At 38.8% G+C, this 131,717-nt stretch overlaps 21 protein-coding genes and 1 pseudogene across 25 annotated transcripts; 11 read left to right on the forward strand and 11 right to left on the reverse strand.

The window, feature by feature from the left end:
- The first annotated feature begins 624 nt into the window (after positions 1 to 624).
- LOC114731533 (calmodulin-lysine N-methyltransferase-like) lies at positions 625 to 5,638 on the forward strand. Its single transcript, XM_028918732.1, has 7 exons — positions 625 to 747; positions 874 to 1,051; positions 1,954 to 2,033; positions 2,964 to 3,024; positions 3,222 to 3,337; positions 4,257 to 4,389; positions 4,951 to 5,638. Exons 1-7 carry the CDS (start codon positions 654 to 656, stop codon positions 5,234 to 5,236), a joined length of 948 nt encoding a protein of 315 aa, XP_028774565.1. The 5' UTR covers positions 625 to 653; the 3' UTR covers positions 5,237 to 5,638.
- A 2,908-nt stretch (positions 5,639 to 8,546) lies between these two features.
- LOC114731552 (thaumatin-like protein 1) lies at positions 8,547 to 10,368 on the reverse strand. Its single transcript, XM_028918758.1, has 3 exons — positions 10,101 to 10,368; positions 9,332 to 9,998; positions 8,547 to 9,060 (listed from the first exon to the last, which is right to left on the reverse strand). Exons 1-3 carry the CDS (start codon positions 10,171 to 10,173, stop codon positions 8,862 to 8,864), a joined length of 939 nt encoding a protein of 312 aa, XP_028774591.1. The 5' UTR covers positions 10,174 to 10,368; the 3' UTR covers positions 8,547 to 8,861.
- A 5,824-nt stretch (positions 10,369 to 16,192) lies between these two features.
- On the reverse strand, positions 16,193 to 18,543 carry LOC114731564 (thaumatin-like protein 1b). Its single transcript, XM_028918768.1, has 3 exons — positions 18,036 to 18,543; positions 17,135 to 17,837; positions 16,193 to 17,012 (listed from the first exon to the last, which is right to left on the reverse strand). The coding sequence occupies exons 1-3, from the start codon at positions 18,187 to 18,189 to the stop codon at positions 16,886 to 16,888; spliced, it is 984 nt and encodes a 327-aa protein (XP_028774601.1). The 5' UTR covers positions 18,190 to 18,543; the 3' UTR covers positions 16,193 to 16,885.
- A 2,953-nt stretch (positions 18,544 to 21,496) lies between these two features.
- On the reverse strand, positions 21,497 to 22,607 carry LOC114731565 (cold shock domain-containing protein 3-like). The gene has a single exon (XM_028918769.1). It carries the CDS (start codon positions 22,497 to 22,499, stop codon positions 21,783 to 21,785), a length of 717 nt encoding a protein of 238 aa, XP_028774602.1. The 5' UTR covers positions 22,500 to 22,607; the 3' UTR covers positions 21,497 to 21,782.
- A 3,829-nt stretch (positions 22,608 to 26,436) lies between these two features.
- LOC114731560 (ferredoxin--NADP reductase, leaf isozyme 1, chloroplastic) lies at positions 26,437 to 29,045 on the reverse strand. The gene is made up of 9 exons (XM_028918766.1): positions 28,809 to 29,045; positions 28,452 to 28,698; positions 28,237 to 28,370; positions 27,999 to 28,077; positions 27,822 to 27,913; positions 27,636 to 27,713; positions 27,183 to 27,245; positions 26,847 to 27,081; positions 26,437 to 26,679 (listed from the first exon to the last, which is right to left on the reverse strand). The coding sequence occupies exons 1-9, from the start codon at positions 28,911 to 28,913 to the stop codon at positions 26,612 to 26,614; spliced, it is 1,101 nt and encodes a 366-aa protein (XP_028774599.1). The 5' UTR covers positions 28,914 to 29,045; the 3' UTR covers positions 26,437 to 26,611.
- A 2,180-nt stretch (positions 29,046 to 31,225) lies between these two features.
- On the reverse strand, positions 31,226 to 33,976 carry LOC114731563 (uncharacterized). Its single transcript, XM_028918767.1, has one exon. The coding sequence runs from the start codon at positions 33,532 to 33,534 to the stop codon at positions 31,537 to 31,539; it is 1,998 nt and encodes a 665-aa protein (XP_028774600.1). The 5' UTR covers positions 33,535 to 33,976; the 3' UTR covers positions 31,226 to 31,536.
- Positions 33,977 to 41,365: 7,389 nt separating this feature from the next.
- On the reverse strand, positions 41,366 to 42,072 carry LOC114731555 (chaperone protein dnaJ 11, chloroplastic-like). Its single transcript, XM_028918762.1, has one exon. The coding sequence runs from the start codon at positions 42,052 to 42,054 to the stop codon at positions 41,548 to 41,550; it is 507 nt and encodes a 168-aa protein (XP_028774595.1). The 5' UTR covers positions 42,055 to 42,072; the 3' UTR covers positions 41,366 to 41,547.
- A 2,723-nt stretch (positions 42,073 to 44,795) lies between these two features.
- LOC114731554 (DNA-(apurinic or apyrimidinic site) lyase 2-like) lies at positions 44,796 to 49,245 on the reverse strand. Its single transcript, XM_028918761.1, is given in 12 exon segments — positions 44,796 to 44,981; positions 45,375 to 45,736; positions 45,739 to 45,762; positions 45,765 to 46,073; positions 46,153 to 46,313; positions 46,691 to 46,891; positions 47,288 to 47,368; positions 47,465 to 47,580; positions 48,112 to 48,197; positions 48,399 to 48,617; positions 48,834 to 48,945; positions 49,037 to 49,245. Coding segments are annotated over 12 exon segments (1,848 nt in total). The 5' UTR covers positions 49,145 to 49,245; the 3' UTR covers positions 44,796 to 44,912.
- A 627-nt stretch (positions 49,246 to 49,872) lies between these two features.
- Positions 49,873 to 53,420, forward strand: LOC114731518 (transcription factor bHLH121). The gene is made up of 6 exons (XM_028918709.1): positions 49,873 to 50,032; positions 50,126 to 50,265; positions 50,568 to 50,689; positions 52,276 to 52,403; positions 52,489 to 52,956; positions 53,029 to 53,420. The coding sequence occupies exons 2-6, from the start codon at positions 50,129 to 50,131 to the stop codon at positions 53,179 to 53,181; spliced, it is 1,008 nt and encodes a 335-aa protein (XP_028774542.1). The 5' UTR covers positions 49,873 to 50,032; positions 50,126 to 50,128; the 3' UTR covers positions 53,182 to 53,420.
- A 371-nt stretch (positions 53,421 to 53,791) lies between these two features.
- LOC114731517 (calcium-dependent protein kinase 18) lies at positions 53,792 to 58,587 on the reverse strand. The gene is made up of 12 exons (XM_028918708.1): positions 58,066 to 58,587; positions 57,136 to 57,266; positions 56,773 to 56,814; positions 56,473 to 56,584; positions 56,311 to 56,389; positions 56,033 to 56,202; positions 55,703 to 55,829; positions 55,436 to 55,551; positions 55,246 to 55,353; positions 55,058 to 55,120; positions 54,609 to 54,782; positions 53,792 to 54,385 (listed from the first exon to the last, which is right to left on the reverse strand). The coding sequence occupies exons 1-12, from the start codon at positions 58,465 to 58,467 to the stop codon at positions 54,233 to 54,235; spliced, it is 1,677 nt and encodes a 558-aa protein (XP_028774541.1). The 5' UTR covers positions 58,468 to 58,587; the 3' UTR covers positions 53,792 to 54,232.
- A 6,835-nt stretch (positions 58,588 to 65,422) lies between these two features.
- Positions 65,423 to 67,273, reverse strand: LOC114731520 (naringenin,2-oxoglutarate 3-dioxygenase-like). The gene is made up of 3 exons (XM_028918711.1): positions 66,798 to 67,273; positions 66,269 to 66,697; positions 65,423 to 66,092 (listed from the first exon to the last, which is right to left on the reverse strand). The coding sequence occupies exons 1-3, from the start codon at positions 67,158 to 67,160 to the stop codon at positions 65,787 to 65,789; spliced, it is 1,098 nt and encodes a 365-aa protein (XP_028774544.1). The 5' UTR covers positions 67,161 to 67,273; the 3' UTR covers positions 65,423 to 65,786.
- A 3,708-nt stretch (positions 67,274 to 70,981) lies between these two features.
- Positions 70,982 to 72,591, forward strand: LOC114731522 (acidic leucine-rich nuclear phosphoprotein 32 family member A-like). Its single transcript, XM_028918713.1, has 3 exons — positions 70,982 to 71,127; positions 71,237 to 71,640; positions 71,734 to 72,591. The coding sequence occupies exons 1-3, from the start codon at positions 71,022 to 71,024 to the stop codon at positions 72,283 to 72,285; spliced, it is 1,062 nt and encodes a 353-aa protein (XP_028774546.1). The 5' UTR covers positions 70,982 to 71,021; the 3' UTR covers positions 72,286 to 72,591.
- Positions 72,592 to 73,616: 1,025 nt separating this feature from the next.
- On the forward strand, positions 73,617 to 74,525 carry LOC114731496 (WEB family protein At3g51220-like). The gene is made up of 2 exons (XM_028918677.1): positions 73,617 to 73,730; positions 73,818 to 74,525. Exons 1-2 carry the CDS (start codon positions 73,617 to 73,619, stop codon positions 74,247 to 74,249), a joined length of 546 nt encoding a protein of 181 aa, XP_028774510.1. The 3' UTR covers positions 74,250 to 74,525.
- A 2,673-nt stretch (positions 74,526 to 77,198) lies between these two features.
- On the reverse strand, positions 77,199 to 78,580 carry LOC114731497 (protein WUSCHEL-like). Its single transcript, XM_028918678.1, has 3 exons — positions 78,175 to 78,580; positions 77,966 to 78,063; positions 77,199 to 77,558 (listed from the first exon to the last, which is right to left on the reverse strand). The coding sequence occupies exons 1-3, from the start codon at positions 78,578 to 78,580 to the stop codon at positions 77,199 to 77,201; spliced, it is 864 nt and encodes a 287-aa protein (XP_028774511.1).
- Positions 78,581 to 85,625: 7,045 nt separating this feature from the next.
- Positions 85,626 to 86,425, forward strand: LOC114731509 (uncharacterized). The gene has a single exon (XM_028918694.1). It carries the CDS (start codon positions 85,671 to 85,673, stop codon positions 86,235 to 86,237), a length of 567 nt encoding a protein of 188 aa, XP_028774527.1. The 5' UTR covers positions 85,626 to 85,670; the 3' UTR covers positions 86,238 to 86,425.
- A 2,324-nt stretch (positions 86,426 to 88,749) lies between these two features.
- LOC114731507 (uncharacterized) lies at positions 88,750 to 92,894 on the forward strand. 2 transcript variants are annotated; one of them, XM_028918687.1, is made up of 3 exons: positions 88,750 to 88,994; positions 90,159 to 91,021; positions 92,280 to 92,894. In XM_028918687.1, exons 2-3 carry the CDS (start codon positions 90,162 to 90,164, stop codon positions 92,452 to 92,454), a joined length of 1,035 nt encoding a protein of 344 aa, XP_028774520.1. In that variant the 5' UTR covers positions 88,750 to 88,994; positions 90,159 to 90,161; the 3' UTR covers positions 92,455 to 92,894. The 2 variants fall into 2 exon arrangements, with proteins under 2 accessions (XP_028774520.1, XP_028774521.1); XM_028918688.1 differs by lacking the exon at positions 88,750 to 88,994 and adding an exon at positions 89,574 to 90,074.
- A 985-nt stretch (positions 92,895 to 93,879) lies between these two features.
- LOC114731508 (transcription initiation factor TFIID subunit 14b-like) lies at positions 93,880 to 96,331 on the forward strand. 4 transcript variants are annotated; one of them, XM_028918691.1, is made up of 6 exons: positions 93,880 to 94,184; positions 94,406 to 94,516; positions 94,604 to 94,825; positions 95,061 to 95,248; positions 95,329 to 95,450; positions 95,996 to 96,331. In XM_028918691.1, exons 1-6 carry the CDS (start codon positions 94,114 to 94,116, stop codon positions 96,086 to 96,088), a joined length of 807 nt encoding a protein of 268 aa, XP_028774524.1. In that variant the 5' UTR covers positions 93,880 to 94,113; the 3' UTR covers positions 96,089 to 96,331. The 4 variants fall into 4 exon arrangements, with proteins under 4 accessions (XP_028774524.1, XP_028774522.1, XP_028774525.1 ...); XM_028918689.1 differs by having other exon boundaries at positions 94,428 to 94,516; XM_028918692.1 differs by having other exon boundaries at positions 94,428 to 94,516; positions 95,329 to 95,446.
- Positions 96,332 to 101,979: 5,648 nt separating this feature from the next.
- Positions 101,980 to 104,872, forward strand: LOC114731498 (uncharacterized). The gene is made up of 8 exons (XM_028918679.1): positions 101,980 to 102,849; positions 102,926 to 103,132; positions 103,211 to 103,710; positions 103,804 to 103,885; positions 103,981 to 104,067; positions 104,131 to 104,394; positions 104,475 to 104,578; positions 104,659 to 104,872. The coding sequence occupies exons 1-8, from the start codon at positions 101,980 to 101,982 to the stop codon at positions 104,870 to 104,872; spliced, it is 2,328 nt and encodes a 775-aa protein (XP_028774512.1).
- A 2,329-nt stretch (positions 104,873 to 107,201) lies between these two features.
- Positions 107,202 to 109,588, reverse strand: LOC114731499 (uncharacterized). Its single transcript, XM_028918681.1, has 2 exons — positions 109,227 to 109,588; positions 107,202 to 109,131 (listed from the first exon to the last, which is right to left on the reverse strand). The coding sequence occupies exons 1-2, from the start codon at positions 109,586 to 109,588 to the stop codon at positions 107,202 to 107,204; spliced, it is 2,292 nt and encodes a 763-aa protein (XP_028774514.1).
- Positions 109,589 to 112,636: 3,048 nt separating this feature from the next.
- LOC114731500 (60S ribosomal protein L8-3-like) lies at positions 112,637 to 125,915 on the forward strand (annotated as a pseudogene).
- Positions 117,998 to 119,754, forward strand: LOC114731501 (60S ribosomal protein L8-3). The gene is made up of 2 exons (XM_028918682.1): positions 117,998 to 118,485; positions 119,149 to 119,754. The coding sequence occupies exons 1-2, from the start codon at positions 118,046 to 118,048 to the stop codon at positions 119,492 to 119,494; spliced, it is 786 nt and encodes a 261-aa protein (XP_028774515.1). The 5' UTR covers positions 117,998 to 118,045; the 3' UTR covers positions 119,495 to 119,754.
- A 1,862-nt stretch (positions 125,916 to 127,777) lies between the features above and the next one.
- Positions 127,778 to 130,140, forward strand: LOC114731502 (peptide methionine sulfoxide reductase A5-like). The gene is made up of 4 exons (XM_028918683.1): positions 127,778 to 128,265; positions 128,911 to 129,023; positions 129,103 to 129,247; positions 129,642 to 130,140. Exons 1-4 carry the CDS (start codon positions 127,963 to 127,965, stop codon positions 129,837 to 129,839), a joined length of 759 nt encoding a protein of 252 aa, XP_028774516.1. The 5' UTR covers positions 127,778 to 127,962; the 3' UTR covers positions 129,840 to 130,140.
- Positions 130,141 to 131,717: the final 1,577 nt, after the last annotated feature.

A 131,717-nucleotide genomic window follows, 5' to 3' on the forward strand; every position in this document is an offset into this window, starting at 1 on the left:
AACGATGTGCAATGCGAGATGAACTATTACTGCTTATTTCCCGCTGAGCAGGAAACTGATTCCCCTACTTTTATTCCCAAATTAGATCCCTTGCGTTCATCTTTGTGCTTTAGATTTTATGCCTCGCCTTTTCGTCCATCACACTCATCTTAATATTAACTATACGGTGGCCAGTCACACAGATATCAATTGTGCACAAGGAAGAACATAAAGTATCAAGAACCCATGAGTGATCAATGACGGCTAACAGGTCGTCTTTTAAATTAGGACGCATTCCTGACCTAATCGAGTAATTTTGGAAAAAGAAAGACAAGAGAATCACTAAAATATTAATTCTGAAAAAGGTCACAAGCTCATAATCGTAAGTCACAACCCTTTTTCATCAATTTTCTAAATAAAATAACATATTTTCTCTGAAATCTTCGAGTCGTATGGGCTTCAATGGGGAAATGGGCTCCTTACATGTTTAGCGTTGGGCCCTGGGCATCGATGCCGGTATAGCTGTGTCCAGTCAGATACACTCAAAAGCCCACAAGACCTCTTTGCCCACAGCTCCGTATGGTGAGTCAAAAACAAAAAGTAAAAAAAAAAAAAAGGCAAAGTGCTTCAGACTTCTCACTCCACAGAGGGAAGACGATGGTGAGGCGTAAGTGATGGTGGGAAGCAGAACCAATGAGAAAGCCTCATCTTTGAGATGGAAGCTCCTTCGCCAGGCTCTTCTCCCACGTGCTTCTCCTTCAAATCCAGGTCTGCGCTCTTTAGCTTTCCACACTCTATTCCCCGAGCATGTGATGTTCATGGCCGTCACCAGCTGTGCCTTTCTTTAAATTGCAATATTTTGGTTGCGAATTGATTCAGATCATGGCTTTGCAGATGATCAAACCCAAATGGGCATCAGGCGCATTTCAAGAAGGAGCATTCATGGCTTCAAATTAATTCCCTCTCGGCTACTCGACAAATGTGAAACTAATGACTGCGATGAGTCGACTTCAGGGGATGCTCGCTTTTGTTACACCATACCCATCCATGGCTTTCCGAAACTACTTTTGATGTGAGTTCATTTCCTTCGATGCTTTTCTCTTCGTTTCTTTTTCCTTTTGGGAAAGTTGACTTACCCTTAGATTGGTTACGAGCTTGTTTGGGTGCGCGCGCGCGCGCGAGACTGCACACACATTTTTCGTATTGCATCACCCTGTGTTCAGTTAATGTAGACACTAGTGAAGTAACTGAGTTAGCCATGATTTCTACTTTCACTAGAAGTTCATACACCGTGTTTCTATTTTATAGCGAGATAAATATATCCCCAAAAAAAATATATATACTTTTAACTTAAATAACTATAGCTGTGTTGTATGTATGGTAGTGAATGTTAGAGCGATAAAGAAAAAACAAGAACATAAAGCTAGAGTAGCAAAAATAAAGATGTTGAGATGGATATATGGTCATACAAGAAATTATAAGATTGGAAGTGAAAATATCTGAGCAAGAGTAAGTGTAGCACCCATTGAAGAGAAAATGGTTAAATATCACTTGAGGTGGTGTGGTCATGTGTAGAGAAGGCCATTAGAAGTGCCGGTGAGAAGCGTAGATCAGACAGTTTGAAGTCTTATATAAAGGGCAGAGGAAGACCGAGAAAAAGTTTGATAGGATCATTGAACGAGGCTTTCTAGTCAACAATATATCTAAAGACTCGGTTGTTATAGAGCACAATAGCGTCATGCGATCTATCTAGTTGACCCTACCTAATGAGATAAGGTTTGTTATTGTTGTAATAACTTAAATAACACGGGTTGGTGTATTTATGCCTTCTTTTTTGGATGAAATAGAATTATTCTGGGCACGTGCATAATATCCATGTCACCCTTTAGAGGGCCTGGGTAACATAGTCATTGCATTTTAAATTGTTTTTTTCCCTTTGAATAACGGTCCAGTGTTATGAACAATTTTATGCAGACAAAGAGTGGACGACCATGCTCAGCTCAGTGATTTTGAGATCTGCAACAGATACAACATTGACAACACAGGAGTTGTTTGTAAGTTGCTATTATCTTACTCAGGGAAGATTTTCTCTCCCTACTTTACAGGGACTAAAAATACTTGCATCAAATTTCAATGTAAGCGCAAAAATAAAATCATCACTCAAATTAATGTAATCTTTGAATCGCTCGCATCCCCCTCTTATTTGTAATATTTCCTTTTTCTCATGAATTTCAAGGTCAAAGACACAATAGTGCTTCTTTTGAGTTGTATTTGTGATGACTTCTATGTTAAGGTGGCTCTATAGTATAATAAAACCGCAAGTGTTTTATCCAAGGAGTCTAAAGTACATATTTTGTTTATGAATGTACATATGCATGCTTGTTACATTTATTGTTTAGTCCTGTTTAATTATCAGACTGAGATGGCTATCTTGCAAAGTCCCTGCTTAGCTTATGAAAATCAATGAACTTTTTTTTTTTTTTTTAAAAACATTTTGTATCATGTGAAGAATTGCTCGGTTACTAAAACTAATGAAGGAAACTATTTCTTTAACGAGATGGATCAATAAAGTTTGAAAGACCAGGTGAAGTAAGATTCCGGCATTAGATTTCAAAACTAGTATTTAGCCTTTATTATTATTTGGAGGAGTCAAGTGTAACCTCAGGACAACTTTTGTTTCTAAATAAAAAAGAAGAGAGAGATCTTTTTTTACATTGAATGGCTGGTCTTGCAGGACACCATTTTGCCCTGAAATTTCCATAATCATGTTTTCAGGAATTGTTAATGCAGAGAGGTTGCTTTTATTAAGTAATGTTTATGGTGCACAAAGGTGCTAATGAATCATATTTAAGTTGCCTTTGGAGAATTCTACTGGAATCAGTAGTTACTTTTAGAAAGTAAATTATCTGTTCTCACTTGTCTCACTGTAATTTTGGTCTTTACTTCATGAATTTCTGTTTATAAAGTTGGCATTCCCTCTGCAGGTAGCTGGCCATCAGAAGATGTTCTTGCTTACTATTGTTTGTCAAATGCAGATCTTTTCAGGTTTTAAAAAAAAGAAAAAAATAACGCCGTGTTGCTTGCCTGACAATTTAATTCCTTGCTAATCATTACTTCTCTAGATTCTTTGGTGTTTTGGTTGCTTTGATTTCTCTTACTTTATGCTCTTTTTTTTTATGTTCTGCATTCCTGACTTATTCTTCTTCTTTTTTTTTTTTAATGTTACCTTTTAATATTATCAGGCATAAAAAAGTTATTGAGCTTGGTTCTGGTTATGGTTTGGCTGGATTTGTTATTGCAGCTGTTACTGAGGCGTCGGAGGTTGTAATCTCTGATGGAAACCCGCAAGTAGTCAATTGTATCCTTTTGTTTGCTTGTGTGTGTGTGCGCGTGTTTTTTTTTTTTTTGGCTGGCTCAATTTTGATATGTTTCCACATGATGACCCTACATTTTAAGCAATGGCAATACGTTGATTTAAAGGATTAGCAGACTGCTATATTTGCATTCAACTATCCTCTTTTTAAAATTTGTTCCTGAAGGAAGCGAGGCTTATGAGAGTAAATATTCAAAATCTAATTTGAGGATGCTCTTTGATGGCATTGCTAGTTGGTGCGTCTATGTATAAGGCTTGTCTGAATTAAATTTAAGAAATGCTTGTACCATTTGGTGTCTGCCAATGGCGTGGATGGATAAAATTATTAGTTGCAGTAACAAAAGTTACGAGAAACTTTTTAAAGTTTTCCGAGATTGTGGAATTTAAGAAATTCAGTTGAGTTTAGCAGTGATTTTGTGATGTTTTTGTCTATGTTTAGATGCACATGTTTTGCTACTGCTAGAACAATAATAATTCTACAGAGAGTGTATAGTTTTCTTTGTCTCAACCTTCTATCTGTTCTTCTCGAGAAAGGAAAGAACTGCTTGGAACTTGGAAAAAGGTATACAAATAAAAGGATACTTTATCAACTTCCTGGCTAATGTAAATTCAAATGCTCCCTATCATTCTTAATTTACAATGCTCCCTTGTCCCAATTTACCTTTAATGTTCATAATTTTCTGTTCCTATTTTTTATTTTTAATCCGTATATGCTTAAATGCCATCTAATATTGAATCATAAAGCTTTGACGATTGCATTGTGAATTTTGTATTGAACATGGAAGTATAAAGTTTTGGTGCTCTAGATTTGCACTCTTCCGAATATTTATGCTCGTACAAGATTAACACAACAACAAAGGCTCGATTTTCCTCTTGATTTAGAATAAGCTTTCATTACAATCAGATATTCAGCGCAACATTGAGGTTAATTCTGGAACATTTGGAGATACAACAGTGAAGCCTATGATGCTTCACTGGAATCAGGAAGAAACTTTTGATATTGCCAACACTTTTGACATCATCGTTGCAAGTGATTGGTAAGGTTATATTCAATATAGAGTTGACTGATAGCCTTAGACGTGTTCTTCGTGCTTATGATGCTTTTCTCCATCATGTCGTGAAAAAAGAAGAAAAAACTCAATTGTAGTTTGAGTAACAGCCATCCCAGTGCTGGTCGTATTGGATAAATTTGATGTTTCGTGAATTGCATTTGTCCTTATTCTATTGGATAAATTTGACGCATGAACATGATTTAGAATGAGGTGGCAGTCATGAAGCCCCAAATTTCTTGGTTATCTGGTTGAAGGCCGCAAGTTATGTTCTCTTGTTATGAGTAGACTTTTGCATTCGTGGCATTGTTGGCAAATGGGATTACTTTTCTTTTTCTCCTTTTCGTCTTAGTGGCAAAGTAAATGTTGGATACGTCTAGATATCTAAATTTATTCGCTTGTTGACAAAGGGTTGTTGTACCCAGTACGTAAAGCTTGAGCACGTTCACATGCATACAACTTGTCTTGCTTTTTTGTGATCTTTATAATAGTCTTCTAATCTCTGCTTATCTTCTATTATTTTCATGACTTTGATTGGTCACTTGACAGCACTTTCTTTAAGGATTTCCACAGAGACCTCGCCCGAACTGTCAAACTCCTCCTGTCAAAAACGGGATCCTCTGAAGCAATTTTTATAAGCCCTAAAAGAGGGGATTCTCTATACATGTTTTTGGAGATTGTGAAAGAATATGGCTTGCAATTCACTGTAACTGAGAACTATGACGCAGAAGTCTGGAACCGTCATGAGAAATTCATGAATGGCGAGGATAGAGACTCCTGGCCCAGCTATGAGAAAGACCACTGCTATCCACTATTAATCAGAATTACGCCATGAACTTTTAGAAGCCACTTCCTTAATCCAAATGCTTTGCTTGTGAATTTTTTTCCATTTCTGGTTGACTCATGTTTGACGAGGATCACGTGCAAATGCATTCTTCCGACGCTTAAAATCTCCTAGTACAGAGACTTGCCAATAACAAGGCATCGTTGGATTAATTTATTGCTGGGCTCGTATCATCAATGTAATGGATATCAAGAATATTCGATGGTTCCCTTAATCTGGTTGAGAATTTCTAGCCCCGAAAGGACCATAGACGTGTATTCTTAGCTCATGATAAACTTTTGCATTTGTTCTTTATCCGTCAATATTAAGAATTCTGTAGTTGGTAGATGGTAGTGTTATTGTGACAAAACTCCAAGAATTATTATTGTATATCGTTTTTCATGATTTATGGCAGTTCAAATGAATCATGCATGTGTTTTTTTTTTTTTAAATGCCCTCTTCCGGTGATAATGTTTGGGACTGGCTATTGGTTCCTGCACTGGAACTTTTTGACAGAAAAAAGCTTTCTTATCTTGTTCTAGGCATCAAAATAACTGGAAAGAAGCTTTTCGAATAGCTGTCCGCGAGTAAATAAAGCAGCCCCACCAGTGGGGGGGAGCTGAAACTGTGTCAAAAGCTAACAGATCCACTATTGATTCGATTAAACTAGAATTTTAATCCAAGTGGAGGGATTGCTGTTGCTTTTTCTCTTGTACGTAACTGCGTGGAACGTGCTGTGTCTCCAGACGGTGACTAAGTGACTATGTTCTATGGAACTCGGGATTCTTAACTATCACGAAAGCAACCATTTGTTGCTCTGTTAATCGAAGTTGTCTCCATCTGACTTTGCCAATTTTCTCATTTACCTGTCTGAGTCTGAAAGATTTCCAGGTTGATAGCATTCCAGCCGAGTAAAAGGGAGCTAAAAACAATGATAGGACAGTTCTTGTCGGGTTTCATATAATGTAATACAAGCTACTTTGCTCAATGTCTGAATAACTCTACCAAATTAGTGAACCTATGCATTTGTTTCATTTACAAGAGGCCTTTCGAATGACATTTGACAGGATATTGTCCAATTGGCCCCTTTTATTTCCCATTAAATGGTGGGGCATAGAAAAGTCACCATAAAATGAGTAGTGACTGGTCATGGCGAAATTGCCCATCTTGAGTAACTAATTCAACTACCACGGGCCTATTTCGGATCTGTAAGTTAATGCGGCACATGAGGATCATAACTTCATCTGTATAGATGTTACGTGTTCACAGCATCAGAATTGGGTGGAAAGTAGAGAATCTCCAATTATGGGAATGTCATCTTGAGGTGGAGATTCTGCGGTTGCCAATTGTTATGGTGGCAGTTGAGTAGATGCACGAAAACCTACAATGAATTTTCATGACTTATTATTAGGCAAAGCTAATCAATGCCTCAAGCTTCCATCATGATTAGTCGGTTGGTACAATCTCTCCCTAATAATAGACCAACTTATAGGGTAATTTTAGGCTTTTTGTGTTGAAGATAGTTGGTTATAGATCTTCGTCAAGTAGCAAATATTCGGCCCAAGTTGAGTTCTTTTGTTGCTTTATTCCTTAATAACAAAATAACCAACGGTGGGCGTTGCTTCCCTTTTTCGCATTCCCTTTCGGTTAAGAAACATCGGGAATCAAAAGTTGAAGATGGAAAGTAAACAAGCACTGAGGAATGGCCCAAAAGCAGGTTGGTTTATTTGCCTTGTTCAAGTGGTTCCGCTTCTTGTGAAAGCAAACTGGCATCTCATGACCTCATTTTGACATGGCAATTTGGTATCCCCTAGTACTCTTCCCTGATGCCAAAAGCAAAAGCCTCACTCTAGCATCTCATCGAGTCGACTGTAACTATCACGTTAGAAGGTAACGGCGGAAAGTTTGGAGCAACATGAAGTACTTAGATGAAATTCGAACAATAAAATTGCATATGTATGTTGTGATGTTGGTATCGTATTCCTTAACTATATTGATATGGTTTTCATATTTTTACATTTGGACTAACCCCAGCTTCTGGCATGTGGACCAATCATGTAGGTTTCCACATTGCACCCTATTCGTGTTCACATAGGAAAAGATAAACAATTAAATTGTTAGTGATATTTTGGGAGCAAAGCTTAATTGGGCCATCGTTAATGATGAGTGTGAGGGAAAATTATAGATGTTGCCGTTATTTGATTCTTACACCAGAAGTGCGTAAGAAACCAGAATTCTTTTGTCATCATGTGTCATTTTTTTGGATTGGACGGTGAAATCTCTACTAACTAGTAAGCAACCCAAACTCATCATATCTTTGATTTATTTTTTGTTTTTGTTTGTTTAAAATAATTATTTCAAATGGGTATAGAATTTAAAATAAAAATAATCTTTTAGATATTATTTTTTTCAAAAAAATAATTTTTTCTGCTTACAATTAACTAATTAAAATTTTAAATATGGACTGTGCACACAAGATCTGAATAGTTCATTTAATATGCTCATCATATTAATGAGTATCCAGGCGGATTCCGAAATTCCCATGACGTTAAGTACGTACAAGGAGCAGGAACAATGGGGAAAAAATGAGTAATGAAGTTTGGGGTAATTTCAACTGGAACACAGAACAGCGAAATTTGTAGGAACATTTTAAGCCTTTTTTAAAATTAAAATTTCACACACAAACCGTATTACTTATTAAGATTGAGTGCCGGAAAAGCAAAGTTTCAAGCGGCGCCAATCAATCAATTTTAACCATTTCCCTCAATTCGGCGCACAGAATTAAATGGCTTCCTCCTCCATGATGATATTTCACAAAGAGGGGCTTTGAAAATACAAGTTTCTAGCACCTGTGCGTCTCTGGACGCATCCTGTCCTTGTTGGCCAATTAATTTGACTTGTCTTTTCCTTGATCCTAAAGATAATTCAACCGGGCTGCCGCATCACTCTAATCAACTCCAAAATATCCCAGAAATATCTACTCTCGCGAAAATTTACATCACAAAATCGTGATGGATAAATTTTCAACCAGATTGAGTCTAGATATTAATCAGAAATTTATAATCACATCAGAGCCATTTCACCTCACTCTCGACAAATTTGACTTCGTATTTTATTTTCTTAAAAGGAAAACCGTGCATATCTTCATTTGATTGAATCTAACATTTGCCGCTGGCTGCTACAGTCAGAAAGCGATATAATCTACATTACCCAGAAAAAGATTGGAAGAGAAGATCCTTTCTTTCCCTCATTCCTTTTAGCTCTTTTTCGCCCCTCTTCTTTTATATCTCATTTTCTCAGTAACATTGAGGGAGCTTAAAAAGGCCACAAACGTCAACACCCACCAATCTCTCAGGCTTCTCGCTAAATTTACAACTTAGAAAATAACTTGGTCACATTGTTTACATTATAATCACTTTCAAGGGCTCATAAAGTGGGGAAAACAATAAAGAACGAAATCCGCAACTCATGAATGACTAATTAATTACATAGAAATGTGAATAATCTCAGTAGCATTGTTTAATTTAACCCCACGGTGACGTGGGTGATTGATCTATTCCTGTGTCTCAGAAAGGTAGATGAGGATGATGACAAAGCGAGATGTCGTGGGATGGGGAAAGGACATTTTTTCCAGAGACTAGAACACTAAAAAGGAAAGAATGATAGTAAGAGCCACAAAAAATGCAGATTTTGGAGCCCCTTGATGATGATTTCTCGGAGAAGCCCCTGTTGCCATATTAGCTAGCCATGAAGTCGAGGCGAGTGCACCTTCTTCCACTGATGATCCCGAAGAGGAATCCGTTCCTGCTGGCGACGAACCCGTCGAAGACTTAAGGCTGCAACACAATAACACAAACCCTATAAAAATTCCAATCCTAAGCCATTGCATTCTCACGTTTTATAAAAGTCACACGCGGGATTGTGCTTCATTATGAGGGAACATTTGAATCAGTCAAGTGTACAGCGAACAAATAGAAAGAGGAAGGTTATGTGGTGATGCTAGGGTTAGAAGCATGACGGCCGAATGCATTACAGGTAGGTGAAAGTGAATGAGGGCAAGAAGCGTAGAAAAGAAGGAAAAAACCAGAAAGGTAAGGGAGCACCGACCTTGGGGAAGAAGAAGGACAGAATGTGACGGTATAGTCGGCAGCTGTGCAAGTAAAGGTACTGGTAGCATCATCGTAGGCATAACTATACGATTTCGGGCACGCCGACTTGAACATCACCGAGTACGTCGACGGTTTGCATGTCGACGGCGAACCATACTCTCCGTTACAGCAATACTCCGGCTTCCCAAACGCCCCGCATGCACTGTTACACGCGTCGCCGCCCTCCACCCTCAGCTCTGACGGACACCGCCGGTTCAGATCCGCCACGCAGCCTGTACCCGAGCAGGATCCCGAGCCGCCGCTCGCTTCCACTGTCATCGGCAGGTTGAAGCCGTCGACAAGGCTGACATCGTAGTAGTCCTGGGAGCCGGACGAGCCAAGTGTGAACTCGGCTAGCGTCGCCGGAGGCGTGGCGCCGGAGCCGTTGCACTGGATTTGGCCGGAGCCGCAGTCGCCTGTGGCACATGTTCCGCGACCGGACTCATCGAATTTGCAGTCGGTTCGGGCCCAGAATCTGCCGGACCAACCCGTAGGGGCTTGGAAGCTTTTGGAGCTCCCTTTGGCCAGCTCGAATCCCGTGCTGCCGATGTCTGGTTTTCCTAGAATTCCCGGCCATACTGTGTAATCACACTTATTCACGAACGTGAATGTAGCACCCGAAATTCCTGAATGAATAGTGCAGAACAGAGCAAGAAAAGTCAGTTTCATTAACTTTTGTGTTGAGGTTAATTAGACACCCAGACTATCCCAGTTTAATCCAAATTTACCTTTAAAAATGAGAAAAAGGAAGAAAAAGAAGAGCGATTGAGGAGAATGCAGAAAGTACGATAACAGAGCCATTGTTGCTATCGTCTGATGTCGCAGCTGAATGTGTAAAAAGAATTGATATGATGGTAATAAAATTTAAATGAGGCCAAGAGCTCAAATGCTGAACTAGAAGGTCCTGCGCCTGCCTCTTGCCGGCCAGACGCAAAACTTAGTGGATAAAGAAGCAGAGGCAGAGATTGGGCAGATGGCACAGCAGGAATGAGGTGCAAAATACAAAATTCAGAAGATTCTCTGGGCAACGGGTATACGTTCTCACTCTCTTTCTGAGAAGAAAAAGAGCGAAGGGAAGAGGAAGTGGTGAGGGGAGTTGTAGAGCGGTGCCCCGCATTATATTTATAGACCCAAAAAGGAGAGAGTTAGGAACAACCGCCACAGTTATTCACTGCAGCTCAGAGTTCAGATAATGGAGAGAGAGAGGAGGTACGGAGTTTTACCTCACCTACCAATTCTTCATTCGTTGGTGCAGTGGAAAACTGTATATCCCACCAGCTCAAACAAAAAAAAGAAAAAAACAACAGGAAAACTAGATATCCCACACCATGACTGGCTAGAGGCCAAAAGAATCATTATTACTATCAATTTCTATCAATCATCAATTATCATTATATATATAATAAAATCATTTCACCGCAACTCAGTAGTATTTTTTTAAAAAAAATTCAAAAAAATACCTTTAAAATTTTAAAATAAGAATGACTAAAAAAACATATTATTATTTACCTTTTAAATATTATCAATTATTATTTAAAGTGTTGTGAATAAGAAATTTAAAATTTAAAAATTTAAAAATATTTTTTAGAATTTTCCCTGTTTTTTATTTTATTAATATTTTTAACGAATTATTCAACAAAATTTCAAGATATATCAAAACATGGTTTCTCTTGCAATATTTATTAAAGAGTTGAGATGTATCTAGGATCCTGAAATATTTTTTTTAAGTGCGTCTAACACTTTAAAATCTTTTTGTGCGTCTAGCACCCAAAATTTTTTTTATGTGTTTGAAGTACCTAAAAATATTTTTTGGTACATATAGTAGTAAGGTAAAAAAATATTTTAAGGTATTAGATGTATTTAAAAATCATATCAGAAAGCTAGACAGATCACAAAATATTATAAGATACTAAATGCACTCAAAAAAATATTTCAAGGGTGTTGGAATTACTTAACACTTTATTAAATTATTTTTAGGTGCAGAATTTAGATCATAAAAAACTAAACAGATACGAGTTACTACCTCCGGTCCTTAATATAAAACCTTATTTGATTTTTATTTTGATCATAAATATAAGACTTCAATCCACTTTGTCTCTCATATTTATACATTTTATTTCAAATTACCCTTCTAACAATGATAGTTCTAGTCAATACACTTGATTAGTAAAGATATTTTAAAAAAAATAACATTTATTTAGGATAAATAACTAGCTCAACTTATTTTCTTAATTTCTTCAAATTAGTCAACTGATTCTTATAATTAGAATCGATGTAGTATTAAATAGATGTTGGTTTTAGGGGAAATTAATAGAAGTAGTGGCGGCAGGTAAGAAAATCCGGGAAGGCCTAATGGTTTGTCGCTTTTTGGAAGGGTAGGTGGCAAAATATAATTAGTCCACGACAGACGCATGTTTTCTCGAGGAGGAGAACGCACACAGCCGCCGACTTTTTTTTCATCATATCCCATTCACAGAAGGAGCAATGTCCTATCATTTTGAGTTAGTTAAGTCAGAGTGAGCCAAAAACCAAAAAGAGAGAGAGAGAGAGAGAGAGAGAGAGAAGGAGTTAGTTAAGTGAGAAACTGACGTTCATGGGAGCTCTATTTAATTTCTGGATATTTTTTAGTGGAACTCAGGCGAGAAGATTGGAAGTAGTACTAAAATGGAGAAGGTGACAAATGCCTCGACCATTATCAGACTCTAATGATCGTTTTCATTTTTTGGGCGCGGTAAGAGAATTCTCATCAATTTGTCGGTGTTGTGGAGCAGCATATTGTTTTGATATGAAAGAATTCAAAGTAATTAAGATTGAGCAGACTTGCTTGCTTGCGTCGTTTTGGTCCTGAAGTGTTGCTCCGGAGCATCGTTTCTGTGAGCATACGCGTCAGCCTCACTTTTATTTTTATTTATGCACAAATCAGTACATTTGCTTTGCCTACAACACAAAAAGGAGTAGATAAAGAAGGAGGAGGAGATGGAATGAACGGCGGAGGGTGGGGTCGGGAGCATGAAATGAAAGCAGATAATAGCGCGTCAGGAGTGTCCACGTGTCCAATAATGAGGTGGGAGTGAGGCTCGGCAGCTCAAAATAGAATAGTACTATTTCTGCTAATTATAAAACCTATTGTTCCGATTCTAAATATAAAACTCTTTTTATAATATAATTTACACTATTAAAAAAATCTTATATTTAGAAAAAAATCTTATATTTAGAACAGACGAATACTAACTTATTACTGTGGGAAGAAAAGCAGCGAGCAGATGGATCAAAGTGTGGGAGTCGATGCGATTACGTGGACGCGTGTGAAGCGTCACATGTTTGGGACAGAATGAAGGTTGCCGACATAATTGGAGGCCTGAGCTCGAGGAAGAGCCGGCCGCTGTTGCTCCATCACTTCACGGATGCCGTAGCCACTCACTGTGTCTTCTCCTGTGTCTCGGGATATATATGTATCTATCCCAATAATAGGCAATTCTCCCACTTTCTTGTCGCCTTCACGGTCTCCCTTTAAAAAAAAAAAGAAAGTTCAGAGTGATGCGTAGTTTAAATGCTCATCCGGCATAAGGGATTTTGGATATTATGTGGGTGTGTGTGTGTTTGTGTGTGTGTGTGTTAAACTGTTTGTTAATCAGTGACACGGGTTAGAATAGGGATATATATATTATGAGGTCTATTCAGATAACAAGACAGGGTAAAATGTACATTTAACAAGTGTGTCATACATGGATATGCTGTGTGGGTGGGTGTGAGAGAATGGAGAGTGAGATGGGAGGAACAGAGGCACGTGGGGGCTGATGTGGGAAGAGCAGTGGGTCCCCAAACGATGGTCTCATCTCATAGTCACCGCCAGACCTTTCCACGTCCCCCCCGCCCAAAAAAAAACAAAAGACGGGGGGCCCTGGATTCACGTTCATTCATTTCACCGCGAAGTCAGTTCAACTAGCGTATTTATTATTTAAGTAGGCCCAGATATAGGAAATATTTGTGCTTTCTTACAATTTTAATTCATTATGCCGTCTTCAACTAATATTTATGATGGGAGGTGATGAAAGGCATATGGAGTACATAGGCTGACATGGTAATTCTTTTCCATCCCCCCAAAGCCTTGTCTATAAATATATTTGACTTTATTTGGGAGTCAGGTAGGGCGCTGAATTTTAGGAGCATCAGAAAGCGAGCCCGAAAGTGATGAATCAATTTATCTAATAATCATGTGGACGCCACTGGCTTCGTCCCTTTATGACTCTGGTTATTATTTAACACCAGCACTCTCAGCACATTGATCCTCCTAGCAAGCCTAACATTTTTGGGGAGAAAGAAAAACATGTGGAAGAATCTAAGTTTTGGTCGTCCATTGATGTCGTCCGTGGAAAGCGGCAATGACAGACAGTGAAGATAAGATTTATTCCCTTTTATTTTTTATCTTTGAATCTTCATGCGGCTCAGCTTTTTGCTCGCTATTTTCTTTTCCCTCTTTGCAATTTGCATATGCACTGTCCGTTCTTTATTAAAGTTTTGCATCAGCTGATGCTGGCCGAGTTTATCTTAACTTTTCGATCGGAGTTCTCCATGTCAAATATTTGGCTTCGCTAACCACATTTTCTGTCAATTATTCATGAATTGTTTGTGACGAGAGTTGAAATATGTGATTTGATATGAGTGCGTGTGCAGAAGGGGGAATCTGATGCTACTGAGAATGTGGAGTAAGAAAATCAAAAAGAAAACCCAAAAGAAAATAGAAGGAAGCGACGTAATTAAGAGGGAAAACAGGATGGGAGTCAAGTGAAGAAAAAAAGAAAGAAAGGAAGCAGGGAGGATAGGGGTGGAAGTAGGAAAGGTCAGGCTGATCAATAGCTCAGCTTATCGTTAATTTCTTTAAAGGCGACTGTCATGACTGCAAAAGGTGAGCCTCTTGACACATCCTGCTGTTTCGACTCTAGACTGGTTTTGAGCGCCCCCCCGGGGGGGGGGGGGGGGATGTTCAGAACCAATGAATCTTTGATAAGGAAACTGCACATGGATTGCAACAAGACATTCCATTTGATTCACATCACGTGTTCATAACATATGCACCAAGTGGCGATAAATCGCGCAACTAACTACATGTCGAAGTTGAGTATGGATGAGCATTATATTACGTGGAAAGGTTCATTTGCATCTTTCCGGTCGTGAGAAAATTGTGTATTTTGGTCAAATATGAGTAGGAATAACGCAACAAGAGGTCTAGGCATGGATACTACTCTCGATAAAGTTAAGAGAGCTTACTATTAAATCTTTATAACAGTAAAGATATATAATGAGTTGATGATGTCTCTGTGCGATGTACCTTAAAAGAACTAGATTAGGGAAATCAAAATGAAAGATATATAATGGAGAGACAGGCCAGGTGGCCGGAGAGTATGCATTTGTAGGTTGGCTGTTAAGTGTTTGACGCAGCAATTAGCGCGGGGGTTATTAATTAGGCCCGCTGATTTTGAATAAAACTCTACGAGCCCACTGACCTCAAAACCCCTCTGCTTTTTCAGGCCTAAATAAAACACCCCATTGCTTTTGCAAAAGCTATGTCTTAATTTGACCAGACCCAACAAACGCCATCCCATTAAAGTTAATAAACCATCTTATCCATTCATAAGCACACCTGATTTTTTTTTAAAAAATTATATCCTTCTTCGATCTGTCTAGTGTCTACCATTTGCCCCCACTCAAAAGTGGAAGTAACGGAACTGTTCTTGTTTCATTTCATGCATGCATGCCTTGCAAAATTTAACCATGGAATACGAGGGCGGGTGTGAAAAATAATTAGCTCTTCTCGAGGATGGTTCATTGGGTTTAGTTTCTAAGGTGAAATGACGCGTCGTATCAGTGAATATTTTCTGAGAAATCAAGGACGCTTTTATATATATAAGAGAGTTACATGTGCTTCACATTAAACAAATAATTATTGAGGTTAAGTAATACAATTGAGATCCGCATAGAAGTATGCCCCTGGCGGCCATATATCAACCCCCCCCCCCCCCAAAAAAAAGAAAAGAACTAAACTTGAAAGTGCAAATTAACCAGCTCCAATCAAGGCTGTTCATTTTTCCCCCCATGAAAATGAGTGCGTCTTCCTTGAAGAAACCGCAGTTTATTTTATTTTATTTCATTTCAAATGAAAAGAAAAACATCTATTTCTTATTGTGATGGAGGGTGCGGTGCAAATTGCGGTGGGATCGGGACGGGGTGACAAAATGAATAAACTAATGAATGAAGGTGGGGGGGTGACGTACTAAAGGCTTTGACGAATGTGGCGGGAGACAAATTCGTCAGGGGCTCATAACAAAAGACATGCAGAGACGCACAGGCACCAGGAATCAATCTGTCTCTTCATCCTTCAACCTTGCCTGGTAATTAATACTCTCCCATCCAGCACAAATAAATATCACCCTTTCGTGCCTCTGAAAAGTCATCCTTTTTAATTAGGTAAAACTATACATATATTCCCCACTCATAAAGCCAGAGGCAAGATACTTCCCGTTTGATGCGCCGCTCTGAATTCCCAGTTCTCTTTATTCCGTGTTTGAATATTTTTTCTTATTATGCCGGACAGAATATCATTTGAGATTTGACCAGATTGACACATTCCTTCAATTCAAGATCAATTTGTTGGTTGAAACTGAACAACCATTTCATGACATAAGATCATAGTTCTTTTGTTCCAATACAAAATGAAAGCCACAAATCATAGTCATCTGGCACTATATATGCGCATATGTCTCATTTCGCGTGTTTAATTATTACCACGCCGAAGTACCATATATATATGGACATAGTTTTGTATAAGCCAAGAGACATATTTATTCAGTACACGATCGTCAAGATCAGCATTATTTATAGTGACGCCATCCTTGAAAGGCGACGTCAATGATTTTGTATGGAATAATGAGAATGACGAATATAAAATAAAAAAAAAAGGGAATGCTTTAAGTTCGCAACCACAAGATTATTATGGCGGGGCGAAGTGTATGGGTTGCGTGTGTGAAGGACGGTGACGTTGAGAGTTGACCCATTTCACACATAAAATATATGGCAGTTGAATACTTACAGATAAATAAACGCAGCAGATGATGAATGACCTAATCAAGAAGAGAAGCTAATTAAATGAAGAGCAATATGCGGTTCCGAAGAGAGCAGGTAGTAGATCGTGTCGGAGCGAAAGAGCATTGAGATTGGAATGGACTCAAAATATGAAAGGAATATGTCCGCCCGCACAACATCACATCGGGAATATTAGCAACAAGCAACATCTCCTTACTTAATATATGCACGGATCTGTGCGGCCCACTCCAACTTGCGTTTGGTCAGCAGTGAGGGCGGTGCGGCCTAAAATGATCGAAAACGCCACCTTCATTCTTCCCTCAACAACCGTCCCTGTTGCCACTGCCGGGGAGTGAGAGTGCCCCTCCCAGCTAAGTTGAAGAGCACAGGCCACCTAATTCGTGCAAGCAGCCACCAACAAACAATAATGAGGCTAACTCATCAACATCCCAAATACTGCCATCCCTCCAACCAGAGCCCACTCCATCCTCCACCTCACTCCTTCGCCGCCTGCTACGTCCGCTGCCTCTGCGTATTTCTCCTTCCCCGCCTTCATCACACTGCATCATTCAACAGCTTCCGCATTACCATCTCATTTTTATTATATCAGCAAATTAAACAACCCCTTTCTCAGGCATTACTCATATACATGGGTACGGTGAGGTGTCGTCTTTGTGTTTACCTTGTGGTGGGGCCGGCGCAGAATGTGACCACGTAATTGGCGGACGAGCAGGTGAAGGTGCTCGTCCCGTCGTCGTACGCGTAGCTGTAAGCACGTGGGCACGCCGCCTTGAAGAATTCCGAGTACCTGCTCGGCTTGCACGTTTGAGGAGTCGCGTACTCTCCGCTGCAGCAGTACTCTGCCTCCCCGAATGCCTCGCACGCACTCTTGCACGCCACCCCCTCCTCCCCTCCGCTCGCGCCGTACGTCACCTTCAACTCCGTCGGGCATGGCCCGTTCAGATCCACCACGCACCCCGTCGACGTGCAGTTCCCTCCGCCCGCGCCCCCCTGCGGCTCCACCGTCATCGGAAGGTTGTAGCCGTCCACCAGGCTCACGTCGTAGAAGTCCATCCCCCCCGCTCCGTTCAGTGTGAACTCCGCCAGCGTGGCCGGTGGGGCGGCGCCGCCTCCCCCGCATTCCACGCCGGAGGAGCCGCAGTCCCCTGTCACGCAGGAGAACTTGCCGGTGGAGTCCTGGGAGCAGAGGGTCCGACCCCACAGGCGGCCGGACCAGCCGGCGGGGGCGGTGATGGCGTTGGATTCAGCCGGTTGGAGGACGAAACCGGTCGTGGAAAGCTGCGGAGTTCCGGCGCCGGACAGAATGCCGGGCCATACCGGGTAGCTGCACTTGTTTACGATGGTGAACGTCGCAGAATACGAACCTGCACGTGACAAACAATGCGAGAACCAAGTAATTATATATAGGAGAAACAGATAAATTGGTTGCGGGGAGACGTCGCGTTTGAAGCACAAAGAACATGCGAGCATTTGGTGAGTTTAATGTCCTGGGTTGGAGAGGAAACAGGGAGCGGGGAATGAGGAGCAGAATATGGTGAGAATGATGAAGAGTATAAGCTTACCTGTTAACAGGAATCGAAGGAGAAGGAGAGAGAAGAAGGTGGTAGCGAATGGAGCAGAAGAGGCCATGATTGAGAGAGATATGTACGAGGATTGGAAGGAGGTCACAAGGAGGATGGGATACTTATACAGAGATGGCTGGGGGGGGGGGTCCATTTATAACAAAGGCACATGCACGGATCACTTACAACATGGATGCGCAAAGAGGGAGGAGGTCGGCAATATGTCTGATTGTTTATGGAGGGGTGAGGAATAGAGTTGGTATAAATTATTATATGAACGAAACGTACAGAAGATAACAAATAAATAAATAAATAAATAAAGAATGGGAATCATAAGGGGGAGAGACAGGCTTATTGAACAAATCAAGAGAGGGCTGACACAAGTGGGGTGTTTGGACGGCTACGAATTTAGATGCAGAGAGAAAAGGGAATGGATATGAATAAGGAATGGGATATTTGGACGGGAGCGAAGGGTTTCGAGATGAGAAGTACTCTACTAGCATTGCGCCGCTGCATAGTATTCTATGCTGGTTTCAGCTCCTGAGAGGTTCTTTGCCATGGGGCTGGGCTGCCATCACAATTTAAATTTACAATCATGTCACCTCAATGTCCAACACTCGATGCCTCTTCCTTCCCACTGCGCTCACTCCCACACGCCTTCACGCCTCTCCCATACAAAATAAATACGAGTAAACACCAATCACCAGTGCATAACCAGCACATCACGCTGTCTTCTCATTAAATTTATGAACCCGCCCAACAATCTGTCTTCTCCCGTCCTCATTTTAAAAATTAAAAGCTCCTGGGCTCTTTGCTGTCCTACAAAATCTTTTTATTTTTGAACGTGTTTTCATTGACCAGATCGCATTTTAAATCAACATATCAAAAATACAAAGAATAAAATCAACACATCCCATCGGTATTTACTGTTTCATTTGTCACAAAAATATTGCAGTAGATATACCTGAATATAGAAAAGGCCTGTCTGATTTTTGATTTTTCAAGCATCGAACATGTCTTCTTTTATTTCATTTGACAACCACCACGTCAATTTCATCAAACATTAAAAAAAACAAACAGTAATGTGTCGCGGATGAAATATTAGGTAATGTAGCTTTCAGGGGAAAGGACAGCATTTGCACTGAAGGACGAAACCAACAAGTTGGCAGTCGGCTGAAATTATTTACAAGTTGACAAGCGTGTCCCATGACGTTTATTCACCCCTCCATAAACCTTATCACACGTCATCTATTGTTCCCAATTAACATCGTTAAACCAACAAATTGTGGGCTGCCTTCTCAAATTAAATAAAAGAGAGAAGGTGAAGATGAAATAAGTAAATTCCATATTTACTATACGTACAACTTACGGTCTCGGGCTGGCTGTCCCTCAAACATCAACAGGCAGAGATAAAGGCCCTACCAACAAAACATTGTCACCCCCGACGTTCTAGGATTCCTGGGAAGCGGGCCGATAACCCATCTTCGGTTGGGGGACTGTGCATTAATGCACATCGGGTCATGTTACCAACTCTAGACTTTGGACGCGAAAATACAACCTAGTCACAGGCCCAGCCGATATGATAACAAGGTCCAAACGAAAGAAAATTGTGTTGTGACGTACGAATTTTAAAAACTAACTCAATCGTATCATATGTGAACATAAACCGAGCGCTCATTATAAATTTGGCCGGAGTGCTAATACCTCAGCTACTGTTGGAACACAGAAGACCAACGCAGGATAAAGCAGTGTAATGGTAAATCTTAAATTCTCAATAGGAGCAGCCGCCTCCCCAGGGATCTCAGTGCGTGTGAAAGATTTTGGGGTGAGGGATCTGAGGACAAACTTCATTGCCTGAGTTTCCAACATGCTCGGGGTCCATGTATCTCAATACAGCCTGAGAAATAATCCCCTCTATAGATGCACATATCATATACAGATTCTGTGACATTTACCCATTTATTAAAAAAATCTTGGCCTCGTGGTAAATTATGACCAGAAACCAATCCACCGGCTCCTACGCAGTTTCCTTAGACAACAGTCCCACACAAATGTCCCCGGAATTATATCAAGGTCCATGTATCTAAATGTTTTCCGATAATATGTATCTGAAGCCAGAGCCATTGGAGCAAAAAAATAAATAAATAAAATAAAATAAAATACAAAAAGTAAAAGCCAGAGTCAACCTCAAGTGTAAACATAGTCGATACAGACACCCGCAACAAAGAAAATGAGCACAAGTCAAACATCAGAATTGATGAGCATGCTTAAAAGAGTGCCATAACAGTGTCAGAAAGCTAAATTGCATATGACGGCAATAAAGGTGCCCATGGCAGGGAGAGGAAAAGGAGAAAGAAAAAGAAAAACTCTCCGGCTTGCAACTAAATTTGTCAATCAACTTAGAAAAATCACAAGCACGCAATTCAGCTGAAAATCAAGAGGATGCTTAACCTGCTGTGCAACACTTGTATCAGTTAAGACTATAAAAACCAATCTCCAGACAAGGGTGACGGGAACAGCGAGTTTCCAATGCAGAAAACCCGAATTAGAAGTAATATTATATCCATATAAAGCAGCATCGAGGACCGAACGGAAGCCTAAATTTGAAGCAGGGACAAGAAATATGTACCGAAATCCGATCAAGTAGAGATATGCCAAAGCAAGAATTATCCTATGAGAACATCCATTCAATAGTACACAAAGGGCCTCAACAGATAACGAGAGAGCTTTACATAAAAGACCAGAAGGTGGGAGGGAAGTCAATTACAGGACAACAAGCATGAACTATTGCCATTATCTTCCATGCTTTCAAGAAGCAATCTCTGATAGAAGACAGTTTTTCAATACTTGCCTCAATTTATCAACATTAAATGCTTTATTAAAAATTCTGTTCTCAACAGTAAATATGTTACAAGTCACGATCCGAAAATGGTCATACGAAACAAAAATTGGGTCCAAGTCCGTCCAATACAGCTTTGCAGAGGCATATGACCAGATAGCTGAGGAAAAAGCTTTAGTATGTTGATTCACAAATTAAAATGCCGGAGAAAAAATTCCAAAGAAACAGCATTTACCTTTCTTTCTTACCTTCTTAATGATTAAAGAAAGAGAAGCAAGAAAGAAGGGTAGTTCTTTACAATTAAATTCACACAACACTAAAAGAGTGTTTGGATTAACTTTTTGGAATTGATTTTGTGTATGCGAAAAATGTTTTGTCTAAGCTTGAGTGAGAGTGCTTCTAAGCTAGGAAAACACCCCCCCTTCAAAATTAAGACCATATGAACATTTCAGGACCGCACTATCTTGAATTATAGCAGCTCTTGGGCGACAACGGTGAATAATATATTTGAAGCAAGGTCTGGCAGGTCCATTATAGTCACATGGCTACATTCACTGCATCACTTTCTGGAGGGGTAAAATAATGGACATGTCAAACAATGAAAGCAATCAAGGGAGGAAAATAACTGCTAAATTAGAAATTTATCTCATAGTCATTGATGAAAAAAAGGAAGTAACAGAGGAATTCTGTTCCTCCTCTAGTCGAGCAATTTGCGGAAAATTGCCGGTCAAGCAGTAACAAATTAGCTTATCGCTGATACCAGAACAAAAGTCATAATCCTTTGCATGGACAACCTATGTATAAATTTCAAAAGGAGCCAGAAAAAAAAAAAGGAGAAGAAGATAAATTGTCAACCCAAAAAACAGAGCGAGAGAATAAGTTCTCCTTTTCTTTCTACTAAGTTTATATCATGCAGAGGCTTCAGGGCAGTCTCGCGCAAAATGCCCACGCCTCCCACAATTAAAGCATGTATTTCCTCGGGTGCCGCCGCCGCCGCCGCCGCCTCCATACCTTCCGCTGTCCTTGGTGCAATCCCTGGCCAAGTGACCCACTTCACCACATGTGAAGCAACCTCCACCGCTCCCACCGCTTCCCCTGGTGCAGTCCCGCGCCATATGCCCATACTCATGACACCTAAAGCAAGCCCCGCCGCCGCCGCCATTATTTCCAAGTGAACAGTCCCTAGCCAAGTGCCCAACTTCGCCACATTTAAAACAAGATGGGCCACCGGCATTATTGCCGCGGTTGCAATCTCTGGCTAAGTGGCCAACATCGCCGCACTGATAGCAACCAGCACCGCTAGCTCCCCCACTGTTACGCCTATCCCCGCCTCTCCATCCACCGCTAAAGCCATAGCCCCCATCGCGACCACCGTAATTGTCTTTCTTGGACTGTAGAGGAGCTCCATCGGGGCCAGTAACATCGATAGCTTTGGTTTTGTCGTTGTCGCCAGAGGCAATCACGAACTCGACACGATCGCCTTCTACAAGACTACGATATCCTTCGGATCTGATGGAAGATTGATGAACGAAGAGATCTTCCCCTCCATCGTCCGGCTTGATAAAGCCAAAGCCTTTGGAATCGCTGAACCACTGAACCACACCAGTTGATCTCTCCTCCGCCATTAGAGTTGAACCCTAGAGAGTAAAGAGAATTTCGATCGGGGAATGTGAGAGAACGGCAACGAGTAGCTTTATATATATGGAATCAGATCTTTAGTCGTGAAACCCAAAAGATCAGCTAGGAATAAAAGTATAAAACCCTAATTAATTCGGGCTATAATAATAACAATAATATATCTGATTAACAGCTGATTTATCTGTGAAGCTTTATTATTGATTACTAATACTAATTACTCATAAGGAAAGTTTTCTAATTAAAAAAGGGGATAGGCCTTTAAGAAAAGAACGATAGTTACGAATATATTCGTGTGCGTGCGTGTGTGTGTAATGAACCTAATTAATAGAAAATCGCGTAAGGTCGGCCAAAAAAAAAAAATCGCGTGAGGAGAGTTAGGAGTACACATTCGTTCCAGATTGGTTAAAATGTACATAATCAAACAAAGCAACGTCCCGATGCCCCCCAAAAAAAAAAAAACAGAAAGGTGTCACAAATGAATCGATTGAGGTAAAAAGTGTTTGAATGGAAATCAAATCATGGTTCCAGAAGTAATTTTACAGTATATGAAATCATATATGTGGAGTAGTTTATCTCGATTTGCAAAAAAGTACCTTTCATAAACATTTCTCGTACCATCCAAACACCAAATTGAAAAAAAAAACATCCAGTAAAATAAAACCCAACTGAAATATTTTGCTCCATTTTAGGGTCTCATTTTGCAAGCATTTTTCTAAAATAAAAAAACTAATTGATAAAAATTTTGCGCACACAAAAACTACGCACCCCCACACTACAGTTTAAAAAAAAAAAAAAGAGGAATGCTAATAAAACATTTACCATGTGTCAAATTAAAATTAAAAACTGTCAGCGTATATAATTATCCTTAACAAATTATGATAGGATTAAAAAGAATACGGGATACATTCAAGCCATAGATAAGTAAGCCAAAAAAAGAAAAAGAAAAAGATAAGTAGCTATAAATCAGAAAGCTAAAAGTATTTTTTTTAACTCAGAAAAAAATCAAAATTAGAAAAAATTATGAAAATACTATAACATCTAACTTTCTGATATCTTGCAAATAAATTAATAATATCATTTAAATTTCTCAAATCATTGTAACGTTTTAAAATTGTCTAATTTTTGTCTCGTTACAACGGTTTTATTTTAAAAAAATGATTACTGCTACTTTTAATTTCTGAAATTTAGTCTTATTTTCACTTTAATACTTAAAATTTAAAATCATTTTACTTCTAGTTCCTTAAATTTAAAATTAATAATTTTAGTCATTAAAAATTGATTTCATTTTAGTTTTGATTCTTAAGACAAAAACACTATTTTTTTGGTAAAAAACAAAAAAATTATTTTAAATACTAAAAATTTTTAAACAGATCAAAATAAAATCAAGTTTCAAGAAGTAAAATTATCGGTTTTAAATTTTAGTGATTAAAATCTAAATAAAGTCAAATTTTATGGATTAAAAAAAAGAACAAGATTAAATAGAGTCAAGATGGTATTAACCCAATAAAAAAAAAGTAGTCCATGAGAATCAGAATCATGGATTTGAGATTTTTTATAAAACTTCATTTAGATATTTAGAAAAAATATTATGATGCAGTAATTTGGGAGACATTGTTAAGCTCCAAAGTTATTTAAAAAATGATTACTTAAATGGGTTAATTCGCTCAATTCATGAATCCATTCACACTGTCCCATGATGCACAGTAATTTCCCTTTCATAACTGAATAAACCAAAGTTATATACATATATATATATATATATGTATATATATGTTATATGTATATCATCTCCTTTTCCTCCCCCTGAAACATGAATATCCCTTGACTTTTTAACATGTACTGCTAAATAAAACCTAATTATTGTTTCTTTATTTATTCATCATTGATATTGATGCTGGGCACAATCCCGACCATAAACTGTGAACATTCGAGCGCGCATGATTAAAAAACAGAATATAAATGCGGATATCAATATTGTGATTAGAAACTGGAGTTTATAAAAATGATCAGATATGAATATTAATTTATATTTTGAGGCTTGAAATTTAGAAATTAACGTATACAAAATACCTTCTAAATATCCCATCACATTTAATGGATACGAATTGGATCCACATTGAATCACTTGGATCAAGGGGCTCTCAAAAAACAAGTTCACAGTGACATGAGGCTAACCAACGTGGTAAAAATAATTAATGGGGTTGAGTCCAACAAAAAGAGTTAAGAAAAATACTCACATTTGGTGTGATGAAAGGATTGTCTTAAATATGAGGATATTTATGCGTAGCCAAAAAAAAAAACTAATGTGATGAAAATAGGATATGTTCAGCCAACTGGTATTGATCCCAATGAAAAAGATCACGGCCACTTAAGTACGAAATTTCAAATTCATGCAAATGTGAAAACCATTATGTTTGGACCCCAACTTGACTCTCATTTAAATTAGGGTATGTTTGGATCTCCGTTTTGAGATCCAAACGTGCCTTGGAAATTGTAATAAGCCAGTTAAGAGCGTTCTGAGCTAAACTCATTGTTTGGATAGGTAGCTTTTCAACCTGACTTCTGAAAAAAAGCACCTTATTTCTGAACGCTCCCATATGCAACTTTTCCACCGTTTCAAATGCATATTACCGTTATATTAATGAATATTTCTCTCACCTATCTACCGAACCCAGGTGCCTTTCTCTAATATATATTCAAGAACATATTCAAGAATATATTCAAGAATATAATTGAAAATGCGATTCCTCCTTCACTGTCGCACCTTGATCGGTCAGTTCCCCACCTTCGGCGACGGCCAGCTCAACTCCGGCAACTACCAAGTGGGACCCCTTTTGACCTAACCCTCTCCTTTTCTTTTTTCTATTGGAAAGAATGGTTTTGCCTTTCGACTTGCGTATTACATTTTACCGCCTGTTCCTTTCTCTACCATTTTTTTAATCTTTTATAAGCCACCTCAGCTCGTCCACTTGGTTCCATATGAGCATATTTAACAGAGTTAGGGACATGTCAGCATATTTAACAGTGTTAAAGGTGACACCAAGTCCTTTTAAAAATATAAGGACTAACGTTTTAAACGAAGCAAACTTAAAGGACAAAACTAGAGGTTACAAACTTCAGGGACCAAAACCAAAATGAATGGAAAGTGTAAGAACTAATCATTGTATTAACCCTTTAATTAATTATCTAAAATGTGTTTTTAAATTTGTCTTGGTAACAAATATTTTTATCTTATAATCTCACAAATAAACTATTTTTATTTTATCATAATAATTTTAGATATTTTTTAACAATTATCATATTAAAAATATCAAACACTACTATTTAATAAAGTATATGTCCTTTTTAGTCATTTTACAACTGAACTAACTTTTTTACTCATCCAAACAACTTTTAACTTTTCCAACTGACTTTTTAAAAGTACCTATCCAAACATACCATAACTGACTTTTACTCTAACTTCAGTTACAAAAGTCAGTTGGACTAGAAGTCAGTTTTGCCCAACGCCAATCCAAACATACCCTTAGTTGGTGTCCAATACGATTTAGGAATCCCAACTGAAACACTTCACTCAAAGGCTTCCTTTTAAGGTACTTTGCAATCCTACAAACTAACTATCTGTTTCACTTAATTTAGAACGGGTGCGTGATGTTGTTCTTACCGTTGGCTTATTGAGTAATTACGACCACGACCTCTTCTTCTATGAACATGAAGAATTTAAGCCATGCCATCTTGAACTTCTCACAATCTGGGAGACAAAAAGGGATCTCTGGCTACTTGCTAATTTCCAATTCAAGAAAAAGGAAGTTTCGCACTTGACAAATTTCCCATTAAATTTACACAACAAGTTCAACTTCAGTGAAATATGATATATTAACTTGATTAATGTTTGGTAAAGGAAGCTGGCTTCATCTAGATTTTGCATAGAGTCCTAAAAAAAGTATTACTCCATGTATTGCAATGAGGTTGATCCACTATAGGAAGTCAGAATATCATGGAAGAAAAATCACAGAGGCCTCATTTATCTACAGAATGCAGGAGAAATGATAGAATGACCGCTTCACAAATACGACCACAGATCTCTTACTGAACAGAGAAATTAATAGACTTCCACGTTCCATTGCTCTGCTTTCTTCAACTGCCTCTTGTACTCAGTCCAGTCAATACCTGCACATTATAACAAGCACAACTCGATCAGCAAAGTTTCTGTCCAATTGTCAAGTAGCAGGTGGCCTTAGTAGGTACCAGGCAGGGTTTCAAGTATTTTTGTGCCTCTCAAATTAGGCAAAGGCCAAATTGGCAGTTTAATTTGAATGAAGGAAATTGTTTCTTACCATCTCTAGCAGCCAAGGAGACCATGATGTCATCAATTCCCTTTTCCATTCCCTTCAACCCACACATATAGACGAAAGTATTGTCTTTCTTGAGCAATTCCCATAACTCTTCTGCATATTGAGCCATTCTGGTCTGGATGTACATCTTCTCTCCTTTGTCATTTGTTTGCTCTCTGCTCACAGCAAAGTCAAGCCTGAAGTTGTCAGGAGCTTTCTCCTTCATCTTCTCAAATTCCTGTCCCACGCAGACAGCATTTTATGAGTCAGTGAGTGGGAAAATCTTATCAGTCCCCTCCATTCCTGAGAGCATAAGAGGGAAGGTTTTCATAGTATCACCTCCTTGTAAAGCAGTGAGCTGCTTGTAGGGACACCCAAAAAGAGCCATGCCAAGCCATTGAACTACAAATATGTGCCAAACTCAGTTAGGATAAAAGGAAGTCACTTGGACAATTCACCTAATATACTAAAGTTAATTTAATTTCTAATGTAGAATTCATTTTGTCTTCCTTCTGGTGATCTCATTTGCTTTACCAACTATTGTCTTAACAGCCATGAGAAATATCATTTATCATAATTACAGTGAATACTAAACAGACAATTCCATATTGATTCTGCAAGGACGGATCAAATGAATCTCTAGCAGTAGTCTTTGCAAAATCACTTGAATTGACGTTATCGTTGCCTAGTTATTGTAGCAAAGGATACAACTACACAAAACTGCTATAATGGAATGATATGAAACGCGCCTAATTCAAAAAGGATGTATTAATCTTTCTTTGGTACACTTACTTTGTAATCATCATGCTTCTCGAAGAACATTTTCCATAAAAATGAACGGAATGGGGCAATTCCAGTTCCAGTTGCCAACTACAAAGAAAGTTTCTTTAGTCACAACAAAAATCAAAACAACCATAACCGCACAAAAAATTCAAACGCGTCCTATTCTTTTCTGAAGTAAATCATGAGACGAGATACCATTACGATGGTGGCATTAGGATCTTTAGGCATAAGCATTTCTTTCCCAACAGGGCCAGTGATCTTCACTTCAGCTCCAGGCTTCAGATCACCTATCACAGAAATCTTTTTGAGACCAGACATTATAGCTAAAATTCCTTCTAAGCTGCATAAGTACTAGAACTATTCCATACTTACACAAGAAATTTGAGCACACCCCTTTGACGAGTTCTCCATTTTCATTAGTGTATACAAGCCGTTTCACACACAGAGAAACCTGTATGAAACGATATCACACATTAAATTAATGAATTTGAAGCGTCACATAGGCAATAAATAAATTGTGGGAATGTAAAGTCACAGTGAAATCTTGAACACAACAACAACAGGACGAAAAAATAACATGATTTTGCCTAAGGCGAAATTCAGAACTCACAGTTTTGGAGTCACCAAAGTCACCAAGGGCACTGCTGGCAATGGAATACAACCTAAGCTTGTGAGGCTTGCCATTCTTGTCAATGCCATCTGGTATGACTCCGATTGACTGTCCTTCTCTGTATGGAACCTCTCCTGAGACAGAATTATACACAGACAACATGAGCGTGAGCTTAGTGGATTAATAATAGGAATGAGTAAGGAGAAGAGCAGAACCCTCGGTGCTGAAGACCATGTGCCATGTCTCTCCAGGAGCATCATCCCCAGTGATCTTAGTGTTGAGCAAGCACCTCCCAGTGTAAGGATTCTTGGGTTTGAACTTGTTCACCACCACTCCTTCTTCCTGTTTCTTCGATTCCTTCTCTACCTTAGCAGCAGGCGCCTCTGTCTCTGTTGTGGTCACTTGGGCTCTGATAGAAACTACTTTCCTACTGCTATACACATCCCTGTACTGGAATGCAACCTGAGAAAGCACAACGCACACGGTTAGATTCGTAATCATCCCATAATTACGGGGAAAACAAATGCAGTGCTAGAATTAGATGATCGCTGAAACATGTATAATATGGATACCCTCTTGAATACTAGTCTGTCAGGGGAGACAATGGAGGTTCTGGTGGAAAGAGAGGCGGACTTGGACGATGGAAAGGAGAGCGAAGCAGTTACCCCAGAAGCCATGCTTTGGAGAGGGAGGGTGAGAAGAATTTGATAAATGAAAGAGATGATATTTAGCTGACCTGGTGAAATATGTAAAACGAGGGAGAAGAGAAGAGAGGGAGCAGTGTTTGTCTGATTGCAGTTGCGATCAGAGGATTATAAGATTGGGTGGATGAGATTTGGAAGGGAATGCAGTGGTTCATGTGAGGATAAGGTGTCGACTGTAGAGCGATGTATGTGACTCTCGACTCTTCAAGGGCAACTGCCTGCGTGATTTTCTTTTTTCTTTTTTCTTTTTTCGGATTTGAGATGGAAATTTACCCTGGTAGACCCGAATTTCTCAGTATTCTCTTCACAATATCTCTTTTTGGGCCAACAGTATTCTCTGTTTTATTGGGTTATCGAGGACGGATGCAATCCTCATATTCCAAATATCCAAATATCAGTGATTAGTGTGATCGAGAGGGCCATTTTCATCAACAGATTCTCCAGGCAACAGGTACCACTAGATTCACGCTTCAAGTGGTATCTTGATTCCTTCCCACGCTCGGGCAATACATAAAGAAAGCCAATCCATTCTTCATTTCTGCCAGAACTTGTGATTTTTTCCGAACAGGAAATTATATATTTTGCTTATTTATGAAATTCCCACCACAATTTCATTGAAAGATCAAATTCTATTGCCCCGTGTAACAGCTCTTTTTTTTTTGGGGGGGGGGGGTTGGTTAACAATTGGTGGCAATTATGAGACTTCCCTCGTGCTGAAAATTGAGTTGTATGAACGACGACAAGGAGTAAGCCCGGTCCAAAATCACAATCGATTGGGCTCAAGAATTTGAGCATTGGATGTAAAGCTGGGCTTTGAAGTTTGAACGAAGTGAAATCCATGTTTAAATTTTGGTTCATTTGTTAATCAATCTCACTGAGTCTGCTCCTTGTTTTGTCATGCTTTGCCTGAAAATAGTTTTTTTTAAATGAATATGCGTAGAGGGGGAGGGGAAGGAGTCGTACAAGTGGTCAACGGTTTGATTTCCTTTCAGAAACAATCATGAATACAGATTAACACAGGCTGTGTTGGGGCCTTGGAGGTGCTGTTTGGCTTCAAAGACGTGGGAGCGGCTACTGGCTTTCTATTTTCTCGACTTCATTATTGCTTTTGGCCAATACTCACCCCCACGAAGATGATTGGTGCAAAATTACCAAAATTTGTGTTGGAGTCTGATAAACCACATCACGGCCAACCTTCGTATATACCCTTCTGTCTTGCCGATCAATACTTGTCAGACAATTGAAACTACTCCTTGCTTGCCAAGAACGGCGAATTGATAGTCATTATCTCGCCATTAACACCGTTACACGGATATATAGTCTTCCTTGGATTGGATAGTACAGCAATGAAATCATTTTAGGTCTGTAATATTTTGTTGCTGTTGCGCCTAATTTTGCCTCTAGCTTTTTGATATATTCCATCAGCATTCGTAGTTCCCAAGCGAATCAAAACATGCCACCAAGATGCTTTATAGCAGAATTTTGAGAACTGAAATTGACATGCCTCTGTTAGAGATGTATCGCAAATGTATTTCCAATTCTATATAGCCTGGGAAAGTAATCTGCTTTACTATGATGGAGTTCTAGTTTCTCGGAGGTAGTGGTTATCTAAAGTCTAAACCATTGACATGCGGGGTCCTTAACTCCTTGGTTCCACTTTCAAAGGAGGAGTCAATCGCGACGCTAGTATAGTACTGCACAACGGAGCTGAGCATCCCCTGAAAAGGAGCAACCCCGGGCAATTTACTGGTGCACAACGGGTTATTTTGAAAAGCATTAGAAAACTTTGCTCGGGATGACCACAATCCAGAACCAAACCCCTCGCCAACAGAATTTGTACATTCATTCTGAACGCTCTTTTGTCCCTGGCGCGGCGCAGAGTATCATTCAAGAGTTTAGAAACGAAAAGTTGAAACGCCAGAGCCGTCAACTCATCTTTTTTAGAACAATAACTCATGATTCGCCCCTTGGGGAATGTCTTCAACATATGAGATAAAACATAAGAGTAGGGTCATTGATGAGCAGAACAGTTGTGGGTCTACAATCTGTCCCAGCAAATTCCACATCACTTCCAAAAAGAGTTGTGTCATGTTCAACACTTTTATACTCAAAGCTACAATATTCTATGCCAGGCAAATTCCAAATATACTGACAGTAGTTAGTCAAATCTGTTATTAGTCAGGATTTATCAATGGTAACAAATCTCTTGGGTTTTGACACCCCCCTCCCAAAAAAAAAACCTTGTGTCACAAGTTATCACAACAGGATGCAGTTGCTAAACGTACCCAAAGTGCCATGTCTATTAATAGGCACCCCTATTTTGTTTTGGATAGATATCATCGCCTTACTTCAAAGTCATTGTCCTTGTGATAACAAATCCTCACTAATGAGTAACCAAAACAGAAACCGCTACTAATTACACTGAAAACTACGCGATTCTTTAAAATTTGGCACAAATTCTGTTACGACGGTAGAAAATACATAAGAAGAATTGAAGAATGCATTTGACTGTATATACACTCCCGAGAATGATAGAAAAGAAACGAATGAATGAAAACCTCTACAGGGACAAGAATAAACTTGAGTATTGACGAGATCAATGGAATCCTCTGGAACCTCTAGACTGGTAAAGCTCCAACCTACTCCTGGCTTCTTGCAACAACGCCTCGATTGTTTCATCCTGCGTCAAGGAGGATTGCTTGTATGTCCATTCCAGCACCGCCAGTACCTCAGCCTCGGCGAGTTCTTCACTGTCTGGGACATGAATTGCAATGTAGCAGAGCAAAACTACTGCTGAAATCTGGACGACATGTTGTTCTCCAAAATACACAAGTTGCACCAAATGTTTTGCCCCACCGGCGCATATTATCGCCTTGGAGTGATCCAGGTGAAGGTAGTTCTCGGAGCAGGCAAATTTGGTGAGGGCTATGCATGCCTCTCTTGATACCTCTGCATCTCTTTCATCCAAAAGTCGCACTAAAGGAGCAATCATCCATGTCTCCGTTGCTCTGAATGTCCTCGCTAAATTCCCAATGGCTTTCATGCAAGGAATCAACAGGTCTGAATCTGCCTTCTCTATGATTTTAAGCACTTGATCGACGACTGCTTTGCATGCAGGAGAGTTAGGCTTGAACGCAGATCTTCTCAGATCAGCATCTTTCTCTGCCACTGCCGTAATCTCCATCACTGCCATGGCAGAATTGTACTGCACATCTTCACGTCCTTTCTCAAGGAGTACTGCAAAGCACAGGAGAGCCCTTGATTCTGTGATGCTACGACAAATGGGTGAGTTACCCTTGGCTAGGTGCCACAGCGCTCTTGCTGCCATTGCTTTCATATTGGCCTTAGTCTCGGGGCTCTCTAGTTCCCTTCCCTTCATGTTTATCCCCGAGTGTGAATAGCTTGGCTGATGATGCGGTTGATGATTTTGCTTCCCGTTACTCTGACCATTGCTCTTGGGTTGACTGGCTTGGGAGTTCTGATTCCCTGCGTTTCCTTCATTAGGCTTGGGAGTAGCATTCATTGCCATAGTACTTGTGATCACTCTATGCAGCTGGGAAGCTGTTCCATTACCCAACGGATGCGCTATCCGACTCTGAATCTGATTCTCGTCGTCTTCGTTGGACTTTTTGGCATTGATGCTATTTAAATTAGAATTAGGATTACTACTTGCCATCACAAGCGCGTGGATTGATGTGGGTTTGATGCGATCAATGGCGTACTTACTGTGTTCTTGAACTGTTTCGAATGCAAGATGGCTGACGAGCAATCGGATTATATTGTGCTGAACAAAGAGATCTTGGCATTTGGGATAATTCGCCGCCAGCTCCGATACAGCCCAGGCCACCACAGTTTGCACTTTCATGGGACCATCTTTAAGGATTTTCGCAAACACAGAGCATATTCCGGCGTGAAGCAGGTGCTCTACGCTCTCGGGGTCACGACCCAGCAGCCCAATTGCTCTCGCAGCATTCTCCTGACCTTCCATCTTACCCTCTTTGAGCAATTTCAACAACGGTCCGACCCCACCTTCCTCGATTATCAACTTCCCGTATCGATCGTTGTCCCTAGCAAGTGACACCAGCGAAGCCGCCGCATCAGATCGCTCCTCCAGAGAACCCGTGTAAAGTGTCGCCACCTGCTCCCATATGAGATACAGATTCGGTTCGTTCGCGGCGATCGGAGGAAGACCCAGATACTCGTCGCCGCGATCCTCCGCCGGGGCGGACACACGAAGGAGCCACGACACGTCTCCGATTGAGTTCTCGAGGTGGGTAGACATCTTGCGAAAAGCGGCGGCGGGTATGATGGTGAACACGCGCTTCACCAGGCCATTGGCGCGGCATTTGAGAATCAAGGAGTGGGCTTTGGTGAGGACCTGTTCGGTTTCTTCGATGATCCGCCGCGTAGGACGTTCGTAGAGATCGGAGCTGGCTCTCGCGGCCTGCCGGAGAAGCCCCGCGAGTCTCTCAGACTTGTATTTGAGCTCCGCGCATTCGTGCCTGAAGGAAGCGCTAGCCTCATCGGCAGATTTGATTACTTGGTCGGCTAGCTGGATGGGTTTTGCTAAGATTTGCTTCACAGAGTCCGCCATGGCTGGTAACAGGTTGCCAAGTTTTTTTTTTGATTGAGGGAACGATGGGATAAAGAAGGAAAGGAAGAAAAGCCCCCCTCAGCCTTCAAATTTGGCGGTGATGGAGGGGGATGATGGGACGAAGAGAAAAGGATTGGGAGAATCAGAGGATGGATGGGACGGGATGGTGGGGCTTGAGTGTCTGGGCGCTTAGCTGCAGCTTCAGAAAGAATCTGTCACGGTGGACGGAATTTACAAGGTCAAACGCGCTTCCTTCTTCGTGGCTAGCCTTGGCCCTGTTGGGTCGTTGTTGAAATTTGACGACTTTTGAAAGTTGTTGAATCGAACAACGCATGTTTATTTGTGTAGAAATGTGAAGACTCGATTCTGGGTCGCTTTTCACTTTTTCTGTTTGCCCCTCTGCACTGTAGAATCGCTTTTCCTTCCATTCGTACGTCCAAGGATTTCAATGGACACTCCTTTCGTTTCCATTCATAATTACTCACGCAACCAAGTCTACTTATGTATTTTAGATCTCTTGTGTGCTTATATTGTAGACTGTGAACGGATGGAAAGACTTAGTTCTCATGTTTAAAATTCTCTATTCATAGCCCTCCCCAGATTAACTTGTTTTTCCACAATCCTTGGAGCATCAAGGACAAACTAAAACAAAAAAGGTTAGATTTTCATATTTGAATCTGCTCTGAATAGACCAGATTATTTGATTGAATATTAAAGAATATTTCAATCAAATTTTTAAGTAAAATTATGATATGTTTGATTTAGTTCAACTTTCAGATTAAATATATATTAGGGATGTATATAATTAATTTTGCATTGAAATTCATGTTCATAAACTTATTAATTAAAAAATATTTAAATATTTGAATTTAAATTAGAACTGATGAATTTAATGAATATTTTACCTTCCCAAAATATTCCTAACTAAAATTATAAATACCCGGCGCCTGCTTCTTGTTTATGTCTATAATTCTAGCAAAGTCAATCAATTACCTTTTATTAGATGTACAAACAGAGACACAGAGTTAGTATTTGAAATTGTAAAAACTTGTAATAATAAAATTTACTTGGTCAACCTTTCCGTTGTATCAAAAAAAGATATTTAGTCGACTCTAAATTCATGAATTTTTACTTACTCAAACAAAGAATTTGACTCGAATCTAAATACTCTCTAATTCAAACACAACACCAGTGTTTGGATTTAATTTACATTTAATTTACTTATATATTATTAACATTAAAACATTAAGACGTCATTTGGTATGGAACTCGAATAAGAATGAGCACGGGGGAAACGAAACGAGAACAAAACTTCCTTGGGAAGCTGTCAATATATTATTAACATTAATTAGAACTGCACATCTTGGAAATAATAATATTTGGCAAGCTGTCATTAACAATATTAAGTATTGAGATCAACAAAGATACAGTTTGTTCTGATGATATTAACAATGAATCCAATCTAATGAGCATAACATATGAAGAAGTTGGCTGAAAGTTGATATAACCAGTAACAAATAAGGAGGATCAGAGCCAGCTAATCTGGGGTTAAGAGGAGTCGTTTTCCCAGATCTGGTCCAAAAGCGCGATCTTTTTATTTTTATTTTTAATTCTTAATTACTTATTATAACTCAGCATCGATGATTTATTATTTTTACCTGGAGAGTCTGGAATTTTGCTTACAATGTGTTTGGAAAGCTCCTTAGCTGGGCTCAGCTCGCATCTCATATCTTCCCACGTAAAGAATTGGTTTTCAGACAATACCACAGAGAAGTAGTTGTGATGGATGTGGGCCAATGATAATAGACAACACAACAGCTGGCGGCGGAATAAAAGAATAGCAAACCGACAATAATTGGAGAGCTTTAGTAGATTTTGGGGCCTTAATTTAAAGTAGTATATATGAATATTATACAGTAACATGGTAATCACCACCACAAGGGAGAGCCTAAGATGCTGCAAGCTGGCAATTTAGTTGTGGGTGTGTGCGGTTGTTTGGAAGAGACTGATGCTTATTTATTTGCTTTTCTTGATTTCCTCCTAAGTCATAACTCGATGATTTCCTTCCATGAGAGTGGCCCCCACCAACTCACCCAGCAGGACTCAAGTTCGGTGACTCGTGTGTGTGTGTGTTACACTCGTTCTGTTTACCATCTATTATAAAGATATTTTGTAACTAATCTAAGTCGTATAGATCAATGTAATTAGTCAATATCGATATACAAAACATTGTTATCCTTCCGAATTCAACCTTCATTAAATTATGTTGGCTCTTTTCACATACAATATATTACTTCCGGTTGTATTTATAATATCAGGTTTGTAGACTATAAAAAAAATCTTATAATTAAAACTGGAAGAGTATATCTGAGGGGACACATAATAAAGATTTTTAACTTGTGGATCATACCCTCAGACAACAGGAGCAAAGAGAATAGAGGTGATTAATAATGTGCTCGAATTTTAATTAAATTAAATTGATGGGTAAAGATAATGATAAATGACATAGGGAGCAAGGCCCATTAGATGGGATGAAGAGGCAGGTGAAGTACTTGAGGAGTGGAGAGGCACAGGGAAAGAGGCAGAAGGCGGAATTGTGGCGAAGGGTTGATTGGATCTGCACGTCAATGAAGCATCCTGCTTTTGGACTCTCCTCTGTTTCCATATATGTAAACCTGCGTACCATTACTGTCAGTCCAATTCAAGCACCCACCTCACTCTCTGATTTTCACATCCGCATATGACTTGTCGCTACCCCAGTAATATATATTGTCAAATACTCTCCATAGATATCATCATAAACTTTTGCCTCATTACTTTTAATTAGCTGTCTTTAGATTTAACGCGACTTTGGGGGCCTTTGTTAATGATAATCAATATCCGACTCGCTTTCTATATATAATGATCGGTTGCACTTTTATTACGTATGGTATGAGTTTGGTTTGAATCAACATAGGGCCACAAGAGGATTCATTTGTACTCCAACGCTAACTTTTTGCAGCGCTGTGCTCCGCATTCTAATTAATCACGTTCCAGCGGTTCATTTTATGCTGATCTCAGGACCAAAGAGGCAGCCTGGTTTTCTTTACATCCCTCATTGGGTCATACCAGGAATCTTCTTACTTTATTTATCACATAGTATGTATGTCGTGGATGGAAAACATAAGAGTAGAATATTTTTCAAACTCACTCCTAAATATAAAATTTATTCTTTTAAAATAAGTCATTTCTGATTTTTAAAGCCCCCCTGTTATCAGTGGGCGGTACAATGTGTGCGGAGTCCCTGTTTTTTTGCTCTCTTTGGAGGCCGAAAATGTAAGGTGTCCTTCTGAGGATGGTAGAGACTTTTAAGAACTCGCGGAGAATATCATTGACTACTACTTAATCCGGCTTCGTCCCAACCCAGTTGTCACTGCTGCGTACCTCTCTAATATCTTGTCTAAGCAACACCGGGATTAATGACACGGCACGAAACTGCTCCTTGTTTGTTTGTTTGTTCGTTCGTTCTTAGGCAAAAACTAATCACAAGGTGTTACCCTTTCCAACTATTGATTTTCATTATTTCTCGAAAAGAAGAAATTAACATGTGATTTATGATAAGTCATCGTTTACGGCAGTACTTTTGAGATTCGCGTCCTACAAATACTACGAATGTGGATCGGGCACAACAAAGTACGCAGTCGTGCAACAGAGGAGAGGAGGAAGAAACAAGGAAGGGAAAGTTAGTATGTTTACAATGAAGTTAAAGTAGGAGGCATGGTTATTGGGCATCAGTAAGCAGGCAGTTTCAGGTGCCTGAAAGGACGAGCTCCGATCGTTTCCCCGCCCTGCTTGATCCTGCGGGGTTGACGGTGGGCCAGGGCCCAACAGTATGGACTGAGCCATTGTTTCTTGCTGGGCCATGCTACTTGAAAGTGAAAGACCCGATATTGGAAAACTCGGGTACAGATGCGGAATCAACAATTCAGGAGTGGCGGAGGACGGAGGTACTAACGGAATCATAATGACTTTTAGATGGTCCTATTATGTTCCCCATTTTGACGAGTGGGACTTGTCCAATTCAGCAGTTGGCCCTTTCTACTTTGATTAGGCTATTTGGGAAGGAGAATGTGGGGTGTTTACCGATATAAATATTCATTTTGGTTCTAAATTTAAAACTTATTTTTTTTATTAATCTATTTTGTCGTCATTTGGGATTGTAAGTGTTATTCTCATAATAAGCTCCCGAGTTCAATATAAATTACTTCTAATTATTTTAGTTAAAGAATTGGTGAGATGGATAAAATTGCTTAAGAATTGCATAGGCTTTAATCCTGATCACTGATTTTAATTAGAAAGAACTGAAAATGGAGATGCGGGAGCGTTGGAATGTTGAGAATGAAGAGGGGGAAGGGGGTAAAATTTGAGGAAATAAATGGGACGAGGAAGGGACAAGAGAGGCGGCGGTGGGGACGTCGCGGAATATGGGCAGATTGTGAGTTTGGGGCACAATCATGAGCTTCTAGAAGCCAATGGGACGCCTCCAGCAATATAGCTGACAGAATCATTGGCCTCTTCTGCCCCCTTATCTTCTCCAGCCCCTCCCTCACCAGTATACCCTTCTCTCTCTCTCTCTCTCTTCTATGATTGCCTCCCTCCCTTCATTAGACTATTATTTTGATCCATTTAAAACTGATGTGGACCTGTTTTAACGAATCCCTTTCCGTGATATTTTAAGGCTCACGACGCACGTAGTGCGACGCGGCCCATCTTCTTCCAGAAGAATGGCATCAGTAGTCCTTACTTTCAGTGCTCGCTGAAAAGTCTCCCCCCACCATCCCTCCCTCCCTCTCGCTCTCTCTCTCTGCACATATCCATTAATCAACGAACGAGTTTACTGGTATCAGATTCTTTTGGACCCCAAACATGACTATTCTGCTCCGTCCACATAAACTGAGCAAATTCATAAAGAAGACGCAACTGCGCAAAACCAGAAGCGCAACAATTTGACGCTGACGAAGCATTTATATGAAATGAAATTTGTTGCTGGTAGGAATATATATATATATATATATTACTTTGATTATTTTTAATTCTCATCCTCCCCTGTATCAGATAATGTTATGGGGCTTGCTCACATGACTGAGAAACCAAAAGATTCTGTAAGTGGTGGAGAAGCATGGAAGCGAATTGAAAGCTGATGAGTTAGATAGTTAATTACTATCTGCCCTTCAAAAATTCATAAACATCCCCCGCCGCCCAAGTCAGTGTCCAAGGTCATATAGATCTGCTCTTTTCTTTTGAGTTCTAGCCATGCACTCCTGGCTGAGATGCTCTTCCTTCTCGGCCCCCCCTTCCATTCGTTTTTATTCTCATTTCCCCGTCACACTTACTTAATTACCCTCTCGATATCAAAGTTGCTTGCTGGCTTTCCCTTGGCAGCCATCGACACCGCCACCATGTGGCCGTGTCGCTGCTTGCGAGTGTTTTCCTTTTGGTTGGCTGCTTCACTTGGAAGGCTGCCATAAAATATCGAGGGACGTCCTCTGGAATTTTAATAAAACATTAGTTATTTTTTGGACAATTCACCCATGAAAATTGTGGCTGCTGGAACAAGTGTTTGCCTCGAAAATTAATCAAATTATTCAAAACAAATAATAATGTTTTAGTCAAATATTATATAATTGTGCCATGTATAATCTAAACTATTTGGGGTGTTTATTTTGCAAAAATGTGTGTGCATCGTCTTAGATAATATTTCTTTTTAAATGGATGGAATGTCATTCAGGGTATATTGAAGGATAAAAAGAAAATAAAGTGAAACATATTTGCAACTGTATTAAGTCGATCCACATGCACACACACTAATACAAAAAAAAAAAAAATTTCGGTCCCTCATTTTAGTTTGTTTTTAAAATTAGAGGAGAAAAATCATCCATATTTGTCTGTTTCCTCAAAACAGCTTAATATAGAGCCTTACATTCATTCGTTGCAGTAACTTCGAGCAGCTCATATTATCATGATTTATGTACTCATGTTTTTCCCCCCTCTATGGATCGAATCTGAACATTGTTAATAACATTGTTAGTGCGCAATAGCTTTGGGATATATATATATATATATATATATCAGGACAAAAAAAATATATAATTATTGTCTGGGGAATACAAATCAACCCAAAACTTTCAATTTTCATCACGAAAAATCGCGTTTAAGTTTCGATGCAAAACACAATTTGTGGTAGCAGAGAAACAAGAACGGCATGGAAATAGGAGGGGGGGTTGGAAGAGGAGGTGGTCGTGTTTGGAACTCAATATCCGAGCGGCCGGTGTAACCAGCCGTCGTTGATACTCTCTGTCCTTTTCATTTATCTGTCTTTCGTGCAATTTAACGTCTAAGGGAAATCAGATTTCCAACCCCCCAATATTGTACTCTCATTCTAAATCTCTGGTCCTTATGCATTACTAGCTACCCTTTTGGAACCTCCTCCCTTCCGTCAAATTATATTCTTACTGTCTGTTTGGCATGACATGAATTTTAAAATGACTTATAACACGTTTCATGTAAATTGAAACAAATTATTCTTACATGCTTATTTATTCCATAAATCACGATTAAAAATTATTTATAAGTCATTTTAAATACATATTTCTTTTGTTATTTTCTCTTTAGTTCTGAACCATTTTTCTCTTCACCCCTTCCGTTGTCCCCCGGGGCTCACGTTCCCACTTTTGTTTTTCTCGCCCATTTGATCATATATCCCCACCAAACCACTGGGACCTAGGCTCTGCAAATATTAAGGGACGACTGCTAAAGATTCCTATCCGTCACTCAAACGTTGATGAGGGCTCAAATTATGACACGAAACATATTAGCAATTGATTTCAATACCCTCTCACCCAATAGGCCTCTAAAACCCCTTCGAACGAACCAATCCCCTAAAAGCTTGCGAATGGGATTGTCACATTGACATGAGGTTAAAAAAAAAAAATTACTGCACATGCAAATCATCCATAATTTCTGATGCAGGCTAAAAAGTTTTACGACAGATGATGGTGAGAAAATAAATAAATCTTGAAATTGTAATTGTTTAATGAAGTAGTGAGCGCAACCGTCGGGGAAAAGTTAGAAAGAAAAGCAAAGAGGACACGGGGACTGAGAAGAAGAAGAAAGAAATAGAGCGCAGCACTACAACTTAGAAAAAGGGTTAATAAGAGGCAAGATTATTGACTTACGGGGCTTTGATTTCGTAAGCGCCCTTTGGATGCAAGGAAAACCTAAGTAATATTGCCAAGTCTTTATTGATTGTACCGCGCAGCTTCTCATTTTATGCGATTAAGTTAAACAATATCAGTGTATCACGCTCACACACGTCAGGTTATTTCTCCTGTAAGATAATATTAAGAAAATCAACGAATTTGGATGCCTGCATCGCCCAGTGGGATTAATTTAATTAAGCCACAATCAACCGCCACAGCAACTGACGGTGAGCCTTCAATTATTTTTTTTCTTTTTTTAAATTTTTATCAACAAGCTAAGTTACCACAAAAACGGGCTTCTAGAAATTCGTTACAAAGAAGTTGACTTTCATAGCACCGAAGATTCATCCCTCGCGCATTGAGTGGCCCCCAAATTCCTTTCCAAGAAACTCGAACTTGGTTTGCACTTTTCGTTAACTCCCAACAAGCAACTTGCAAACCGAATATCACACAACTCCAAACCAACGAATTCAATTCAACTCTTAATTGCCCTTTCCGTTTATCAGTTCTTTTATTGCGCGACGCCCATGAATCCGAATTTTGCCATTAAAGTTTTGATGAAGGGCAAGGAACAGAGCGGGCAAGGGGAGAACTATTTAGAAGCAGAATCTAATAAACAAGATCGGAGATTGGCCCAAAAAATATCTACACAGTAATTACAAGCTTCCATGATCACTTACTAATTAGTAGTAATTTCAATATATACCATATGTAAAGCGCTCCAATAACTGCGCTTCAACTATACATCTACTATCTGTGCTCATTAGCAGACTCACTACCAACACTGGTCAGTTTCCCAGTTCCGGCCACTGTAACCGGAATATGAAGACGCCGAAGACGCCGTGGACAGTGGCCTTTGTCGCCGGACGAAGAGGCTCCTGTCGTAACTAGCGCGCTTCTCGGGGTCCGACAGAGTGGAGTACGCGGCGTGAATCTTCATAAACGCGTCCGCTGACGAATCCTTCCGATCCACCGCCGCCACGTCCGGATGACACACTCTCGCCAATCGCCGGTAGGCGGCCTTGATTTCCTGATGGGACGCGCCCGCCGGAATCCCTAGAATATCGTACAGCGATGTGCACGAAGACATAGTATGGGAGGTGAGATAGGAGGACCTCGATCTCGGTTGCTCCGTCCAGGCTGAGCAAGATTCAGTCGCGGTGGCGGAGGCGACGATCGGGCGGATCGGAACACGATGAGGTGACGGCGGCGAGGAGGAGTAAACAGAGTTGCCAGAGAAACCAGGGGCGGAAAGCGGGGCGGGGCGAGAAAGAGGAAGCATGATACGGGGAAATGCGGTGTCGTATTGGTAAGCCGAGAATTGGGCGGAGGCCAAGAGGAATCGGGGTGGGATTTATAAAGGAGGAGGGAATGCGGGGATAGAAGACAGGGGGGCCCAGTTGAAGTGCGGTGGAGCTGTGCGGCAGTAAAACAATACATATCCAATGGGCATTTTCCTGTGTGCTGACTCATCACAACTGGCTTTATCCCTTCTTCATTTACGCCTGTAGCCTTCTCAGTTAACCATCCCCCTCCATCCGGCGCAATTTTGTACAATAATTTATTACCGGAGGCCCTCATCCATCGATCTCCACAGGGAATAGATAATTAAAAAAAACATGATTCTATTTACGTGTTTGGCTCAAATTACTAGCAATTGATTGAGAGCATTTGTAAACGGAGATGGTAAAAACGGGATAAAAGGTGAATAAAGATTTTGAGTCCACGTCCTTTTAAAAACAGAGTCTGGACATTGGACGCAGATATGTTAGAAGAGGGAGGTGGCCTCTCCACCAAATGGCACATGGTTTGTCTCCACACCCTTGTGACCTCATTCTTAACTCTGTTCATTGCACCTTATACCATCAAATCACTCATGTTTCTTACAACGTGCTTCTTTGTCATGTTTATGTGTAACTTATGCCGGCTCTTTACTCATCTCTCTTTGTTCTCTCCCACCCACCTTTGTTTCGTTTCCAAGTAAACAACAACTTTTCCATTCTAATTAGAGTGGCTCGAGGTCCTTACTATATCCAGCTCTTTTAGTTACTTTGGATTCTGTCCATGCAATCCGTCTCATCAATCCCGGGGCACCTTAGAATAAATACATCTTTTTAGTTCCTTACGATCATGCAATCCTTAACTTTTTATTTAAAAAAATCATCATTTCGATTAAATCATAACGGCAAAAAATATCTACAGCTGAGTTTCGAGAGGAGATTCTTACAACCCGTTGATGAAATTTCATAATGAAGGAAAGGGGAACGCCAGACAAAAAAGAAAGAGGATGGCCCCTGAGGTGAGCAAAAGGAGAGGAAGTATTGCCCGCCCAGATCCACGCATAAACACCCAATCCAAAACCCATTTTGAGTTCTCGGGCATTCTTGAGCAAGAAGACGGCCAGTGAGGAAGATTGACAAGGCAGGTCCCACCATGGCGTTGTTATCGGCACAATGCATACCATTCTTTTATCTATTTTTTTCCTTGGCCACTGAGTTCGTATTATACTTCTAATACCAAAATTATCTTGACGTTATCCCGTCACCCCACAAACCCTCGGGCTGATTCATTGACTTAGCTAATTATCGGAAACATGTCTCTTGCGGTTCACCATCAGCAAAAACTTGCTCTGTATTTGAAAATAGTGAATGAGTATGGACGAATTGAATTAAAGCGGTGGGATGCTGCTCCCGTACGTCTTCACTCTATATCTACTTTGATCTGATATGATGAGACATACCATGTTCCCAGCGAAAAGTGATTCCCTTCCCACATCACTTGCCCCAGCAAATTTTCTATATCAACTGTCAATTTTAATTGCCTCGCTTCCGGACTTGTGATCAGAATCTCAACTACGGAGGCCAAAAATAACATATCTTGGATGCTGACGCCGCAACGACCCTCTTCCTATTTTTTTTTATGAAACATCAGGATATCCACCGGCGAACCCAGTGACTAATCCCTTCGCTGGCTTGTAGGCACCTCGATGGGTGGGACAGCTGGTCCGGAGTTTTAAAACTTTTCCATGCCCAAGACGAGGATCGAACCCTCAACACTTGGTTAAGGAAAGATGAGCCCCCACCGCTCAACCACACCCCCGAGTTACCCTCTTCTTATTTTATCATGACGAGTCTTGCGATATATTCACAGAAACAAAACAAAAAAAGAGGGTCTTACATTCAATTTTGAAATAATTAAAGGAAAATTCATCATCATCTATGTGTTGTTGGATGCCTCATTGACTGACTCATTGTTTATGTAACTAATGACTTGTTGTACTACTCCTTAAAAAGCATTGTGAGCATGGCATTATCAGAATGATTATAATTATTGTTCCATCTCACTCCAGTTGTATATTCATGGAAGACATGAACACAGTCGAAAGTAGGTCAATAACAAGGAGCAAATTCAAACTCGAGACCACCTTCCTGCTCCAGCTAATGTGCCAACAGTTGCAACCACTACTGTTCTTCGCTGTCTATCTGCCTCAGAAGCTCCCCAAAATTGCAATGCAGAAAAATGATGAAAAAGCCATTATCGATTTCCTTGCACCACGAAAATACATTATTAGTCATTATTGCTGATTATTTAGCCAGGACTCCTCATAACAAGGCTGATTATTTTTGTCGCCACGGTAAACCTCCACCTATAAATTTTGCGGGGGGCTTTAATATAGGAAACTAGAGGCTTGCTTTTTGTTATTTTTGCTGTTGTATAGTTGACTCAGTTTTATTTTTTAAAAGTAGTATTAACGATACAGTAGTTACTGCACACGTGGCCTAACGCACAAACTACATGTACTCGTTAGAGGGAATAAATCATATAAAATCATTTTGTGGCAATTGATAATAATATATGTTAGAAATTGCAGAAAGAGACTACACATTTGATCGCAATTATCCAAAACTAGGATGTCAGCTACACATCAGTTAGGAAGCGGGCAATGGTAAGGTTCTCATTCTTCAATTGAAGCACAAGTGTGTGGATCAGTTCCTGGATTTTGATGTAGCCCATTTAAATTGCAGAAAGAGACTACACATTTGATCGCAATTATCCAAAACTAGGATGTCAGCTACACATCAGTTAGGAAGCGGGCAATGGTAAGGTTCTCATTCTTCAATTGAAGCACAAGTGTGTGGATCAGTTCCTGGATTTTGATGTAGCCCATTTAAAGTAACCACAGTTTGCTTCTGGATTAGATGCAGGCCCCTGCAAAGAGCGAAAAAATGACAACTTAGTTCCAAGAAATCGCATCTATTTGGCAGAATAACATGGCCTATAAACCTAAGTAAGAGACGGCTCGGCCCTATTAATACGATCCAAGGTTAGTATGTTTCCAAGAGCAGAACAGAAACAGCCTTCCTCTTCTTTTGAAAGAAATAATGAGGTTCATTTTGGAGTTCCCGAATTAAGAGATTCTTGTATGGGCACAGTCTGAGCACATCTTATTTAATGATAGCAAATCCAAGACTCAGATTTTTCAAACTGAAATTTGCCACCCTCAAAGCAACAGAATTTCAGTGCTTGGATTTCTATTTATGAAACAACGTTCATACGAGAAATCTAGAGCAGTCCGAAAGATCATCCAGTGAAACAAATTACCTCAGCACGAGCACAAACATAGAATCTGCGACCAAAGTTAGGACCTTGTTTCTTCACCACTCGGGCAATACAAGGTTCCTTATGACCCTTGCAAAGTGGTATGCTATTTTGCATCAACTGTTGTATTCTCTGCCACTCCAATAAAGCCACATTACTGCTTTCTTTCCTTTTCGTATCATCAGTAAATTTAGATGCATCTTTACACACGCCCGCGCACAGCTCATATTGCTCGGAACTGCCACTCTGATCAACCACAGTAGACGCCTCATTTGAGTGATGGTCAAGCTGTGAGGATTCAGCTTGAATATCAGTACAAGAGTCTTTGACCATATTGTCAACATTCGTACTTTTTTTGAAAAAGAAAGCTGGGAGCATTGACTACTTCTTGCTTTTTCTTGGACCGATTGCTTTTCACAGGTACCACTTTACCATGTTCACTGCCTGATGAAACTGAATAGTTACCAACAGCTTCCAGAGAAGAGCTGCCAGACTGTTCATTCGATTCAAGATTAGTTTCTGAATCTTGGCTTGAAACCACATCACAATCACCGGTATGCATGACAGACAAACCACTGTTGTCGAATGATTCTTTTACCCTCTCACAAGTGCTCCCTGTAACAATGTCTTCATCTGAAAGCAAGCCTGACATCTTGCATGATTTCATTTGTTCAGAAACTCGTCTTTTTGTCAACACAGACACTGCAAGACAAAGCCCAGAAGCAGTATAATCATAGAATATTCTGAAATTATCATCAAAAGAACAACCAACGTTTAGTACCGAGCGTTTGCTGCAACCCACGAACCACGGGAACATATCTAGAAGATAAGGGGGGAGTACTGTGCAGAGAGAGATTAGGTATTTCATGTAAGGTAACATAAACTGGAGCATGATCAGATCCTTCAAGTTTAACGCTTCGACCTTCTTTCCACCTCTGGGCACTGAACAGATAACAGAATCAAAGGTAAATCCTTGCTTCCAGGGAAAGAAATGCAGCAGAGATGTATGCAATTGCAACTCTTAAACCATGGAACACAGCAATTCACTATTCCATCGAAAAACCCCCCCAAGAATCACCCCCAGGGAAATATTAGAATTCACATGATATATAGTATACAATACGAAAAGGGCAAAACGGGAAACCTGAAAGCATAAAACATCTGATACTATCAATCAATAATCTAGTCTAGCAAAAGGGGGGAAACAATAATCGAGGATAACAAACTATTCCAGATATAAGTCATCGGCCGGGATAGAGAAAATAGCTTAAACACATGCACATGATAAGTCTATTTGATTGTGTTGTTGGGTTCCTTACCTCAGGTTGCTTCCAGGTTTGCATCGTTTATACTGTGTCAAAATGTCACACTCCTTAACATGGCATCTTATGAAATTATGGCCTTCCAGGTCATCTGCTTCATGTAAGCAGGAACCCGCACACAGAATATGGTCAATTCTCGTCCCAAAGTTAAATACTTCAGCCCCTGTATTTTGAGGCCAACAAGTATAAGCTTCCTTTCTGCATTAAATATCAATATGCACCAATGATTAATCAGAATAGAGAAAATCATAAATTTGAAAGGAAACAATTATGGAGGATGATGCATGTAATACCAGCAATAATGTGGAAACTTGAAGCCTAAGAATAAAATATTCAAGCCAATAATCAATTACTTATTTCAAAAACCATTTTTCTAAAATAAATAATGTGAGTGAAATTAGCAAATTAAAAAGGCCATTTTATTCAAGAGCAACAAAATTCAATATGGGAATAGTGACAATAATTCAGAGATGGAGTGAAACATTCCCTAAATTATGAGAGGGCAATGTTTGTCATGTATCAGGGATTAGACTTCTGGGCATACAGCACATCAGCATTCAACATTCAATATTTCAGGTAGTTATAAGTCCAAACCTATCAGGGTGCTTTGCTCTGAAAACATCAAAAAATTGGCCGCCATTTTCAAGTAGCAGAGACCTAAACCATCTTCTAAATCTACACAAGAAAAAATGGGTAAGCATTTGAGACATTGACAATCATATTAGACGCTAATAAAAAATAACACTTCACAGAAATCCAGGAGCAAATTACTCATCATTCTCAAAGTCAGGTCCTGCTTCACAACGATCTATTGCTTGTGGTGCAATGTTGAGATCACCAACTACAAATATTTTCCTTCCTTGATCCAGGAGAGACTCCCATCTTTTCTACTAAGGAAATTTTCAGAATCAATCCAGCAATACAAGGTAAATAAATGAAAACAGAAAGGTGGACGAACATCTATAAAGAGGTAAGGGAGGTAACTAAAGCACGCATAAAACCACATTTTAACACACCCAAATGTTTCGGCACTAAATACAGTATCCTGACTTTGGCACATTATTGTCTGCTAAATTGTAGTAGATTCAACAGCCTATGTTATATTTAAAAGTAAACCACTTTCAGGTTTCCTCGTATCAGCCAAAAAAAAAAAAAAAATTTGAATTCCTTAAACAAAGTCAAACCTCATCATGTTCAAATAATCCTGGGCCCTGATCCCATGCGGTCAACTAATCTTACAATTACCAATCAGAAACAAACTAGAATTTGAAGCGTAAGCCATCCCCTAACATCTTTTTGATTCTTTTTATCTTTTTTATTTTTGAAAAAAGCCACGTTCAGAGCAACTACGAAATTCAGCACCACAAAATCATAGTTACAATTCCATTAGTTGAAGACCGTATATACATTAGAAATACCTGCAATAACGTGAAAAAGTTACGCTTAAACTGAACCCTCTCTGTGTCATCACTTTCAGCCCGAGGTCCATACAAATTGAAAAGAACTGGCCAGATGGAAGCAAAATTTGATCAAAACCACTACATTTGTTTTGAAAATAGAAGACAAACGGCGCATAAGACTTGGAATGAATAACATATCCTTCCTTCCAGTGAAATACGAAAAGGAAATTCAATAAATAAAGAACCAAGCTTTGTAATTTATTGATTCTATTTGAAATTTATTAGTTATAAGCATAAACACTCACCAAAGTGACCATGATCTGTGATGATGCAGCGTCCCTCACTATCAACACCAAGTAGCTCCTCATTGGAAAACCCTAGTAGGCCTTCCAAGAAGAAAGGCAATTCACTTTTCCCAGTGGGAGAGTTCCCAATAAGACCTGTGAATCCTTCTTCAGCCGCTAAGGGCAAGGCTACTTCGTCACTTGAAAACGCTGATTTTACGCGACAAAATGTGGCAACCCCTGTACACACAGGAAATTCATGGCTGTTAAAATGCACTAGAGATTAGAGACAAGGTAGCCAAAAATTCGTGCTTGATTAAGACTTTTCAGAGGTAGCCATGATAAGAGCTCTAAAATCATTCATCATAAAGCAACAAACTGTAGAAACTACGGAGGGCAAAGTTTCCAGAATACATAGCATGGCTGTGGTTGAGGCGGGGCTAAAAAGCAACTTACCGGAATACCCAGTTCGACCTTTGTCAGAGCTACGGGTGCACGAAAAGAATGACTCGTATCCGTCAGCCATGACCAAATCCGCTGTCACTTCCTGCCTCCTCAACTTTGTTTCCTGTGATGGCTCGAAATTGAATCCAGTATGCGAAGAAGATCAGAGACAGCAAAGAGGGGGGAAAAGAAGTACAACAGATTTGATAAAGCACCTGAAGGCAGATGATATCAGCGTCGAACGAATTCAGCAGATTCCGAAGAGAGCCAAACTGCGCTATGCGCTGTCTCAAGCCATTCACATTGTAAGTAACTATCTTCATCGCCCCTCTTTCTGAGTGTGTTTTGGTTCGAGAATTCGGAGATTGGAACCCAACTCAACCAGTATATCCTGGCCGAACTTACTTGACCGTATCACCAAATTACTATATTAGTTATTATGCGTAAATTTTGTAATATTATTTTTATAAGTATAATACTGCCTCAGTACCAATACGAAGAGACTTCTCAGGGTGGAGCAACACAACACCCTTCTCTAGTTCTCTGATCAGATGTAGGAGTGAGTTAGAAGCGTAACTTCAATATAAAGTTCACTGATTTAAAATTGATTTATATATTAGTGTAATGTTATACAAAAAACAAATAATATAATAATGTAAATATCAATTTGTCAGAGTTGTTACTCGCTAATTAAGATTGAGGTGATAAAACACACTAGTTTCTTTTTGGTAAAAAAAAGACACAATAGTTAAGTTTCGCAAAGTTAATGCTGATAACATTATAACCTTAATTAATATTTTAGAACTTATTTAGAATGATTTATAAATAATTTTTTAATCATAATTTATAAAGTACAAAAATATATAAGAAAAATTTTGTTTTAACTCGTATAAAATATTTTATAAGTGGTTTGTATCGCTGTCTAAACCGGCCCTTTATATTGAAATCCTAACACTAATCTCAAAGTACTGAATCTCCTGGTTTCGTCTTTAGCTGGAATAAATTTGCTGTTATGGCCCTTAACTCATTAGTGACATTCCTCCTTTCATTTTCCTCCCACAACCGTGAAGCCCATTTTCGTGAAGAAGCAAAAAATGAAAATTCGATATGTCTTCGTCGTTATCCCAGGGGGCTCGTGGAGAGCACAAGTTTGAAGGGTCGTAGTGTCCTTGTCTGGGCCACTTTCTCGCAGTTCTGATCAAAATTTTTGGGTGAGATTCTCATGGAGGGTTCGCAGTAGATAGCTGAATGTATGTTATGTCAGAGAAACTTTCGAAAAATAACAAAAGGTTGAATTTTTGTAGGAAATGGATCAGTGGAAACCTGAAGATTTGTCTAAATCTGCATCTGTTGCAGCAGATTTAGCATCTTCTTCCCTTCAGCCTCAGTCGCAACTTGTGACCGTCACCCCTAGCCGCTTGCAGAATTCGCATACCGAAACCAGGTTCCTTCTTTTGCGTCTCCTCCTCTTGTGCTATATAATTTTGGATTCTCTCCGTCGACAGCTTTTAAGGTTCACCAGAGTCTATCGAAGGCTATTAAGATATTTGTAATTTATAATTGAAAGTGATTTGGACGTGATACGCCCTCTTGGGGGAACAACTTTTAGAAATTTGAGAATATCGGATTGAAAGTGAATCAGTATTTTTGTTGTGGTGCTTCAGATTGTTATAGTTGCATTTGCTACCTTTCAAACAATGCGAAAGTTTGATGATTTATATCCACTACGGGTTACTTTTTCTCCAGGCAGAGGCCTGAAGCTGAAGCACAGGATCCAGTTGCTGCAAGAAAACTCCAGAAGGCAGACCGCGAGAAACTGAGGAGGGATCGACTAAATGAGCATTTCCTAGAGCTGGGAAACACAATAGGTTAACTGCAGCACTCTTTTAGTGATGAACAATCAATTCCTTCTTCATGACCTGCATGCATCCATTTATCAGATTAGCTGATTTCAACGCCTTGAAATATGAAACCTATTGTTGATGCTTGTACATTCACGAATACCCTTTTAGTTGGGTGCCAAATGCTGTTGTTTAGAACTTAGAACTTTTTCTGAAACACTATAGGGGCCTTAACTTTAATTTTACTGAGATTTTCTTGTTAACTTAGAGTAACCTGACCCGCAAAGTTGGGCGATGAGTTTGTTGTCCTGCTGTATGTTCTGTGTAAATAAATATAAAGCGGGATTATCAGTTTTTTCGCATAAGAAAAGGGCACTTTAAGACATGATAATACTTTTAGTTTCTGAAAAAAAAAAAACACTTAAAATACTAATTTTATCTTTTCCTAATGGTTAAAATAATTAATTTTTGGGAAAGCTTTCTTTAGTCAAATGCACTTTCGGGCCCAACCACAGAAGTGCAGCAGGCTGCTTTTTAACCACAGTTTCGTTCATGTGGAACAGGAAGGGAGAAAATAGGGGAAGCGATAAAAGATATATTTCTTTATTTGACAGGTCATGTAGTTGATAATGATATTACTAATTGATTTCATAAGCGGATGGGAATCTCGTCTTCTACCCTCTGCTTATATCTGTCAAACTAAGTTGCTATTTCATTAGTTGACTATGTCATTGGCCTTTGTTTATGCCTCCTATTGAGTAAATTTTATGTCTTTGGTCTTAATTACTTGACAATTGATGTTCAGGAAACTCGTCTCAGTGGAGTTTCCTTCTGTGCCTAGAATTCTAAGATTAAGGCAATCTTCCCTTTATACCCTGAAAACACGCTTGATTACACCTTGATGATCACAACTTTTCTCTAACGCCTTCCCTTGATTGAAAATATGCTTTCCCTTTTTGGCCTTCCTTTCCAGCCACTTACCAAGCATCTTTCGCAATAGTGAAGATACTATCTTCTCACAATAATTCTAAAAATTGTTTCTTACATCTTAATCTAAGCCTACTCTTTCTTTTTAATTATGAGGGAGGTCAGAGGACCTAGCGGGGGTTAGGTTAAGGGAAACAGAAGCAAAGGAAAACCACTGAGCATCACACTGGGAGACTTGTCACCCCTTCCTAACAACAGATGTCTAAAGTGACCTGTTATAGAGTTTTTAGCTCTGTATCATTTTATGAGTGATGACCACATTATAGAGATTACAATTCGGAAGATAACTCATTGATTAGATCATTAATTGCTAATTGTCATATCATATCATAGTTATTTAAGAAAACAATAATATTGTAAATAATGGATAGTATTGTCAGCACGGGGAGATGAAATGGAGCGCTCACTATATTTAGCTTGTTTACTTTTCCATTGATGACAGATTGCTGTCTTTTTGAGAAAGATGTATATGTATGATGCGATCAATGGTGGGCTGAAACACCAGCATTTTGTGATTTTTGGCTGTACTGGATAAACACGTCTGCTGCTTCTTTTGCCATCTTTAGATGCATTATCAGTTTGTTGGAAAAGCGATTGAGATGTTCTTGTTGAACTGAACATGGCAGATCCAGATAGGCCAAAGAATGACAAGGCTACTATCCTTACAGACACAATTCAGGTGCTAAAAGATTTAACTGCTGAAGTCAACAGACTAAAAGCTGAGCATACTGCGCTTTCTGAAGAATCACAGGAAGTAAGGTTGTTTTTATTTAAATTTTACCTTGAAGATTACAAAGCTTGTCAGCTGCTTACTGTGCCTGTTTATTTTGTGTTTGCAGCTGATGCAGGAGAAAAATGAACTCAGAGAAGAGAAGACATCTCTAAAATCTGACATTGAAAATCTTAATGCACAGTATCAGCAAAGAGTCAGAGTCACATTCCCATGGACTGCAATCGATCATTCAGTTGTCATGGCTCCACCGTATTCATATCCAGTTCCTATACCAGTTCCTTCCGGTCCAATTTCCCTTCATCCATCACTTCAGCCTTTTCCTTTCTATGGAAACCAAAATCCAGGACCGATTCCCAATCCTTGTTCCACATATGTCCCCTTTTCTGCTCCAGCTAATCCCCCAGCAGAGCAGCCAAGTGGCCAATATGCCTCGACATCCCGCACTTCAAGCAAACAAGATTCCAGAAGTAAGTCGCCAGATCATGAGAGGACCGGCAATGCTGAAAGATGTGGTGAGTCTAACGATGTAGCTACAGAGCTTGAACTTAAAATGCCTGGATCATCATTGCGGCAGGTGAGTTATCGTAGTTTAATAGCAAACCCTAGCAGTACCCAAATTATGGAATGTCTAATTGAGTTTCAGCAGGAATCATCTTCTGGAGCAAGGAAGGGCAAGCATTCATTAAGGAAGGCGAGAAATATCACAGATGGGAGTACTTCAAGCAGGCATTCTTCGTCTCAAGGACCTCAAGATAGCTCCAACAGCGTGGATGACATCCCCAAGTCTGATAAATCATAAATGAAAATGTATATGGTTCCCTCCACCAATATATGCAAAATGATTCATGGAGTTCTTCTCCTGATAAAAATAACTGAAGCATTACAACCTTGTTCTTTTTGTATTAGATCATTATGAGACTATCCTGGCCTTGTGTAAATAGATAAGTAAGCGGTTATTAGAAGTTACCCAGATGATTTGCCTTTAGCCATGCGGCATCTCAATTAATATCTGCCATTTTATGGGACTTCATTATCTTATCTTTTATCCCACCCTAAATTCTTGTTAAAAGCCAGTTCTTCGAGATAGAGAGTAAGAAGATTATATAGATTTTGTCTTGTCCTTTTAGTAGGTGGATAATTTGCAGCGCACATGTGCTTATTTATATACCGTGCCCAGTCAAGCAAATCAATTGCACCAACCTTAGGCCCAGACCCCGATAAATTTTCAAACCAAGTTAGGCCTCTTGTCATCCAGTGTGTCCCTTTTTTTTGGGTCCGGTCAACATCATCCAGCGTCTTTTCACCAGTGATGGTTAATTTTATCTTTTCAATCAAAACATTTGTAATAAAGTAACTGATTGAACCAATCAATGATCTTGTGATTATGAAACACAAAATTAATAGACATATAAGTTGGATGCCAAGGTTAATATAAGCTCAATCGTCCATTCCATTTATATGGATATACAATAAAATTAAGAGGTGGCAATAGGAAGACAACTGAACTCAACTAACATTTTTCTTTTGTTTATTTATAGTTACACTTAGCGCATCACTCGAATGGCACAACCAAGAAAGCCCTCAAATTCCAAAATGTACATAGGAGAGATTGGTCCGAAAGCCAGTCTACGACGAAGGCCCAGATAAACTCTACCTACCCAAACTCTGCAAACACCTCTGGACGATATGAATGGCCAGCTACATGGACTCCGTAGGATTCGGCATCGACTAGCTGCACTTTGAGTGTCATTGAATGGCCAGAGAAAGATATCAAGGCTTGAGGAGAATCTGCACCAAAGAACTCCACCGCAGCACCACCCTTGCGTACTAACCTTTCATCTGAAGCAGTTCTAATCTAACATCTTCCGTGGGGTTGTCACAGTTTGTGAACTAATGCTTGCAGTTCTAAGGAGTCTTCGAAACTCTGGGAGGCTGATTTTTCCATCCTTGTCAATATCAGCTTCCTCAAGTAGCGAATCAATGGATCCTCGTAAGCCCGTATGCTACAAAGCCAGAAAGCAATATTAGTCGCCATGTAAGTTTATGATTTTGTAAAAATTCTAACAAATATACGCAAAACTAGAGAGGAAGAAGATTTTCTAGCCAGCTGCCACCTTCCATGCTCACCCCCGCCCAAAAAAAAATATCGTAGACGCATATATCCCACAGGACCACTTTTAATTGTTGAGAGAAGTTTTCATAAAGTGAATGGAAAGCTTAACCAACCAATCTAAGTTCTTCTGGAGTAATATAGCCATCCTTGTCTATATCAAATTTCTCAAAAGCAGCTTGTGACCGGTGAAGCCACTTGTCTGAGTCATGCTCCTCCAATTGATGTACGTGTAATGTAGCAGCCACAAACTCGGAGAAATCGACAAGCCCATCTGTGTTGCTATCTATCTACAGGGACAAAAGACAGTGAATGTACAAAAAATGCCCATGGCAGAGTAGGATAGAGCAGTCATGATTAGGTGAAACAAATCTATTCCAATAGCAGTAGCACAAATAATATCGTTAAATGTTCATCAATCATCAAAAAGTAATATTGTTAGTTCCTAGGGAACCTCCATATCTTTTAAAATTTAAACACGGTAAATAAGTACTAATGTTAACCCAAAAAAAATAAAAATCCGGAAGTACAATGATAAAAACTTCAAAAGATCAGATCTACTAACCGCTTGTAATATCTCAAGAACACGGGAATCTTTCAACCTCCAAGGGATATCCTTAGCAAGAGCCTGCAAGAAATCTGCCTTTAGACCAGAGGTACGATAACTTGATACACATTCAGCTTATTAATCGCTGATGAACAAGTGGTATGTGCTCAGATTCAAGTTAGTCAGAAAGAAAGTTCATAGATTACATGTCTCATCTCTTCTAGACTAATAGCACCACTTTTGTCCACATCAATTGCATCAAATTGATCTCTGAGATCAGCCAACTCTTCTTCATTAAGTGTGCTAGCTAGTGCCTGCAAGGCAATCAAATAAAACGGTAAACCAACAAGCTTTATGCCGTTCAACATGCAAAGACCTCAATCAAATATGTCTTACCCTAAGTGCAAATTGTTTCAACCGACTAAATTTCACAAATTGCCGCATGTTGCTAAGGACAGATATATCAATAGGAATCTCTGAAGCCTCTCCTCCTTCCCTAACCCATGGATGAGCTGAAAATATGGAAATTCATAAACGATTCAATGTTTGGGAAAGCCTTCGTTTAGATAACTGAAAAACATTCAGATAGTGACGTTCAGGAGGGGATAAAACAGGAGAAGCATACAGCCCTCCTATATAGAACAGAAACAATTGGACGCATACATAGAGCCTGAGCAGCAGTTAATCTAGCCCGAGGATCCTTTACGAGCAATTTCTTCACAAAATCTTTCGCAGCGTTACTTATAGATGGCCATGGTTTCCGCCGGAAATCAGGCTTGTTACGTAATACCTGCATGTATGAGATCACGAATTAAACATCACAATGTATTATTAATAAGAAAGAAAAGCATTATCTTTTTCATATCATCATGCAGAATATGAAAAAAGAAAAGACCAAAGGCATAATATTAATGGTAAATATAGAAAAATAAAATGAAAAAACATCCCAAATGATTAGGAGGAAACTTGGAATGACATAATAATGTGCAATACCTCCTTAAAGATACCATCCTCCGTCTTATCCCAAAACGGGCGCCTCCCACAAAGCAATATGTATGTAATTACACCAATACTCCATACATCTGATTCTGGTCCTGACTTACGCTTCAACACTTCAGGTGCAACATAGTAAGCACTGCCAACAATATCATGAAACTTCTTTCCTGCAATTTTTCAAATCAAAGAGAAACATAAACCCAAAATGAACAATGCAAGAAAGTGATCAAGACAAAGAGAAAATGAACAAGTCCATTATTACAATTTGTCCTCACCGGGTTTAATGAAATCTGACAAACCAAAATCTGTAGCCTTCAAAGGTGAATCTGCTCTAGGTGATTTGAAAAGAAAATTCTGCATGGAAGTAAAAAATAACAAATGCATTGTCAATAAAATAACACCATATTGTTTAAACATGTCAGATATGCTAACCATACCTCTGGTTTCATGTCCCGGTGGACCAAACCATGTAAATGACACTCGGCTGCAACTTTGAGCATCTGCCTTACGACCACTGCCGCATCCTTCTCTGAATAACGGCTGTCTTTCCTGATTAAAGCAAAGCAAGAAGCAGCAAATTTTAATACAGAAAAATTCTACTTGATACAGATATCTGACAGAATAAATAAGTTATGAGGTCATTTAGTCATTGCGGTTCCGAAATTTGAGCAGAAGTAGACATTAAGAGGATCCAGTTAGCCAGGAAAAATTAATATCTAAGCTCAAATCTTACTTACTTGGCCAATATACGATCTAATAGTTCTCCGCCCTCGCATAACCTAAAAAGTTTATGTCACAACATGAAGGTAAATATTTTGATAACATAGATGCATTTTTTTAACTCAAGGTACATAGATGCGTGCGTGCGTGCGTGTGCCCATTCGCCAAGCGCAGAAAGAGAATACAAAAGCAAAAGTGCATCAGGAGTCATTTGATAAATCTGTTCTCAAAAAATAAGTCCCTCTCTCAAAATATCAAACAAAAAAAGGCATATAGAGGTGAACTGTCGGTCAAAATCAGATGGAGCCTACTAAAAAAACAATTTGATATAGAAGCTCGAAAATAAAAACTAATTAAAAAAAAAAAAAAGAGCAACTTACTCCATAACTATGTATACATATGAATCGTCCTCAAAAGCATTATAGAACTGAACCACATTCTCATGGCCTGTGAGTTCTTTCAAAATCTTGACCTCTCGCTTAACATCCTCAACGGCAATTGGGAGAATCATCTGCCACAGATTTCAGGATTAGATAGAGACAAAGGCAACAAGCCAATAACAACTGGAACTAATTACAAATATATTATAAGTTTCAAACTCAAATTACAAACATTTGACCCCTATCAAGAAAAAAAATTGCAAACGGACAAAAGCTAGCATCTGCAAAACTTGTAGGACTATATAATACACTACCATGGTTTCAAGTTCACTCACTGTCAGACTAGCGCATGAAGAATGGCTCGGCATATAAGCAACAGAATTAGCAATACAACTATGCCAGACAAGCACTACATTACTGATAAGAAAATTTACTAAACTCATCAACCTCAAACACAAGAAATGCCGATTCTCAAGAAGTCAAGGAATAACTAGACTGGATCTATGAGATTATTTTGGCGCGAATAAGAAGTAAGATATATATGAAATAAGAATCTAGGCAGTCGATACAGAGTTGACCAGACATCTAAGTGACTTCAACACTTGAAATTAAAGCAAACTGGGATCAACATGGGAATTGAACAACATAGACGTAACAGGGAATCAGTACATGCCGTTGAGAGCTAATTAAAACAAAGTCATCATTATCTGATTGTCCAAATAACGATCATAACCTTCAAAACCAAAACAATCATAATCCATTGACCATGACGGAGCTGCAACTAGAGGGATAATGATGAAAGAAAACCCAACTTGTCTTCAATTTAACGACGAATGCGAACTCTAAATCTCATAAATAGTCAAATGGATGCGGGTGCAAGAAGACGGAGAAAAATGACCGAACCAGCTCGGAAATGCAAGGAATTCATACCTTGCTCTTGTCAATTTTTTTCACCGCCACCCGATCGCCCTTTGCTAGGTCTACTCCAACATATGTGTAGCCAAATTGACCATGTCCCAGCAATTTTCCGAGCGAGTAACGCGCATCGAAATCTTTGTCATAGCCGAAATCGGTCCGTTTCCCGCACGGCTGGCGTTTCGGATTTTGCTTATCTTTGGGCTTGGGCTGCTGGGAATTCTTGTTCGGCAGAGCGTTACGGATCTCATGCGGTACTTTTGGCCGCTGCTCGTTCGTCGCTTGAGATTTAACCGTGGTCGTGCGGGATTGAGGCTTGGGGGTCTCTTTGCGATTGTGGTGGGTGGCGGTGGCGCCGTTCGCTGTGGTATTGCTGTTGGAGCCACTCACTTTCGTGGAAGAGAAGCAGGTGCCCATGATCGCTATTGACAGATCGACTGCATTGGAAATTTTCAATATATAATACCGATTGAGATAGCTCCCACGAAGACGAAGGCGATTGACAGATAGAAATAAAAAAAAAATCAAAAAATGCTGTCGGAGGGTGATTTCACGGTCGAGATTGATTTGGTTTCAGGCGATGAGATACAGTGTGAACGCGGCAATTCACATTCATATCTCAGACTAATTAATAATTTAGAATTAATTAGTGCAAAACAAACTAATATGGAGTAATTTGATTAGCCCAGCAGTCTTTCCAGTCCGTCTTTTTTCTATTTTTTTCTCTCTATTTTCTTTTGTTTTCGGGTTTCGTTTTTCTGGTAGGATATTTATACACAAGACCAACCCAGGGACTCCCAAATTCAAGCGTTTTGCGCTGTAGTGTTGCTGTACGTATATATGCACTCCGAACTCCGAAGATTCAATTTCCATTGCCGAATAGATCGATCCCCGAATAATCACATATAATTTAATTTTTTTTTAATATTTTTTAAATAAATATATTTAAGGATTGAGATATGACAATGAATAGAAAGATGTAGACTTCTTTTTTTCCAATTACCAGGAAAGCATAAAGATGAACTATAATTATGATCATATGAGAAAAATCGTGACAATTAAATGCCGAGAAATGAGGGGTGCACGGCTACACTGTCATCACTTAAAAACGACCGATCACGAGACTTATGAACCCATCAAAACGCTAAATAATCCAGTCAGCTGCACACATCATCAATGTGTAAGCATGAAGATTTTAACTCTAAGCATAAGGGCCTGATATCAACATGTTTAGAGACATCGCACATGAAGGTGAAGTGGAGGACTCGATAGAGCATGAAGATAGTTATTTGTTGAAATGAGATTTGGTGTGTTATTGGGGTGTTTGGTTCAAAAGTATTTTTACATAAATAAAATAAAATAAAAAACTTGCCTCACGTATTTATTTTATATACATGTGAATAAAATATGGGATAATGTGAGGAGGAGGTGCCAATGGAGAAGACTGAAGAGCGGGGGGGGGGGGACGGGCGAAAGGAGTGATGAAGTCATGTCACGAAACTACCAACTCCCTTCGCTGATTGATTGGCCTGCTTTGAATGCCACGCACATTCAGAAGCGCCAGATGGAGCGAACATGTTGACCGGGTCTTCCCCCACAAGGTCACGCGCCCCCTCAGTCCAATTCGAGCTCCCCAGTTTCATCACCAATTCAGCATTATTGTATTCATCAACTGAATTAAGCTGCCGAGTCAACAAATGGATGTCAGGTCCTCCTTTTATTTGAAAGGAAAACAAAGAAAGAAAAGCTCGCTCCTAGAACGCAGCTCACCGGCATGTCGCGCGTTCGATCGAGTCTTGCCATCTGATCAAAAGAAGAAAAGTCTGCCTGAAAGGGAGAAAAAGGTAAGAGAGAGCCGTGGTTTTGAATGATCACTCATGCCAAAAACCTACTCCGTTTGACCATCACATTAAATATGCATGTGTTGTCTATACATAAGTCCGGACAGAGGAGTGATGGTGGCACTTCTTAGCCTTGCGTGGTGGCAAATAGAAAATGAATTTATGTGATGATATGGGCAGTGAATGAACACGAAACCAATAGTTGGATAACTTGTGTCTCGTGACATAATGAGCATCAACTTGCGTGTAGCTGCAACCAACACTGATTTCAAATTAAACATCGCATTTTGAAGGATTCGCTCATAAGCTGGCCTTCGAATTGCAGGAGAGTGCGCAGTCTTAGTTAATTGTCCGTTGGGATATGTAGGAAATGAGCCCGCACTTTGAGTTCTTAATCTCAAGGTTCCTTCACCGCCTCTCATTCTCATCCTCCTCCTTCTTCTTTCTTATTTATTACAATTTAAATATGTACGTCAACCTTTGATCCTCACTCCCTTTTTTCACTGTTTCTCTTTGTGTGACTTGCGACTGGGCATTCAAAGATTTACCACGTCTCCTTCCGCAACTGCTTCGGCTGCATATATATTCATATGCCCAACACACACGGCGACCACCCCCCCCCCCCCCGGGGAAAAAAAAAAGGAAGGAAAAGCCCTGTGTCATACCCGCTTATATTGAAGCAATCCTCTCAGACCACACTTGTAATTGTCCTCATAATAATAAATAAATAAACATAGAAGCAGTCAGTGTGCATTTTTATTTTCTTTTAAACAACGTCTTCGATGAGAATCCGTAGCTTGGTGGCTCTCTGCATTGGTTTTGATTACAACACTTGTCCTTTTTGCTTTTTCAATAAATCATCCACGACGCTCGCTGTCAATGCAAGAAGTGTGAAACGGGCTACTTTTTCTAATATGCGCATGTGTGTGTGTGTGTCTGTCTATATACACACACACACACAGAGGGAAAACCATATTTACACGTTTTTGTGTGAAAACTGGAAAGTACACAGTCTAGAAATGCCGGTGCTTAATTATAAATCCACGTGAGCAGATTTTTAGAGACACCCGGCAACGATTCGCCCATAACTAAAATAAGAATCTTGCTTACAAGCTGTTAATTACATAATTTTGAATCTCAAGAACCATAGCTGTTGAGAGGATTATTTCTGAACCGTTTCTGGTCGGAAAGAGAATAGTATCAAATCGCAATTTGGCTATATCCTATTACACCTAAAACCCAACCCAAAAAAAAAAAAATTGCTTCGTCACTATGTATTTTGTAAACACTTGTTTAGATTGATTCAAAGAAGAGATAAACAAAGCTTTTAAAAAATTATTTCATCATTTCTTTTGAAAAGAATCGGATTAAATTTAAGATATTTCTTTCAATCCATTTTACATAATCAAATCACGGGTTCTGGTGCTCGTGAACTCGGTACACTGAGAAAAATTCACGCAGAGAAAGAGTCGATCTTTCTTGCGTTTCTAGACAAAGGATTTGAATAAGTACAATTGATAAGAAAAACGAAACTTACTTGAACAACAACCAAAAAAAAAAAGGAGGAGAGAGAGAAACACGTTTTTTTAAAAAAATTACAATAAGACCCTAAAAAAATTATAAAATAAATTTTAAATATTGTCATTTTCTATTTTGAAACTCGTCATTGTATACTATTTAGGTCGTTATTAAAACTTTTTAATAATTTCTTTTTAGGACCTGACTGTAATTCTGCGCAGCATAAGACATAGTTCTGATATCTGACAAACTACAAGAACTGATTATGCATATGCTTAAATCTTCTCCTGTTGGTTTGCTCCCTCGTGACTTCCACCAAAATTCCCAGTCTCCATTACACACAGATATTAATATATATTTTACTTCCTGTCTTAAAATGAGATCTTATAATTAAGACCGGAAGTAATATAATATCATTGCTCTATCAGCGATATTGAATAAATAATAACATGTGGTCTCTGAGTATTAAAACCCAATCAAGAAATGTAATGATTCAGGCAGGGTGGCAACGTCGGAAAGGCTTTTCTTTTTGAAGTTGATTCCTCTATTACACACACGTACAGCATGTGATGTCATTCTCTGCCAACAAGGTAAGGACGCGTGTCATGACTGGGGAAGACCCGGTCAGCGACTGAATATGGGAGTCCAAGTCCACAACTGACCCCCGAGAAATTTCATGACATACAGGCATATTCACCGAATAATTCTCTCATATATATAGAGTATATATCTATAGTTTATGTGGGGGTAAGGAATAGGATTAGATTTGGAACTAAAAGAAGAATAGAAGGGGAGGAGGGGTACCGGCAATTAAAAATTACCAAAATCTGGCGGACCTGATCGCTGACGAGGGTAAATACGGAGTTGGCAAAGTAGGAAAAGGGGATTATTTCCATAGTTAGTGAAGATTAAGAACAGAAAGCAAATGGATGGGACCTGTGTGGATCAAACCCATTGTTTCTGGATCTTCCCAGAATCGCATCTCCTTTTACTCTGATATCTCTACACTAAATCCCAGCAATTCGAGTTAAACACCAAAGGAGGCATATTACTAAGCTTGGGATGAAAAGGGGCAAAAATACTATTTTTAACATCAGGAAAACATGTTGGCTTCATGAAAATGCATATTCCCACTCTTCTTATTGGGGGCAACAATAACAGGATAGTGTCACGGGATGATTTAATTCTCAGGGGAATGGCTTATAGAAATGAAAAATCTGAACCAAAAGACATATCAATCACTGTGCAAACTGTAAACCAACCCCTTTCAGAGGTGCCCAGCGGGCGGCGGATAAAAATAATGTGTTAATATTACGCGGTGAAGTTTGAGAAAAGCATCTCCAAAACTTCGCTTGCTTTTTGTACAAAAAGGAAAAAGTCTGAGGGGGAAAAAAGGCGAACGAAAGCAAAACAAGTGGTCCTTGCGCAAGAATTTATGGGGGAGAGGTAGGGAAGCGGGGAATGCTTCGTCTTATGGGTTTTACTTTAATGGGTCAACTGATTGCTTTCTCCTTTTAATCAGAGTTGGGTGAACGTGACTTTGAATAATCGAGATTTTCCAAAGTAATTGCGGTTTTATGTGATCATGATTAATCATGATTTTTTTCTTAAAAAAACTAATGTTGAAATAATTGATTTTCTCTAACTCGCCTTTTGCATATATAATTACTAAAATGGTATCACGTCAATAAATTTATCTGAATTTTCGTAATTATTATTTGATTTCAACAACTATTAAATATAATTTAATAAATGACATAGCATAAAATATTTTTTTTCAGGTTTTAGTATGAAGAAATCATCATTTTCAAGTTAAGCATACCTGGGTGTCCTCTACTGGAGGCTCGAACTCAATATCTCATTTAAGCAGTATCAAACTGCTTACTACTTGAACCAACTCCCCCGTTAGTTGCTTTAATAATTTTGAATTAATACTTCAACGCATTGATCCCAATCTGCGTCGCCTTTTTTGGGGAAAAAAACTAATGGATCTAGAAGCCCAATAACCTTCACCAATTTTGAGCTACACGGTCTAATGGCCCAATTTGGAAGCACAGTCATTTAAAGGCCCGGACCCATAAAGAAACTCGCCTGAATAATGAGGTTAATGGCGTTTTTTAAATTCGGCCGGCAGCTAAATGGGGTCTTGCTTCATTGAATATTGGCCAATTCCATCCTTGCCATCAATATCAATCAGTACATAAAATTTATAATTTATAGTGAATTATACTCATTCGATTCTTAATATAAGACATGATTAACTAAGTTGAGTGAATTAAAAATGATACTTAAATTAGTTTATGTAATATGTTTTTTTCTAAAATACCCTAATCATCTTTTTTTAATTTCTTTCCTTCCTCTTCAATTGGCAGAATATCAATAGGTTGATTTAAAAAAAAAATTGTTAAACTTGTAAAATAGGTATTAGATATAAGACCAACATCAACTCTTTAATTATGTTTAACATTAAGGACCAAACGAGTATTATTTATAAACCATGCACGGCATAGTTCACCTCAGACTCGTATAACACAGGCATCACGCCTAATTCACCTGGATATTATTAAAAAGCATGTTTATTAACGTTCCCTCAGCTAAGATACTCCTCCGGTCCTTAATATAAGACCCATTTAACTAATTTGATTAGATTAAGGAAGTTAGGTAAATTAGTTAATTATAAGAAAAGTGACACATTTTTCCTAAAACACTATAATCATCTTTCTTAATACCCTATCTCCCTCTTTTACTTGATTATGGTTGAGGGAGTATTCATAGGGGTAATTTAGAGAAAATTGATAAATATGAGAAATTGGTCTTATATTTAGGACCAAAACCAACTCAAGAATTGGGTCCTATATTAGGGACCGGAGAAGTATTTAATTTTCTAATATGCAATAACAAATATGTGCAGTCACAATGGCTAGTTGCCCCATTATCAATGCCATTAGTCACAATGGTATTGAGTTTGAACCTTAACATTAACATTTATTTTTGATAAAACAACATGACATGGACATGGAACATCGAATATTATGCATGGTATAACATATTAATTTATACAGAGTATATATTTATCGTATTCCTTATAGAACTCAAGGAATTGTACTTCTTATGACATGGATGCGGAATGTCGGCCATTTAATATGGGATGCCGGTCATATTAACTCGTGCGCCATTGTTTTCCTTGTAGGCAAGGATTTGCAATTTTTTATGACAGAGATAAAATAAAATAACCGGGAGCAACATTTTTTGACAGGTTTTTACTTTTTTAATGGCCAATCGAGAGACCATATTCATTGTTAGTTGCGCAAAAAAAAAAACATGGGAATCGGTTTTGCAAATATAATTTTGATGATTTAGATTTAAAAATTTTTAAATAAAAAATTGCTTGTTTAAAAAATAACAGCCAAGATATTATTTTTATTTTAGATTTTATACATATTAAAATAATTTTTTAAAGAATGTGACACAAAATTAAATTTGAACAATTCAAATTAAATTGGATGGTACAGATTTCAGTCGTTGAGCACTGAGGGTAATCCCAATAACATCTATCCTTGCCCAAATTACCAATTCCGCCGAATAATGTGGGAGTGGGAGACAGTTTTGCCAAGAAAAAAGAGAGGATTGGGCATGTAGTTAGTTGAGGCATACAGGACAAGGTGGTGGGTTCCCATTAATTGAAGCCACCTGTTTGCAAACAATAAAGGGAAAAATTAAATAAAAAATGTTAAAATTCTGTTTAAATCGTTTTTCTTTTAACAAGGAAAAAGGGATATTACCAATAAAGAAAACGGAAAAGGGGAAAAAAAGGGGACAGAGAGAAAGAGAGAGGAGGCGCCACGTATTTCCCATGGAGACGTCATAGCAGAGAAGGCCCCATGAACTCTGGCCTCAGCTCTTCCGCTTGTTCTTAATCCTTTCCGCCTGCAGCAAGCGCCAACCACCTAGCTAGCTTGAAGCCACAGGCAACGCATACGATTATATGGTTTTATCCCCACAAATAAAGTACGAATTAATCCGCCCCTCTTCGCCTTTCCCTTAATACCGTACTAATAAAATTATACTGATTCTTGCACGATATGATAAGATCGCCGTGTGTTTGGAATTAATAAGTATTTCAAACACTTACGTTGGACTAAAGAATGTGCGGAAAGAACTAATATGAAAGTATAGGGGCCGGGATGGCAAGAGATGATGGATGATGAGGGGGGCACAACTTATTTGTTCATGTCTAAGACCAAGTAATGGGGTTTACGGGGAAAAGCTGATCCAAAAGCAATCCACCAAAACACCGATCGACGGCAAATACACGGCGCTGTTTTACATAGCATAACCCACACGTACTAAATGAAATATATCGAAATTATTTAACGCTCAGGCAAGTATCTGGTCAATGGGCTTCCCTTCCAATTTGGCCTTCTCCATCTCCTGCAGTTCCTTCTCCTCTCTGGCCATCTTCTTCAACCTCGCCAGCTCCAGGTCCTTGCTCATCTTCCTCCTGTACATGTCCGCGAACGTGATCGGCTCCTCCATCACCGACTTCTCCCCCTCCCTAATCTTCAGCGGGTACACTGTCGCTTCCGGCGCTGGGTTCTGGAACGTCGCTATCGACAGACGGCTGTGCTCCGAGTTGACCACCGCCTGGTGATCCGCGTTCTTGAACCTCCCGTTGCTCAGAAACTGACACCACACCACCATCACTATTATTAATTAATGCCGAAACATTATGGAACACCTCTGGCGGGTGAATGGAACCGATGCATTGATGAGGCACGCAATCAAAGCAAAGCAAAGTGTCGCTTGTCAAAAAAAAAAAAAGCATAAGCGAAGTGTCGTAATCACTAGTCGGTACTCACATGACCGTGATCTCCAAGGTTCACGACGAAAGCGCCTTCCACCGGTTGGACCGTGATCCACGTCTTGCCGTTATCCCTGGTGGCCTGGAGTCCGCCGACCTGGTCCTGGAGGAGGAGGGTGATGGTGCCCGGGTCGGTGTGACGCTTGAGTCCGAGGGTGAGGTCCGGCTGCGGGCATTTGGGGTAGTAATTCACCACCACCTTCTGGTCCATGTCCACGCACGCCTTCGTGAGGGCTTCCTTCTCCAGGCCCATTGCCTCCGACAAAACCTCCAACAGCTTACATGCCAATCCCATCAGCCTGTCGCTGTACTGCTTTGTGACCTCTCTCCAGGATTCCGGCTTGTCCGGCCACCTGGAGTAGTCTCTGTTCCTGATCGGGTATGAGAAGTAAGTCACGATCTCTCTCCAATCCTGCACCGTCTCCCCCTGCACCCGCCACCGCGCAATCAATATCAATATGTTCGCTACGCATAAAATTAAGGAATGAATGCATGATAATAATATGGAGAGGGAGATGACAAATTACTTGGAGATGGCTGGAGACGATGAAACCGCCCTTCTTGCCGCCGGACATGTCGAAGCGGAGCTTCTCTTCGGGGGGAAGAGCGAAGAACTCCTTGGCGAGACGGGTCATGTCGGAGATGAGGCTAGGTTCGACGCCATGATCAACGACCTGGAAGATGCCCCAATCCTCGCAGGCCTCAACAATCTGCTTGCAGATCTGGGCCCTGCGACCGTCAACCTCGTCGATGCCGGCGAGAGAGATGATGGGGATATCACTGCTGAATTGGTTGTAGGCGACCTTTGGGCGCTCGTCTTCGTCGCGGAGGAAGCGAGACTCGAAGGCGTTCTCGTCAGAAAGGGAAGTGAGAGTCTTGGCGGGTGCCATGTTGGGGTACAAGTACGAGTGAAGGGAGAGGGAGAGGGATGAGTAGGAGAGTGGATGGGGGGAAAGGGAAGAGAAGGTAATGGCTATATATGAAAATGGATGAGGGGGGTGGAGTAAGATGTAAATGGGACAGCTCTAACTACCACGGGGCACGGGGCACGGGGCCGGGGAAGGGCGAAGAAGTTGTGCTCATAAATCACACACCCAGCTACCAGCCCGTCTCCCGTTCCCCATCTCTCTCTCTCTCCCCCCACATTTCTTCTAGAAGCCGGCTTCTCATGAACGCTCCCCGGTGCTGATATATTTCTTGTGGACAGTATGTGCTTCCCTCATTCACCCCATCAGCCGATCAGGATCAGCATTTAATTTCAGGATTTGGATTTTCTCACGTTCCCATCTCTATTCCTTTGGTTAGGTCCAGCTTCATTTTCCACTTTTTTTATTTTATTTTTTCCCATAACAAGTTGTATCTTTAGCCCAAAAAGAAATTGAACTTCAATTAATATATATATATATATTAGACAGACACCGTTTAAATTCTATATTCAGTTAAGATGAGATTACCATTAATTAGCCAGATACATCCGAATCCGTGAAATTAAACGTCTTGTGTATTCTTTCCTTTTTTTTTGGTATAATGTGTATTCTTTCCTTTTATTTAGACACAATATGCATTCAGTATATCATATACGCTTGAAAAGGACGATGAAAATGGTGGGTAATTAATTAATAGGAGCCGTTGAGAGTGTTAGAGCCGTGGATGATTGCTTGCATAAATTAATGATAATTAGGCCGAATTAAGAAGATGAGATGAGAAATGGGGCGGATATAATAATGGGATCACCTAACCTTCAAAGCCAAAGGGAAACTGCACATGCGCAGGGGCATCGTCACACATACAGAATTAGTCAATTCTCACTGTTTTGTTCTGAAAATTGCATCCCCTGTAACGTCATCCCATGCCTACCAATTCATCCTTCATCCCATGCCTACCAATTCCTCCTTCTCGTGTGTACCATCATCATCTAACCTTTTTCTTTTTAAATAAAAAAAACAAAATCAAACTCAAGGTTTAATTAAATATTCAATATTCAAGGTCAAAGAAAAATTTAAATACTCAGTATATTCGTCAGGGTTTCTGTAATCTTAAAAAGCTTCAGTCAAGGCATTGTCTTATAATAATCTGGGACTCAATCGTATATATGCAGATTTATCTGCGGGCGGGGATATGATGATGGTTCAGGCAAATTAAAAAAAAAAAAAAAAAGGGGAATGTGGAAGGAGTAATGAGAGGGAGGAACGTGGAAGCATTCGAAAGGGAGCACGATGGGGACCTTGAGCTTGAAAAGCGTCAGTATTCACGCCCATAAAACGTACACACAACTCAACTCTGCGGGATGCCCACATACTCGCTGCTATTCTCATCATTTCCATTCCCAAAACAGCATCTGTGTTCTTCATCTGATGCTGAGGCTTGTCATTTTCTAAGCTGTCTCGCTTCCATGACTGGCGTTTGCTACCGTGCCACTCCGATGCTATTTACAAATCACTTCTGTCCCACATTTACAAACAAAAAAAAATACATTAAATTAATAATTTTTTCATATTTATTCTTTTTTAAAGAAGGGGTATTACAAATATGTTTTATATTTCCTCTCACATATTTACTTTATCTCTTTCTGCAATTATTAAGTCAACGGGGTAAAATTAAAACAAAAAAGCTTATTAATTATCCTACAAATGACTTGTATTTAGAAATGATCTTTTTTCCCTACAAGTGATTTATAAATTAGAACACAACGGTACTCGTCTGGTTTTATTTATAAGTCACTTTTAATATATTTCATATAGATAGAAAAAAAAATCTGAAATTTCATTAACTGTCATTTAAAACTCAATAATTTTTCAATTTTATATCTGTATAATATACATTATACTTGCAAAAAAAAATCAACATGATAATAAATGAAGGGTAAAAATTGGAAGCCATAATTTAACTTGGTAGGCTAACATAACACTCATTCTTAAATATACCAGATTATTTTTTCCCATTTTCAAATTCAACATTCTTCTGATTTTATTTATAAGCCACTTTTAACATATTTTACAGACTAATAAAAACTTTAAATTTTATCAACTCTTATTTAAAATCTAACAACTTTTCAATTTCATTCCGATTTTATATATAATGTATCTCATGAAAATGAAGTTAACACGATAATAAATCAAAGTTTTTTTTTTGGACCAGAGACTGAAGGGAAAACCACCTAACGTGGGTGGTACCTAAACAGCTCGAATGTCCTACTTATACACACTAACACACTCACACACCCATCCGATGTGGGGTTTGAGAGCACCCACAAGGGACCCTTCCAAGCACGCACCAGATAATAAATAAAAGTTAAAGTTGCACATTCATGTACAATTTTTTCTCTCTCTACCCTATAAATAGGACAAAATGTTTTTTTTTTCTCTCTACCTTATAAATAAGACTAAAAGAGTACAGTGAAAGTCCTCCTCAACAACTGATATCTTCTACAATTTGCATGCGAATATATTGTCATTTTTCGTTTATTATCTACTAATTTCATCTCCATTATTTGAATGCCAGTTGAAAGGGCAAAAAAAAGTTTTGGCCTCAAACCGAGATCACGAGATCATTAGCAACCCTTCTCAATTCATCAGTTCCCGAATTTTTATACGTGGATATATCTCTTACTTTATTTCTATATTCAATAGGTGCCAATTAGCAGTCTAGACTTTGAATGCCAGGAATACAATTGATTTTCATAAGAGAAATTTCTCCATTAGCAGTCTAGAAGCATCATCAGTTATTTGATTGCAATTAAGTAATTCCATAAACGAATGAGAAAATATTATCTTTTAAAAAATACAACAATATTTATTCCAGATAAATAGCTATAATAGGAGAGAGAACAATTAAATCTGTCAAAGTACACAGGCACAAAGTGACAAAGGGTGCGTTTGGATGAAACCAAACCATGATTTGGAGAATAGCTTCTGGAGAATAGATTCTAAAAAAAATAGATTTTGGAAAGAATAGATTTTGTGAAAAAGTGATTTTGAGAAGTGTGAGTGTTTGGATAGTTGTTATTAGAAGTACTTTTATATATACAAATTGGCATAAATTAATATGATAATTATAGAAAAAATATATTTTATGATATATTTAATTTGAAGGAATAAAATTGTTAATAATATATTTTTATTAACATATATTAATAATATATAAGATATATAATTAATAAATAATTAATATGTATATATATTTATAAGATATAAGATTAAATATATTTATAAAAAATATGTTTATAAGAAAAACAACAAGATACATATCCTATAGGCTCTCACACTCTTCCCCTTTTCCTCCAAAAGTAAAAAATTTCTGCTTTTCTCAAAACCATGGTTTTGGAGTCAAAACCATTGTTTTGATTTTTTTTAAGAGTGTTTGGCTAACATTTTTCTCAAACCATGGTTTGATGGTTTGGGGTGCTTGCCAAACACACCCAAAAACAATATTGCAGAATAACCACCATAAAGAGAATTATCAATGGGCTGGACTATGGATAATGTGGCCTTGTGGCCCAAACCAGACACATAATTCAAAAAATGAGCGCTAACGGCTAGTTCTTGTTTCTCCGGCTGACAACGTCCATTTCTTGCTAAAATAAAGATGTAGGACGCCGCGTTGGCCAACGGTCATATTAACCCTACTTCCTTTATAAACCCCACTACCTTCGCGTCCCTTCCCAATCTCGAGTTCTTCTGCTTTTCTCTCTTCACGATTATCGCTTAAAGCTTCCAGAGTTTGTGCAATCTTGAATCAATTTCAGGTTTTCAATGGAGACCCCCTCATCAACAAGAAGAGTCACCAGATCTCAAGCCTCGGCTGCTCTTACTAACAATTCTAACGGCATCAGCCTCATCAACAACATCCCAGTTTCGAGTGAGTCATCTTCTTTACAATCGAATTCTCAAAATCCCTTTCTATTTGTCAAATTTTCATCGGCCTTATTATTGAAAGACTGAGTTAACGTATTTATCTTCTCTTTCAGGAAAGACAGAAGATTCTGAGAAGGCTCTGACAAAATCAAGGCAAAGAAACGGGAAGCAGCAAGACCGATCGGTCCTTATCGATATAACGAATGATTCTCCAATTGTGGGGCTCGCAGGCGGCAATCTCAAGACGCCGTCTTCTTCCATTGTGAAGCAGAAGGTCAAGAACACGCCGGGATCCGGAGAGGCTCTGCTCAGGGGTCAGGTCAAGACCCTCTTGCAGAGGGTGGAAGAAGAAGCAGTACTTTCGAAAATATCGCTGGAAAGTCGTCCCTTTCTTCAACTTGTGAATTCCCCCTCGGGAGTGGTTGCTCCGACTCCCGCTAATACTCCCCAAATCTCCAATCTCTCCGGCGAAGCTTCAGTGACACCTCAGGCAATCGAGGAACATTCAGTTTCTCAGGTCCGTCGACTTCTGGTGAAACTAATTAGATTTTCACCGGGAATAAGATTTCTCGATGGAATTGTCTGATGGAATCTTGTTTCTTAATGGCAGGTCGTGAATCAAGGGAGCCCTGACTCCGATAAAAACCAGATAACCAGATCGCTCCTGATGGATTTTTCAGACAAATCGGAAATATCGGATCTATCAGAATGCTCCTCTGAGCTGACATATCAGGAAGTAGTAGGAGGAGGTAAAGACAAGCCCGCTGCAGAAGATGATGATGCATCCATCTGGTCAATACAGGTGAATGCAAGCACACACGACGAGGATGAGGAGGAAGTGGCTGAAGAGGAGGAGGAGGACGAAGAGTATTATGATGAGGATGAAGAATATGATGACGGAGGCTTGGTCGACGAACTGTGTGAAGGGTTGAACAAGATCAGTGTGAACGAGAGGGCAGTTCCCAAGTTCGAGGGAAAACACACGAGATTTGTTTACAACAGTGATGATGAGCTTGTAGGGGAAGAAGAAGAAGAAAAGGAAAATGAAGAGGCATCGCCCAGCGTGCTGCACCTCAAGGGCTTGCCAACCCCAAAAGGAAAGCACCTTCGCTTTCCAGAGGAGGAAGCAGAACCAGAAGACAAAGCGGATATGGCTTTGTGATGATCAACTGAGGTTGTAATTGGTTGTCTTTCTTGTTGTGGCCCAGGTTTTTGTCTGTCGGAGTTTGCTGGTTCGTTTGTTTTTCTTTTGTCTCTACTTGGAAGCCTCCCAAGTTTTGATAGGGACCACACATGGCGTGGTCTGAATATTCCAATAATTGATTTTTTTTTTCAGCTTTCGAATTACTTGCCATATCCCATTGTCATTTTTTGCTGTGGATATGATAATTCACATCCAAGCAATCCTTTTTCGCAGAATCAACCATCACCGTCAATTAATATCAACATTAAAATATATGAACGAATTAACTACTCATGCTATTTCTCTTTTTGTTTGACCAGGAAAACAAAACATCTGTTTCATGACAAATACACTCATTCCGATATTTTAATGCCACTTCGAATTATGAAGAAAAAAATAAATTAACTATCTGGACGGCCAAAATAACGCTACCATCTTGACTATTCGTAATTTCGTATTGTTATGCTTAATAAAATAGCCCCTCAGTAGCAGGGCAGGGTTTCTTTTTTGTCCCCCACTCTTAATAAAATAGCCTCTTTTGGGCTCGAGAAAGCACCTGTTCGTTAGCTTTTGGTTCAGGAAACATCATTCTGTTGAACCATAGAATGAACTAACTAAACGCCACTGTGAATTATGAACCTTTTCTGCTAGCTTTTCAAAATATATACAATGTGACAATGTCCATCTGTCAAAGTCGAATTAGCCTTTGGCTAAATCTGTTATTAACCGAAAGAGAAACAATCTCTCATAATAAGAAAACTTCCAGTGACCTGTTTGTTTTATGATTCAGGAAGTTAATTAATTAGGTACTAAAACTTAATTTCGACTTCGAAAACTTTGAGACACAATTGAAAAAAAAATTATTTAATGATAGTATAATGGACTGTGATACATTGATTTAAATTAAAAGAGAAGAGTGCAAATGTCATGTCAGCATTAACATGCGGATCACTTATATTTAATGAGCAGTAAGTGAGGGCACACATCAAAGGAAAGAGGGTGCTGTATATGTTAGTGTGAAGACAGATAGAGTTGTGAATTATGAAGTGAAAGCAACAGGACTGGAGAAAGGAGACGGGTCCCTGTCAGACGGATGCAACCAACTAACGGAACCAATGGGCTTGCTTCAACCACCTCCCTCCTTGTCAACCTCGAATAACAAGATACTAGTGAAGTGGACGCAAAGTAAATTTAATTAACTCCGCCCAAATCAGTCTCCCATTCCTCTAACCACCATACAACGTTCCCCCTTCTATTAATTCCAACCCCCCCCCCCCTCTTCATTCCCTCAAGCTCCAATCTTGATCATCATGGCGCGTTCTGAGATCGACACTCGAGCCCCCTTCAAGTCCGTCAAAGAAGCCGTCGCCTTGTTCGGCGAAAAAGTACTCGTCGGCGAAATTTACGCTCCCATGTTTCAACAGGTTCTCCAGCTCATTCTGCATCATTTTCTTTTTGCGGCTCTGCTTCGTGCATTGTTATTCATCACTTCATGTTATTTATATGTCTAGATACGAGCGGCCCAGAGTGAAACTGGGAATGTTCAGTCCAGAGAGGCCGAATTGAAGGCTGAGATCCAAGAAGCAAAACAGAGCCTTGAGAAAGCCAGAGAGGAAGCCAACTCGATGTCTCGCTGCATTAAGTCCCTCAAAGAAGAGCTCCAGCAGACTAAGAACGAATTGCAGGAGGTGAAGGGGAGAGAGTTGAGGTTGCTGAAGCAGAGGGATGATCCCGAGATTGAGGACCTCAAGTTCATTGCCAATGCGCCTGCCCAGGAAGATGATGATGCCAAGGAGTTGCACAAGAAAAGATACGTGAAATTCGCCAGTCCTCCTGCAGCACTTGAACCCATAGAGTCGCCACCTTCTCCAAACAAGCCTAAAAGAAGGCCGTCAATGCCTCTCTCCCGATGGCTTTTTGCTAGAAGAAAAGCCCATCCATGACCTGCTTGATCACTCTTTCCCGTCTTCATTACTAGCTCACAGCATTAAGCTTGTCTTCGGGACGCCTCATCCTCGATCAGTCCCCCGTCTTCGCGTTCAAACAAAGATCAACTATTGTTATTTTTTTCCCCCCGTAACCATATCAATTTTGTATCTCATTTTGACTCACATTTACATATCCACTACTCTGAGTTGGCTTTGGCTTAGAGCTAGGTCTGGTCTGTAGCAAAAATTTATTCACAATGCAATAAAATATCTGGTTCTCAGGTTGTTCAATCTAATAACGACGCACTACAAATACGCTCCCAAGAAAATATGTATGTTCACAGAGTTGCACAAGTTTGACGCATGACAAGTACTAATATTTGACATTCCGTCGAAGCGAAAGGCTTTAAAGATTCACGGCTCAATCTCTCTCTACTAACCAACAAAAATAATGCAGTAGTCTATGATTTCCTCGTGCGCACGCACCTGCCTCTAGATTACTATTACCCGAAACTCCACATAACGCCGTTTTAAGCCCCGAAAGTGCAAGGTTTCATCAAACTCAAGCAGGAAAATAATATTTTAATTTGTCTTCACCAAAGAAAGGAAGGATTAGAGAACCACCTTTTGCATATGGCTCGGCAATCCCCAGTCCGTTGAGACACTTTTGGCACACATGGCGTCCACTTAATTAATTTGTGACACCGAAGTTTGGATTATCATAAAAAGTGAAAAAAAGGATAAGTTAGAATTGGTAATTACATTATGAAATACGTGTCAAAAGTAAAGTTTGCATGCATGTACGTATATACGTATACGTATATAATGATGACTAAACACACACAGAATCGAAAGTGGGAATGTTTGAAAGGGGGGATTTCAGAGGAAGAAGAATTGATTTTGCGAGAAGGGGTGGTAGGGAGTGGCCCATAGGATGATTGAGTAGGTAGAAGCAGCAGAATAATTATGCAGCATTTACGAAGTTGGGTTCAAACTTCAAAATGTATACCCTCCTACTTGCAGCAGAATTCGGCCCAGTCTCCCTTCTCATCATGCCTCCCCCAACTCCTTCCCCACCTGTTCTTTCTCAGCCTTTAGCTTTTCCTTTTCCACTGATCTCCCCAATGCCGTCTCTGTCTCTCTCTCTCTCTCTTTTTTCGTAGGACATCTACTTCTATAAATTATAACTTTTACCAATTTGTAACATTAGTTTTCACGTGTGAGTAGAGTCTCATGTTAGCAGTCCCATTTCTCAAAAAAGTTCTAGTCATTTCATTTCTTACGGTCTGTCGCTGTCGCCAACATCATCATCACCCTCCACAGCTCCATAAAATGCTCGGAGGAACAAACGTTTTAACCAAATTAAACAAAATAAATAACAAAGCTTATGCATATTAACTAGAACTTGATGTTGTCTTGAAATTTTAAATTGCCATGTAATTTTTTTCTTGGCAATTAAAGTTTTTATCTTTAGAATTTAAAACTTTTGAATGGGAATTTCTTTATCTTCAGCCGTACAAATTTTTCAAATAAATAATGAAGAAGAAGCCAGCTTACCGTACAAGTTGTCAGGGCTTCTTCAGTGGTCCCCACACAAATCTCTGTCCAGAGTTCAAAGCCACAAAAACCTCTCTGCTCTTTTGGGGGAAAAGATGTTCATAGCTGCTTGTAGAGAATCGGATCATTCACACGATCGAATCGCTGGCCAGAGCTTATTTACCGAAAAAATTACGTATAAACCCAAATAAAAGGACTTTTTTCATAAACAAGTCTTGCGAAGGAAGTTGATTGTAATTTGCCACATACGTAAAAAGACCACGTTGGCCCTGCTTATGAAAAAGTTAATGAAATCAGCGGGTTATTAAATGATTTTTTTTAAAAAAAAAAAATCTCAATCCCCTTAACACACCAGGCACTTGAAACACAAATTGAGGAATCAGGAAGGCAAGTTCCACTTTTTTATTCTTATTATTAGATCAATTGGGGTTTACTATCATTAGATCTGATATAAAATATTATACTAAAAATAAATATGAATATGTTGAACCGTTTAGATCAATTTTAATAATTAAATTTATTTATATACATTTTTTTGTTATTTGATATTAAAATACCACGAAATCAAAATCTCTTAACCATCAGCATCCTTTCCTTCCCATCTCGAACGCAGCAGCATTCGTCTTTCTCATTCAGGGACGTCTTCTTGGCCGCCCGTGGGTGAGAAGTCTCGACTTTGATTTTGTGGGTTCCTCAATCCTCACTTTGGTGTTTTGAAGCGGCAAGTGCGATTAGGGGATTTGGGACTCTTTTGGTTGGAAATTCTATGAAATATGAATAACCCACTTGTTTCGTTTTCTTGTAATTAGTAGGGACAGTTTGGTCCTCTCCCAAATGTGATAAACTACAACTAAACCTAGGAGTCTTGTCTTCAAACATGTCTCTTGTTTGAGACTTATACGTAATTCTTCCTTGCTTATTTACATACACTTCCTATTTTGATCCTGGGAAACGAATAAGATGGTTCTAGCCACTGGCAGAGAGACGCATTTTCCATTCTAAGCCAAATAATGACGATGAGGTCTGAGGTTGAAAGAGATCGAGACTGCTGTTGCAAAATTCTGAAAAACAGGTTCTTTTTATCAAGGGATGTAAATTAACTCGCATGATTATGCTCATTTTTTAAGGCAATCATTCCGATTAGCAAAATAATGACGGAATGTTATTGGGAAACGGACAAAGTAACAAACTTTAATATCTATTAGTCAACATCCATTAAGTTCCCTGCCCGACACGTGTCGGGTTGGGAACATGACTCTTAGCATAAAACAAGTTTCTTAAATAGTTCATGTGCTCATTAATTGACCATAACCAGTAATTCACATACAGAACCTAAATATAGGAACATAGCTAAGACAAGCTAGCATCTACAACTTAAGAAGCCGAACATGGAAAGTCATCAGTGGTTCAACTTGAATCTGGAGATCTGCGGGTGTAGGAGTTGAGAGTGAGCTCGAGGGAAGTACGATGAGAGCCATTGTTCTTGAAGCCATATTCATCGCCGTGATACCAGCCACCGCCATAGTAAGAAGAATCAGACCTGAGGTTGCAGTAGCCGTGGACGTCCTCACCGTGCATGGGAAAAAGAGGGAGAGTTTCAATCTCAGGGGCTCCATCTTCTCCTTCTTGTTCTTCTTTCAGCGTTTCTTGATCGCCAGGCCTTATTTTGTCCAAGAAGTTAGTGTAGTTTGAGTATGGATCCATACCTACCCATCCCAAATTGTGGCTTATGGTGCCACTGCTTCCTGCTGCTGATATTGAGCAGTCCTGAGAAAAGGAAGAAAACAAAAATTAATTTAAAGCACATAGTCGACGGAATGAAACTTTCGCCTCGTGAAACGTTTTAGTTCGCATTACAAGGTTCTTCCTTTTGTGGAAGCTTCAAGGAATCAATGAAGAAAGGAATCTGCCTCTTCCGTATTTGTCGTTAGATATTAGTCGTCCACATAGTAGTAGACTATCACCTGCTTAGTTTGCACTATCAAATCTCACATGGTTGCAATTACCTGTGATGGTTGCTTCCATTTCAATGCAGCACACAGTAGTTATACGTACCCACTGAGCATTAAAATCAACAATCAACAAATAAAAGGAAAAGGCAGAAAACGCAAACGTCATCGTATAGATGAATCTTTCGTAGCCATATTTTGAGTCATATGTACAATACAACTTACCCTAAAACACTTCTCCATAGTCACAGATCCATACCCATAGTTCCCCATCTGGCCCAGGGAAACCATCCCAGCAGTAGAAGATGAAGCAGAAGAAACGCCTGTAGTACAACAAAGCAAACATACAATATTACAAAGCTGATGACGTTGAGCATCAAAGAAACATATACCGGTAAACATGCAGAGAGGGATGGTGAGTTAATATATAGTACCGTGAGATGGCGGTATGTTAGAATACTTCGGATGAAGAATGGACTCGTGGTCAGGCTTCCAATTAGTAGTAGCGGAAGAAGGAGGTCTTTGCAAGTGCATGGGACTGGGGAGATGATCAGAGGTGGAGGTGAAGCGTTTCTTCTGGCGTTCACGAGCCTTGTGGTTCTGGAACCAGTAAAAGACGTTCTTGCCTTCAATCTTGCCATACTGCCTCAGCCTAGCAGAGATCCTCTGAATCTGCTCTGCATTTGGGGACCTAACTCCATTGTTGTAATAAAGGTCCTTCAGTATCCTTATCTGGTCACTTGTGGGAGTCCACCTTGTACTGCTTTGCCTGCACAAATACCCTCCTCTTCCACTCCCTCCAGCATCCTCGTTTGCTGCTTGCTGCTGTTGAGGTTCCATACTGGATGCACCCGCAACAATACAAAGACAAGCAAACAAGACACAACAAAACAATTTGTTGGATAGAGAGAGAGAGAGATAGAAGAAAGGGTTGGTATGTATGAATTGGAGGTGGAGAGGGAAGAGGAAGGGGATGGTTTATAATAGAAGGGAGGCACATGGAGTGATGAAGAGAGAAAATCAAAGAAATATCTGAGAGAGAAGGACTGAAGTTGACAGACACGAGTTCATAGAAAAGGGAAGGGACAAAAGAGGGCTTAGAAAGTGAGGGGTATCAGTAGAATTTACTTGGATCAAAAGGTATCACCAGGTATATCAAAATAATAATTAAGCACTTTCATAGAGGCGAGGGGGGTGTGGGGAGGGGGGAGAGAGAGAGAGAGAGAGGCAAAGATAAAAACCCAAACGGAAAAAGGTGTGAAATGGTATATTCAATTTGATGGAAGGAAGAAAAAAAGTAGAGGGTTCTGAATGAATGAATGAATGGCAATAGAATGATGCGAATTGAAGATTTGTGAATTTCAATAGGGATCTTCTTTTGATGGAGATATGGCCCCCCAGCCTCACTCGATCACATATCCTTCTAAACTCTCATTAATTCGAATCTGGAGATACAAAGATATTCCTGTACTTGTCTGGGGCATGTCAAGGGCACAAAAGTAATATGAACTCTTCCTAAATTTACTACGCCTCTCATGGGTCCCGAGAGCAACGATACTACATACAGGAGCACAAGCTATTGCCATTAGGGTTTGTGTGTTTTGGGTTAGTAGCCCTGTGTATGTTTGGCTCGCATCCTGTAATGGAATTTCTGAAGTTAGAGCCTTTCCTTGTACTTGTGAGAATAATATAATGCCTGGGCTTCATATGCCGCAAGGGAAACACACTGCTCTGCTACTGTGCCAAGATGGTACGTACAAGCTACATATGAGGTTTTCCAAATTTTAAGGGGAAAAAAAAAACAGAGAATAAATGATGATAGCTTTGGCATTCAGTTTCAATGTGTAGAGTGAGGAGGAGAACTTGTAGATGTATTAATCACCTGCACAAGCACTGGACCAGAGCTGGGGCAACATCCAAATATAGAAAATAAGGTTTTAAAAAATGAGAAGACAGAAACTGCAAGGTTACGTTCTCTTTTTTGTTTTCGGTTCTCGCCCTTCACGTTCTGAGTTTATCCCGCGAGATCAGCTAATTATGATTTCTCCTTCTGTTTTTGCCCTTTTCCTGCATAGAAGTATCATACAAAATAAACAGAATTCGCAACTGTCTGGTACATATCCTCAAAGGCAAATTTAATGGGAAGTTTTATCAGCCATTTGGGAGGTCCAAAAATATGCTACATGCTCCTACATATTGTCATCATCGTAATAAAGTGACTACGTTTTATCTATGGAAAAAAAAAATAATGGCCGGGAAATGCTCAAGAGGGACCCAAGTTCTGATCGTGTGCATGTATTTGATTTCTCCGTGTTTTTACGAGGAAACGCAAGTTTTAATTGCGGATGAACATGTCTAGTAATTAATTCCTCACTCATTGAATCTCTAGTAAGATCAAATAAATTAAAGTTGTAAATATTGTTAAGATAAAAAAAAACCAATTGTCTGGCGTACGTCAATAAGGGTAAACTACTTTCTTTTTTTGGTTGGTCAAATAAAATGGTAAACTAGTTTAGTCGCAAAAACACATTAGGGTTAATGAAAACACAATGATATATATGTGTGTGTGTTTGGTAGCTTAGTAATGTTAATTAAGTCGAGATGAAAGAAGAAAAGAGACGCAGGAGAGGGAGGAGGTAGGGCACGTGGTAGAAATATAAAAGGGAAAAAAATGAAAAAGGGTGAGGGGTTTGAATAAGCGAAGGAAGCACGCGGCCCAAAAATTAAATGCAGGGGACATTAAATGCAAGGGGCGGATGTCATGGCTGGTGGAGTTTTTCTCCCCACTGTGTCTTGCCTGATCTCACCCCTTGAAAGCCTCATCATTTCTTGCCTTCTCCAACCTCTGTTTCCCATCTCATTTGAAGAGGAAATAGAAATACGAATCCTCTCCCAGTGAATAATCTTGGATATTAACTGTTTTATGATATATGCAGATGATGATGATGGGGTGAAAGAAAAAGGAAAGGGAGGGGGGTTGATGAATGAATAATAGAGGAGGGCGGGGAATAATGATTTCTTGTGTACGAGGGTAAAAAGTACGAGATATACATGAAAAAGAAGCAGTCAGGCAGAGCGGGCGTGGATGGAACTATTCAATGTTTCCCCCTCCACACCCCATTCTGTTGCAACAGTAGTCTCGTCCGTTTCATACTCTCTCCTTCTTCTTCTTCAACTTTTTCCTTTGCATTTTAACTCTCTGATTTTGACTATTCCATCATCATTGCATTTCCTTCTCATGCATTCACCCACATCCCACCACTTGCCCCTACCCTCTCTCTCCCCCGCCCCTCCCCCTACCATCTACGCCTCTAATACTACTTTCCATACATATAAATTCTCCATCTTTTTACGTGACAAAGCGTATATATATTTGATTATTTATTGTGTATGGTAAATGATAGTGAAAAGTAGTAAATTAGTCAGTCTCTTATCCAATATGCTGAGCAGCTTACCTCAGAGAGGGAGAGAGAGCCCTAGAGAGATTGGCAGCCGCACTGCCCTAGTCTTACGGGTAATCATCCCTCTTGCCCTCATTTTCCACTCCGTATCTCTAAACGATACATCACCAAGATCATTCCAATCTCTCTCTCTCTCTCTCTCTAGCTAGCCCCTCTCTCTATGTTGGGTCTCCCTTTCTTTCTGCTTTCTTTCCTCCCCAGTTTCAGATAGAGACTTTGCCCCATATACAGTAAACCCTAGCCACCCAAGTCTTGTTTTTTTCTGGCCCCCCCAATTCTTCGTTATAATTATAACATACTTATCGCTGCAGATAGGGCTGGGGCGCTGAGTCTTTCAGGGGCAATGGGGGTTACTTTCGTGAGTTAATTGTGATGCGTCTTATGATACCAACAGGGAGTGTAGAGTGGACCCATGTATGCTGTGTTTCAATTTAAGTCTTGGCTCATAACTTAGAATATATTAGTGGGTGGAGTAGGACCACGCCCACCACAGCAGTTTTGAAGCTCCATTTCAATATCTGGGACTCTAAATGCTAATCCATCTTTTTAGAGCCGGCGAAAGATGTCTCTGGCTGCATCTAAAAATACTAGGGCCAGCGAATTGTATATGATATATGCATAATATGTGTGCGAAAAAACAAAACAGGAAATTAAAGAAGCATCGTGAAAGAATAAAATTGAGCGGCATACAGGAAAGTGGTGATGTGAGAACTGAAGAGGCAGCCCTTATTACACATTCCAAAGCACGAACTTCAGCTACCTTTCTCAACCTGCAAACTCACTTTTATTTCCTCAGAGACGTACTCCATATGATTTCTATTTGATCATCATTCTTTTGTGCTTAATTACAAGATAGCGTATCTCTGCAGGGAATGAGATTTTTATTAAATTCTCTCAAGTGTTTCTACTTGTCGCATGCCTCCTGGCAATGGAAAAAAACGAAGTCACGTCTGAGTAGATTAGAGCTGTACTATATTATTATTCATCCTTGCTGCATATGTGTCTTAGGACATTCTGAGTGCTTTTTACGGTTACACGAAACCAAAGAGATTGCCTCACTACGGCAGCATATATAATCTGTACGTAGAAGCAGTTGTTTACCGAGGGCTCTTAACTAGTTCAGTTGTAACTATAAACAAGAAGTTTAAATTTTAATCTTAGATTGTAAAATTTACAGCCAAGCAAACTTCATTTTTTTTTAAAGAAAGTTGTTAATACAAATCTAATCTGCAGGCTTGGGAGCCAGCTGGTATGGCAGTCTGGAAGGGGGTTCGAATATCGGGGTTTTGTCTCGGTTGATTAATTGTTCGTCATGCGCTGCGTGTATTTTTACTTGTAAGATGTTAATAATGATTTTAAATTATACAGCAAATGGCTAATCAAATCAAATCAATCCCAGTGTAAACTTTGGTCTCTATATTAAAAAAAAAAAAACTTGAATTGGAATTTGTCTGGAATGAGAACAAAATAGCATAGCAAGTGGGGTTGTTTGATTGTTTTTAATTTGGGAAAAAAAAGAAAAGGGAAGAGGAAAACAGGTCGGGCCCCTGAAGATTCGATTTCAGATTGATGAAAACCTTGAGAAGTCTAGTCAGGCATCAGACACTGAGAGAGCTGAGAGTTCCAGATATCTACTGTTCATCGCGCATTCACCAATCTTTTTGATATAACTGTTTTTTAATTTCTTTTTAATTACTTCGCATCAGGAATAAAGTATAAAACTCCATGTGAGGGTATGGATAAGATTGCATTGGCGCTGGATGAGGGCACATAAGAAGAAATCAGCCACACGATGGAGCTAATGGGGTGATGATACGTATGTATATGCATGGATTTAATTAAATGTAGGAGTGGGTGTGAGAGATAGATGAAAGAGTGACGTGTGGGGAGAAGAGTTGTCATATAAAGGAGCCACGTTCCAGGCAAACTAAAACTAGCACTGGCCTTGCATTCCATTTGGCACAACACGACAAGGCCCCCATCATTTAATCCATAATACTCCCAATATCTCCTATGTTTACCCTAAAACCTGCCTTCACTTCATCTTCTTCTCTCATTCATCCTCAAACATCTCTTATTAATTCCCTCCTCCTCCTTTATTTTCGATCAGTTTTTCCCACACTCAAAGGTGTTTGGATGTAAACCAAATCATGATTTTAAAAGTATTTTTATAGTTTACGGTAAATATGTAGAGGAGTTTGTCTCGTTTTGCAGAAAAGTACTTCTTAGAAGCATTTTTAAGCATTCCCAAACACCCCTTCAATCACTCTTTCAAAATCCACACGCCTCCGTCAATTAAAATCACCAACAATCTACTTAATTACAGGGGCTGTATTTAACAAAAAAGATTAATCTCTAGCAACAATACGAGGAATAAGATTCAAATCTTTGTGAGATTAAAATCACATATGATTGTTTCCCATATTTTTATCCACCAGCATTGAAGTATAAAAGAAGTAATTCTCATATTATTTTTTCAGGTGCCTGTCTGTGCGCACGACAGAGGTGTTTTGTAATTAAATTAATATATATTATGAAATGATATTCGGCACTACAATAATAGTAACAAAAATTGCTTTATACATGATAATACGTCAATATGTTTACGTTGGATAATTAATCAGAATATTCAACCAAAAAAAATGCATTACAAATCACTAAAAAATTTAAGTCATACAAGATCAACAAGTTTAAATTTGTGCTAATTCAGTGCTTTGGTTATTAGATAGCTAGTCCTCGTTGACTGCAACGAATTTAGATGGTTATTCGCCAATTATCAAGATCGATTGATATGAAGTGTATGGGCATTTCACTAAAATTTGGGCTCTGATTATTTTTCATCGCTGCAGTTAATAAGAGTCCAACGTCTGAATGGCGAGAAGCGTCTACCAATTTGGAGAGAAATCTACGGTCCCTTTTGGCATGGAATATTAAAAATAACAAATAGGAACTAAAATTACAATTAAAAAATTATTTAAATAGTATTTAGTATGAGTAATTAGTTATTACATGAGATTTGGCAAACCCATGAAGGTGGGATTGGGAAATACCATCGCCTCCTATGGTATTTTCTAACTCTACATACATGAGTTTGTCTAATCTTATATAACAAGCAATTTTTCATGTGTTAAGCATTTTTTTAATAAATTTTCTCAATCTCAATCTCAATCCGTACCCCTCATTTTTAATCATTCATACCAAACGTGACTTACGTGCGCGCGTGTCTGTAACTCTGACTAATTATATGTTACCTTATTTCAAACTATTAAATGAAATCCCAACTGTTTAGGTTTTGCATGAGCTTACGATTGATTCATGTGTAATTTATGATTAAATAATACATTTTTAGTTCTATTTATAAAGCAGAGAGAAGATATCTTTTTGTTCTATTTATAAATTATATCGTTAAATTTTTAGTAAGAATATATTATGGTGTAGATAGTTAATTATTTTGTTTGAAGTTATATATATATATATATATATATATAATAGGGATAAAACTGAAAAGTTATATTTTGATAGGGACTTAATGTAACTTAAGGTTATTCTTGATTTGTATGATGTTTAAGATTTTTCTTAATTTGTGTGAAGTACGCTAAAAGTGCTTTATAAATAGGATTAGTATAATCTTAGTTAAATACTACATTCGGTTTTAATTATAAGAGCTAGTTGACTAATTTGAAGAGATTAAGAAAAGAAATTAAGTTAGTTATTTGTAATAAATATGTGCTATCTTTTCTAAAATATTCTTACTAATTAAATGTATTGGTTAGAGCTACTATAGTTAGAAAGACTATCTCGAAAAAAAAGCATAAATATGGAAAACAAAGTGAATTAGAGTCTTATATCTAAGACTAAAATAAAAGTCAAACAAGACTTTATATTACAAACCGGAGGTAGTAATAGATAAAATTACATGACCCAATGACAAAATATAAATGCAGTTGTATCGACTACGTACGAGAATATCGATAACATTAACGATCTAAACTTCAGCATGTTCTCATACTGGACTGGGATTGAATAACTAATTTACTTTTTCTTTTTTCTTTTAAAATTTTTAAGATCTATCTAAATTTTTTATAACAAAAAAAAGTACTGGTAGCTTCTCGTCCATTCGGCGAAGAAAAACACTGGACATTATGTTTATTTGACAAACGTAAAAATTATTGTTATTGTCGGTTCATTTATGCCCAATATGTTTACCCATACACTTTTCTGCGTACATTTTTATATTGCTCGATTGATTTTTGTTTGGTTTTGGGCCACAGACCGTGATTCCAACTCGTTTCTCAAAGCCGGGCCCATGTTTATGTAAAAGCCCAAACCACCCTGCCCCTTGAGAGGACTGAAGTCGGAAAACGGGCTGTGAAATTCCAAAAACACCCATAGAGAGGATAAGAAAGGGCAGATTCTTATCGGCAAAATGCAGCCGCTGGTCTAGCCGCTTCTGCATTTGCTATCATCTCATGAAGCCATGGACATGTCACCCGAGCACCAGCTCCCTCTCTTCAAGCTCATTCTCCCTCATTAACCTATCAACGCCCAAGCACTCCCACACCTTCTTCCATCCACGACACCGTTTTCTCAGATTCAATCCCATCGCCTGTAGTACCCCTGATAGTGGCGGCAACACCAACGTTAACGATGGCGGCAGCGGCGTGCCAGACTCAGTTCAATCACCGACCATGCCACCGCCGGGAGCTGTGGAAGTACGCTTCAGAAGAAGGTCGAGAAGGCAAGCCAGGCAACAGAGGGGTGATGGAGGAGTCTCGAACGCCGCGCAATCCACCAAGGCAAAGGTTTCAGCGAGTTATCCGAAGAAATGGGAGGACATGAGCTTGGCGGAGAAGGCAACTGACTTGTACATGGGAGAGAAGGGTTTACTGTTTTGGCTTAATAAGTTTGCATACGCTTCAATCTTCATAATGATAGGGGCTTGGATATTGTTCAGGTTTGTGGGGCCGTCCCTTAATCTTTACCAGTTGGATTCTCCTCCTCTCTCCCCTTCTTCCGTGTTCAAGGGATCTTCCTGATCTCTCAGGAGTTGCAACTGCTGAGTACTGCTTCCTCGGGCGAAGAAATTGGTTTGCCTTTAATCCTGGTGCATGCCAGGATTATGTTAATTCTCACAATAGTAGAAGTACCCTGATCAGGAGCGCACGAGCAAGTAATACCTTTTAGTGCATGAATAAAGTTGGATAGAGTATGAATTTCATGTCCACTTATCCTGTTCTTTAATTTGCGCACATAAAAACGAAGAATGGAAGATTCAACCTCAATAACACAACTCATACCCAAAATCTTTTTTAGGAAATGGGAAATAAGTGTAGCAAGTATATATCTTTCAAAGGCTAAACAATTCAAAGCTGGAAATCCAAAATTCGAAGCAAGCAGCAATCTTAACTAATGAATCCAATGTTCCACCGCAACATTGGCTGTTTGCGTGTGACTTGACTAGTATGAGTTCGACAACCGCAAATAAGGATCACTCTGTTTAGCTCAGTTTGGATAACCAACTAAGATACAGTATAATCAATCCCATCCGCCCAAGGCTGAGAAGTTTGCAAAACAAAAGGTTCCGAGTTCCTAGAGCCATCTCTTAATGAGCTTAATGAGCGAAAGAGGGAAATATATAGTCATTTACATATCTCATGTCCTAGAATCATGGCATTAATCTTATTGTCAAATTAAAGAATGACCTTTAACGCTGTAATCCAGAAAGATAATCGTCCTTGCTGCAATTTGTACACATCCAATCTCCCAGAAGCGTCAGTAATGTTAGAACGCAGCCAGAAGGAAAAGAAGCCGTGCATATATTGACCAACATGTGCAATGCACCCCAAATACACAAACAAAAAATAGGAAGATCTCAAATGAGCTGGCAGCAAGACCTTCTTATCAATTTGTCACACAACATCAAATATCAAACAACCGTACTAATACAATACGTTGCATGTCTCAATGCTTGGTGGTATGCTCAGGACTCTGTCTCGCAGAGTAATAAGGTTCTAAAACAAAATTAAACAGCGCAAGGAAATAAATGAACCGAGCGAGATAACTTAACTTTGTTGTAGTGATAAACTTTAGATTACCATAAGACAAGGGGAAAAAAGTATGCCGAATATAGTCTAGAATTTGATATCGTTGTAATGGTTGCGGAACAGCTTGCCAGCTTAAACTAAACTACCTGGATCAAGCCATGCTTTAACCCTGCAAATCTGTCTCGGAATTCAGAGCATGCAAGTAACTAGCATCTACCGTTTTGCGAAACAGCGCTCAGTTGCCAGTTCAAAGACAATAACTGTCGCAGATGTAAGCCACAATGAAATAACGAAAGAGACCGTTCTCATGTGGTCATACGATACACCACAAGATGACTAAAGGCTAATTCCAACTTCTTTCCGCATATTGCATACCAATAAGAAACAAATTATACAAATAGATGTCAAGTGCCTCTGCAACCTCCCATAAACCTCGAAGGAAAATCCAAACTTTGAATACGAGCAAGAAAAATGGCCAGTAAGAAGGCCATCTCATGAACAGGGACTGAATGCTGATTCATAAACCATAAACACACTAAATTTGTCCCAGACCTGCCCACCTTAAGTCACAAACACTACATCATCTCATCACTTGAATTTAGTCTCTGATGCCCCCATATAAGCAGACAACTACATACAAATGACAAACACACTAAAAATATTTCATAGAACTGGAGAAAAGAAAAAAAAAATCAGAATGAGAAGAGATTCAAAACCCTGAAAATTCAAAATCAAGTATCATAGAAACACCGGAACAATCATGGGAAACTAAAAAGAAGGAACTTGTGCATATTCAATCGCCAACACTTGGTGGCAGTTGGGGGTTTTCAGTATCGAACAGACGGCAGTTGCTTATCATAGCGATTGCTGAAAAGCAGGAAGGCGTGATTTCAATTGCTGGAGAAACAGAACTCCCAATTCTTCTTCTCATTGGTTTGGATCAATGCGACATGGTTTTAGAATCAACGCAGCGTACAGAGCGAGGGAGAGAAGCGACAAAGATGAGGGCTTTCGGCTTTGGCATTTTGGCAAGTCAGGGAAGAGAACGCTGCAGAACGGAAACAAAATCCCTCTATCTCGGCAGCAAGGTCCACTGTCAGTTGTATCAAATGTTTGGTGGATATATAATTTTAGTTGCCATACTTTCCCCACCTAACCTAGAATAATTTAAAATTAAAATATTTATAACTTTGTTTATTTATTTAGTATTTTTCAGGTTTCACATTCTTCGAAAAAGGCATTGTATAAATTGAGTCTTATACTTCCAAGTTTCACACTCTTAAAAAATATATTAGTTAAGGCAAAGGCAAAAAATTTAGTTTTTTTTTTTTGGTTTCAACTGCAAACTTTCCAAGGTAATTGCCGTGATTTGAAGTCAAAGTTAATGTGAAAAACGAATTTGATTTGCAAAATTGATGGCAAAAGAACTGGATATTACAATATTTGTCTATACATTCTCAATAATCAATAATCATCCCACTTGTAATTTAAAAACCGGGAAATTGAGAGAGGGAGAGAGAGAAAGAGGGAAATAGAAACTGAAAAGCAAAAAGGGAAGGGGGGCAAGGAAGCACCAACTGATTATCTTCAGATTTTTGGTTCGGATTGCCTTCTTTTTCCATAAGCAAGGGGAAACGCGTGCCGCTTGGAACAGCACGATTCAACTCCGACCAGGGACGATCCTCGCTTCTCATCCAAGCACGCCTCCTATTTCCCCTTCCTCCCATTCTCTCGTCCTCAATTCCCTCGGTATGTTGCCCCTGGGAAGATTCCCTCTCAATTGTCTCTGTTTACCCCTCGGCTTCTTTATTTTAACGTTCTGAGCCTGCCATCTTGTTGTTTAGCTAGTCTTGGTGGGTGGCTACTTTAACTTCAAATCTGTCCATTTCTTTTTCCTGTACTAGGGTTAAATTGCATTTTTTAAAGATCACCTTACAGTAGCGGAAACCCAAATTTGTGGTGTCTGAATTTCTTCTTTCCTGTCAATGTGGTTATTAGGGTTTATGTTTTTATTCTTTTGTGAGTTCATTATCTTGGGATGACTTGATTGGGGCGTTGCTGTGATGATGGGTGCTGGTTGGAATGCTCTGAAGGAACTCAGAATTGGTAACAGCTCAAAATTTTACCTTCTTCCAAAAGAAAAAATTGGCTGTGTCAACGAATTATGCATCGGCCTCAATTGTGTTTCGCTGTGATGCTTTGTATTATTAGCAACGAAGTAAGTTTTGGCAACAAAGGTGTAGCTACACAGCGGGGACATCTAGTTTTTACAATAGGTCTACTTGGATCCATTTGTGTTACCGATAATCATAAAGTCGGTATCTAAAGGATTATTATAGCATATGTGCTGTACGGTGACGACATCATGAAGTGATAACTGGACAAATGGTGGATACAAACGTCCTGCTGATATGATTTGGATTCCATTGAGCATTTAACGTCTCATATCAATCAAAATTTTTTTCCGGAGTTAGGATGTAGTTTGATGATATAAATTTTCTGAAGCTTCATAACAGCAGCATGTATACATGATAGACTTTTTGTTGTGGACGATCTGAAGTGTATTTATGAGTCTGATATGGTTAAATTGTATGCATGATTAAAGTTTAGACTAATATAGATATGACAAAATGTGTGCTTTGATTTTTGTTTATTCCAGTATTTGGTGTTCATCGTATTACATTGCTTTCTTTTAGTCCTGGAATTGTTTAATACATATGGAGTCCATTCCAGCTATGCACGTCCCTTGGTGCTCTGTCATGCATTATAGTTTTGACATCATTGTAAACGTTTTCATACCATAGATTATTGGGGCTTCTCTTTCTTCTGGTGCGTGTGCTTCATAACTAGAATTATTTATATCGTGATTATTTAGAATGTCAAGCTCTCATATCTCTATCCAACTTAAAACAGTCAATGGCTGCAAATGAAGACATTGACATGCCAGCTTTGAAGCCTGAGCCGAGCCAAACTGATGAATTGTGGAAGCAGGACATGGAAAGAAACCAGTCTCAACTGGATATCCTGCAAGAAAAAGTCATGGAGGTTAAGGCCTGCATACAGGGTTCGGAGGAAGATGCAAAAAAGGAGTTAGATGTTCTTTGGCGGAGAGTCAAAACTACTGCTACATTATTGACCTATTTAAAATCCAAGGCTAGAATCATGGCTGTTCCTCATTTAGCCCACACATCTTGTGGTATCAAACAACTAGAGGGGGTAGGGCTTGTGGACAAAAATGGGATACCATTATCAGGTTGGTCCAGGAATGTTGATGTTTCTTCATTTGACAGTCCAGATGAAGAGTCATGGATAGGAATGAACCGGCAGCATGGTTTGGTAGATGAACAAGATGCAGCTTATATAGGTGAGATACTGAAGTCCATTCAGATGGTTGCAGATGTTATGGAAATCCTTGTGAAGAGGGTTTTGTTGGCGGAATCTGAAACTGCAATTGAGAAGGAAAAAGTCACTTTAGGTCAGGAGGAAATTAAGAGGAAGTCTGCCCAGTTAGAGAATATGTCTATTAAATTAGAGGAGATGGAACGCTTTGCTCTGGGCACAAATAGTATTTTGAATGAAATGCGGCAAAGGGTTGAGGATTTGGTGGAAGAAACAACCAGACAGCGACAGCGAGCTTCTGAAAATGAGCAGGAGCTCAGTAGAGTGAAACGGGACTTTGAATCTTTGAAATCATATGTTAGCAGTTTAATATCTGTGAGAGAAACCTTACTTTCATCGGAGAAGCAATTTCAAAGTATTGAGAGGCTGTTTGAACGGTGAGTATCTATGTGCTCTTTGCAATATACTTTCATTCTGTGCCTTTTCAAGTGTTTGATCTGCATCAAACTTCCTGCTTGATTTCTGTGGCTAACTATTGTGTGCTTGACGGCAATGCCATTTTGTACCAAGTGCTTAAACTTTGTCGAGTAATTTATCCTTTTGGTGGAACTTGTGGAGCATCACAGGCTGTTTAGTAGGAAAAAGGGAACTCCTCTGTGTAATGTTCATTGTACCTTTGAAATCATGATCTAGCAATCTCTAATTTTTTTTTTTTTTCACTTTTTAAAAGTAGGGATACGGCAGTCATTTTCTATTTTCAAGATTACTATTCTCATTCTATTTTTCATTCCATTTATATTCATTTTGTATAACAAGAGATCCTTTGTGATGAAAGAAGAAACATGGTTATATGTGCTGTTTTTGTTGCTTTTATTTGAACAAGATCTCATCCTCCAATGACTTATAACGTTACTGTTGTATGCTTCTTTATCGGTTTTCAAGAGCCACAACCACACTGCTGAATTGTGCAATTTTTACGAGTGCGACATATGAACATCCTACAGGAATGGCTATGCTTATTTGTAGATATGTGGTATATCGACTTCTAGGGATTTTCCGTGTTTGTCCTTCTAATTAGACGTGCCTTCCCTGCTTGAGTTTGGATTAGTTTTAGCTTGCATTTGGCCTGCTTCTCACTGCCTGCGGTATTAAACTTAAGACTTGGGTTCTTAACTTTTCTAAGATGACTAATCATTAGTGCTTTGCCTGAATTGCTGTTACTTTGTTGAGGTCAACTATCAATTTATAATACCATGGTTGGTCCAAATACAATCATGATATATGGAATTTATTCTTTTACTGCGCAAAATTTTTCAATATGTTGGCCCATGCACTTGCGACGCCAGTACTGCGCTTTTGAATGTGAGTGCTTTGTTCTGGCTGCTTTTAATTGATTCTTTATCTAAGCATTCTTCAAAATTGGTTGAATTAGTAGGCTTTTGCTGAGGTGTTTGAAATGGAAATAAGTTCTGGTCACAAAGGCACAATTGAGTTTTGAATATACATTCTGTGGAGGAACATTATGATAAAACGTTAATTTAAGCACTTGTGTCGGATTAAAGCTTGTTAGTTGTTATTATGTCAGTTCATTAACTCATTTGATTTCATCTGCAAATTTAGTTTCATCCCCCTTGCACGAAGTTCTGATTTATTTGGATGTGTATTGTCTTACTGCTTGACGTTGCTGTGAGTCAGGCTGGTTGAGAAGACTACACAATTGGAGGGTGAGAAAATGCAGAAAGAGGCTGAAGTTCAGAGACTCATGGAAGAGAATGTGAGGTTGAGTTCTCTGCTTGACAAGAAAGAGGCCCAGCTTCTGGCATTGAATGAACAATGCAAGGTAATGGCCTTGAGCGCTTCGAACATGTAGATGCTGTGATACCTTACTGATTGTTTGCATGATATGCGCCCCTGCTTATCGTGGGACTGTGGGAGGCATCCAAGAGGAGTTTTCCTGGGTAATGCAATGCACTTGTCATCATGATTGAAGTCCTCTCGTCCCGAAGGAGCAGCAGTGAACGGCTACTTACTCATCTCTTGTGCCTTTGTTTTACTCTCTGGTGCCATCATTGTGCCTTTTTGTTGGAATTCATCGTCAAAGACAATATGTACTCGAAGCGAAACTGCGAAAACTTGGCTTGCTCTTTTATGAAAGGACAAAAAAGAAAAAGGATTTAAGTTGTCTATATTTGCAACAAATGTTGAAGACCGCGTCGTGGATCGCCGTCATGTTGATATCATAATTATTGCTTGTGAGTGAACGAACAATCTTTTATCTTTCAATTGTTGAGTTTATCGAGTTTTTAGATTGAAAATAAAATCGGTGCATTCTAATTTTAATTGGCATTTAAAAGTGAAATTCTTATTTCTCATCAATCTTCAAGATGAATGAGCTAAAGATGTTGTATTTAACAAGTTTAGAATAATGATTATTTATATGAACGGGTAGGGTTATTAATAATTGAAAATTAAAATTCTGGTCGCCCAGTGCTACAAACTGATACATTTTTGCCAACTATAAAATAATGATATTAATAATATGAAATTTTAAAAATATATGAGAAAATTATTCGGGGAAGTCATGGATATACACTATTCATTACCCAAGCCCCAAGGCTCATAATGATCATGATTGTTGGCGAAAAATGAAATTATAATGATTGAAAATTGGCTACACAAATAGTTAAAAAAGAAAAACGTTGAAGGTTTTCTGTGCTACATGTAAAAACTAATTTGATTTTTAATTTAGTAGTAAATATAATATCCTAATCCATTTTATCTTTTATATTTATTTAATTTTTTAAAGTAGTTCTTATTATATACTAGTTGTACATGTTAAATATTTTATTAAATAATAGTTTTAGTTAATACACTTATTAGCAAGGGTGTTTAAAGGAAGATAACACTTATTTATTACAAATAATCAATTTAAGTAATTTTTTTAATTTACTCAAATATGTTAATTAGCTCTTATAGTTAGTACTACCTCCGGCTCTAATTATAGAGTTAGTTAACGATTCTAAACATAAGACTCCAATCTATTTGTCTCTCAAATTTATAATGTGTTCTAAAAAATATTCCTATTAATTGTAAGATATTTCTACCCAAATGTAGACTCAATGTATGTAATTGAATAAGGATAATTTAAGAAAGTAAACATGTATTTGATACAAATAACTAAATTAACTATTTTTTTTAATTTTTTGAAATTAGTTACCAAGGTTTTTTTTTTATTAAGATGGGAAGGTAGTACCACTGTACCAGTATTATTTTACGGCGCTGACTTCGTATGGAGGCCGTAAATGAGAAAATTAGAATGTCGCCGGGAACGGAACAGCCGTAAAGGAAAGCCAGGCGCAGGAAAGGCAACAGAACAGCACGCCCTGTCCTCTCAGCTCAGAACGACTGTCTTATCTCAAAACCCTAACTCTATCGCTTCTGCTGATTATCCCTTGTTTGTATTTTTCACGAATTTACAGTATAATGTCTCACTCCGTGGCCCTCAGAAAACAAGGTGATCACCAGCCCGATGATGGCTCCTCTGCCACTAAGCTGTCTCGTCTTAAAATTGGGATACCTTCTGAGGACGCCGATAAGAAGGTGCTCCTTCCCTCCCCCTGTAGTTCTTGTTAACAATTTCTGAACCCTAACACTCCTACCTAATTGTTTCCCTTCACGCTCATTTTGAATTTTGATTATTTTGCACCTTAAATCTTTTGTTACGGCTATGCATGGGTTCTGTATATTCTTCTCGATGGTGAATTGAGTTAAGAAGTTTGGTTTACGATTCTTGGAAATTTTACTCCTCTTTTTATAGACAGTTATCATCTCTGGATGTTGCAGAATGCAAATAAGAGAGTTAAAGATGTTGAAATTTGTGTTCCAATTGTATATGGTACTATTGCTTTCTACCTGGGCCGGAAGGCTAGTGAGTAAGTTCGATCGCTGATTGTTTGAGTCCCTTATGTTTTATGCGTCTATCAGTTTTGCAATTGTCTCTAATGCCTCATTCCTTCCAGGTCTCAATCGCATAAGTGGACGGTCTATGTACGCGGGGCATCCAACGAAGATCTTGGGGCGGTCATTAAGCGGGTTGTATTTCAATTGCATCCTAGTTTTAACAACCCTAGGAGGGCTGTTGATTCACCGCCATTCGAATTATCGGAATGCGGCTGGGGTGAATTTGAAATCGCCATAACCCTCTTTTTTCACAATGATGTCTGTGATAAACCGTTGGATTTGTGAGTAGTTTAGCTTGGCTGATTTGCCGAGAACTCACTTTTCTAGACGTCTTTTAAGTAACTCGAACATCCCCAGCCCTCCACTTGCGCGGGGATATTGAACGAATTTTGAATAGAGGACGAACATCAGTTAAAATTCAAAAAATAATTGCACAGCAATGACACAGTTACTTTGGATTGAAATTCTATAAATAGATATATATTGTTTACTGGATTACTGGATTCTTTTTCCTAGGTACCACCATTTGAAATTATATCCTGAGGATGAATCGGGCCCCCAGTCCACCAAGAAACCTGTTGTTGTAGAATCTTATAATGAGATTGTTTTTCCTGATCCCTATGAGGCTTTTCTGGCACGTGTGCGGAATCATCCTGCGGTTATTGTGCCTAGGCTTCCTGCCAGTGTTAATCTACCGAGTCCTGGTGAGTTTGTGTGAGTGCTGTTGTAATATTTTATTTCTCATAAGTATTCATTTGATGGTTTCCCCACCTCCCTCTTGCAGTTCCAGTTGAGAGTGTCAATGAAAAGGGCAGAGCTGATACCAAAGACCATCACCTAAGCCAGTGGTTCATGAATTTTTCAGAGGCTGATGAGCTCTTAAAGCTTGCAGCGGCACGCCAGGAGGTTGAACTTCCTAACCACCTCATTTGTGTGTGTGTGTGTTAGAATAGAGACTAATTATGCTGCATTTCTTAGAGTAACATTATGGTATGGTAAATTTATTTATTTGAAAACATCGTTGATTCCCTGATCCATTCTTCATTTATTCGGTATGGCTAATTGTTCTTTTAAGCTCTTCTATTTATTTATTTATTCAATTGACGTCAGCTCTTTTATTTTGCTCTAAGATTATTGTCTGCATTATTGTTGTTCCCGGCATTCTAGGGGGCTTTTATCGTACGGTGAATTTAATGAAGTGTGCGTGGTTCTTGCGTCTTGCCCTGTCCGGGATTGTGCAGTGTGCATTGAATGAGCACTAAGTTAGCTGTTCCTGTTGCATTGGCACTTGTGGACTTATCTTTATTTCTATTGAGAATATTCAATTTTTCCCTTTCCGTAAAAAAAAAAAAAAATCTTTTCATCTAAAATCAATATCTTACGTGCAATACCATGTTGTAATTTTAGACATAGTTGTGGCTTCTGAGCTGGTGATATTTCCAATGTGCTAGGTGCAAGCTCACATTGTTAAGCTGAGAAGACAGTTGAGCTTGATGGAGGGTTCGACTCCGATGTCAAAACCAGCCTCTGGTTATGATTTATGAATGTACATGATTTTTGTTTATATTTGTGAAATTAATTTCTTCTAATAGTTGCAATACTGAATATTGGTCCTGCATGGTCATCTCTGTAAATAAGCATATCATCTCAACACGAAAGCCTCCTTGTAGGTAGGTCGAGTTGAATCTTTCGATTTGTGTAAGGCAAGAGATTGCTCTTATAATTTCTCTGGGAAGTGAGTTGTACGTGGTAGTTGCGCAGCATAATAGATTATCTTGTTTGATTTACATAATATTCTGCATAATTATGCATTAGCAATTTTCGGTGCGCATCACTTTGATGAGCATTCTAAACTCACTAAATTTGGAATATCTATATCTCATTTGAATGGTTTGGATTTGATTTCTTTTTTATTTTTATTTATTTAAAATAATTATTTTAATATGTAAAGTAGAGATAATTTCTTAACTTTCATTGTTTCAAAAAATAATTTTTTCTATTTAAAAATAATTAATTAAAGATTTTAAATATGGACCATTCAAATCAAATATATATGATTTAGATCTAATAAGCTTAAAGTGCTAATCAAAATAATGAGTACTGAAACAGATTTTGTAGTATATGAGATGCGAGGTAATGTTGTATTTCCAAAATGAGAATATTATTTCGACAATGATAACATGTTACAAAATTTAAATCTAGCTTGGAGATATGTAGATGATCATATATTTTACCACAACTATTTTTTGCTGCAAATTGCGTGCAAAGAGAACAAATAACGAAAAGTTATGTGAGTGGTGTCCTGATAGCATCGGCGAAGGAAACATGAACGAGCTTATTACGTTAACGAAACACTATCTTTCAAACAGAGGTATTGAAATTAGATATTTAATTTTGTATTTCTGCATTGATTTAAATATTTTTGTTACATTACGAAGATTTGGATCTTTACCCTCTAATTACATTCATCCCATCGTCGCCATTTGAGTTAACTCAAGTAGTTATTACTAACATCTTTATTAACATATAATTAATCCAACAAATGGTATAATTAACTATGTGCAGAAATAACACCATATAAAAGGTAGGGAAAGCCGTTAGTTTTAATTTAAAAAATGATGCCATAAGATTAAGATTCATGGAAACTGACTATGGTAAATGGAGTTTAAGAGTTAAACCATTAAAAAGAAAATTGTTTCGCAATATGGTGCTCCATCGATTTTTCCCAGAGGCATATGGCATTCCATGATTCAAATCGATATGTCAGTCAAAGATTATTGGCCTATCAACTATACTCCGATGGAGTAATTGTCAAAAACAAAAAGGTTTTCTTTTCTAAAAAGGTCGCATTTATAAATCCAATGCTGTGAAAACGATTGTCTCTAATATACATGAAACTTAACGCAGTCCCGACATCGTATATTAGTCACTTGATTTTATTTATGATCAGCTTAAATTGTCATTAGACTGAGCTTCTGGTGGTAAATTGGAGAACACGCACTTTCTGCAAGGAAAGCAACATTGTTGCTGGCTTCCCTTGATTGATCCTAATCAATACACTAGAAGAGTCTTGACAAGTTTCCACATCAGATAATGATTATTGCAATAACTGATGCAGACAGAACTGCTTGGCAGCTAGTTCCGAAACTTGAGAGGGCCTTGATGGGTCTAAATCTGTCTTTATAAGGCTTTAGAAGACAAAAGGAGCATGTCTTTACATGTTTATTTATTGGACAGGGAGATCCATTTCCAGGCGCAAATTTGCCATCCATAAATAACTCGATTAGGTATTAGATCCTGCTCCCTGTTTCTCGACAATGATGACCCCCCCTTTTGTTTTTCCGTTCCCCCAAACGAAGATTGTCTGTGGAACTTTAAGAAATGAGTGCCTTTGCTGGCTGAGATTGTTTTGTTCCTTGGATGAGGCTTCATTGGGCTGGAGAATGTTCAAAGCTCAAACCAAAATTCTTTTTGTTGTCTCACAACCTTGACTGTGGTCCTCTTTTTCCTAGACCACAGCCCAGAGCCCCTCCACTTCATCCTCCTTTGTTTTTTTCCCAAAACCCCACGCCTTTGTTGCAATCTTAAATGAATGTGATTGAAAGGCTTCTTCTGCGAGTCAACCTATTTTTTCAAAACCTTGATCACATTTGTCCATTTCGCTAGGTTTCTAATATGGAAAAAATATACTTTTGAAGCACTGAAAATATTTCGACCAACAAAGACCATTGAATATATCTTTTTCCAATCGTAGATTATTATTTTGAAATGAGATGATTATCAGTTAAAATTAGTAACTTGGAGGCAATATGAAGAATGACAGTAAGATAAAATGCATGGGATTACCCTGCCAAAAATCAAACATGTCCATATAGTTTTGATTTTGATATTACTTATTTGGTCAAACGCTTAATATTAAGTTAAATCTCTCTCTCTCTCTCTCTCACGCACACAGAGATGGTTATGCTTAAGCATTACGTTTCAACTCTGACTCAGCTCCTTCCATGCCAAAGCCTTTTTCCACAACACAATTGCCATCACACGTTAACAATCATGCGTAAGTAACATTACTAAAGAACATGCCTGTTAAATTATAGTAGATTGTGTGTGTTTCGCATGGAATTTAAAATAAGTCACATCATTAAAACTGTGGCTTCTCATACTTTTTATATGCTATATTAATATTGATAACGGCTACCAATTTGCTCTTGAATATTGGAGTAAAAGTGGAAGTTGCTCTGGATATGCACAAAACAATGCAGGGAACGTATATGAGGTGATCACGTGATGTGGTCATCGAATGCATCTTTTTCGGGCCTTGGAACATGCCAAATTGCCAACGAGCCCTGTTATGATCGATAAGGCTACAGATACTAGTGGTTCTTGCTAATTTATAAACCATAACTTCTTCTTCATCATAGCCTTTTCCCATGCTCATGCTGAATTCTTATGTTCCTGTCTTTCAACAACACCACATGGGCAGTTTGGATATGTGAGACATTTCCCGGAAGCAACTAAAACATGAAGATCTCAAAAAATATTTGGAAGTATAATTTTTTGCATTCATTTTATGAGCATCGAAAATAGCAGAATTTAGTAATAGCGAAAGGGTTTTATAGTGAAAAATAGCAATGAAATTCTCTGGTTAATATGGAGCTTGACGCCAGGACATAGCCACAAGTGCCAGTTTCTGGAGTATCCAGTTTTAGGTATTATCTGTTTAAGTATTGTTCTTTACGTGTTTGATTAATTGTTTGTGTGAGTTGAGAGAATCTATCTATCCGAAGAATGAATATCAAAAGGGTGATAGAAATGATGGGCCATTGATAGCAATGAAGGGAGAACTTCCAAACATGGGTGAAAATTGAATGTCAATTGAACTTTTAAGGGAAAATGACAATAAAATACCACTTCAATTCCAAAAGGACAAATAAGGGACCTGAATAAGCAAAATGACAAGGAGGTCACTGGGAACCAATCTGGAATTAATATTTTCGGCGAAAAGACCGAAATGCCCTTAAGATGTTTGAAACTTGAGGAGATGGAGAAAAGGCGGAAACCGACTCCTCGGCGAAAACAACACCCCACTCGACGAAAGAGGAACTGCTTCCACTCAGCGAAAGCAACCCCCACTAAGTGAAACAGGAACTAGAACTACCTCACCCAGTCGACGAAAGCAACCCGCCGACCCGACGAGAGCAACCCACCGAAACAGAAAGTGCCCCCACTCGGCGAAACCAAATCGAAGGTCCTCTAGTAACGAAAAAGCGGTCGCCGAAATCACATTGTCGCCGTCGCTTTCGAAATTAAACAGGTAGGGAACTTGAATATTGTTGTTCATTCGATGGGTCCCCGAAGCTTAAAATGTAATTATGCAGTGATGCTCTTTGTGGTTCCGTCTTTGTTGTTCCCATAGAAGTTGCTCTAGGACGAAAAAAGTTGTTTCCATGTTATTGCTGATGTGTTTGGTTGTGTACATATTTGGAAATGATTGTGATTGATAGTGTTTAATCCATTTTGGGTGGCCTTTAATTGGAACAGGGGATTGCTTTTGTTGTGGGGATTGGTTTATTTTGATTTGAAGGAAAAGAACAAAATGGAAAGGATAGTTTTGTCGGTGTTATTTGACTTTTCTAAAAAGAGTATAGCTTTCTATGTGGAGAGGGTGGGATTTTAAGGAAGTAGAATTCCACTAATTTGGTCTGCATGCGCGGCAATGACAAAGTTACTTTCATTTTCATTGAATGGTTTAGGGTGAAAAGTTTGTCCTTGCGTGGGTAAAATTTGCAAAGGTTATCCTGTTGTAGTAATTTAGCAAGCAGTAATTCTATTAGCCGAGTAGTAAATTTGATGAGGTAAGTAGTAAATAGTACTAGCGGGTTTGGTTTTGAAATAACAACTGTTGGTCTGAGAAGGACTAAATTTGTGTTGGCAATGATTACATTTGTTAAGTGATATGTTAATGAAATTTACAACATTAATTAGAGTAATTGACTACATTCGGCAATGGAAAATAATAGATTTGGTAAGGGAATGACAACATGCTTGTGATGCAAATTCAATTGAGTGGACAATGATATTGAGGTGATATATTACTGAAATTTACTACATCAGTCAATGAAAGTAACCAGATTTGTTACGGGAATAACAACATTGTGGTGATGCAAATTCATTTAACTGTGCAATGGTTTTGTAGGTCATGTTAATGAGATTTACTACATTTATTAGTGGAATTTACTACATTTATTAGTGGAATTTACTACATTAGTCAATGAAAGTGACCAGTTTTGCTAGGGGAATAACAACGTCGTGATGCGAATTCATTTGACTATGCAATGGTTTTGTAGGTCATGTTAAAGAGATTTACTACATTTATTAGTGTAATTTACTACATTAGTCAATGAAAGTGAGCAGATGCAAATTCGTTTGACTGTGCAATGGTTTTGTAGGTCACGTTAATGAGATTTACTAGATTTATTAGTGGAATTTACTACATCAGTCAATGAAAGTGACTAGATGCAAATTCATTTGACTGTGCAATGGTTTTGCAAGTCAGGTTAATGAGATTTACTAGATTTATTAGTGGAATTTACTACATTAGTCAATGAAAGTGAGCAGATGCAAATACAATTGACTGTGCAACGGTTTTGTAGGTCAGGTTAATGAGATTTACTACACTTATTAGTGGAATTTACTACATTAGTCAATGAAAGTGAGCAGATGCAAATTCGTTTGACTGTGCAATGGTTTTGTAGGTCAGGTTAATGAGATTTACTACATTTATTAGTGGAATTTACTACATCAGTCAATGAAAGTGAGCAGATGCAAATTCGTTTGACTGTGCAATGGTTTTGTAGGTCACATTAATGAGATTTACTACATTTATTAGTGGAATTTACTACATCAGTCAATGAAAGTGAGCAGATGCAAATTCGTTTGACTGTGCAATGGTTTTGTAGGTCACGTTAATGAGATTTACTACATTTATTAGTGGAATTTACTACATCATTCAATGAAAGTGACCTGATTTGTTATGGGAATGACAACATCGCCGTGATGCAAATTCATTTGACTCTGCAATAGTTTTGTAGGTGATATGTTAATGATATTTACAACATTTATTAGTGGAATTTACTACATTAGTCAATGAAAGTGACCAGATTTGTTACAGGAATAACAACATCGTCGTGATGCAAAGTCATTTGACTGTGCAATGGTTTTGTAGGTGATATGTTAATGATATTTACTACATTTGTTAGTGGACTTGACTACACTTGTTAATTGAGTGGACAATGGTATTTTGATGATATGTTAATAAAATTTACTATATTTGTTAGTGTAATTGACCACATTTGTTGATGGAATTGACGACATTGTTGTGAAAGAAATATAGTACTATGAATGACTAACAAGTGGTGTCATTGCAGCAGGGAAAATGGAGTTACAAGTACAAGTAGAAGGACAAGGAGAGGGAAGTGGACAAGTGAAGAGTGGGTACATGCTGTTTCTGCATGAATTTAAGGCGGGCAAAGAGTTTAGGAATAGGAGAGAAGAAGTTAGGGAGGGAGCAAAGGCATGGAGGGAGCTGCCACCAGAGGAGAGGAAGAAGTATAATGATAAAGTGAACAAACCAAAGAAGCAAGGGACGAAGAAGAAGCGGATGAAAAAAGTTGCTTTTAGCACTCGTTGCTCAGTCCGGCAGTACAAGTCATTGGTGGAATTTATAAATAGCAATGACAGATTGAAAGCCAAGGTACAAAGTTTGGGATTTGCAAGTTTGCTTGACATGGGATGTGAGAGACTCCCTCGTGACCTCATAGTACGCATTCTTCGAGCATATGATCCGCCTACTCATCAATTTACAATAAGGGGGAAGATCAAGGAAATTGATGCACAAGATGTTGCGGAGTTGTTGGAGGTACCCCACACAGGGGAAAAGGTAAGAACGGATGTGGATGATGATGATGAAACATACAAGAGGTTGAAGAATGAATATGGTAAAGTCTCTTTTACCAAGATACTCAAAGACATTAAATCTGGGGAGAATGAGGAGAATTTCGAGTTCTTGTTCATGCTGTACACACTTGGGAGTTTTCTAGCTCCTACCTCACAAACAACAGTCAGTGACAAGCTAGTGAGGGTGATGTGTTGTACTATGCATGAATTTCACCAATTTGATTGGGCCACATACATTGTGAACAACTTGTGGAAAGAGATGGAAGATTATGTTGAAGTGTATAGAAACGTAGGGGAAGACAATGATGAAGGGAGTTGCAACGTCGGAGGATGCATCTACCTCTTATTGGTATGTATTTACTACCATTGTTTTTTGTTCTATGTTTGAATGGAGTGATGATAAAATTAATAATTTGATGTTGCAGTTATATCTTGCTGAGCGCTTCCCATTATCTAAATCTGTTAGAGATGGGTCAATAAGTGCTATTCAATTCTGGACTGATGAGAGGATAAAGGAGATGACAAAGAAGGAAAGGCAGAGCAACAGAGGCCTATTGTATAAGCAGAAGGGCTCGAAAGTTAGGGTTGGAGATGAGGAGAGAAGAAGGAGAAGTGTCGCTGACTTACACCCGGTGTGTTTATTTGCTTCGTAATTTCAATGTGCATTAAAAAGATAAAGTGTTTGACCTTTTTTTAATGATGTGATGCAGGAGTTGCAAAGCTTACATCGAAAGTTGATGGCTGTAATTGATTTAAGCTACAAGAGACTTGTTAGTGCAGTAGAGGATGAGCTACATAAGGTGCACATAACGATGGAGGAAAATCGTACTGTGGGAGATGAGGGCCCTAGTGAAGTTGGAGCTGAATATAAGGGAGAAGATGAAGCTGATGATGGTGATGATGAAAATGAGGGAGATGATGATGATGGACAGGACTCAGGACACATACCTCATCATGGAGATGACTCGGACGAGGCTGACATGGTTGATGTTGAGGAAGAAGGAATACAAGCAGGAGATATGGATTCCCCTGATGTTTCCCCCATGGACAAGAATGCACAGCCCAGGAGATCACAGAGGGAGGTGAAGTCGGCCATAAATTCTCCATGGATTTTGACAATGCCTGTGAAGAGGAAGAAGAGGAATATGGAGGAAAAGGAAAAGTTTTTTAACATGATATCCCGCATGTGTTCAAGGCAGGATGGTGACGTGTAAGTTACTATTCGCATGACTGTGAATGATATTACTTATCGGTTGTTTACTAATTAACTACACACATAATGATACTGGGAACACATTTTTAGGACTTTAGTTCAAATATCTGATGAGGATATCACTCGAGATCAGCTAAGGACACTTGGAGGAATTGAGAGAATAGGTAACCGGGTAAGTTAGTATTGTGATCTTCGGCTGAGTACTATAAATTTATATTTGATGCTCATGTATACCTGTGCAAAAAACTAAAATTTACTTGCAAACAGCTTATGTCAGTTGTGTGCAAGACTTTACTGGCTGATATGAAGAGTGAAGGAGAAGTCAAGCGACACATATTTGATGCTGACTTTATGGTAAGGTTACTAAGATTAATACAAAATAATTACTGCTACATGACTAATCATTTGATGCTGCAGGCAATACTAGCTGCGAACCCATCTCGGTGGGATGCTAGAAAACGAGAAAAGCAGTTGCTGCCTGAATATGTCGGTTACAACATAGGAGACTGTGACTTGATATTTGGACCTACACTTGTTGGTGCTCACTGGTTTTGTCTTGTGCTTGAGCCTAAGACAATGAATTTCTATGTGCTGGACTCAATGAAGCCAAGTTTCCCTGCTAAGAAGAGTAAGAAGAAAGGTGCAGCTGATGATGATATGATGACTGTGGTGACCGGATGTGTAAGACTATTGTTACTGTTCTTGTGTAGCATGCTCTTTGTTTACCAAATTATTTACAAATGCAAGTATGTGTTGTGCAGAGGGATCGATTTTATGACATGATTGAGATAGTAAAGCCCAATACCATTGGAAAGAAGCAGATGAGTGACATTATTTGGGCCCCTGTTCCTCAACAGAACAATCTGTGAGTGGTATTAGTTGTTGATGTAATAATGTATGAATGCTACTTCGTGTTTCACTCATGGACATTGTTGCCATGTGCAGGCGAGACTGTGGCGTTCATGTTTTAATATGGTTGAGCAAATGGGAGCCCGGTGTGACGCTTGACTATGGTCAAGAACATGTTGCTGATTTCCGACGAAACCTAATGTGGTGGCTTGTTAATCATGAGCTCAATTCAAGACGTGAAGAAGCACTAAACTTGCTGTCATCCCCAGAACCCACACCGAGGAAAAAGCAGCGTGCATCACGGCAGTAAATGACGCTGTCTAAGTTTAGTGATGTGTTAGTTAATGTCATGTATGTAAGGGAATTTGCAAACTGTTTTCAGGGATTGTAAAGGCAACTCATTTTCAAGTAATGTTAAACCATTTTCCCAATTTGTTACAACACATGTGACGAGATTACAACTGCAGAAGCGAATTTACTGGGCTGTGCTACTTCGTCCTAAAACGGTAAAAGTCGGAGGTGAATTTTGCAAAACACACGGAGGGATTTACAACTCTCCAACTGAGATTTACAACTTTTACAGTGGGTTTTGCATCCTTAAAAAAATTGGCCTGCGCAACTTTGGTGTCAAAACGGTAAAGGTCGGAGGTCAATTTTGCAAAACACACGGAGGGATTTACAACTCTCCAACTGAGATTTACTACTTTTACAGTGGGTTTAGCATCCCAAAAAAATTGGCCTGCGCAACTTTGGTCTCAAAAGGGTTAAGGTCGGACGTGAATTTTGCAAAACACACGGAGGGATTTACAACTCTTCAACTGAGATTTACAACTTTTACAGTGGGTTTTGCATCCTTAAAAAAATTGGCCTGCGCAACTTTGGTGTCAAAACGGTAAAGGTCGGAGGTCAATTTTGCAAAACACACGGAGGGATTTACAACTCTCCAACTGAGATTTACTACTTTTACAGTGGGTTTAGCATCCCAAAAAAATTGGCCTGCGCAACTTTGGTCTCAAAAGGGTTAAGGTCGGACGTGAATTTTGCAAAACACACGGAGGGATTTACAACTCTCAACTGAGATTTACAACTTTTACAGTGGGTTTTGCATCCCAAAAAAATTGGCCTGCGCAACTTTGGTCTCAAAACGGTCAAGGTCGGAGGTCAATTTTGCAAAACACACGGAGGGATTTACAACTCTCCAACTGAGATTTACTACTTTTACAGTGGGTTTAGCATCCCAAAAAAATTGGCCTGCGCAACTTTGGTCTCAAAAGGGTTAAGGTCGGACGTGAATTTTGCAAAACACACGGAGGGATTTACAACTCTTCAACTGAGATTTACAACTTTTACAGTGGGTTTTGCATCCCAAAAAAATTGGCCTGCGCAACTTTGGTGTCAAAACGGTAAAGGTCGGAGGTCAATTTTGCAAAACACACGGAGGGATTTACAACTCTCCAACTGAGATTTACTACTTTTACAGTGGGTTTTGCATCCCAAAAAAATTGGCCTGCGCAACTTTGGTGTCAAAACGGTCAAGGTCGGAGGTCAATTTTGCAAAACACACGGAGGGATTTACAACTCTCCAACTGAGATTTACTACTTTTACAGTGGGTTTTGCATCCTTAAAAAAATTGGCCTGCGCAACTTTGGTGTCAAAACGGTAAAGGTCGGAGGTCAATTTTGCAAAACACACGGAGGGATTTACAACTCTCCAACTGAGATTTACTACTTTTACAGTGGGTTTAGCATCCCAAAAAAATTGGCCTGCGCAACTTTGGTCTCAAAAGGGTTAAGGTCGGACGTGAATTTTGCAAAACACACGGAGGGATTTACAACTCTTCAACTGAGATTTACAACTTTTACAGTGGGTTTTGCATCCCAAAAAAATTGGCCTGCGCAACTTTGGTCTCAAAACGGTAAAGGTCGGAGGTCAATTTTGCAAAACATACGGAGGGATTTACAACTCTTTCAATGGTATTTACTACTTTTATACTGGGTTTTGCACCTTCTTGCCGGGCTGGGCAGATTTTCTGCCATGAACAATACAATGCAGCAATATGACAGCAGATACGTTACATATATTCAAATCACTGCACCTCAAGTACATCACGATAAACATGAACCGTTTACTTTCATAGTAGCTACACTAACTACACGTGCAATGGGATTTACCATTCACGCAACAGTATTTACCAAAAACCAGTAGCAATATGACAGCAGATGCATTGCATATATTCAAATGACTGCACCTCAAGTACAGCACGGTAAACATTGAACCATAACTTTCATACTAACTACACTACACGTGCAATGGGATTTACCATTCACGCAACACTATTTATCAAAAAACAGTAGCAATATGACAGCTGATACAGTATTTATGACATGATTGAACCATTAACTTTCATACTAACTACACGTGCAATGGGATTTACCATTCACCCAACAGTATTTACCAAAAACCAGCAGCAATATGACAGCAGATGCATTACATATATTCAAATGTCTGCACCTCAAGTACAGCACGGTAAACATTGAACCATAACTTTCATACTAACTACACTACACGTGCAATGGGATTTACCATTCACGCAACACTATTTACACCAAAAAATCACCATATCTATTGACATCTAAGTTCAACTTGGGTTTGGATTCTTGCACGTTCTTCTTGTGTGCCCAACTTGTTTGCATGTGCTACAATGGTAGATCTTCCTATTCTGGAACTGTGACTCTCGTCTTTTTACTTTAGGCCTTCCTGGCGGTCGATTAGTCAAAGGCGGTGCCAAGAACACTTGACTTCCTATATTTTCCACCCAGTAATTGTTAGGATTTGGCATGTCTACTGTCGCCACTGGAATCATACTCCTGCCATAAATCTTTTGCTGTGATGTAATCTTGTAGCATTCATCAACAAAATCATAGACATTGCAATTCACAGCCTTAATCGCTGCACAGGCATGGGGACATGGAATGCCTGACATTTGCCAAGCTGCACAGGTGCATTCGCCTAGACCAAGATCAACATGTACAGCTCCTTTTGCTGTATGGACACACACCCTACCTCCTCCATAAGGTACACTCAGCATGCATGCTGATCTAGCAACATTGTCCACCAACTTTGCATCTATGTTTGGGCCTACACTATTTTTCCAATTACTCATTGCTATGCTTGCTGCATACATCTTCTTTGCCACTTTCTCACGATGCTCATGTATAAGTTGGGCAACATTATATCGTCTCTCTTTCAACATCCAAGCATTGAATGACTCAGCAAGGTTTGTTGTGATGTTATCCCACCGTTTAAATGGGAATTTACTTAAGGCCCACCTTTCAACATCACCATGATTAAGAAGCCACTCAAATAATTGTGGATTGAACTTTCTCATGTTATCCATTGCACCATCAAACTCGGTGTCAAGCCTTGCATATGCAATGGCATCCAGGTATTGCAGTCCCTCCTCCCTTGCTTTCCCACTAGTCTTCCTCTTTCCTCTATTTAATTTAATCATTTGTGCACTGAAGTTTTCCTTAACATGTCTGTAACAGTATGCATGCCTCTCACCACCAAATATTGCTTGCACGGCGCCTATTATTGCATTGTGTCGATCTGACACAATTGTCAATTCCATCGAGCCAACTATCTCCTTAATCATATATAAGAACCATGTCCAATCCTCAAGTGTCTCTCCCTTTACAACAGCAATCGCAAAAGGTAACAATTCGTTGTCAGCATCATAAGCAGACGCCGACAGTAACGTCCCCTTATACGGTCCACTTAAATGACATCCATCAATGTACAGTACATGTCTAGCACCAGCTATAAAGCCTTCTATACAACACCCATATGCTATGAATGCACGCTCAAATGTGTTATTAGTATTAGCCACCCATTTGGCCACGGTTTTGTTATCTGTTTCCTTCAACCGTTCACATATCCACGGAATAAGCATATAAGACTGGTCAGGCCTGCCATGTATGTCCTCTAAAGCTTTTTGCTTTGCCCTGTATGCTTGTTTATATGTCAACTTCATACCATAATCTCTTTCTAAAGTCTTCCTTATATCATTTGGACGCCTGTCTATGTGATCATTTACCTCATCTCTGATGATTGATGCTGTCAAGCTAGCTGAACCACAATGTTCCACACAAAGATTGTCTTGTGCATTATGGACATGCTCATTTATGAATGTTGCCACACGTAAAAAGGGAGTACTCTTTCTCCCCACTCTTGCACTTATCCTCCACGGACAACCTTCAACACTACATTTCACATACATTTTTCCCCTACAATTTTTCACATACTTGTACTCAAACTTGTTTGCAATACTGAACTTATGTACTTTCTTCTTGAAATCTTCTGCATTTGCAAAAGTTTGGTTCCGTCCTAACAACAATTCCTTCCATTTCAAAGAATTCATCTCCGGCAAAGGTGTAGGTGCACTCACTACTCCGTATGGTAGGCTTACATTAGGTCTTTCACTGCCTCCAGAACTTGTACTTTCCAAAGCATTTCCCTCCAACGTAGGCTCATCACTCTGTTCTGACAGTCCTTCCATTCTTGAGATCCTGCATTTATAATTACCACTGTTGTTAAGAGATTTACTACAACATTACAACAATTATCAACTTTCATAACCACCAAAAAAAAATTTCTCACTTACATTTCTGGATAACCCATTCCTTCCTCCACATTGTCATTACCTTTATGTGCTATATAAATATGTGCATTACGGTCATTATATTCAAATAGATTATCAACTTCACCATCATCTATAAGATCTACCAATACCCTCTCGTCAAAACTCAAAGTGTATTTAATATCACAGCCATGACAATCCATGCTGAACCATTCGCCTATCATTGCCCTCAAATCTTCAAGTTTTGTACCCTCATTTATTACTCTTACTCTGACAGTCCCACCACAGTATTTAACTTCGCCATTGTCCTTTTCCACAAACTTCCCATCTACGTGAAAATAACAAGCAAGTCTTTTTGAAGATGTTGATACAATGTTACAAGACATCACCACTTGCTAACCTGCAGCAAACAACATTAAATATAAAAAAATTAACTTCTCCGCCAATTAGTTTCCATCAACGTACGTGACACCCAAAACACACACAAAGAGAGAAACTTTTCTTCTATTCGCAACTTTATTATAGGGTTTCACAACTCCATTATTGATTTTAACAACGTTCACCACTTCAACGCAAACTTCACGCCTACGTAATTGCTTGCCACCTTTCTTGATTTCCGCTACGTCATTCGAAATAGTCAATATAAAGTATAAAACCTCATCTCCAGCACACCCGTCCCCACCATTGCGCCATAAAGCAGACACAAAAAGGAACTACCCAAACCCCACCATCAGTTAATGCGACATGTTTACTCTCTCTCTTGCTACAAAACCTCTCGCCCATAACCAAAATCTATTAAATCAGCAATCCCAAAAAAATTATGATGCGGAGGAGTAAGATTATACCATTTCCAAAGACTACCGACTTAAACTCACCTCTTTTCAGCTCTGATGTGTTCTTCCAGCGTTTCTCTTTCCTTCTTTATTAAATCAGCTCAACCGGTGCTCTGCTCCATCTTTATTTTCATTTCAGTTTCACTTCATTTTACCTCACTGATAAGGGCATTTCAGTCTTTTCGCCGAAAATATGAATTCCAAATTGATACCCAGTGCCCTATTTGTCATTTTGCTTATTCAGGTCCCTTATTTGTCCTTTTGGAATTGAAGTGGTATTTTATTGTCATTTTCCCAACTTTTAATCACTATAAGAACTGAAATTGATTATTGGGAAGCTACTAGGTATAATCTAGGGAGATAGAAAGTCTCCGTACTTTATATCTCCGAGGTTTTGCCGGTTGGGGTTTTTTAGTTTTAAACTAGTTTACACCATGATTAAGCTGATTCATACGGTTCTGGAAGTAGTAGCTGTTAGATTATAGAGAAATAAATGCAAAAAGATAAAAAGGGCTGAGTTTGTAATTTTAAAGTACATGCCAGATCTTGTATTCTTTTCAGTGTGTGTTTTTTGGGTGGGGGGGCGCCGTGGGGTGGCGTAAATTGATGTGATGTAAATTGATGGAAATAATTGTTAAAATCCCTAATTCTGTCTTCAGATAAAACGGTTTGAAGATTGAGTCATGACACGTGGGGTCAACAATAAATATATAAGAAAAAATTCAAAATCTTCATTGGCACAGGTTTAAAAACTCAACTTAGCATAAACCAAGAAAGTTCAAAATCTTCGTTGGCAGAGGAGACAAAAAGGATTATTGAAGATGAAATGAATGGGAAACAGAAATAAGAAATGGACAAGCCAGAGCAAGCATGTTTTACTTTCAAGGAATTTTGCGTGTATCATAAAAATTCTACTAGTTTCTAGCTGGCCAGGACAAAACAAAGAGTATTTAATTTGCTCTTTTGATTACTAGATAATTTGGCACTGCTACACTTCTTTTTATTAACTTTTGTGTAAGTTAGATTCCTTTCCAGAGTGATGTTAACCATGCATTTCTCCTTTATTAATTAGGAATGTTGAAGCTTATATTTTCAAAATTATATCCTTGGTATCTTCAACGACACGATAAAGAGGAGAGAATAAACAGAAAGAGCCAGTCATGTGAACCCCTCTAGTCAAGAACTTGAATGGTTTGGGTTTCAAGTTCCGAACTGTGAGGTGATGTGGTTCAAGGTCACATCAAAACTACCATTCGGAGACTGTTCAGAAGAGGACAATAGAACTGAATCGGTGAACCCCTCCAGCAACTTCGTCCCTCTGAGACTTTTTGCATGGACATATTTCAATATTATTTCCGGTTAATATGTAACGAATTTGAATACTTCATCTTTAATCCCATCACAGATGATTCTATACAGTTCTCTTTCTGGAGATTTAATCATAATACATAAATACTTCATTCTACTCGGTTATTTTTCGATGATCTTTATTACCTGCATATCTAGTTAGTCCTAATGAATTTAGTCGGGTTTGGAAGGCGTTATATAGTCTCACCTTTTCTTTTTGTTCAAATGATAGAAGTACGAATGGCCAGCTGTCTAATGCTTTTTACGTCAAGTCTCAATTTCGATATCTTGATCTAAACCCATCTTTAAGTTTCAACCTCAAAAATGAAGTGGTCGATGATAGATGATATAGATCATGGATGTATCTATAATATAGAGCAGGCGCTTCTACGCTGCTTCCTTCCGGCCCTTGACCCTGCCACGGTATTCGTGTTGCTTAGTATCTTCTCCACCATTTTAGCAAAAGAGAGATTTCCTTGTAGTTCTTAGATGGGATCCTTCAGCTTTGCTCGAGAGATTTGTTTTTTCTTGTTCAAGTCCCAGTTGAAACAGAATCCGTTTTGGCCAGAATAAAAAGGATCATACTTATCAGTAATTAAGACCATCTTGATACTGGTCCTTGAAAAAAAAAAATCACAAGTGCTAGTCATGTCTGTAAAAGGAAAATGTAACTTCTTTTAACCTGTGTTTTGACATGAGCTTTATCCGCTAACATCCAAAAAGACATATAAATAAAAAACATTTGTTTTAAGATCATATTCAACTGGTTCGAAACTTCGTGTGATAAAGTTTTTGCTGAGTAAAGAAAAAGGTATGGAGGTTGGGGTAAATATGACAAAAGGCTGAGACGGTAGGAGACAGAAATGGTGGAAAATTGAAAAGACGACTAAGAGAAAAGCAAGGACAGGGGGTGAAAATTTCCAAGGTGGTGACAATAGAACAAGTCAGTGAAGACAAATTGGTAGAAAATTAAGAGGCCCATGTTGTCTTTTGAGGAAGCAGCAGGCAAGCGAAAGTCCAGTGGGGTTGGAACTTGCGTTTCATTGTAAACAGTTTCCTCTATAAACAGTTAAGACACTTGTGGTCTGCTGCTTTGCCCCCACATCCACATGCCTTTGTTTCTCACACTTTCCTCTCTTCTACATCCACCCATGATAAATACCTCTCTTCTCTACCCTCCTCAATCGCACTTTCTCTCTTCTCTGTCTATATCTCCTATATCACCTCTCTCCCCGCCAACAACATTCAAAGCTCTAAGCATCCCCATTCATGGCCATCAAAAAATCCAACAAGCTACCACAGGCGGTTGTACTAAAGCAAATCCTTAAGAGATGCTCAAGTTTTGGGAAGAAACAGGGGTACCATGAAGTGGGTCTTCCTGTTGATGTTCCTAAGGGCCATTTTGCTGTCTATGTTGGGGAAAACAGAACCAGGTACATTATACCAATTTCATGGTTGGCTCACCCACAGTTTCAAACTCTACTGCGAAGAGCTGAGGAGGAGTTTGGCTTCGATCATGATATGGGTCTTACCATCCCTTGTGATGAAGTTGCCTTTGAGAACCTAACGTCCATGATCAGATAAGTGGGAAGGACTCAGCATCGTGGATGTGGTGTTCGTTTACGTCATAAATCTCCTGGTCAAGCGGTGGTTCTGACCAGGACATTGTTAACATTTTGCCATATGCTATTGTAATTTGTACATAGATTGACGTCCCTGAAGGTTTTCATTTCCTCGGAAATGCCATTTGTATCCTTCATCGGTCATGATTTGTATGAGGATATGTTTTTTTTTTTTTTTGGGGTGGGGGGGACATTCATCCCCTTTTTTCAAATCCTCTCTTCTGTAACTTGCCCGTGATTACTAATTTGCTGCTGCTAATATCACTTCAAGGCTTGGAGAAGTGCTCAACAGAATGAAAAGCTCTGTCTTCGACATTCAAATCAAACAAAAATAGTTTCTGCTTTGTGTTAATGAGAAGATGAGAAGGTAAAAGAAAGGGTTTCATCTCACAACTTGTCAAAAACCAAAAGAAGTTCAATTGTAAACTGATTTTTGGGCAGTCACGGATTTAGTTGTTTAGGGATGGTCCCATGGAGGAGCTAATTGTAAGCTGACACAGCTGTTACCGGAATTTAAAATGCATAATTGTTTCCAAACATTTCATTAGAAGGTCTTCAATATGAAAGATTAACACATTTTGTACTATTTCATAATGGTGCCAAAACCATCCCCATGCCTCAGAATTTTATCAGCATCCAAAAATGCAGAATGTTACTAAATGTCTCTATGTTACTGATAAGTTGTGCAATTAGGTGTTGGTGACTTGGTTCAATTGCTGGACTTAGTTTACGTGTCGCAGTCAGTCATCTCTTACGCATAATTGATGATTCTGTCACATCAATCTCCTAACATCACGCTTTAAGCTTCAATCATGGGGGGAGATGGATCCTTTTTTCTTTCTGAATAATCGGAAGTTTCCTTCACCGAACCAATTGTCTGCAAATAGCCCAAGCAGTGAAAGAAGAACCCAGAGTCATGTTCTGTCTTGCATGGGAAACTTTGCCGGTTGCATGTTTTTTCATGCACTGGCTTCTATTGCCATCACTGCTTGGAAGTTATAGGGTCATAATCCAAAAATGACCATCCTCAACAATGTTTCGTGAATTCTTCCAAGGTTCTAACCCCACTGATCACAGGACAGAGTACTGGTCCATACAATTACAAGTACCGAAACCCCTTTTCTGTTTTTTTTTTTTTTTTAATTCCCTTTCAATTATATGAGAATTATATTCTAGTGCATGACGTAGGACCCTTAATGGTGTCCACTCGACTCGTCCATAATTGATGGCCTTAATATTGGAGATTATCCTCCCACAAACGCAAGCTGAATCTCCCTCTAACTTTGTCCATTTGATGCACATGCACATGGGGTCTCATTGTCATCCAAACGGGGTCCCCTACTCGATTAAGCTCTCAATGCTTTTGTTTTTTTCCCTGGCTTATCAGATAACATAATCTAATTACCTTAGCCGCATAAATAAAGCAGAATGATTCGCTTTTATTCCATTCAAAATGCTAGGCTGCTAATGCTATATATGGACGAGTGGGTTTGTGACGTGCCATGAAACAGAAACGTTTTTAAAAAAGAGGGCCGTGTCCTTGTGAGAAATCTACGTAAGACAAAGCACAACAGTTCAAATTTTTCTTGTATTCTTTTATGGTGTCCCGTGTCTTTAAGTGACAAGTGTAAATATAGTGTCTTGTAAAGGTCTTGAATTGTTGGGAGCCTTAGATTCGGATGTTCATATTCCCCTAATAATGTCGTTTAGGTGTCTGCTTACTGAGAGAAGAATCAATCAGGAATTGTTCACCGATTGATCGTGATGAAATAAGCAGAAAAAGTAATAACCAGCATAAGAATCGCTGATGGTTTTAATGATAATGATGATTTTGATTTTTCATTTTAAGAAGACAAGCTAACGAAGAAAAATGAAAAAAATAGTACTTTTCCGGAAATATTGAAATAACGACGACTTGACTGCTTCAGTGCACAGGCTAAACTTCTGAACGTACAAATAGGGAAAAGCCAAAAACCGTTGGTGTGATCTCTTCTTCTTCTTGTTTTTTTTTTTTGGCCCCTCTCTGTCCTCCAGAATTGATTGATGAATTATTGGAGGTAATCACGGAGAATGGTGATTGATTGATGAGGTTTCGATTAAATCAACTCTCGTTCTCTCTGACAAGAAAAATGTTGCATTTTTATTTTTATCATGATAGTTTGTTATTGGCATAAATGAAAATGAAAATGGGAACGGCAAATGTTTTATGAAAAGAAGTGACATTTGGTCTTGTGTTTGGGGGGACAGAAATAGTATTTAGGGAAAAAAAATCATGAAATGATGATATTGATAACACCCCTATTATGAAAAATTAAAACATCTTTTATTACCTTATTTTAATATTTTAAAATATATTTTTTGCATCTACTTAATAGACTCGCCCTACAGTTCGATGGAGGCGGGCTTCAATTTTCAAGTTTTCTTTATTAATGTTAAATACATGTATGTCTTTATTGGAAGCTTGTTCTGTCAAATGTTAAATGCGGAGATCTCTTCCAATAGGTGTTAGTGATGAACTCTTTTCGCAACACCTAATCCGATGGGTTTACTTTTCAAGTCTCGTAGTGGCACTGTTTTGCGGTTTTTGGTTTATTTGCAGGACGAGACGGTGGAAAGGAAATGCACATGGGGCGTAAGTTGAAATTATGAATCCTATAATGATCAATTATCCAGATGTCTCGTGTCATTTGTCTCCTCATCCAATCAAATCGCGCATATTTAGAAGGTAAGGTGTGTTCCCCTGGCGTATATGGTGTGAATAATCAGTTCTTTCAAATTAAATTTATCTTCCACCGCATTAACAAATCAATAATATTATCCTTTTGCCTCACAGTTAAAGAACGCAATCTCCTAACACCACGGAATTAATAAGTAAATTGCTTTTGGTTGATTTTATATTTCTTAAAAAGTTCTACTAGGTAGAGAAAATACGAGGTTCATCTTCTTCATAAATTAAATTTTCTCAGCACAAGAAGTAAAATATACTTCACTATTTTTTGAGAAGACAAACATCTCTTTTCCTTTTTTTTTTTTTTACCCCTGAACCAAGTGTGTCCTTGGGTACTCATTGATTTTTAAAATATAGTGTCATATATTTATTAAAATTGCAATGCATGGTTTTTTTCAGAATTATTTTATTTATTATATCAATTTTGAAAGGTGATGATAATGAATTAAAGGAGGTGAAACCCGCACCAAAGATTGAGGGGAAAAAGTGTAGAATGATGGTACACTTCGTGTTAGGCGAAAGGAAGGAACATTTGGAGAAACAGGGTAGAAGAATTGTTATTTGTCTATTAGTGAATGAAGGAAGCCAACTTAATGAATGGGTTGGGGTGCTGTAAAGAAAGGGGATGGATGTGTAGGAGTAGGACACACATGTTGGGTTCATGAACACGTGTGCTTCTCCGTCAGATCAAAAGCTGTGAACCAAACATGCCACGGCCCTGTACCCAACTCCAAAATTCTCAGCCACGGCTCTTTCTCCTAATATCAACTTTGTCTCCCAATATTCTTACTTCAACCTCTGTGACGCGTAACCACTTCCTGTCTTCCTCATCATGTTCTTCTCTCTGCTTTGCTTCTGTTCCCTTCTTAACACGCTTTAACTCCTAGAAAAATGGAATGCATATGACTTCATCCTCTCTTACCTAAATGTATGGCTGAGTATAAGGGCCACATCTTCCAACTCTGCTCTTTTTACCTCTTTCATGAACCCTTTCACTCTCATGTTTTCCAAAGTAAAGTGTTTGGTTTGCTTAAATTCTTATACCCTTCGTAGCAAGTCTAATTGGTGTCAGAACCCAAGCCTCATTCATCTCTCTCCAGAACATGCTTGAAAACGCAGACAAAGACAAGGGATCATTATTTATGAAGAGTTCTTAATTAAAGGACAGGACAGTGCAGAATCTTCAATGATGCTTCACTTATTTTCAGCTTCTAAGGTGCAGAGCATAAGATTCTGTCATAAACTTCAACTCTCAATCATTCAGCGTTGTTTCTGTGACGAAGCCAATTGTACATATCCAGTTCTGCTAGGAGGTTACTGTATTCAACATGTTTCTTCGCAGTCATATCCCACCCAAACAAAATTTGGACGATACCACATTAAGGTAGTGTTTGGATAAAAACCAAACCATGGTTTCAGAAGTGCTTTTACGAATTACGAAGTAAATATGTGGAAGAGGTTATCTCGTTTTGCGGAAAAGTGCTTCTGAAACCACGGTTTTGGAGCACCCAAACAGAGCCTAAACCTAAATTCACAGTTTCCTTTCTTCTGCAATCTCAAAACTTGAACTGAGCTGTGAAATACAGATATCTTTACTGGAACACGACTCAATTGCAAGATCACTTTGAACTACTACGTCTACGCCATTAAAACTGCTATTCTGTGCCTGTACGGCTTAGATAACCCAAGTGAAATTCTACAGTTTAGGCCAAAGCAGATGACACTTTGAGAAAAAAATTTTTAAAAAATTATGTGAATGATTGTTCTAACAAATTACATTCAAAAACAAAAAAAAATTATTTGGAATAATTTTTTAAAAATCAATTTAGATAACTAAAAAACGATGTAAATGAAAGTGAGCAATCGAAAAAGTAAGTATAGCTGTATAAGACACAAAATGAAAAGTAGGGATTTTATGAAAAATAATAAAATAAAAACATGTAAAAATTGTTTTTATTTAAAAAAATATTTCTAACTTTTTACCAAGCATTTAATTGAAAATTAACCATTAATTTTTTTTGTTTTTAAGTTTTTAAAAACAAAAGTTGTTTCCCAAACGAAAAGTTAAACAAGGCCATGGTTTTCGTTCCCACATCGGTCATCAACATATACTAGCTTCTTATATTTTTTCAGGCCATCCAATTGGGCTTGTCTGACAATGAAAATACTAGTCAAGAGTTTTCACAAAAAAAAAAAAAAAAAGGCTAGGTCAAGAGGGAGTTTTCTCCATAAGCCTAATGCCTTTTGCAAAACCCTAGTTGTCTCGTCGCCACCACCCTCGCTTGCTTTCGCATTTTTTCCAGGAGAGGCGTCATGGGGCGGGTCATCCGTGCTCAGAGGAAGGGTGCTGGTTCCGTTTTCAAGTCTCACACGCACCACCGCAAGGGTGCTGCGAGGTTCAGAAGCCTCGACTTCGGCGAGCGAAATGGGTATCTGAAAGGTGTGGTCACCGATGTCATTCACGACCCTGGTCGTGGAGCTCCTCTCGCCAAGGTTACATTCCGCCACCCCTTCAGGTATAAGAAGCAGACGGAGCTCTTTGTTGCTGCGGAGGGTATGTACACTGGCCAGTTCGTTTACTGCGGCAAGAAAGCCTCCCTTGTGGTTGGTAACGTGTTGCCGATCAGATCCATCCCCGAAGGAGCTGTTATTTGCAACGTCGAGCACCACGTCGGTGACCGCGGCGTATTTGCTAGGTGTTCTGGCGATTATGCTATTGTTATCAGCCACAACCCAGATAACGACACTTCCAGGTATCCGTCTCTTCCCTTTTTCCATATTCCAGCTGCGGTTCTTGCTATATAAATTGTGAATTGTTGTTTGATGGTGGGTCGGTTTCATGAAATGTTGAGCTTGCGTTGATTAGTCTGTAAAACTGCCCTTCATGAGCATGGGATGCTCATATAAAGTTTAGATCAACGATGATAAAATTGAGCATTGTATGCTTCAATTCATAATTGAAAACATCTATTGTAGATCGAAACTAAATATTGATCCTTCTTATCTAATTAAGGATGAGCACAAATATGGATCTCATGTAAATTTGGATTTGACCAATAAAACGATGGTTTATCCAGTATTTAGTTTTTATTTTTAAAAATAATATACTTTTTGATTGAGTACTTCTGTTTTGCCTCTTGCTTTTTTAAAGCACAATGATCTACATTGCCATTACGAGCGTCCTGTTGTGTCTTTATGGAAATTTTGAAGTGGATTTGCGTAGTACTTATCCAAATGTTTCAATTCTTTAGCTCAACTTGATTGCATGCACTATTAGTGACCACTGGCAATTAAAGGATCAGAATTGAGTTTGTTCTCTAAAGTTTAGGTCATTTATTAAGGATTTTCATTATTGTGAGGTAAACATGTTATTGGTGAGAACTATGACAATATAATTTACTCCTGTCTTCTGACAGGATCAAGCTTCCATCTGGTGCAAAGAAGATTGTTCCCAGTGGCTGCCGTGCCATGATTGGGCAGGTGGCAGGCGGAGGGAGAACAGAAAAGCCCCTTCTTAAAGCCGGTAATGCTTACCACAAGTTCAGGGTGAAGAGAAATTGCTGGCCTAAGGTTCGTGGTGTGGCTATGAACCCCGTGGAGCATCCTCATGGAGGAGGTAATCACCAACACATTGGTCATGCAAGTACTGTCAGGCGTGATGCTCCTCCTGGCCAGAAGGTCGGTCTCATTGCTGCCAAGAGAACCGGTCGTCTTAGGGGGCAAGCTGCCGCAACTGCTGCTAAGGCTGATAAAAGCGCTTGAGGAGAGTCCTAGATTATTGTTTATTTGCATTCTAGTAGAAAGACAATATAATGCTGAATTTTCAATCATGTTTCACAACCCCCATTCTCATAATTTTAAGCTTTTCTCAACTTAATGATTCTAGAGTAAGCAAAATTTTCAACCAAAAAAACTAGTATTTAACTATCCCAACAGTTATCCTTTCAGGGGCAGCTTGCATTTGCCTCGGGGCAGTAAGACTAAGACTGTTCTCTTTAATTTATTTGTAGCTTAAGGTGTCATGATAGCAAGCTCATTTTTTAGCTCTTCTATCTTTTCCTTTAAGAATTTATTTTCAGCTGCTACTGCTCTACACGTGTTCCAAGTGACTCGTAAGATTTTCTTCGACATTTCAACTTCAGCTCTCAGTCATGCTGAATGGTTTCTGTGATGAAGCCAATTGTACATATTCAGTTCTGGCAAGGTTCCTGTATTCAACATGTTCAGCTACCGTATCATCTCTTTCCACCTCCACCTTCCCAAACTCGCCCAATGAAAATTTAGATGATACCACATTAGACTTACAGTTTTTCCCTTCTTTTGCAACCTCAAAGCTCGAGTTGAGTTATCAAATACAGACGTCTTCAGAACCGCAACTCAGTTGCAGATCATTTTGAAACACCACGCCTGCACCATTAAAACTGCAATTGTATGCTCTCTTGCTTATACGTACTGCTTGGATAATTTAAGTGCAATTCTACAATTTTGGCCTAAACAGTGGAAAGTGTGAGAATATTCTCCAAACTTGTTCTAGTCACCGTGAATTGACTTTTTCTGACCTGGACCGTGAATTGCTTTGAACTCTTCCAGGTTAAGATTAGGGGTGCTTCAAAAACACTACATATTTATTCTGTATATCATAAAATCATTTATGAAAAACTAATTTAAACACCTCTTCATTCAATTTAATTATAACCATTGCCTTGGAGTCAAAAAGCTTCTATTAACCCAGAACCAGTGGTAGACCGTCAGCTTTGCCAACTTCAGCCACTGAGACTTAAATAAAGTGGTAAGTTTGTTAGGGCGAAAAGAGACAAGTATTGCATCTTAGAAAATTGTGAAATTATCAGTGATTTTTCAGTAGTTATCTTTCTATAAGTTTCCAATCGAGGAAAAAAAATGAGTATTAAAGGCCGAAGATAAATACTAAAAAAAAATTTCAAATATTGCGTCAAATCTGAGGTAGTGATTTTGGCATCAATAGTTATATTTTTTCTAGTCCTTAATATAAGAGTTCGGTAATTAATTTAGAGATACTTAAGCAATTAGTTAAATTAATTATTTATCATAAATATGTGTTGACCTCTTTAAACTATTATTTTCAATCATATGCATTGAATTATTAGAATTATTTCTTGGCAGAAACCCTTTACAATCAATATGAATAATTGGGGAAAGATGCAAAATAAAATGAATTAAGATCTTATATTTAGAATTAAATTCAAGTCTCAACTAGATGTTATATTAAAAATAAGAGGTAATAGTTCTAACCAACAAGGAGGAACATTTTTCTCAACTCGTAAATCTTTTATTTCCGGCTAAACAACTTTATTCCTACTTTTTTTTCACCCAAATTCCTACTTTAAATTTTTAAAGAGTCACATTTCCACATCCACAATTGGTTAGTCTAATTAAATGGTACTACCTCTAGTTCTTAATATAAGAATCGGTATCTTGTAAGAATTTTTTTTTTCAATAACAAAGAGGGCCAAGGCCCAAAAGAGGAAATTAAATTAGGTAGGGATTAATTCTCAAACCCTCTGCTTCCACAATTACTCAAAGATCAGATGGGCAAACATCAAAAGATAAGGACCTTGTTACCCCTTTCTTTGCCAGTGTGTCTGCAACTCTGTTACAGTCTCAAGGAGTTCTTTGAAACTTTACTTCCCAGCTGTAATTGAGAATGCTCTGTTTGATCATCAAACTAGCTGTTTTGCCTGGATTTTCTTTCAACACTAAATCAATGACATTCTTAGCATTCTGACTCGATCATAGTCTAAACCCAATTGCCAACAAAATTTAGACCCTTATAAATGGCCCATTCCTCAACCTCAGAAGCATTGCAATTCCCGATGTTATAAGTAAAGCCAAAAATCTAGCCACCACTAGAATTCCGTATCATCCCTCCACAACCAGCCCTTATTTTGCCATACCACCATCAACATTGATTTTATACTAGCCAAATCGTGGGGGGAGTCTATTGCAAGTTCATCCTGTCTTTGCCATGTTTTCCAGAAAGATTATAATCTCGCTGCATAGTATTATTCTGCCATACATTCAAAAGAACATTTGCTGGGTCGCAAGGCTTTTCATAGTTTTCGATAAAAGTAGCCTCATTCCTCCTCCATAGTTTCCAAACAACCACACCCCATAATCATTCCCAATCATCAATTCCATTTTTACCAAAATCATGAGTCAGATTAGCAGCAATCCAATCTTTGAGAGAACAATAAAAGAAGCAGAATGTGTACCTTGGATGTAGAAGATGTAGCCACATGGACTTCGCATAATTAGAGTATTTTAGGATGTGCAAAAGAGATTCCGGTTCAGTATTACAATAAGCACGCAAATGTGATACTTGAGACCAGTTGCTCCACCAAACATCTGCGAGGAGCCTATCATTAGAGGCCTGCAAAAGAAACATCCGGATCCTCTCTGCCCCTTTCCACTTCCAGATACGCTTGTAAACAGGACTATAAAATGAGATAGGATTTTCTTTAATCTAAAAATGAGCACTTCTAATGCTAGAGTGCCCGTCACATGCAGCATTCTAGACCATAATATCATTTCCAGCTTCTTTCAAAGGAGGCAAGAGACTAGTGAGTTGCTGAATAACATCGTTGTTCATAGTCTTTTCCAGCCTTTGAAAGTCGCAACCTCCATTTAGAGTCCAATCCATAACAGAGCTTCTATTCTCCTCTGCGGAAATCTCCTTCACACACATCTTTTATTTTTTGATTTGAGAAAAGCCAATTATCGTTAAAGAAATTTATGAGTTTTTTTGTTTTGCAATTGCCATTTAGGGGTGTTTGGATGAATGGAAAAGCATTTTTCAGAAAAATATTTCTATAAATATCCAAACAAAACTCCTCTCACATACTTATTTTGTATATCATAAAATTATTTTTAAACCTTAAATGTTCTTGGTGTCTCAAACTGCAAAACAGAGGTTTCAGCCGAAGGCCTACTCTATATAAGGGGGTGTTTGGCTTTTTTGCCAAACCATGGTTTGGTTTCCCAAACCAAGGTTTGGCAAAAAATTTGCCAAACACCTCTTTTTTTTTTTAAAACCAAGGTTTGTGGCAAAACCTTGGTTTTGGCCAACAAAACCTTGGTTTGGGATAAGCTTGCGAGGTAGCTTCTGGGGGGAATTATTGGCTCCAACGGTACATTAGCTCACGGTTGCAGATGTCCGTTTAGCTTACATTAGCTCACGGTTTGGCCATTCAACCCGGAACGCCTCTTCTCTCCCATTCATCGCCGTCGCCAGAAGGGGCCGTAGTGAGCGAAGGCCATGTCGGCGCGGTCGTAGGTGAGGTAGCTGATGGCTATGGTGGCGAGTCGGTTGGAGAAGATGTTGTCATGGACCTAAAGAACTTGGCGAGCGGCGTCGGTGTCAGAGATGGCGACCATGCGGAGGAAGCCCATTGAGGTGGAAAACGTCGCCAATTGGGAGGCGAGCTTGGCTAGGCATCTGTGGGTGAGCTGGTCCATCATCAGCATGTTGCCGATGATGGGGAGGCCTTTTGGCCCAGGCGGGAAGGGCGAGCACCAGCGAGATCGAGCGAGGAGGCCAAGGAGTAAGAGGAGCGGGATGATGAACAAGAGCGCCAATGGCAGGGGCTGGTGCAGAGAATCCATTCGTACGGGTTTTGAGGTGCTGCAACTAGGAGTGTTGCTGAGGCGAGGGAATATAATGTGCCTTTATATAAACCCCAACGCAGCTATATAGGAGTTCCGGTGAAAAAAAAACGCAGCTATATAGGAGTATTTCATTTTTCTTTTTGAAATTATTAATTGATTGATTCGCTGATGGATCCTTGTAGATAATGGAATACAATTTTATTAAAGCATGTGATCGCATAATTAAGGTGAATATAATACTATATGTTAGTTAATATAATTAACCGACGAATTGTGATATGAACATGATATATAAATTAAAATGAAAAGGGATTTCATCTTTAAAATCTTTAAGAAATAATAATATTTTCTTTGGCAAAATAAATCATTTTCCTAAAAACATATTTATTTATAGGATTAATATATATACACACTAATTTTTTATTATTTATATTATTTATATCTTATTTATTATGTTGCCAAAATATATATTATTAATAAATTTATTACTTAAAATAAACATATATTATGAAATATATCTTATATGTAATTATCATTTAAACTTATGTTCTTTTTAGTAAATTTCACATACCAAAAAGCACTTCTGACATTAATTATCCAAACACTCTCACTTTATCAGAATCACTTTTTTAGAAAATCTATTCTTTCAGAATCTATTCTCTCCAAAATCTATTCTCCATAAGCTATTCTGCAAATCATGGTTTTGCCTCATCCAAACACCCCTATAGTTGGGCCAGTCGACCAGAGATGAGAAAAGATTCCATGTTCGTTCCGGTAAGATAAGGCTTTCATGTTGCCGTCATCAAAACATTCTTGGGCTGGTCTTTTTTAAAGGCCATACAATTGGGCTTGTCTTACAACGAAAAACCATGTCAGGAGTCCTCAGCCCACAAAACACAAGAAGCTAGGTTAAGAAGGTGTTTTCTATATAACCCTGCTGAAAAAAACCCTAGCTGTTTAGTTCCCCCACCCTTTTGCCTTCGCGTTCGTTCAAGGAGAGACGCCATGGGGCGGGTCATCCGTGCTCAGAGGAGGGTGCTGGTTCCGTTTTCAAGTCTCACACGCACCACCGCAAGGGTGCTGCGAGGTTCAGAAGCCTCGACTTCGGCGAGCGAAATGGGTATCTGAAAGGTGTGGTCACCGATGTCATTCACGACCCTGGTCGTGGAGCTCCTCTCGCCAAGGTCACATTCCGCCACCCCTTCAGGTATAAGAAGCAGACGGAGCTCTTTGTTGCTGCGGAGGGTATGTACACTGGCCAGTTCGTTTACTGCGGCAAGAAAGCCTCCCTTGTGGTTGGTAACGTGTTGCCGATCAGATCCATCCCCGAAGGAGCTGTTATTTGCAACGTCGAGCACCACGTCGGTGACCGCGGCGTGTTTGCTAGGTGTTCTGGCGATTATGCCATTGTTATCAGCCACAACCCAGATAATGACACTTCTAGGTATCCCGTCTGCTCCCTTTTTTTCATTTTGCTGCCGCGATTAATGTTTCATAAATGTTGAATGTTGAATCGCTGTTTGATGGTGATTCGGTTCCATGAAATGAGTATTTATTAGTCTGTATATAAAATTTTAATCAGCGATTATGAAATTGGACATTGTATATTTAAACTCTAATGTGGATCGAAACTAAATAGTGGATGGTTCATATTTCATCAAGGATGAGCACAAATATGGATCTTGTGGAAATTTGGATTTAACCAATAAAATGACTATTTATCCCGCAATGGCTTATTAAAAACACAATGATCTCCATTGCTGCTACGAGTGTCTAGCTTTGCCTTGTTGAAAGTTTGAAATGGAATTGCGGAGTACTTATCCAAATGTTTCAATTCTTTGGCTTAGTTTGATTGTATGCACTATTAGTATTCACTGGCAATTAAGGGATCGGAATTGAGTTTGTTGTCTAAAGTTTAGGCCATTTATTCAGTATTTTCATTATTGTGAAATAAACATTTTTCTGGTGAGAACCATGACAATATAATTTACCGGTGTCTTATAACAGGATCAAGCTTCCATCTGGTGCAAAGAAGATTGTTCCCAGTGGCTGCCGTGCCATGATTGGGCAGGTGGCAGGCGGAGGGAGAACAGAAAAGCCCCTTCTTAAAGCCGGTAATGCTTACCACAAGTTCAGGGTGAAGAGAAATTGCTGGCCTAAGGTTCGTGGTGTGGCTATGAACCCCGTGGAGCATCCTCATGGAGGAGGTAATCACCAACACATTGGTCATGCAAGTACTGTCAGGCGTGATGCTCCTCCTGGCCAGAAGGTCGGTCTCATTGCTGCCAAGAGAACCGGTCGTCTTAGGGGGCAAGCTGCCGCAACTGCTGCTAAAGCTGATAAAAGCGCTTGAGGAGAGTCCTAGATTGGTGTTTATTTGCTTGTTTTTTATATCTTGCCTCTTTGATAGTCTGTCTGCCAACTTTTGGTCGCTGTTTGGAGAACGTGTTTTCCCTCATATATGCAGTTTTGATTAGACAGCCTGATATATTTGTTTAATATGCAATGCAATTAAGCAGTTTATCTCTTTTGCTAGTAACAATAATCTTATAGTGTCATTTGTGGTTATTCAATTCAAGGGTTAGAGCCTCAGACACTGATGGTCGCCCTTTGGGAACGAGTTTTAATTGTCAAGTAGGAAGACATGCATTGTTGGAAACTGATGATCTGTGATTCTGTGGTTTAAGATTTCAAGTGTTGGACCAAGTTGTTGTCTGGGTGTTGTAGTCGCGCAGACCCTTGTTCTTGTGAATGATTTTGGAACTGAGGTTGGTTGGGTGCTAAATTGTTCCTTCCAAGGCCGATAGTTTTGGACAATTTATTGGTAGCTACTTTGCGTTTGTTCCTGCGTTAAGGCACCTGACCTGGTTTCATTGGGATCAATGTCTTGGTTCGTATGCTCCAGCTCCACATTTCAAGTATCGCGTTCCATTTAATAAAACATCGATGATACAGTTTCTTAAATGCCTTTGTCTTTCCCCCACGATTAAATGTAACAGTGATTTTAAATAGCTGTAAATTTTTTCATATTTATCTAATTAAAGTCAATTTTCTCAAGTTTAGGAAAGAAATCATTAAAGGCATGTAAAAATGACTGGAGGAAGTACTTTATCAGTTCATTGAAAAGTTGAGAGGGGGACAACCATCAAAGTAGAGTAGATCCAGTGGAATAAATTTCTCTGTTTAAAGGGAAAATATTTTCTACGCATCTTCACTACGATTCTTGATCTGTTGGATATTCAAGTGCAATGAATGGCAACCTCATCACAGCCTAATGGTCATTTACGCTAAATCTTTCCTGAAGAGCAGAACTGCGACAACAGTGTTCCCCAATGCTGTTTGGTCTGCTATTCTTTGCATGTTTAAATCCTTCTCCAACGTTTACTTTTGTATTAATGATCCTAATTTCTTTGGTAGACTATGAATATTGTACTTTAAATGTTCTTTTAATATAGTTGTCTTTTTATGAGAGACAGAGAGAGTTACAAAGATGACTCATCAACAGGTAATTTGCCCGATAACCAAACCAATACAAAAAAGGGTGGAAAAAGGGAAGGGTGTGGACCAAAACCAAGAAAAGGATCTTTGAATTAAATTCAATTTTTTTACAAGTTTTTGTTTTAAATTATAACGCAGTTAAATTTAGGGTCAGTTCATTTAATTTGTTTTCTAAAAGTGATTGTAGTTGGAGGAATGAGGGCAGTAAAGAAAACTTGGGGAACATCTTGAGGTAAAGAGTAGGAACTAGGAAGATATTCTCATTTTTCTCATTTCCCCAATTCTTCTCAGAATTCCATTTTCATCCTTGAATAGAAAATTGGTGGTTCACCCTCCCTAACATGTCTCCATGTTTTTTTTTTTAAAAAAAAACTCCCCCCCCCCCTTTCCTCTCCCATCTCTCTGTCCTCAAACGGAAAACTCTTTTTTCTCTCTCTTTCCGATCTGTATAAGTTAACATTTTCCTATATATGGCTTGTAGTATATAAGTAACACTGTGTATGTTTAAAATTTTAATGTATTTTTAATATGCTTTTTTCGTTTTTTTTTCTCGCATTTTCTTTTTTTCTTTTTTCTCATTCATTCCTTTCTGTATTCATTAAAAAATCATGTCTCTTACATAATTTTTTAATTAATTTTAACTAATTTTTTGATTGAACTGATTTAGTTAGTTGTTAGAGTGGAGACAATAATTTTAAACAAACTCCCCCTCATCGTTAGAAAATCATTATCATCTTGTGGGTTCTACTTATATTCTATCGTTTACATCTAGGCGAAACGGCAGCATCGGCGGAAAGAAAAGCCTCCCAATAAGCACAAAGCAAACGAAGGATATATTACCGGTCATTGTTAAGAGCAGAAACGCTAACCTTATATGAGTCGTCGGTGAGGCTACAGTAACAGTAGAGAAGGACCGTCAAAACGACAAGCTGCTGGGAGGATGTTCGCATAGTCCACCTCTAAAACGACAGCTGATATTTCTCCCTCGCCTGAATGTGGAGCACCCTGTGATTTCCAGTGCTAAACCCTTGTGATTCTGAATTATCCTTCGTCTCCGCATACCCGCATAGCTTTATCGCTTCAATACAATGGCTGTTTCAAAGAAAAATGCTTGTGTCCCTTGCCACTTAATCTGTGCGGTTATCATCGGGTTAATCGTTAACAAGGCTCTGTGCATCAGAACTCCGGATCGGGGCCCTGAATTCAACAAGGACTTGCCAGACCAAGAACAACACTTGAAGATCGCGGTTTTCGCTATGGGAAGCTTCTGGAGATCCGAGGCCGTCTTCGGGTGCTTGCCTGGCGTCATCCGGACTAGGGCTGGATATGCTGGCGGATCCAAGAGAAGTCCTGAATATAGAAACCTGGGTGACCACGCCGAAGCCGTTCAGGTATTTCCACTTTCTCAAACGATCCTTTAAGCATCTCATGTTTCTTCTTCTGTTTCTTGGCGCCGAGGAAATAAATGGGTCATAGCTAAGCTAAATGAAACTTTGTCTGGTCCTGTTTCCTGAGAAATTTCCCCTTGTTTGACTGTCGCAATTCAACCAATAAGTTTGCTTCCTATCTTTTATTGTTCAATTGCTCCCGTATAAAGTATCTACCGAAAAAAAAATCAGATACAGCAATCAGTTTCTGTTAATTTAGAGGCTGATGTGTCTTTGTTAGCACCCGATAAAATTGATGCACGATCACACAGTCCTATTCATATGGATCTCTCGGCTTTATGTAACAGTGAATGGAATGGCAATTGCCACTGTTCTCAGCACAAAGAAACGTATTGGCCCTAACGTTTTAAAGTTTTTGACAAAATTAACAGATGATTAACAGTTCACTTTTGGATGACTAACACTCTGATCATTTGGAATCACGTTCATAGGTATTGTAATCGTTGGACAGTGCATTTTGTATTCAGATATATTGAAAACGTCCCATGATATGTACATGAACAAAATATAATCGCTGCCCTTACTTTGTTGGCATCAACTTGAATGATTTTATTAACTTTACCAGTATGGGTTAATATGATGATGCAGATTGAGTATGACCCCAGGCTGATTAGTTATAAGGAGCTTTTGAATGTGTTCTGGTCAAGTCATGATCCCAGGCAAGTATTTGGCCAAGGTCCTGACGTGGGTAATCAGTACAGGTACGAATCATGATGCTGGCATCAATTTCCTATGGTCTTCCTTCATTTGAACCTCATGCAAATCACTGAACCATATCAGATCTGTTATTTTTACTAATGGAACTGAAGAATCAAGACTGGCTAGCATCAGCAAAGAGAATGAACAAACCAGGTCAAGAAGCAGCATTGTGACCACCCAAATTCAGGAACTCGGAGAATTTTATCTTGCGGAACCTGAGCATCAGGTTTGTGATACTATATTGATGTTACCTAGAAAGATGTTTGCTCCTTCGACTGTTCACTTTTCTCATCTGTTAATGCTTGAGCAAATTTTAGTTGCACTCCAGAACCTGTTCATGAGTCCGAGACCTGTAAGCTGCTGCCGGTTTGGCTCATCTATTTCAAGAGTAGGACCACTAGGATTATTATCTGCTAATGCTCATTTTTCTTTTTTGAAGAGCTATACTGCTGTACTATAATATGGTAACTTGTATGCAATAATTGTTTGGGTTTATCCTCCTACACACACACAAACAAGCGTAATGAAGCTTTATTTTTGTAGCTGAGAGAAGATTGGTAATAAGCATGTATTTATTCCCTCGTAATCGCTGCCTGACGTTCTTCATCTTAAATATGCAGAAATTTGAACTCAAGCAGAACCCCTTCCTTCTTCAGCTAATTGGTAATCTGCCTGAAGAGGAACTTGACAGGTCAAGTATGGCAACAAAATTGAATGGGTATGTGGCGGAGCTTTGCCCTCCAAAACTCCAGAAACAAATTGATGCAAAGATCAATGAGATTGTGAAAAAGGGTTGGCCCCTTTTGAGGGAATTCTAGTTGGCATCTGGGGAAGAACCTCTTGTTTTCATGAATCAATTGCGTGCTTAGATTACGCACTCTGGTTGTTAGAAAAAATCAGAATTACACATTAGAGGAAAAACCAGATCATCTGGCTGTGCAGTTTTATCATTCTGCCTTGTACTTTTTCTTGATACTGTTGTCTCTTTTGGGTTACACAGAAACGTATTCTTATATAAGATTTTTTGGAGAAAAACATCAGGTCTTGTCATTTATAGATTATAAATTATGTCATGTATAGATCAATGCAAACTCTAAATTTATGTAGTTTATTTCTCCACGTGTTCTGTAAAAAATGATAAATATGAAAAATGTCTTAGATTTAAAATTAAAATTGATTTTTCAATTAGGTCTTCCATTAAGAAGGGATTGTGTTCGTATGGGCATGGGACATATTGAACATTTTCAATATCGTCATCTACACTCGAGCATTGTTCTTCTTGATGGAGGGGTGGTGTGGTCATTTGAAGAGTTGAAATACAAATAAATATCTCGTTCAAGAGTGAAAATTAAACCTGCAAAACTTGTTTCTTGATCATAGCAGTTGTAATATTCAAAATTTCACCTAGTTGGATAGAAGGCTGACTGCTGGGGCTTAATTAATCATTACCAATGCGGCTTACGAACTAGAAATTATTATTCAGTTAGTTTGTTAAATTTTAAAAACTAATCAGATTATTCATAACTTATTATAAATATAAATTATATGTATCGAATAATGATACACTCGTCAGCAAAAAAAAAGAAGAAAAGAAAATGGTACGCTCATATATTGACATATTGTTTATTAATTGCATATTATTTTAGTATAAAAATAATTTTAAGAATTTAAAAGAATGAAAATGAAATCATTAATTTTGAAATATAAGAAAGTCAGAAATGAACATTATTAATTATTAAATGGTTTATTAATTTAATTAATTAAATATATTAGTGATTTTATATTTTAAATAAACATGCATATATGTATGTGTTTAACTCAAATGATTTTAACATTTTATATTATTTTATTTTGAGTAAGAAGTATAAAAAACATGTGAGCAAAAACATGCAAGGTTGACTAAAGGACAAATTTGCCTTGAAGATTTTTTCATCAAATCGACATCATTCGTTAACCGTTCGCGCAAGTTTTTTAGAAGATCCAAATATCCTGCCACGTCATCTTATAATAACATCTGACCGACATTCATGTTTGTGAAATGACTGTACTAGATGAGTGTTTGTCAACATAGAAAAATACTTTTAGAAAGTATTTTTTTATAAAATGAGATAAACTTTTTATATCATAAAAAGATTTTTAAAATCATAATTTCACTTCCATCAAGTAGTCTCTGGAGCTTGGGAAATTATCTGTGAAAGTTTTTCTCAAAAGACAATTGATATCACAAGCCATGGGTGCAATATTTTTAAGTTATCAATGTTTAAACCGAAAGAAGGATTCAGGGCAACAAAAAAAAACCAAAAGGAGGATTCAACAAACCTTTATCAATGCTCAAAAGGATTCTCTCTAAGAACATCTCTTGATAACACCTGCAAAATAATAAAAATATGGTTCGAGTCGTGTTTAAGAATACTGTCCTTGAGAGTTATTCCGTCATACAAATTAGAATAAAAGGCGGCACTCCCCAGGATTAAACGAACTCTTCTTGCGTGGAGCAAGATGACAGAATAGTAGAAATTTAAAACTCAGGAGAAAAGAGAGAGAGGAGGGCTCGGGGATAGAACTCGACCCTTACTGATCATACACCGCACATTGCCTTTTATAGGCAGATAATATTAGGGGTGTTCACGATGCCCGTCCGCCCGGTGCGCCCGCCCAAGCCCGGGAAAAAAAAGCCCAGCCCGGCCCGAAAAATT

The sequence above is a fragment of the Neltuma alba genome, unplaced genomic scaffold (genome assembly GCF_004799145.2).
Source record: "Neltuma alba isolate B1F8T4 unplaced genomic scaffold, ASM479914v2 tig00012836_pilon, whole genome shotgun sequence".
Lineage (NCBI taxonomy): Eukaryota > Viridiplantae > Streptophyta > Magnoliopsida > Fabales > Fabaceae > Neltuma > Neltuma alba.

Bases quoted from the DNA above. Each gene is read 5' to 3' on its own strand.
- LOC114731533 (XM_028918732.1), top strand. From the start codon at position 654: ATGGTGGGAAGCAGAACCAATGAGAAAGCCTCATCTTTGAGATGGAAG. The intron at 748-873 runs GTCTGCGCTCTT...ATGGCTTTGCAG, and splicing joins TGCTTCTCCTTCAAATCCAG to ATGATCAAACCCAAATGGGC. The intron at 3,338-4,256 runs GTATCCTTTTGT...CATTACAATCAG, and splicing joins AAACCCGCAAGTAGTCAATT to ATATTCAGCGCAACATTGAG.
- LOC114731499 (XM_028918681.1), bottom strand. From the start codon at position 109,588: ATGTCTTGTAACATTGTATCAACATCTTCAAAAAGACTTGCTTGTTAT. The intron at 109,132-109,226 runs GTAAGTGAGAAA...TTATAAATGCAG, and splicing joins GGAATGGGTTATCCAGAAAT to GATCTCAAGAATGGAAGGAC.
- LOC114731498 (XM_028918679.1), top strand. From the start codon at position 101,980: ATGGAGTTACAAGTACAAGTAGAAGGACAAGGAGAGGGAAGTGGACAA. The intron at 103,886-103,980 runs GTAAGTTAGTAT...ACTTGCAAACAG, and splicing joins TTGAGAGAATAGGTAACCGG to CTTATGTCAGTTGTGTGCAA. The intron at 104,068-104,130 runs GTAAGGTTACTA...TTGATGCTGCAG, and splicing joins TATTTGATGCTGACTTTATG to GCAATACTAGCTGCGAACCC.
- LOC114731507 (XM_028918687.1), top strand. From the start codon at position 90,162: ATGGCTGCAAATGAAGACATTGACATGCCAGCTTTGAAGCCTGAGCCG. The intron at 91,022-92,279 runs GTGAGTATCTAT...GCTGTGAGTCAG, and splicing joins ATTGAGAGGCTGTTTGAACG to GCTGGTTGAGAAGACTACAC.
- LOC114731496 (XM_028918677.1), top strand. From the start codon at position 73,617: ATGGCGCGTTCTGAGATCGACACTCGAGCCCCCTTCAAGTCCGTCAAA. The intron at 73,731-73,817 runs GTTCTCCAGCTC...TTATATGTCTAG, and splicing joins ACGCTCCCATGTTTCAACAG to ATACGAGCGGCCCAGAGTGA.
- LOC114731518 (XM_028918709.1), top strand. From the start codon at position 50,129: ATGGATCAGTGGAAACCTGAAGATTTGTCTAAATCTGCATCTGTTGCA. The intron at 50,690-52,275 runs GTTAACTGCAGC...TGAACATGGCAG, and splicing joins AGAGCTGGGAAACACAATAG to ATCCAGATAGGCCAAAGAAT. The intron at 52,404-52,488 runs GTAAGGTTGTTT...TTGTGTTTGCAG, and splicing joins TTTCTGAAGAATCACAGGAA to CTGATGCAGGAGAAAAATGA.
- LOC114731520 (XM_028918711.1), bottom strand. From the start codon at position 67,160: ATGGCACCCGCCAAGACTCTCACTTCCCTTTCTGACGAGAACGCCTTC. The intron at 66,698-66,797 runs GTAATTTGTCAT...TGGCGGGTGCAG, and splicing joins TCGTCTCCAGCCATCTCCAA to GGGGAGACGGTGCAGGATTG. The intron at 66,093-66,268 runs GTGAGTACCGAC...GTGTGGTGTCAG, and splicing joins ACCTTGGAGATCACGGTCAT to TTTCTGAGCAACGGGAGGTT.
- LOC114731565 (XM_028918769.1), bottom strand. From the start codon at position 22,499: ATGGCGGAGGAGAGATCAACTGGTGTGGTTCAGTGGTTCAGCGATTCC.
- LOC114731502 (XM_028918683.1), top strand. From the start codon at position 127,963: ATGGCTGTTTCAAAGAAAAATGCTTGTGTCCCTTGCCACTTAATCTGT. The intron at 128,266-128,910 runs GTATTTCCACTT...ATGATGATGCAG, and splicing joins ACCACGCCGAAGCCGTTCAG to ATTGAGTATGACCCCAGGCT. The intron at 129,024-129,102 runs GTACGAATCATG...GAACCATATCAG, and splicing joins GACGTGGGTAATCAGTACAG to ATCTGTTATTTTTACTAATG.
- LOC114731497 (XM_028918678.1), bottom strand. From the start codon at position 78,580: ATGGAACCTCAACAGCAGCAAGCAGCAAACGAGGATGCTGGAGGGAGT. The intron at 78,064-78,174 runs GTACTATATATT...GTTGTACTACAG, and splicing joins TAACATACCGCCATCTCACG to GCGTTTCTTCTGCTTCATCT. The intron at 77,559-77,965 runs GTAAGTTGTATT...TCCTTTTCTCAG, and splicing joins CTATGGAGAAGTGTTTTAGG to GACTGCTCAATATCAGCAGC.
- LOC114731552 (XM_028918758.1), bottom strand. From the start codon at position 10,173: ATGGCTCTGTTATCGTACTTTCTGCATTCTCCTCAATCGCTCTTCTTT. The intron at 9,999-10,100 runs GTAAATTTGGAT...CTATTCATTCAG, and splicing joins CCTTTTTCTCATTTTTAAAG to GAATTTCGGGTGCTACATTC. The intron at 9,061-9,331 runs GTCGGTGCTCCC...ATTGTGTTGCAG, and splicing joins TGTCCTTCTTCTTCCCCAAG to CCTTAAGTCTTCGACGGGTT.
- LOC114731555 (XM_028918762.1), bottom strand. From the start codon at position 42,054: ATGCTTCCTCTTTCTCGCCCCGCCCCGCTTTCCGCCCCTGGTTTCTCT.
- LOC114731564 (XM_028918768.1), bottom strand. From the start codon at position 18,189: ATGGACCCCCCCCCCCAGCCATCTCTGTATAAGTATCCCATCCTCCTT. The intron at 17,838-18,035 runs GTAAGCTTATAC...TGTCACGTGCAG, and splicing joins CCTTCGATTCCTGTTAACAG to GTTCGTATTCTGCGACGTTC. The intron at 17,013-17,134 runs GTAAACACAAAG...TGAATGATGCAG, and splicing joins TGCGCCGGCCCCACCACAAG to TGTGATGAAGGCGGGGAAGG.
- LOC114731563 (XM_028918767.1), bottom strand. From the start codon at position 33,534: ATGGCGGACTCTGTGAAGCAAATCTTAGCAAAACCCATCCAGCTAGCC.
- LOC114731501 (XM_028918682.1), top strand. From the start codon at position 118,046: ATGGGGCGGGTCATCCGTGCTCAGAGGAAGGGTGCTGGTTCCGTTTTC. The intron at 118,486-119,148 runs GTATCCGTCTCT...GTCTTCTGACAG, and splicing joins CCAGATAACGACACTTCCAG to GATCAAGCTTCCATCTGGTG.
- LOC114731517 (XM_028918708.1), bottom strand. From the start codon at position 58,467: ATGGGCACCTGCTTCTCTTCCACGAAAGTGAGTGGCTCCAACAGCAAT. The intron at 55,552-55,702 runs GTATGCGTCCAA...CCATATTTTCAG, and splicing joins AACTGCTGCTCAGGCTCTAT to CTCATCCATGGGTTAGGGAA. The intron at 54,386-54,608 runs GTTGGTTAAGCT...CTGGCTTTGTAG, and splicing joins CTCCAGAAGAACTTAGATTG to CATACGGGCTTACGAGGATC.
- LOC114731522 (XM_028918713.1), top strand. From the start codon at position 71,022: ATGGAGACCCCCTCATCAACAAGAAGAGTCACCAGATCTCAAGCCTCG. The intron at 71,128-71,236 runs GTGAGTCATCTT...CTTCTCTTTCAG, and splicing joins CAACAACATCCCAGTTTCGA to GAAAGACAGAAGATTCTGAG. The intron at 71,641-71,733 runs GTCCGTCGACTT...TCTTAATGGCAG, and splicing joins AGGAACATTCAGTTTCTCAG to GTCGTGAATCAAGGGAGCCC.
- LOC114731560 (XM_028918766.1), bottom strand. From the start codon at position 28,913: ATGGCTTCTGGGGTAACTGCTTCGCTCTCCTTTCCATCGTCCAAGTCC. The intron at 28,699-28,808 runs GTATCCATATTA...GTGCTTTCTCAG, and splicing joins ACAGACTAGTATTCAAGAGG to GTTGCATTCCAGTACAGGGA. The intron at 27,082-27,182 runs GTGATACTATGA...TGCGTGGGACAG, and splicing joins GCTCACTGCTTTACAAGGAG to GAATTTGAGAAGATGAAGGA.
- LOC114731509 (XM_028918694.1), top strand. From the start codon at position 85,671: ATGAAGCCATGGACATGTCACCCGAGCACCAGCTCCCTCTCTTCAAGC.
- LOC114731508 (XM_028918689.1), top strand. From the start codon at position 94,068: ATGTCTCACTCCGTGGCCCTCAGAAAACAAGGTGATCACCAGCCCGAT. The intron at 94,185-94,427 runs GTGCTCCTTCCC...TGGATGTTGCAG, and splicing joins CTGAGGACGCCGATAAGAAG to AATGCAAATAAGAGAGTTAA. The intron at 94,517-94,603 runs GTAAGTTCGATC...CATTCCTTCCAG, and splicing joins CTGGGCCGGAAGGCTAGTGA to GTCTCAATCGCATAAGTGGA.